This window comes from Carettochelys insculpta, chromosome 3, assembly GCF_033958435.1.
Source record: "Carettochelys insculpta isolate YL-2023 chromosome 3, ASM3395843v1, whole genome shotgun sequence".
Lineage (NCBI taxonomy): Eukaryota > Metazoa > Chordata > Testudines > Carettochelyidae > Carettochelys > Carettochelys insculpta.
In genome coordinates this window covers 187,368,697-187,512,875 of record NC_134139.1, presented here as the reverse complement: position 1 = coordinate 187,512,875, position 144,179 = coordinate 187,368,697, and the positions used below count along the sequence as shown (strand labels likewise).

General features: G+C 42.0%; 1 long non-coding RNA gene across 1 annotated transcript; it reads right to left on the bottom strand.

Annotated features, from left to right (window-relative positions):
* Positions 1 to 22,717: 22,717 nt before the first annotated feature.
* On the bottom strand, positions 22,718 to 140,112 carry LOC142010585 (uncharacterized). Its single transcript, XR_012644838.1, has 3 exons — positions 139,873 to 140,112; positions 130,207 to 130,290; positions 22,718 to 23,674 (listed from the first exon to the last, which is right to left on the bottom strand). It is a non-coding gene; the product is annotated as an uncharacterized LOC142010585 (long non-coding RNA).
* Between the last annotated feature and the right edge of the window lie 4,067 nt (positions 140,113 to 144,179).

Sequence of the window (144,179 nt, the reverse complement as noted above, 5' to 3'; positions counted from 1 at the left end):
CAATAAATTCATAAAAAGATGTTAGACAATGCAGATGAAGACCAATTATTCTCACTAGTCTCTGAGATAAAGCAAAATGAGAGAGTTGAGCTATACTTGGGAAAACTTGGGTTAAATGTTAGGAAAACTTGATAATCTTTTAAACTAGTTAGGCAGTGGCACATGCTGCCAAAGCAGGTTGTAGAGTCACCATCAGTTGAGATATTGAAGGTTAGGACACCCATCTACATAGCAGTACTTTTGGAATAATATAATCTATGCTACCACAATGCAAGGGGACAAATTATGTAACCCACCAGCAGTCCCATCTAGCCTAAAGGAGTCTATGATTCATAGAGGTAATAAAAAGTCAATGGAGAAACCTCTTGGAAAAAAAATCAGTACTTAAATGTGCTATTTTGAGTTTGGCTCTTGAAATCTTTTTTTTTTCCTTTGCCTGACTAGTCTTAAATTTCATATAAAATAAAAGGCACCAAAACCTATTTAAGTTTAGGAATGGGCCTACACCAAACTTCTACCTTAAAACCCCGTAACATTGAGGGAGAAAGCACATATCTAAATATGGATGTAAGATTTGCAACAAGTCTCTCACTCTAAAGCTTCTCCTACACTACAGCAATCTCTTGACAGAAGTTACTTTTCAAAGAAATCTTCCGGCAATACTTCTGTCAACCTATTGCAGACACACACAAAAACAGATTGAAAGAGCAATCTGCTCTGTCAGAGAGCAGCCAGACTGCCTGGCTGCTCTCTTGACACAAGGGCCAATTGGAAGTTCAGCAAACAGGGCTGCCCAGTGACTGGAAGACGTGTCTGTCAAGAGGGGGTCGCCTGGAGCATCTACACAACTTTTGTGTCAACAGAAATGGTCAACAAAGGCGTTATTCCTCACCTTGGAAAGGCAGAATGCTGTTCGTGGAAGTGCCACATTTTGTCATCACACAGTCGACAAACTGCATCGTGTGTAGATGCTCTGTGGGTTTTCTTGACAAAACCCCAGTTTTGTTGACAAAACTCTCCAGTGCAGATGTAGCCTAAAACAATAAGACCACTGTGGGGCAAAATTTTGGAAATCCAGTTTTGAGGTTCAAGTCCATTGTCATATTTGATGTGGAATTTGATTGATTAATCTTTCCTTTCTCCTTTCCTCACCCACAAGCAGGAATAGACACTCTTCTCCTTTCATGAACGCCTTTCTGTGGCTGTGTTCTCTGGCCAATGGTAAAACTTAAATGTATTCTGGAGCCCTACACTATCACTCACCAAATCAAGCAGGGTTGCAGACTGTAACCTTGCCTGCCGTTTGCAGACTACAAGAGATAAATTAGAAAGATGGCTCCTTAATTCTTCTTAGGCTTCAAAATCCATCTTGGTATTTGCCTGAGATTGTCACAGCTCGGAAGTGTTAATATACTAAGTGCAATTTTATTAGGAAAGCGGAACACTCCTTTGGCCTATAAATTCTATTGGAATTAGATAGGAAATAACCCAGACAGTCAGTAAAACCCAAGTCTCTGGCTTTCATGTGCATTAAAGTATGGATTTAGCAATCAATTGATTTTTTGCTCCCTCATAAAAGCAGTACAATCTGTCCTCTCCCTCAAAAGCAGAGGCTGAGGGAAAGTGATTTAAAAATAATATGTGCAATTTGTTTGAAGAACATTAATGTTAATTTGTTAACCATAAGTACATAATGGCTGTCTACACTAGAGGGTTTTGCTGACAAAACCCACAGAGCATCTAGATTCCCAGGGGTGTTTTCTCTACAGTAACTCGACAGAATACACCACTTTTATCGACAGCTGTACCCTGCTTGAAATAAGGAAGAACGCCTGTGTCAACCAAAAGCTGGTCTGGACGTTCCAGAGGGCCCTCTGTTGGCAGACAGGACTTCCAGGACACTGGGGCCCTGTCTGCTGTGCTGTTGGCTGTGTTGCTAATAGAGTGGCCAAGCAGTCCAGCCACTCTGTCAACAGAGTGGATCGCTCTTGTGATCTGCTTGGCAGTTTGGTAGTAATCTGTTGAGAGAAGTTTTGCCGGAAGATATCTTCTGACAAAAACTTCTGTCAACAAATCCCTATAATGTGGACCTAACCAATGATAGGGACACATTACCACCCATTTTACACTTATCTAGCTAATGGATTTACATGAACATAACAGCAATATGATGATCACATTATAGTATTCTCATTCCTTCTCAGAGTCCCTACATGGACAGTGTAGATCATACCAAAATTTAAAACAGGACTGTTTTATGTAGTTCTAAGAAAACAGTTCTCATTGTAGAAGTAACCGTTGCCTTTATGCAAATTCTAAAGCTTAAGGAAAGAATAGAATCAAAAACTGCAGCTGTTTCATTTAAACCATTTGGAAACTTATCCTCCTGAAAAAAGCTATGATTTGAAAGACCCTTTAAGCCTCTGCACCAATATTTCAAAGTAACAGTTTATTCAATTAAAAGGGAACATTTAAAAACAGACAATATTTTTGAAGTATCTTAGCAACAGGTGATTGAATCGTTGCCCAGAAGTATGAGACAAGTTTTGCCAAACGGGCTGCATTCTAGCAATATCTTTGTCATGGCAAATGGAATAAATCTAATATTGTTTTGGACAAGTTACACTAGATTACATCAGCATGTGAAATTCTTTGTATTTTTCAACAACAATAGATAAGGGAACCATGAAAGTGAGAAACAGAGTAAATTACTGGGTCCTGCCCAGCCATAGCAGTTAAAAACTGGTGGCAAGTTCACATTCTTGGCCAAGAGACCCCCACCATAAAGTCAAAGAGGAAATGAGAAGGTACTCCTGAAGGCCCTGGCAATGCCCTTTGCCACTATGCTGTGGTGTCAAACTATCTACACAAAATTACTTGAATGAAGAAATCTGGAAGAACATCAACATAAAACAGGCTGGGTCATGTGATGTCAGACTGTGAGGAATGCCTCAATGTGTTGGGTTTTTTTCCCCCTTATACATAGGGCAACCATATCTCCCTGTCCCAATTCCAGAACAGGGAGACAATGTGGGGCAGGGGTGGCTCCTTCAAGTCCTGGGGAGCCAGGAAGGAGGTGGCAGCTGTTGGCAATCCCTGGGAGCCCCAGGAAGGGGCAGCTACTGGTGGTCCCCAGGAGCCCAGGGGAAGCGGCAGCTGTCCACGTTCCCCCTACTTCCCCGAGGCTGGGTGAAGGGGGGCAGTGAGGAGGGCAAATACATGACAATTAGTCCCTTTAAAAAAAAGTCAGGATGTGTTTTTGGTGTCCCAAATATGGGACCATCCCACACAATATAGAACAGATGGTCACCCTACGTGTACATGAGAGGATCTGTAGCTGAAATCCTATGGTGCCCTAAATCCAAAGTATGGTCCAGTACTATGCGTGCTGTGGCAGAGTCAGGCCACAGGACTACAAAAGTGTTTTTTTAAAACCAAACTATTTTTGTTTGTTCAACTTCTCCTACCCCAAGTGTAACAGATCCAGACCTGCTGGCTTTTGCATACTAATCCTATTGGGACCCGAGTAGTGGGTGTGCACAAGCCAGCCCACAACGGAAAGATCCCCCGAATGGGGGGATCCACTGGGCTTGGGAACCTAGTAATTATGAGGGACAACTGAAAAGAAAACAGGGATGGGGTGGAGGTCATAGGGTCAAAATGAGGGAGCTGGATGGGGACACAGGGCAGAGTGCCCCAGACAGTGGCGACAAGTCCCTGAAGGCATTGAGGGAGCTGGCGGATGCCACCCAGAGGAACTCTGTCCAGATGTATGAACTGATTGAAGAGTGAAAGTAGGCCCAACAGTCAGGGTCTCTCCCCCTACACCTCATCTTGGTCACAGACAGGAGGAGATTGATAAGGAGGACGCGGAACTTTGTGAGGCCACAGACGGGACATGAAAGAATCAGTAGGTGAGGGAAGAAGTGCAGCCAGAACCTCAATAGAAGGTTCTGGAGGAGCCAGAAGAAGGGCTGTAGCCTGGTGCACTCAAGATAGATATGTGCCAGGTCTCCCTCATGCCAAAAAAAGAACAAGTGTCAGAGAAAGGGTGAACCATGGCAAGAATATGACTGTGCTCATAGCACCGTGGAGGATCCTCCAGGCAATGTCCCTGGCTGGAAAATAGAGAAGTTATAGAGAGGAGATATATTAGCTCTAGACTGAATAAGACCCTGTTTCCAAAATAAACTAGTGAGGGCTGATCCAGAACCATCAGAAACCTGCTAGAAGCAATCAAGGCAATTATGGCAATTAAAACAGCTGGGGCCAATTAAGAGGCCTGTAGACTCAAGGGGGCCAGATTAAGCAGGACAGCTGGAGCCAATAAAGAACCAGCTGCAAATGGCTATTAAAAAAGTTTTCTCTTCTGCTGGCTCAGTGCTAAGTGAGAAGTGGAGGAGATAAGGAGCTGTGGAAAGAGTCTGAGAGGAATGATTGCAAGCAGGTACTGGAGGGAAAGGTCTGTGGTAAGGAGGGTGCTGGGGATTACTGTGGGGAAATGGCCCAGGGAATCATCCTTCCAAGCTGCTAAAAGTTAAGACATTTTTGGCAGCTGTTGACCAGAGTCAACAGCTCTGGCTTATGGGCTACACAGCTGCTATAACAGGGTCTTTGAGCTGGAGCCCAGAGGAGAGTGTGGGCCTGGGATCCCTCCATTCTCCCCTCCTCCTCCATACAGCACTGGTGAAGGATTGAGGACTGATCTGGTTGAGGGGTTTGCCTTTCCTGAATCACTTGGTAGGGGCAGCAGAGACTAAGGAGTCTGATCTTCTCTTTTCCCTATGCTTGCTGATGATGAGAGCTGCTCACCAACACAGCAAGCTTGTGTCTAACCTGAGGGCTGCTGTGAGCCTCTGAGGCAGAATCCTCCAAAAAGTGTGGGATCCACCAAGCCAGAGAAGGAGCTTTGTCACAATGCTTAACCTACAAAACTTGCCTCTAAATTCTGTACACCAGCTCAAACTTTCTACTTCTTGGTCTGTCAAATTGATTTACAGCCCCAAAACAATCCTATGCAGGAGATCCACCAAATATCAAATGGAGACATTGCCTTGAGAAACAGAGTCCTGGGAAACACAAAGTAGTAATTCAAAGGCTGTTATTGACACATACTCAGAACATCATTAACATAATTAGCAAAAATCTGCACATTAGTGTAGAAAAAGAAAATTTTTCAGTAGCTGTCTGAGCATAAAGCATATTCAAGTGCAAGGAATAAGATTTATCAGAGACTACAGGAGGTCTGAAAATGTTTACTCTTTTCTATATGCAAAGGAAAAGAAATGGCCAAAGAATAACAGAAAATAGTTTTTTTTTTTCCTAAAGTTCAACTATACATAAGGGGCTGAAGACATGCTTTGGGAAATATACTAGAGGAACAGGAGGGACAAGGATGCATTAACACAGTAATCCTACCAAACCCACCAAAATCTGAGGGAGAAAAAAATAAAGTCTTATGCCCTATCTTCATTTCCAGAGGGATGGAATGCCATGCAAAGTGTCCCACAAGGAAAATTCTGACTTTATGCCTCTATTTGAGGGGAAGGGGTACCAGAAATGGTGTGAAGGCACAGGGCTACCATTTTGTGGATATGCCTCCTCATAGTTTCCTCCACTTCCTAAAAGAATAGACCCCCGTCCTGTGGACCTCTGTTACAAAGGGAACCCTATGTCGATAGTACTCACAGAAGAGAGAGAAAACATAACTTTTTACTAAGAGATTTCTGCTGGAAATGGATCAAGGACAATGTGCATCCACCACTTCTGTCCAATCACTCTCCTTCCCCACCAACCAGTCATTGTGCCCTTCCTTCCAATCAATCCATGCACATTCCCAGATGCCTTTAAGAGGTTCCTAGTAAAGAGGAAAAGGAGATCTGGGCATGGCAGGGTACTTCCATGTGGAAGGGATGAGATCCATATGCATATGGTCACTGTATGGAGATCTAAGGGACATGATTTCATCCCCTCATGCCCGTCATCACTCAGATAGCTGACTCTCACTCTGATATCGGATGAAAACCAAAGTTAATCATGTAGGACCATACCAAAAGTCTGGTGAAGCTAACAAAGACCTTCCCATGGACTTCATTTTTCATTTCCTTCCATTCAAGCTGTGTGGTATAATAGAACATTGCACCAAACTAGCACGCGGGAAACTTGAGTTGCTCTGAGGCTGCCCCGCTGAGGAGTCACCCGGTGAAAGTTACTGCACCTCAGCTTCCTCTTTAACATGATATTTATTTCGTCTGTATTATGGTGAGCCTTCTGTGAATTTAAAGAGACAGGTATTCTTATTCCAGGAGATTTGGATCAGGACTTCTGTGGCTAAATTCTTTTATAAATCCAGTCTGCAATAGAATTTCAGTCAGTGACAAATAGAGTGTACATCAAATTAGCTGACAACTTTCAACTGAAAAAAGAGTTGTTAACTTGGAAAGGAAAGTCAGGGGCATGTATGGAATTACATGCTGCACAGTTCCTCTTGGAGGTTTTTTTACATATAAGTGTGTGCAATGTTACTTATTTGTTATGCTGTTTAAGAAGGAGTACACGCTGGTTAAAACAAGTTAATATTTGGAACCAAAAGGTAATTCTATACACTTAAAATTAAAACAATGGTATAAGGCCATTGCCTGCCAGATTCCCGTCATCTTTTTTTATTTAGTTTTCAGTTATACAATATCTGTAATGGGATTTTTTTAAACTGTTTAATGTTAAAAAGTTATAAACAATATTTGTACCAGCTGTATCATTTGGGAGGCAAGTGCGCTAAACATGTAAGCAAAATCTTTAAAAAAATGTCAGAGTTGATATAATATGTGGAAACTAAGCTTAGCCTTCTCCCCTCCCTCACTCCTCTTGCTTGCCAGTAGCCACAATTCATAAGCACCAAGTTCTATCCTTTTCAGAGCTGAACAAAAAACATTTACTTGTTAGCAAACTGTTTGAGAATGTTAAGGGTTTCCCATCTAATACGTGTAAGCTTTATCTCTGTTGTGTCATAGCAACTGGTAAATTATTCTCTCCCATCACTACCTCTACAATGTGTACGGCAAGGAGAGCTCCTATGTTAAGTCCCAATTCCCTTGAATACCTCACTGGATTCCTAACCATAGCCTGTTGTACATGGCAATAGGAAATGTCTGGAGAGTCTGAGCCAGCAGAGTTCCAGGCTGGTGAAATAGAATAAGGAAAAAGGTGATGGTAAGGGAAAGCAGACTGATTAGACTCTTACAGTATGTCTACACAGCGGCATTATTCACGGGTAAGCAATTATGGAAGAGGTATTCTGTAATAGTTTATTCCAAAATGGCACAGCTACACATAATGCTTTTCAAATAGTGTTCAGCTATTTCTAAATAGAACGTCTAAACACAATAGGTCCTATTTTGAAACAGACCCATATAGCTTATTTCAAAATAGGCTCCATTCCCTGTCTACAGATCCCCTCTTTTGAAATACCCGTTTCCAAATAGGTGTTATTCCTTGTACAATGAGGTTTGCCAATTTTGAAATAAGCCTTCCATTATTTCAAATGTTTGAAAGAGCAGCTGCGTAGTGTAGATGCTGCTGTTATTTCAAAATAATTTTGCTGTGTAGACATACCCTTAGAGTGAACCACCAAATTAAACCTGTCCATTGTAAAAGCAGTTAACCCAGGAATGACTGTGCCCTAATATAGTTTCTTAAACACAGTTAGGAAACTTAGTTGCTAGAAAGTTTTACCTGGGGGCTTCCCAGTTGTTGCAGACCTTGGTTCTCTGCAGTCATTTGACTAATCATTAGAAATATTATGTGTATCAGCAAGTGCTAACAAGCCTAAATGAGGTTGGGCAACAACCTGATGGACCTAAACAAGTCAATCAATAATGCTGGTTAAAAAAATAAAGAGGGCAAAGATTTATTTTTTCAAAATTTGAAATTTTATAATTAAATACTTTGACCAGTTCTATAGTTGATCGAGTTAACATGAGAAGATTTCTTTAAATTTATCTTTCTAGTTTTGAAAGGTCACTGAAATTTTAAACAATGACTAGCTCTGAGATCCTCTCTAGCTTTCTTGTGGAGTTACAATAACATTTACATTTCCTGTTTTTAAATAGGATTTCTATTTTTTTTATTTTATCATTTACTCTGTAATTTTAACTTTAAAATGAGTGATTTTTTTCAACTTTAACAGGTTTTTGGCTAGGTTATTTTCTGTGTCAGCCCACTAATCCAATCATACCCCTGCATCGGTATTCTTCATTTCAGTTACTATGGTACTCCAAATTCTGTTGCCCCCACCCCTGCCTCAGGACCCCATTATATATAGCTCCCCCCATCCACCTTGTAAATAATGTACTGGTCTGTTTACACAGTTGGGAATCCATGGCCATATTTCAAGTAAATACTTTATTTTTCACCACTCCCATGTCCCGGGTGTAAGCTGGGGGCGGGGCAGGAAGTATCAGGGTGTGAGAGGGGTTTGTGGTGGGGAACAGTGAGGGGTGGGTGTTGGGGGATTATGGTGGCAGCCCAGACGGCCTCCCTGACCTGCAACCCATCCCACTGCGCAAGGGGGCAGCAGTCAGCAGCTCATAGCCCTGGACAGTTTTGGCAACCCACCCCTGCACAAATCTGGAGCATTTACCCACCACTTCTGGCATGTTGGTGAGGCCAATCTCCAGCCTTGTGAAGAGGCTGCGAAAGCACCCCTTCAGCCATATGAATGCCCACTCAATGATGTCGCAAGCACTTTTTAGGCACACATTAAAAATGCCCTGGCTGGGCTTGGTATATTCCTGTGGGGCTGCATCAGCCATGCGTGCAGGGGGTACTCAGTGTTGGCCATGATGCAGGGGGGCATGGTGGTGTCTCCAGTCAGGAGCTGCCATGCGGGGGGGGATGTATGTCCCTCCTGCATCCTGCAGCCGAGCCATGAATTGTGAAAGATATGGGCATCATGGGCTCACCTGGACCACCCCACACAAATATCCATAAACTGCCTCTTGGCATCCACAAGGGCCTGGAGCACCACTGAGTACTACCCTTTGCCATTTATGAAGGCACCAGTGCCGTGCTCCAAGGCCCAGATGGTGATGTGGGTCCCATCCAGAGCCCCAAAGCAGTTGGGGAAGCCTAGCTCCTTGAAACCTGTGAGGGTGACACTGAGGTCCTCAACACAGGTGGCTTGGTGAAGTAGGATGTCCTTGATCACCTGAGTGACCTGCATGGGGTCAGGGGAGAACAAATCCATGAGTGTGTGGCGGGTTGCTCCATGTGTCCCCTCCCCCTTCCCTCACCTCCCCCATCTCTCCCTCTTCCCTATCCCATGCTCCTTTGTCTCCTTTCTCCGGTCTGCAAGGGTCTCCCTTGCCCAGGAGCCTCCCCATGCCCTGTGGTGGGTGGGTGCCCCAAGCATATCTTACCTCCAGAAGGATGGCCCCGATGGGGGCCCTGCCCACTAAACTGGTGGATGACTGACCTATGGCTGTCCAGGGTGGCCAGCTTCCATATTGCAATGGCTACACTCTTCTGCAGGGGAAGCATGGGCTGCATCCAGGTGCCATAATATTGGAGAGCTGGGGCAAGCCAGTGACATAGTTCCAGAAATATCCACTTGGTCATGCAGAAGTTGTGGAGCCAGCAATCATCATCCGGCTCCCCAGCACCAGCCAATACCATCACTCTCTGCTGGTGGAATAGCCCCACAGGTGCCAGATGACCCTGGGGAAGCCTGTACCAGAGTGGCCATCAGGGTAACCCCCTGGAGCCTCTGGGGGTTGATAACTAGTAGCATGGTCAGCAGGCTGACCATGACCTCGAGGGGTAGGGCACTGGGGAGTGGCTAGGGGTCCTTGTTGTACCCCAAATGGTTCCCCCACATGGTCAGGGTCTGTGGTGCTCTGGGTGGCAAGCCAGCCTTTGTGTGTGCAGAACAATGGTGTCAGGAAGGGGCCCTTCAAGGACCAGTGGACTGCAGCCTCCAGAAGGGCTTGTCTGCCATGCGACCCTGTCCGTGATGTTTCCTGGCCCTTTCTTTTGAAAGAGCCCTCTGGCATGTGTGGACGCTCCCATTCAATAGAGGAGACTGGTCTTTCAGAAGAGCGTCTTGCAATCTGATCTGCTTTTGGTGTTTGGATGTGTGCTTTCAAAAGCCAGTCTCTTGAAAGGTGGTTCTCAGAAATTTGCTTTTTGAAATTGCACTGTAGCATAGGTGCAGCCCATGTGTGTTTCTCCAAGCTAGGACTGCACTGCTGCATCCCCTTCATTAATCTTCTTAGCTATGAATTTCCCTTCTATCTATGAATTTCTACTGCTGCCTGGAGCTAATGATTTCCAGTAGCATTCAGTGGAAAACTGATTCAACCAAACAGGCAATTTTAGGAAAGTCCTTTTGTGACATTGTTATTCTTAGTATTTAAACTTAATACTGTAACAGCACATGATGCACCAACCAGTGTGCTAGATGCTGTACAGCATATAAAAGCAGCCCACCAAAAGGGAGAGCAAAGGGGGTGGCTGTCCTAGAGCCTAGTGATCCAAAAGGGCTCAGAGCTCTTGTCTGCTGTCACCACTACAGCAGCAGCCAGAGCCTCAGGACCTTTAAATCACTAGGAGAATGCTGTGTAGCATGCTCCAGGCAGCACTGACGACTGGGAGTCCAGTGATGGGGCAGGGGAGGGGGGTGGCATGCCGCGTTCTGGATGGTGCTGAGGGCTGGTTGTCCCAATCCTGCCCCCTTCCTGAGGTGCAGAGGAGCCCCCCACCCACCTTGCCCATGGACCCAGCAAGGCTGTCTGCCCCACCATGCCAAAGCTACTGTTGCATTGTACCAAATTTATGCAGACTGCTTTATAATTCAATGAATATAATGACTTTAAAAGATTCAGTGAAAATCTGCCCTCCTTTAGCTCAACTGCAAAACTCCCGTTGATTTCAGCTGGGCCAGCTTTCAACCTTTGATTTTCCGGGAGAGTTGAAAACTTTCCATTGAACATACAGGAAGTGTCATATTTGTGACACAGGCTGGTGAACTTAAATCGGTTTAATCTTGTCATTTTTTTTTCTGGAGATCATATATTAGTGGCTGATTTGGTGTATTAAATTAAGTGCTTCGGTTGCCCCCCTTTGTAAAATGAAGTTTAGGTTCCTAATTTACTTTTGAGCATCACTTCTGAATTTACTTGTGAAAAGATAAAAAGCGATGAGTGTTTAATATGTTAAGTATAGTAACAATTTATGTTACAGTGACATATGAACCATCTAGATGAGACCAAAGATCCACAAATTAAAGCCAATTTCTGATCATTCCAAATTGGGAACAAGAAATCATTCCTATGCAAAAAGAAATTAGGAGTCGCTCTTGGTTTAAAACCAAAATTGTACTTTTTTAAAAAATAATTTACTCTATTTTTAAATCAAAGAAAAAAGTAGAGAAACTTTCCCCTCCAACAGTGGCTAAGGAACAGATTGTTGGAAGTTCCATTTCATGAAGTGACATTTCTTTTCCAGTGTGAAATATCAGAATGTTCAGCCAGATAGTTCAATTGGCCAAATAGTTTATTTGCTTTATAAAGAAGCATGGACTCATTTTCAACAGAGTCAACTTCAGAAAATACCACCAGCCAGTAATAAAGAATGAATTGAAACTTGCTGGAAATTGCAAAAGCCGAGTCTCTCTATTGCCTAAATATTCTATCCCAGATTAACCTTGGCCCTTGTATAGATATTCACAGGCTGAAGTGAGGACTCAGGTGTCTTCTCCCTACCCCTTTGCATAACTTTCACAAATACTAAAAATATATCACTCCCTGCGCTTGGGAAATCTTCTCTGTATGCCCTCAGTTCTATATCCCTAAAATGGAGCAGGGAGATGCAATGGAGAGGAAGGTTCATAACTTTCTTCCACACAGTTCCTCAGAGAAGAGCAGGTACTTCAGGGAGAGCAGGTGTATTACTCTGTAGAGAGTGCAGCCTATTTAGCTTTCCTGTACAGAGAACTAGATGAAAGATGGTGGTTTCCTGTAGCAAGTAGCTCTTCACAGCTCTGTAGGGAATGAAATGCCTAAATTATGCAGTCTAACTCCATATGGGAAATAAAGCCCTTTTTCAAAGATGAGCCATTAAAATGGAAGTTTAAGGCTGAAATTTTTAGCATGTACCTTTGTAAAGTTAAATTCCAACATAGAAAGGGCCTGACATTCAGAGGTGTCAAGCAACCATCTCTTCTACTGAATCTAATCAGATTGGTATAGTGTCTTCTACCATCTCTGAAAATCAGGCCACTTCTCTTGCATCTTAGATACCTAAGTTTGAAAATGTTGGCCCTATGCACCTCATGAACTAATATTTATTGTCTCTGTGCTTAGAGAGGAGAAAAGAGACAACGGGGTTCTTGACAGGCATCCATCTTGCTCAAGTACCATGAAAGGCAAAGGCTGGCATTAACTGGCTGAAATAGACTTTTCTAATGCATAAGGTCTTCATCTTGAAATACTGAAAACTGGAGCCTAGCAATGCTCTTCAGTGGTTAATTAACTCATGAATCCTAAGTTTTTTTCCTTTTTATTTTGGGGAGGGGTGTCTCTTTTTCACTGTGTGTCAGATAAAGTTTCCCTTTATAGACCACATGAAGATGATGATTCTGGAGGTGGGATTTCAATGCTGGAGTCGTTTTATGAGAAGGATGCTGAATGGAGACACCAAAGATGACCATAAGCAGAGAGGCGCTCACTGACGAGCAAGCTAAAAAGGAGCTGTCTGGCATCAGTGTGTACACTAGGATAGCTATATATTGTGGATCATGTTATGTTGGGTGAAGATACGAGTGTGCAGAAATGGTTACTGCTTATAAGCAACCTAGAAGTGACTTCATTTTCCCTTGGTTTTAAAGATTTGCGAGCATAAATAGCAGTGAAATCCTGATTTCAGCATTTTGCCACTGAGGACATGATGTCACCTGGTGTGTATAGCCCATGAAGAAGGAGAGAGAGCTAAGGAAGTTTTCTTCTTAGTATGCCTTCCAATGTCTTCCATTTTATTCTCCTAGCTGATTCTATTGTAAATCTGAGGACAGCCTTGAGTCCAGTGGATCACAAAGTTATTTTAAATTAATTTATCCTATGTTAAAATGAATTGGTAATAAATGCAGGGAAGGAGTTGCTAGTTAGAAGAACCTAAACCAAAAATAGGAAATCTCAAACAATTTTTAGTTTATCCAATCATAATATCTTCTTTTTATAGAACTGAACAGTACTTCTCATTTCAGCCCTGGTCTTGGCATGAGATCTACATGATGCATTCTGCCTCTCTATCCACTAATACTGTGAATACAAGTAGACATATTTGACTGCACAATCAAAAAATTATATATTGTTTTACATGTTCAATATTCTGTTCAAACATGAACTAATCAATAGTATTCATGTTTGAAGGTATTGTAACTAGATATTTCCCTAAAACAAAATTTTGAAAATATGTCCAGTGAATTTTGGAGGGTGGTAAGGAGTAGAAAGTTGAAGTCAAACCTTGAGAATTTTTTTGTTTTTTTGTCTTTCAGAAACGGAGACCCAGAAAGGTTAAAGTGATCTGTCTAAGATTATATAGCATGTCAATGGCAAAGCTAGGATTAGAATTTGAGTTTCTAGCTCCTAGATGTGTGGTCTAAACCACTAGACAAGCTGCCTTTCTGGTCCACAAAAGAAAAAAAAATGTTATATTCTTTCTGATTTTATTAAACTGATGCAGGAAAAACAAAAAGAGCTAAATAAGAGATCAATTTTAAAATCTCTTTAGTTCACAATCTATAGATACATTCAATTTAGTGATTTCATTAAATGAACAAAAAGAAATTAGAACTGAAAGCACTTATTTACCAATCCACTGATTTTTAAAATTAACACGAAATATAAAAAGCATCCTAATGCTTTGTAAAAGACATTTATAATGTACCTTCAAGTATAAAGCACATAGTAAGCCACAGTGATTATGGAGTGTATTAAATGTATTGTATGTCAGTGGTATCTACTTTGTTCTTCTCACTTTGGACCTCACAGACTGATAAGAAAGGAAAGCGTTACAACCCAGAAGTAAAACTGTTGCATGATTATAACCCTGACAACCTCATTCTAATGAGCTTCCTCACAGATAGAGAGAAAGAAAGAGCTTTGATCTCTCAGAGCGAGGGACCTGAATGAACCATTGGTTTAAGGAACAGGAATTTGATTAGGGCTGCTCTCAGTAATCAAAGTAACAAGCTACCATTAGAGGTATTTGTGAAATTCAGATAAGATTAGTTGCCTGTTTGATAAAACACTAGTACCACTAGGAGCTAATTTTATCTGGAGCATTACCAGCAAAAGTATCACAATTGCAAAGAAAGTGTTGCCCTCTTTGTTCTTATTGTGTATTTTCCATGCATGCAGAATTTCTAATGGGAAGTTTGAAAGAATTTTAAAACGCTTAGATGAATTAGCCCAATGTCTTCTCCAGTGACACCCTACTGAAATTAATGAAGTTATTCCTTGGCTGAATCCAGCTCATTCTGTTTTACTATTTGATAATGATAATGTGTTCAGTGCTCTACAACATATAGGGGAAAATGCTTTCTCTGCCTCCCATAGCTTATTAGAACCAAATAGGCAACATTAACCATTGTCCCAGTCCACTGCATCAGAACTGCCCTGCTTACAACAAGTTTGAATTTAACTGGACTGTGTCATTAACACTGTGTATTAGTACCAATGAAACAGATAGACATACTCACATGGTCCATACTTGAAACATAGGCTGAAGGCTAAACGTTCCTTTGGCCAATATTTTTTTAATTTTATTTTGCCTGTCTTCATGTATTCATCAAGCTAGAAAGGGGATGAAAGGGTTTATCGGACTTACCAAGATGGGTGGTTCATTACTTCAACCAGATGTAAGGGAAGTGGAGAAAAGAGTATCTAGGATGTGGGCTGAACACATAACAGATAGGAACCTCAAAGACACTCATGTATGGAGAGAGAGAATGATTCAGGTTTATAGAGGACCCAATCCTTGTAGAAGATTATTAAAACATATTATTAATAGTTAAAACTTGTCAAACCAATAGACATTTGCCATTTTTTCTGATTTAGAGGAACTTTTATTGTGGCACTCCTGAAAAACTGAGATGGAAATTTACAAGCCCAGATTAAAGACAGAAATGAACCCATAGGAAAGGTTTCATATAAAATAACAAAGAAAGAAGAGCCTTTAGTCATAGGTGGTTTGTAAGAGTTAAGTGTTTAAACATCCCTGCAGAACAAAGTTAGTGTATCCTGAAACACGACCTATTTGACAAAATTATCTACATTATAAGGGTGATCTGATGTACAGACTCCATTTGCAACTGGGAGATACAAAAGAACTCAGACATCTCTCTCTCTCTCTGCTGCTATAAAACACCCACGTTAATTTCAGGCAGATTTGAAAGAAAGGGAAGGGGAGGAAAGGATCAAATAGCTCATTTTGAAGCTTGTCACTGTTGTTTGTGGTGGTCCAGAAGCAACTGATAACAGACTATTATCTGCTAAGAGAAAAGGAGAGAGGAAATAGCTTGTGTTTTGTTGTTCATTTTAAATAAATTACCCCCACCAAAATGTAACCTTGAAAATTTAATTAAACAGCTGCCTAAATACTGATATTTAAGGATGTTACACATCCCTTGTCAGCTTACCAAACAAATGGCACACTAAAGGTGTAGATTGTTTTGCTTGATTGAAGAATGAATTTTTCCTACCACTGAGTTGTCAAACCATCTGCATATGTTTGGGGAATGTGGGATGGTAGCTACCCCAACTCTTATCTACTGATAACATTTTCAGTATGAAACATTCGCAAATATTTTACATCCTCAGACTATCCCATAGAAGGACATCGTACTCTCTCTCAGTTTGAAGCAAAATTATGAATTGATTCAATGATCCAAGATTTCCAATCTTTTCAAATAATATACAAAATGCATGAAAAAGCACCAGAGGAAAAATTCTGCATATTTTAGAGGCCAAGATATTTCACTGGCAATTTTTGGGTGCCTACAATTTTAAATGGCCAACTCAAAATATTTTAAAAGGGCTTGACGTCAGATAATAGGGGCTTTTGATTTTCTGAAAAAGCAGGACCCTTCAAGTTGTTTCAAACCTGGAACCCCAAAATCACAAGTCATTTGTGAAAGCCTTGGCTTTCAAAGACCTTTCTAGTTCTCCCTCACCCACCTAAATTTCTCATCACATTACACCTTCAGTCAGTGCCAGCCCTCAGATTCCAGTCATTCATGTCTCCCGCTACTTTTTTAATTTATATTCCATTATTGCCCCCACTAGAGTTCCAATGTAATATCCTCCCTCATTCAAGCACACCTTAAAATTATTTTTTTCTGACAGGCCTAAAGAAATAAACTAGGCTTTAAAAATCAAACACACACTAAAAGTCCCACCTCTAAGTTATGTGTGCTCTTTCTTAAATGCATGGAAACAAGAACAGAAGAAAATGAATGGTGTCCTGCCTTCTGTAGATGCAATTGGAAACAAGGTCAAAAAAGCCAGGCTTGTATGAGGAGCTAGGTCTCTGTAAACCATTAGTAAAATCTCTATGGATTATCAGTGGGTCATAGACCTATGTGACTTACACAAGGCCACACAGCAAATCAATGACAGAGCCAGGATTAAAATAATTTATGCATCCCTGGTTATTATCCCTGAACTCAGTGCAAAATATGTTTACAAATTATTCAAAAACTGAACTTTAAAAAACAATAATACAATAAACCCACCAAATTAGACATGCTGAAAAATGTGAGTTCAGGAAGAAGTAACAATGTCAGAGGGATTATCATAACTCAGCTGTTGCTCATCAACAATGACCTTTTATGGTGGCTTTGGTATTTTATTTTCCCTTTGATAGTTCATAGACTGCTATTATTCACTAGCAGTCTTGTACTGTGTATATTTCTGTAATTTTAGTCTCAAAGTTGTACAAAAGGAAACGGACATTTGATTTGTTCCTAGTAAGTTTTAGGCTATTTCAACTCAGATTCTTATTCACTCATTTACTGTTATTTCTTAGTCTTACTCTTTACTTCAAAAGTCTCTGCTTATCTTGCAGAATGCAATATGAACTCCAACTAACAAAAATGAGCTGGATTATCCCACTGAAAAGGCATATTTTCAAAAGTACTTTTGATATATGCATTTTAGGTGTGAAAGTCTAATATTTGGATGTAAGTCTAGATCTATGCTGTCATTTTGCAGCTCCATTGTCCTCATCACATTAATTCTAAAATCTAAGTTTTTACCGTTTTTACCTCACCAGCTGGTCAATAATGCCATGCAGAATGTTTTCCTGAAAAAAAAAATAGTATCAAAATGTCAATTCCAATAAAAACATTTTCTTCCTGTGGGAAATTCCTAATTATTTTTCTCCATTTGTAATTAACATCTCAAACAAAGTTAAAATAATTTGACTTCAAATAGGATTGAGCAAAATTAAGATGAATTGAAATTTTAATTGAAAGACTGATCTGAAAAAATAATTTAGGTTTGTTTTAAAATATGTGTCATTTTTGGATTTTAGTATTAAAACCAATACTTTCATTCATAATTTCTTCCAGAAAAAAACCCCACAATTTTTGACTTACTGCCTATTAGAAAGACAAATGTTAAAAGAGTAGAGGTCCCTGTAACGGGTGCTTATAGTAATGGTTCATCACCTGGAATAAAACATTGTGGCTATGTCTACACTAGCACACTACGTCGAAGTAGCCTATTTCAAAGTAAGAACATCGAAATAGGCTACTTCAACGCATATCATCTACACATCCTCCAGGGCTGGTGCCATCAATGTTCAACATCGAAGTAGCATTGGGGAATGTCGAAAGGAGCTGCCCTGGAAGGAAATGCAGAGCGTCCACACACACAAGCACTCTCCGTCGAAATAAGGGGCCAGCAAAGCCTGAGGACGGGGTCACAGCTGGACTAGCCCTTCTGGGGCAAGAGCAAGCTGCTCCCTTAAAAGGCCCCTCCAAGACACACTCAACTTACTCAGCACGAGGTCCATGGAGCTGACCACTGGTTGCAGACCCTGTGCACATAGCATGGATGCCCAGCTGCAGCAGCAGCAGCAGCCAGAAGCCCTGGGCTAAGGGCTGCTGCATGTGGCAACCATAGAGTCCTGCAGGGGCTGGACAGAGCATCTCTCAACCCCTCAGCTGATGGCTGCCATGGAGGACCCCACTATTTTGACGTAGCGGGACACGGGATCATCTTCACACACCCTACTTCAACGTTCTATGTCAAAGTAGGGCGCTATTCCCATCTTTGGATAGGAATAGCAATTTTGATGTCTCGCCGCCTAACATTGATTTCAACGTTGAAATAGTGCACGGCACGTGTAGACTCAACGCATGCTATTTCGAAGTTGTGCCAGCTACTTTGAAGTAGCTGGCTAGTGTAGACACACCGTGTATGTATCATTTTCTGTCCAGTTTACAAAAATTAAATATAAATTTAATAAATTCTAGTAACAAAAACAAATTTACTGATTTTACATTAAACTGGAATACAATATCAATCTTACTAAAAATGTCCAACTAGTGTAATAGAGTATGATTTTTTCCCTTTAGTATGATATATCTTTGGCCGCAGTATACCTTTTACTTCTCTATCCTCGTTCCAAATCATGATATTTTGAGAACAGATCATTGAAAAGATCCGATTAAGTTTAGGGTGAACTTGCCTCTCTGAAATATGGGAAGTGTAATTAGTTGTGACTGGTCAGATAGGTCAAATGGTATTTTGTCTGTTTCCTGTCTAGAGAAGCATAATTCTTACTTTATTCCAATTTAGAATGCTTATGAAACAATTGTAAATTGCTTCCTGGGAATAGCTGCATTGGTATAGGAGAGGGATAGAAAAAGATGCAGAAATGTGGAAAGCTAACATAAAATCAGCTTTGAATTTGGCCTAACCAATTTAATTTACAAATATGATCAAATATTTGTTGACATTTTTTCCAGGACTTGCTCTTCTGTAAAATTCAACTGGAAGATTATATGGTGCAGGAAAAAGCCCTCACAGCATCAAACACACACTAGAGTCCCTTGATTGGCTCACAAATAGAGATACCCTATTTAATTTTTTATTCCCTTTGTGAGATACTTGTTTCTTTATGAAAATCTTATATCTGTGTTGGTGTAGTCATTTAGCCTTCATCTACATTCAAATACTCAAATTTTCCATGCTTAGGTACCACGGACACCCCAATTGTTGGTAAGTGGGATAAAAACCTCTGAAACGTAATATCTGATGCTCTATCTCATGACCTAACACTTAGCTAAGGTTGTAGCAGACTCACCAATGTCTAGATGCCACATTAGTGGGACAGAACACCACACCACTCAGGTCTGGGTTATATTTACACCTCTTAATAGAGGCAGAATTAGGGCAATTTTATTTTATTTTTCCAGAGCTGAAGAAGTGGGTCTGTTCCACGAAAGCTCATCAATTAATAAATTATTCTGTTAGTCTTTAAAGTGCTACGTGACTGCTGATTTTTTGTTTTGTAAAGAATGGGTTCTTCAACCTGAGGTGTGACATGTATGTGTGTGTTATGGCTTGGGGCCTACCCACAAGTTCTCATTTGCCAAATCAGGGACTAAAACTGTAATAAATCACATCTTAATCTACCACAGTAGATCAGTCTCAGATATATTCTGTCACATGTTTAATGCCATGCAAATCATGGGGGACAACTCTGAAAAAAACTAGAACTGTTACTTGAAATAAGAAATGAGTGACTGTGCCCTAAATTCACCAACTTGTGCATGGCATAAAACACTTCAATAGTTATAGAACTTATACATCTGTAACTTTGTTTATCCATTGTTCTGAATATATAGACTGTGTCTACATTAGCCAAAAACTTCAAAATGGCCATGCAAATGGCCATTTCAAAGTTTACTAATGCAGCACTGAAATACATATTCAGTGCCTCATTAGCATGCGGGTGGCCGCACCACTTCGAAATTGATGTGGCTTGTCCAGAAGGGGCTCTTTTTCAAAAGGACCCCAGCTACTTCGAAGTCCCCTTATTCTCATCTGCTCATAGGAATAAGGGGATTTCAAAATTGCCGGGCTTTTCTCGAAAAGGAGCTCCGTCTGGACGAGCCGCGCAGCAGCGAGCTGCGTCAATTTCGAAGTGCCACAGCCGCCTACATGCTAATGAGATGCTGAATATGTATTTCAGCGCTTCATTAGTAAACTTCGAAATGCCCATTTCCATGGCCATTTCGAAGTTTTTGGCTAGTGTAGACATAGCCATAAGCAAATTCCAAGGGAAATGCAATTGTGTTATCATGAGTGCATAGTAATGAGGAAACCAGTTTTGTTCCTAGCTGTGAACTGAAAGCTTATTTGTGGTATTCACAGTCAAAAATTTAGCTTTGCTTCACAACTCCTACATCCAGTATTCTGAGACAAGGTGCTTATAACCTGGAGCAGATTTGGCTAAATCAGCCATGCAGGATCAGGTAGGTTTCATTAAGGAACTGTCTTTCTTTGAAGATTTGAAGCCTTTTTAGGAAATATGAATGTTGCTCAATTTGTATATTTGGGGCTCACAAGCCACACTTCCTGATGTCTTCAGTTTTTTAAAGGAACCACACAGTGTAACAACTACTCTGGTTCAAAGGACTGCAGGCTGAGAACTTGCTGCTTTACTTAACTGCATCTCAACAGATGGAGGGAACCTCTCAAGCTACACCATAAGGAAGGGATGGATGAACATGGCTCATAGACTCAAAAACTTTAAAGCCAGAAAGGACCATAATGATTATCTAGTCTAAATTTCCACATATGACAAACCACAGTCCTGTAATAGACTTCTAACCTTTGGCTGTATTAGTGAAATCCTCAAACCAAGGTTTAAAGACTTCACGTTATAGAGAATGCACTCTTCACGCTATATACATTTGCAAGTGAGCAGTGGCCCATGCTGCAGAGTAAGGTCAGAAATATCCCTGGATTTTTCTAATCTAACCCCTTGAAAAATTCCTTCCCTAACACAAATATTGCAGCTCCACCCCCTAATATTCTCTGTAACAGAGTTAGTCCTATCATGAACTCTGTACCATATTATGAAATATTTCTAGGAGAAACAGCTACGTAGGAGGCACTTCCATATTTCAGGCACATTTAAGGTATCTCAAAGGCTGTGTCTACATTACAAGATAAAATCGATTTTAAGTCAGTTAGCCCAATTTTTTCAATCTCTTGTCCTCACTGTAAATTCCATTGGCTCGATGTGTGGACCACTAACATCAACATGATACTGAAATCCTAATTTTGTAGTAATCTGATGGGTGTGGTGTTCAATTCAAATTTAAAATTCCACATGAAGAGTAGGGAGGATGCGGCATGTCTTTAAATCAAATTCATTGGCCTCCACAGATGTCCCTTGTGCCCCCCACAATGCACCACAGTTCTCTGCTCTGGCTTCTTACATCTCCACTGCTCTCAAGTGTGGAGGAATCAGGCAACAGGAAGACTGTTACAATTCAGCACCTGCAAGCCCATGGCTGTAGGGTCATGAGAAGCTGAAAAATCTTCTTTTTCTTTTCTAGAAGCACAGTTGTGGGGTCTGTGCTTCTGGGTATACTCCTGCTAGCTGCCTTTTTTTCTGCACTGCCTGATGCCAGCCGCTGCCCCGCCCCCATACCACGTATCAGCTAGACTGTGGGTGGGGGTCATGTTTGTCTGCTACTGTGAAAAACTTCTTTTCAGCCATTTACATGTTGTCCTGACCCCCACATCCACTCCCGGAGGCTCCACACAGTCTGAGCCATTCCAGCTCACAGCTGCATCACGTGGCTTGACCCCAAACATATAAAAGGACGTGCTGTGCAAGATGCCAGGCAGATTGTGCACAGTGAGAGTCACGATTTTCAGGGGCTGGCTGTAGCCAGGGGTCTTTTAGCCTGATGAATCATTCAGGTTTCAGTGTAGCAGCTGTGTCTGCTTAGACCCACGTAAGGGTCTTCTTTGGTAGGAGGCCTAAATCCAAATACAATTTCCTGAAAGGGCCTCCGTGGGCAGTCACAATTTTTGTGGCTGTCAACAGTGTAAAGTCTTTTAGCTGCCCTAGCCCATTACTGATGCTTCGTTCAAATTTCAGTGTAACAACCATGTCTACTTAAACATAAGGGTCTTCTTTTCCAGGTGGCCTAAATCTAGATTCAAGTTCCTGAAAGGGCCTCCGTGGGCAGTCATGATTTTCATGACTGTCAAAAGTGTACAGTCTTTTAGGCACCCTGGACCATTTCAGTATAGTACCCTTGTCTAATTAAATATGGCAGGGGAAAAGGGGGTATGAAATGTGGGAAGATGGCATCATATACCCACATCTACTCTTGGAGCCAGAATGCAACAGGGCTTAGAAAACTGTGGGATAGGTTCCCACAATACACTGCAGCAGCACTCAATGTAAGCTATTTGTGTGTGGCAGCAGTAACTTGATTTTGTGGGGAGCATGTAGGAAGGTGAAGATGCTCAAAATCAAATGGATAAAACCCAGCGTTGAGAAATCATTTTTAATGAAATTGGTTATAATCTGCTAGTGTAGACACAAGGAGAGGCAACCAGAAGCTGATGACCCAATATCATTAGTGAGTTTTAAAAAAAATCTTGTCTCAGAAGATTAAAATTGATGCACTGTCAAATGGTGAGAAAAGTACTTGTTTTCTAAGTCATGTTAAATATTTTATAAAGCCCTCAGATTTCTCCTTGTGCCCTATGGGCACCCTCCAAACTGGAAAAATATTGGCAGCATAACCTTTCAAAGAGCTCTCCTTCAAAAGGGATAGATTTGATCTTAAATCACCATGTTAAACTGCTTCACTTTGAGGAACTATGTCTGCGTGAGGTAGCAGAAAATTCAGGGGTGAAGGGGTTATCTGCTAAAGAAAATGGTCCTGACATTCAACTCCTGCAACCTGGCACAAATGTATAAGTGATTAAAAAGAAATTTCTACATAAGTTTTCCCTGGTTAGGGAAAATAAAAACACACTGTAGATCACACTACATCATTCAGAATATACACCAATCTATAGGTTTCATAAAAATCTATCCTTTCTACCAATCTCACATATGCAGTAAGGCTCCTTCTTATGAAAGACAAGCACTTTTCCTAATAACTTCTCAGCTTCCTCATGAAAGAAATGTCTGCAATTTGTAAGTGCTCCAGTAATTTATGTACTGACTGATTCTCTTTCCTTTTGGTGTAAGTGTGTATACACACACACACATAGAATCAGTTAAGTAGCTTAGTTTGAAGTCTGTTGGACTTCAGACACTCTAAGCAGACTCTGTCAGGGTCAGGTCAAATTCTTTGACCCAATCATTTCCAAACAGTAGTAGATCTCAGTTTTATTAGAAGGTGTCTCTTGGAGCCATCTTTTTTCCCCACTGTTACACAGTATATCAGGTACTGGTATCTTCTGTCAGCTTTAAATCAGGCTGCAGATGATTTTCACTCCATTATAGATAAACATAAAAAGTGCTATCTTCTCAGTGAAGCAATATGCCAACTGGGAATGTTACAGCACTTCACTGACTCCCAAGGTGATTTCGGGCAGGCACTTCATCCATGCCTCAGTTTCTTCATCTAAAAAGGAAGAATAAACAAAGAAATAACAGACATTGCACAATACTCCTGGATAGGGTGTCATTAGCAGATATTGAATCTCCTAAATACATGAGCTTCTACCATCTGAGGTAAAAGGAAACTCTTTCTTTGCTCCAACCATGGAGGACACACATAAGCTACTGTATAGACCAGCTGTTAGAGGACTAGAGAGCTCTATTACATAGGTGCTGGTTAGATGAAGTGTTAATAGACACCTGGACTGAAGATTCTTATGTAATAGTCACGTGCCTGTACCTAGGTGTGGATTAACTCGTGGCTGCCATTGATTTTACCGAGATTTGAAGTAATGCAACAAGTCAGGAAACCGGGTCACCTTTAGTTAGGTGATGAAGGACTTCAGGCACTTGAGTTTGAAAATGTTGCCCATGGAGTTTTGAACTTAGCTATATACAAGACTAAAAGCAATGTAGAAAATCTTGAGGAAAACAAGGAAAGCTCATCAGCATCTCTTAGTGGCTAGTTGTTTGGTTCTTCAGTTATTGTCTGAGAGGTCATTCAGAACAGGAAAAATTATGTCTTAGCAAAAGCTAAAGGCAAGAAAACCCCAGCAGCCATGGATTCAATATCTACCATGAATTCCACCTTTGAAATGTTCAGCTTTACCACCCATCACAGAAACAGATCCCTTGTCAAAATCTTATGCTAGTCTTTCGCTATGGGTGTACCCTAAGGCTGTGCAAAGTAGTTGCATCAAGCCTTGCACTTTCTTAAATCAGGTCTTGGGCTAGAGGTTCAGTGCATTAACAAATCTCAGCTCCTACAGTAAGATTATAAAAATCTGTGACAGGAGCACCGCTGTTGAAAGAAGAAAGAAAGAGTAGGCAAGAAGCACCTCCTTGATCAGGACAGGCACTACCAAACAGGCATTAAAAATTTACACCTATCACCTTCCTCGTTGATATTTTACTCACAATGTGCTGCTGAGTGGTACACAGTGCATTGAGAATTGTCCACATACAAAAGAGGTTGCAGCTATCTCACTTTTCTGCAACCCTTTCTGTTCACTGAGCTGTATCATTTCATCTGGTTCTGTATCCCCTTCCCTGGCCTTCACCCCCTTAAGCCTTTATAGCTAGTTTTTTTTCACCAGGACCACCTCAACCCTCTCCAAACATACTGCTTCTCTGCTACCTTTGTCAGCCTCACCCCTCAATGAATCTCTGGCTTTACAGCTCTCCTCACTTCTTTGACTTCCAAAACATTAGTATCCAAATCTGAAGGCCTTGGACTCATGGCTTGATTGGTTAATGTTCCCTTATATCTAAAATAAATTCACTGTGGCTTTTGGGATGTGTTATCCAGGATTTTTTGAACTACCAACAATGAAAACTTAACTATTTCACTCCTGGCAGTGTCTGGAATAAATCAATTGGACCACTGCAATTTTGTCTGCTAAGTTTCATGTAAGTATGGGTGCTACTGTCTGACACTGCAGTTTATGAAATGTTATGTCTCCATGTGTTTAACAATAGATTTAGAACATCCCAGACATTTACCTAACATCTGGGTTTCTACAGGCATGTTAATAGTAAGAGGGTTATCAAGGAGGGTGTGGGGCCGTTACTGGATGAGAGAGGTAACCTGGTGACAGTTGATGTAGGAAAGGTTCAAGTACTCAATCGTTTTTTGTTTTTTTTTGTTTTTGTTTTTTGTTTGTTCGTTTTTGCCTCAGTCTTCATGGACAAGGTCAGCTCCCAGACTACAGGTTAAGAGCTATTTAGAAAAGCTAGATGCACAGGAACCCATGGGTCCAGATTGAATGCATCCAAGGGTACTGAGGGAATTGGCAAATGTCATTGTAGACCCTTTGGCCATTATCTCTGAAAACTCATGGAGATCGGGAGAAGTCCTAGATGACTGGAAAAAGGCAAATCTGGTGCCCATCTTTAAAAAAAGGAAAGGCCAATCCAGGAAGCTATAGACTGGTCAGCCTTACCTCAGTCCCCAGAAAAATCATAGAGGGGATCCTCAAGGAATCCATTTTGAAGCACTTGGAAGAGGGGAAAGTGATCAAGAGTAGTCAACATGGGTTCACCAAAGGGCAAGTTATGCCTGACCAATCTGATTAGCTTCTATGATGAAATAACTGGCTCTGTGGACAGGGGAAATCAATGGATGTGGTGTACCATGACTTCAGCAAAAGCTTTTGATAGTTGCCCACAACATTTTTGCCCATAAGTTAAGGAAGTATGCATTGGATACATGGACTGTAAGATGGATAAAAAGCTGATTAGAAGGTCAGACCCAATGGGTAGTGATCAGTGGTTCCATGTCTGGTTGGTGGTCGGTTTCAAGTGAAGTGCCCCAAGGATAGCTTCTGGGGCTGGTATTGTTCAACATCTTCATTAATGACCTGTATGAGGGGGTGGATTGCACCCTTTGAAAACTTGCAGATGACACTAAACTATGGGGAGAAGTAGATATTTTGGAGGGTAGGGGTAGGGTCCAGAGTTACCTAGATAAGTTGGAGGATTGGGCCAAAAGAAATCTGATGAGGATCAGCAAGGACAAGTGCAGAGTCCTGCACTGGACTTGGGATGAAAGAATCTCAAGCATTGCTACAGGCTGGCGACTTACTGGCTAAGTAGCAGTGCAGCAGAAAGGGACCTGGAGATTACAGTGGATGAGAAGCTGGATATGAGTCAACAGTGTGCCCTTGTAACCAAGAAGGCTAATGGCCTATTGGGGTGCATTAGGAGAAGCACTTCCAGCAGAGGTAGAGAAGTTAATGTTCCCTTCTATTCGGCACAGTTCCAGGCTCCACAGTATAGAAAAGATGTGGATGCATTGGAGCAAGTTCAGTGGAGGGCAACAAAAATGTTTAAGGGATTGGAGCACATGACCTATGAGGAGAGGCTGAGGGATTTGGGATTATTTCATTTGCAGAAGAGAAGAGTTAGGGGTGATTTGAAATCAGACTTCAACTTCCTGAACGGGGAGCTCTATAGAGTATGGAAAGAGGCTGTTTTCAGTGGTGATGGATGGCAGAACAAGAAGCAATGGTCTAAAGTTACAGTGGGAGAGGTGTTAGTTGGACATTACAAAAAACTGTTTCACCAGAAGGGTAGTGAAGCACTGAAATGCTTTACCTAGAGATGTGGTAGAATCTCCATCCTTAGAGGTTTTTAACTCCTGGCTTGACAAAGTCCTGAATGAGATGATTTAGTTAGAGCTGATCTTCCATTAGGCAGGGGACTGGACTAGATGAGCTCCTAAGGTCCCTTCCAGCCCTAGAATTCTATGATCTGGAACAATGCTGAACAGCAGGTTTTCAGCACCCACTTGCTTGCTGGGGTCAGCAAAAATCATCTCTCATGATAGCATCACAGGACTGCTCCAAAATGTACTATATGAGCTAATCTTTTATAACTAACTTTTGCAAAACACATAGGTTATTATGATCCCTACAGTATTCTTCTTCTTTAATTTTAATGTCCACAGTGCCCAGCCTCAGGGTTTTCCATGCACTTGATTTGTTTTTGGTCTTCATTTTTGACTTATCTTTCCCCATATAATTAGCAAACACTGTAGTTTGTTTTGACTTTTCTTTTTAAATCATGTTTTTAAATGAGCTGTTAATGATGTAGTATTCTATTTTAATTAGTATGGTAGCAATTAGCTTACTTACATTCTGACATATATCCACTCCCCTCTAATTCAGGGTAATGAATAAAGAACTGGTGTGGGACTCAGAAGATCTCAGTTCTCTTCTTGGATCTGCCAATGTCCTGTTGGGTGACCTCAGGCATTACTTTGCCACTTTGTGCCTCAGTTTCCTCATTTGTAAAATAGCAAAAAGGATACTGACCCTGCTTTGTAAAACCTTTGGAGATTGACAGATGAAAAGCACTATAAGAGCTGAGTAGGATGATTTAAATCTTGAAGATGGTGTTATGAGAGGAAAGGAAAAGGGCAACTGAGGAGTAAACTGAATTTGAAAACATAGGTTTTATCAGACCACGGCATTTGGTAACTAACTAAACATGGTTAATCTTGCCTTCTCTCATTTCATAGAAAAATGGCCTTAACAGCTGAGACAGTTCTGAGACATGAGGTGCTTTATAAATTACATACGTACAAACACACACAAGTAGCCTAAGAGATTTGAAGAAGTTCTGAACTAGCTCGGTCTATATACCAGACACTAATATCATGGAGCAGCTGGTCATGACTCTGTAGGCAAGCTTGTCTATTTTGAGATGGATGACACATGTCCTGATCCAACCTTAATTGCCACTAACCAGATTTTTTTGCGTTTACCATATTAAACAGTGAAAATTGTGTTTGAGTCTCAAAAAAAGGAAAAAAATACTTAAGAATGAAATAAAGACAAGTAATCTCCTTAGCTCTCGCCTAGCTTTAACCTCATTCCCATTTGCACAGAAGCCAACAAATTCAGTACAGCAAACCCTCAATTTAATGGACTAATTGGGGGAAGGGGTTCCTTTTAATGCCAAAAGTCCATTAAATCCAAATCTGCAGAACTAGAGGCCCCTCGCTAGGTGCACTAGGGAACATTCTCTCCGAGACCTGGGAGGAATGCAGCTGTCTGAGGAGATTGAGCATGGCAGCAGGCTCTTTGTGCTGTTTACAGAGCCTGTGGGCTCACCTGCCATGAGCCACTCATCACCCACCCAAGCCTGGGCATATGCCTAGAAACTAAGTTTCCCTCCTCCAGCCCCCATGACTCCAGAAGGAGTGGTGGCTCTGGCACCTCTGGTAAGTCTTTGGCATTTATTGAAGTGCGGGGGGCAGAGGAGGGCTGTTGGACAGCATTCATTATTTTCAAAGTCCGTTAAATTAGGGTCTGTTAAATCGAGGGTTTACTGTAGTAGGGCTGCACTGAAGACCATGCAAATAGCCTTCCAAGCAACTAGCCTTACACAGAGATGTTGATACTAAAAGACCTGAACAGGAGGTCTGATAAGCAACTAGCCCCAGATTTAGATGTCATTGACGGGCAAGAGAAGGTGATGATGTCATTTTCTGACCTGCAGTTATACACATATACTCTTACCCACTGCTTCCTTGGGGAATTGATATGGCAGGAACACCGAGTACTACATTCACAAATTAGACTCAGATATGGTAATGCAGAGCATTACAGCAGTTAATTCTACCCAGTGAAATTCACAGCTGTGTTATGTACCCAGGATCCCAGTACAATGCCTGGGGAGAGACAGGAGTACAAAAGAATGGAATCCACAGAAACCAGCATGCTGGGAAGCAAGCTGCCTAAACTAGACAATAGCAGATGAACAGGAAAGGGGGTGTAATGAGCCCTCTCTTCTCTCAGAGAGTTAGGTGCCTAAGTCCAGGCATGTGGGAGGTGCCTAGCTCCACTTTGGATCTTCAGCCAGAATGTCTCTCCTGGACTCTGGCATTGTCTAGATTATTTTTTGCAGGAACAGTGGCAGCACACTTTATCTCACTCCACACAAAACAGCCTGCTCATGGGGGGAGGAAGCTAACTCCCTTATCAACTTCACCCCAGTGGTTTGGGAACACAGTTGGGACGTATGAGAGACCAGTCCAATTCCCCCACCTCTGGCTGATGAGGAGAAAGGATTTGAATGTGCCTCCAACCTCTCCAGAAGAGAGCCATTATCAGTGGACTGTGGGAAATACTTAGTCTCTCCTGGTGGAGTTGTTCCACTGCAGATAGCCAAATATTCCTTGGCCTAGACAAGATCAGAGCCTCTCTAGTCCACTGCTCAGGGGAAATGACCTGGAGGTATTTGGGAGCATACTTACAATTTCCAGAATGGCCATCACATCAGATGTCTGTTAATGAATGGCACTATCTGAATGAGTCTCAACTTCAAATCCATTTAGTGGCAGAGTTGCTAATACTATTTTTACTTGCATGTTAGTAGTGCCTTAAGGTTCCAGATAATTTCAGTGTCCCGCTGTGACAAGCACCATACCCAGTAACAGTAAAAGGCATTCCCTGCACTGAAGAGCATACACATATTAAGCAGACGAGACAGTATAGGGTGGGGATGGATAAGACAGACATGGGAAGTACCTTTCAGAGGGCGGCACAACAGGTATTAGAACCCAAATAGTCACTAACTATGGTAAAATAAGTCTGACTTGTTAAATAGTGTCCTATCTACTAGATATCACTGCCTCCACCAGTATTAAAGTTCTTTTTATAATCAGAAGAATAATTCATACCTGGGTGAGGCAGATGCTAATGTCAGTTACATCAACATGAATTGAGAGTAATCACACTGAAGTAAAATGGAGTTACTTTCAATTTACACTGACATAACAGAGACCTATACATGGCCCCACATTTGCCATAGTATAGAGTGTCAAAGGAGCTAAAATGGACTGTAAATGGCAAGTCCCAAGTTGCAGCCTTTGTAGTTTTGTATTGAAAAAGGAAAATAGAATATAACTTCCCCCTTTCAACAAGGTAACCATTTTTCGGAAAACTCCATAAATGAGACAGATGTATACCCCACCCCTTCCTTACGTAAATCTAATATAACCAGACATACATGCAAGTCTCATGACGGCAGAATACCAGCAGGTACTTAAAAACAGATGACTCTTTCATTGAATAGGCATGAAAATTGGTGTTATGCTATGAGCAAATGACAGCAGAACACCAGTCAAAAGAGTGATCCTGAATGAGGTGGAAATATTAAGTTCTGTTCATGTTTGCCCTTAACTTTGTCCTATTGCCAAACTGGTGTCCACGCAGAGTTCTAATGCAGTGAAATAGTTTTTACTTCCATTCAGCAGCTCTTTCTCTCCCTAAAATATTTTTTCTTGCTCTCCACTGAAAACAGTACGACCAATTGTGCACTGTTCCCCTAAATAGACGAGAAAGGAAAAAATAACAGCACTAAAATACTGAGAATCTTTTTTCCCCCTCTCCAAAAAGTTTCACAATGAATGTTCATTATAATGAAATATCATGTATACATTTCAATGCATTGGAGCAATCTGTGATGTTCACTCTGCTTTTCTAGAAGAGAAAAGTGCACTATTAAAAGTTCAGTATAAATGAGCTCAACTGCAGTGTGAAAAAAACTCCTCTTTTTAGAGTGGCACAGATTCCTCAAGCTCAGTTCTTCAACCTTTACTTTTCTAAGCAGATCTTATTTGTGTATATAGACTATTGACTCAAGAGAGATTATTCACTTGAATAAAGGTTACTGGGTAAGCCTAGACTAGGTGACTGTGATAATGGAGTTTATGACTATAAGAAAAATTAAGGGGAAGAGTGATGGAAACTGAATACATATTAGTTAGAAAATAATATACTAAAATGCTAGCAAATGAAAATGGCTCATTCAGGGCTGCACTTCCTGTCTAGAGAGTAAGTTCTAGATATGTATATTGGAGCTCATTCCTACAAAAGAGGGGGAACCCTATTTTAGGTAAGGTTAGTAAAATCTATGCAGATGTAAAAGATGGGTGCTTTGATACTTTGCATAATATTATATCTTGACTTTCAAAAAGAGGTCAGAAACCCAAACCACTCATATGTTCTATAATTAGATTTCACCAAGCCACTAACAAATGGAGACTCCTAAAATGGAGACTCCTAGATCACTCTAATAGTCTTACCATGGAATTTCAGAGCCCTCTTCGAGTCTCCAGTCTATCTTGCCACTGTAGGCAAACTGGCCTTACAGATAAATAGTCACAAACAAAAGCAAAATGACAATAAAAAGTATTGAGGTTGTTTCCCATCCCAAGAAACCATCCCCTGATCATCCTGTACCTGTGTAACTCACTGCTGCAGCATCTCCTGCTAGTCACTTGGGAATTAGCTGTTCAAGCACCCTCCCCTCAGAATACTGCCCTGCCGCTCTCTGGCTACGTCTACACGAGCCCCAAACTTCGAAATGGCCACACAAATGGCCATTTCGAAGTTTACTAATGAAGCGCTGAAATGCATATCAGCGCTTCATTAGCATGGGGGCGGCCGCGGCACTTCGAAATTGACGAGCCTCGCCACCGCGCTTCTTGTCCCCACGGGGCTCCTTTTCGAAAGGACCCCGCCTACTTCGAAGTCCCCTTATTCCCATCAGCTCATGGGAATAAGGGGACTTCGAAGTAGGTGGGGTCCTTTCGAAAAAGAGCCCCGTGGGTACGAGATGCGCGGCGGCGAGGCTCGTCAATTTCAAAGTGCCGCAGCCGCCCTCATGCTAATGAAGCGCTGAATATGCATTGCAGTGCTTCATTAGTAAACTTCGAAATGGCCATTTGCGCGGCCATTTCGAAGTTTGGGGCTTGTGTAGACACGGCCTCCCTGGGGCCCTCCCAAGGAACCTCAAACCCCTAAACCCACCTTGCATCAGTCAGTGACTCACTGCCAGCCATCATCTAGCCCCTTCTCTGAAGGACAAATTGCAGCCTGAAATGGCCACTCGCCATTGGCCAGGGGTGTGGGCCTGCTACCTCTGCTGCACTGGTTGCCTCTCGGCAGCCCTATTACCTTCAGGTGCTGAAGCCTGGGAGCTCACCAGATCAGAGCTCCCCTCAGCTTTCCTAGCCTTTTTCCCATTCTCTGTAGCTTTGCTGGCATTTAGGTTCCTCTGTTCTATAGATGGAGCTAGAGTCTTCCTCCATCCTACCAGAAGCCCTCTTTATTCAGCCCTCAGCTGGCCCTGATTGGCTGGCACAGGCCACAACTGCAGGTTCCACAATCTCAGCCCTCTCCTAAGGCTGAGTTTAACCCCTGCTAGGCCCATGAGTGGCAGACACCCCATCACAGTACTCTGTATCTTAAACCAAAGATAATACCTGTAGCTAATCCTACAATAAACTATCAAAAGCTTTACTAATTCCAAAAATGAAATAAGAGCATTATGTATAGGGCAAAACAAGTCACCAGCCAGATGCTGGGGAGAGGAGCCCCAAGCTTTGAGGGCTGGATCCAGGAAAGCCACAGTCCAGATTTGGACTGTAGGCTGTGGTTTCTCCATCCCTGTTCTTAGCTAACACAGCCTTAGCCACAGCTGGCCCTTGGTTTACCAGCATCACATGTATTGATTATGCCCTGGGGTACCTTTTTTTGAAAGCGCAGTCCTCATGGCTCTGGATTTTTCAATCCCCTGCCCGTTCTTTCAAAAGAGCTGGGGCTGTGTGGATGCTCTCTAGCAAGAGAGCAGATTGATTTTTTGATCTGCTTTTTTGTGTGTGGACACACTCTTTTGAAAGAAGCTTTTTCAGAGGAGATCTTCCAGAGGAACTTCTTTTGAAAGATCAATGTAGCATAGATGTAGCCATGGAGTTTTTTTCAAAGAAAAGACCAACAGATCAACTATGATCTTCATCCTCCACCTGCTTTCCATCCCAAAGGAAAAAAAGACAGGTAATGCATATTTTAAATAGCAACGAATGTATTAATCAGAGACACGGATTCAGATTCTGCTACCATTTACACCAGTGAGAAGATAAGAGAACACTACCAATGGCAATGCGGTTACTCTGGCTATAAACCAGAGTAAAATGAGTGAAATCTGTATCCAAACCTCTTTTTTTTTTCTTCACAAAAAGGGCATTTAGATTGATTTAGAGGGGAGACAACTTCCTTATTAAAGTTTTAAATATGATGACCTTGTCTTATTTTACTGTTCGGCTGTCTGGGCTCAAATCAGCTTGACTCCTACTTCTCAGTTAAAAATCAAAAACAAAAGAAACTAAAAATAATACATCTGGACGCTGTTCAGTGCTTTAATAATTGTTAAGAACATAAGAACGGCCATCCTGGGTCAGACCAAAGGTCCATCCAGCCCAATAGCCAGTCTGTCAACCATGGCCAGTGCCACGTGCCCTAGAGGGGGTGGACTGAAGACAATGACCAAGCAATTTGTCTCCTGCCATCCTTCGCCAGCCTCTGACAATCAGAGGCCAGGGACACCATTCCTACCCTTGGCTAATAGCCTTTTATGGACCTAACCTCCATGAATTTATCTATCTCTTTCTTAAATTCTGTTATAGTCCTAGCCTTCACAGTCTCCTCTGGCAAGGAGCTCCACAGGTTAACTATGTGCTGAGTAAAGAAGAACTTTCTTTTATTAGTTTTAAACCTGCTACCCATTAATTTCATTTGGTGTCCTCTAGTTCTTGTATTATGGACACAAGTAAATAACTTCTCTTTATTCACCATCTCCGCACCTGTCATAATTTTATATACCTCTATCATGTGCCCCCTCGGCCTCATCTTTTCTAAACTGAAAAGTCCCAATCTTTTTAGCCTCTCCTCATATGGGACCGTGTCAAGCCCCTAATCATTTTTGTTCCCCTTTTCTGAAACTTTTCTAGTGCCAGAATATCCTTTTTTAGGTGAGGAGACCACATCTTTACACAGTATTCAAGATATGGGCGTACCATAGATTTATATAGGGACAGTAAGATATTCCTTGTCTTATTTTCTATCCCTTTTTTAATAATACCTAACATCCTATTTTCCTTTTTGACTGCCTCTGCACACTGAGTGGATGTTTTCAAGGAACTATCCATGATAACTCCAAGATCTCTTTCCTGATTAGTTATAGCTAAATTAGCCCCCATCATCCTGTAAGTATCGTTGGGATCATTTTTTCCAATGTGCATTACTTTACACTTATCCACATTAAATTTCATTTGCCATTTTGTTGCCCAATCACTCAGTTTGATGAGATCTTTTTGAAGTTCCTCACAGTCTGCCTTTGTCTTGACTATCTTGAACAGTTTAGTGTCGTCTGCAAACTTTGCCACCTCACTGCTCACCCCCTTCTCCGGATCATTTATAAGTAAATTGAACAGGACTGGTCCTAGGACTGACCCCTGGGGGACACTAATAGTTACCCCTCTCCATTCGGAAAATTTACCATTTATGCCTACCCTGTGTTTCCTGTATTTTAACCAGTTCTCAATCCATGAAAGGACCTCCCCGCTCTTATCCCATGACAACTTAATTTACATAAGAGCCTTTGATGAGGTACCGTGTCCAAGGCTTTCTAGAAATCTAAGTATACTATATCCACTGGATCTCCCGTCTGCATGTTTGTTAACCCCTCCAAAGAACAGTAACAGATTAGTAAGACATGATTTCCCTCTGAAGAAACCATGTTGACTTTTGCCTATCAAATTATGTTCTTCCAAGTGTCTGACAATTTTATTCTTTACTATTGTTTTAACTAATTTGCCTGGAACTGACAGAAAACTTAGTGGTCTGCAATTGCCAGGGTCACCTCTAGAGCCATTTTTAAATATTGGTGTCACATTAGCTATCTTCCAGTCATTAGGTACGGAAGCTGACACAAACTAGTGTTTGTTTTGGACTAAAATATCCAAATACATTGTCTTTTACAGCATATTTATTAGTTTCAATTAGTCCAAACTTAGAATCTGGAAAAAAATAAAGGGAAATTGTTGACCGAAAGATATTTACAATGATATCCCTGAATTAATTAATGAAGAAGTCAGTTGTTGCTTTGCTGCAAGGTTGGCACCCTGGGAAGCTGAGACTGGAACTCTCTGCTAATGTAAATGTAAATTCCCTGTGCCTCATTAGCATCAGGTCACATGATTTGAAGTTCTTCCGGACTCCATAACAACGTATAGAAGCGCGGCCACTGGGGAAGAAGGGGCCTCCAGAAGAAGGACTTCTTTCCTGAAGACACCCCCAGGGGCTGCACTTCTATATGCTGTTTTGGAGTCCACAAGAGCTTCTTGCAGACTCCAAATCATATTTTGGGCCATTTATTAGTGTGCCACTTTTGGAGAAAGTGGCGTGTGTAGAAACGGTCATAAAGTCTGAGGCTTTCTTTAAACAGCTAACAAAATCATCCAGGGCCCAGAATTTGGTGGTGATGGGGGACTTCAACTATCCAGGTATATGTTGGGAAACTAATACAGCAGGGGACAGACTGTCCAATAAATTCTTGGATTGCATTGCAGACAACTTTTTATTCCAAAAGGTTGAAAAAGCTACCAGGGGGAAGCTGTTCTAGACTTAATTTTAACAAATAGGATGAAATCATTGAGAATTTGAAAGTGGAAGGTTGCTTGGGTGAAAGTGATCATGAAATCATAGAGTTCACAATTCTAAGGAAGAGTAGAAGGGAAAACAGTACAATAGAGACAATGGATTTCAGGAAGGCAGACTTTGGTAAATTCAGACAGCTGGTAGGTAAGGTCCCATGGGAAGCTAAACTGAGGGGAAAAACGGCTGAGAAGAGTTGGCAGTTTTTCAAAGGGACATTATTAAGGGCCCAAAAGCAAGCTATCCCGCTGCGTAGGAAAGATAGAAAACATGGCAAAAGACTGCCTTGGCTTAACCAGGAGATCTTGCATGATCTCAAAATATAAAAGGAATCGTATAAGAAATGGAAACTAGGACAAATTACAAAGGACGAATATAGGCAAACAACACGAGCATGCAGGAGCAAGATTAGAAAAGCTAAGGTACAAAATGAGCTCAAACTAGCTACAAGCATAATGGGAAACAAGAAGGCTTTTTACAAATACATTGGTAACAAGAGGAAGACCAAGGACGGGGTAGGGCCGTTGGTCAGTGAGGAGGGAGAAACAGTGACAGGAAATTTGGAAATGGCAGAGATGTTTAATGATTTCTTTGTTTCGGTCTTCACAGAGAAATCTGAAGGAATGCCTGACAAAGAATGCTAGTGAAAAAGGGGTAGGTTTAGAAGTTGAAATAAGAAAAGAACAAATTAAAATTTACTCAGAAAAATTAGATGTCTGCAAATCACCAGGGCCTGATGAAATGCATCCTGGAATCCTCAAGGAGCTGATAGAAGAGGTATCTGAGCCTTTAACAATCATTTTTGGAAAATCGTGGGAGTCAGGAGAGATTCCAGAAGACTGGAAAAGGGCAAATATAGTACCCATTTATAAAAAGGGGAACAAGAATAACCCAGGAAACTACAGGCCAGTCAGCTTAACTTCTGTGCCAGGAAAGATAATGGAGCAGGTAATTAAAGAAATCATCTGCAAGCATTTGGAAGGTGGTAAGGTGATAGGGAACAGCCAGCATGGTTTTGTTAAAAACAGATAATGTCAAACCAATCTAATAGCTTTCTTTGATAGAATAACGAGCCTTGTGGATAAGGGAGAAGCGGTGGATGTGGTATACCTAGAGTTCAGTAAATCATTTGACACGGTCTCACATAATATACTTATCAATAAACTATGCAAATACAACTTAGATGGGGCTACTATAAGGTGGGTGAACAACTGGCTGGATAACCGTACCCAGAGAGTAGTTATTAATGGTTTTCAATCCTGCTGGAAAATTATAACTAGTGGGGTTCCGCAAGGGTCCGTTTTAGGACCGGTTCTGTTTAATATCTTCATTAATGATTTAGATATTGACATAGAAAGTACACTTATTAAGTTTGCAGATGATACCAAGCTGGGAGGGGTTGCAACTTCTTTGGAGGATAGGGTCATAATTCAAAAGGATCTGGATAAACTGGAGAAATGGGCTGAGGTAAACAGGATGAAGTTTAATAAGGACAAATGCAAAGTGCTCCACTTAGGAAGGAACAATCAGTGTCACACATACAGAATGGGAAAGGACTGCCTAGGAATGAGTACAGCAGAAAGGGATCTCGGGGTTATAGTGGATCACAAGCTAAATATGAGTCAATAGTGTGATGCTGTGGCAAAAAAAGCAAACATGATTCTAGGATGCATTAACAAGTGTGTTGTGAACAAGACACGAGAAGTCATTCTCCCGCTCTACTCTGCACTGGTTAGGCCTCAGCTGGAGTATTGTGTCCAGTTCTGGGCACCACAGTTCAGGAAGGATGTGGAGAAATTGGAGAGGGTCCAGAGAAGAGCAACGAGAATGATCAAAGGTCTAGAGAACATGACCTATGAAGAAAGGCTGAAAGAATTTGGTTTATTTAGTTTGGAAAAGAGAAGATTGAGGGGGGGACATGATAGCAGTTTTCAGGTATCTAAAAGGGTGTCACAAGGCAGAGGGAGGGAACTTGTTCTTCCTTGCCTCTGAGGATAGAACAAGAGGCAATGGACTTAAATTGCAGCAGGGGAGGTTCAGGTTGGACATTAGGAAAAAGTTCCTAACCATCAGGGTGATCAAACACTGGAACGAATTACCAAGGGAGGTGGTAGAATCTCCATCACTGGAGATATTTAAGAAGAGGTTAGATAGATGGCTTTCAGGGGTGGTCTAGAAAGTGCTTGGTCCTGCCATGAGGGCAGGGGGCTGGACTCGATGGCCTCTTGAGGTCCCTTCTAGTCCTACTCTTCTATGATTCTATGATAGTCTGCCTCTCAATATCCCCTTCTGTGGAGAGTCAGGCACCTAACTTGAGTCTGGCTTACACATGGCACTACATATATCTCCAAATGCTTTCTGCACTTTGGCCAGAATCTTGACTCTTTCCATTCCCTGGTCCTTTGTTCCCATTCCCCACTGTGACAGGGTCAGGCCAGAGGTAACTCTAAAAAGCAGAAACAGCCCTGGCTAATCAGGTCTGATCACAGACAGAGTGGGAGCAGCAAGAGAAGAGGCTTCTATAAATCAAGTAAGGGCCAGCTGACCCCACTTGAGGCTGCCATGGGCCTTTTAACAGCCTTCCCTGAGTAGGGAGTAGGTAGAGAGTAGGGGAGGAGGTTAGTGAGAAGTAAGGAGAGTAGCATGGTTGCAGTGAGAGTGGCAAAGGAGAATACCATTAATACCAGAGACAGTAGCGGTGGTGAAGAGCTCCTATGGGGAGTGTTTGGGCTCCCTGTCCCAAGTAATCTCAGGGCTCAGCCAACGACTGGGAAGGGATGGTTACTACACCTAGTCAGATCAGGAGGCTCCCACATGTTACCCTTTGGGCTAAGGGACTCAAATCTGAATCCTGGAAAGGGCAAGTGGGTCCCATAATGCAGGACTGTGGTCCAAATGGTGGGCTGAGGCTGAGGGGTAGTACTGACCCTGCCACACCACCTGTGTATGCAACAGGCAAGTTTTAGTACTCAGAAGCTGCGTCTACACGTGCACGCTACTTCGAAGTAGCGGCACCAACTTCGACGTTAGGCGGCGAGACGTCGAAGTCGCTAACCTCATGAGGAGATAGGAATAGCACCCTACTTCGACGTTCAACGTCGAAGTAGGGACCGTGTAGACAATCCGCGTCCCGCAACGTCGAAATTGCTGGGTCCTCCATGGCGGCCATCAGCTGGGGGGTTGAGAGATGCTCTCTCTCCAGCCCCTGCGGGGCTCTATGGTCACCGTGGGCAGCAGCCCTTAGCCCAGGGCTTCTGGCTCCTTCTGCGGCAGCTGGGGATCTATGCTGCAGGCACAGGGTCTGCAACCAGTTCTCAGCTCTGTGGATCTTGTGTTGTTTAGTGCAACTGTGTCTGGGAGGGGCCCTTTAAGGGAGCGGCTTGCTGTTGAGTCTGCCCTGTGACCCTGTCTGCAGCTGTGCCTGGCATCCCTATTTCGATGTGTGCTACTTTGACGTGTAGACGTTCCCTCGCTGCACCTATTTCGATGTTGGGCTGAGCAACGTCGAAGTTGAACATCGACGTTGCTGGCCCTGGAGGACGTGTAGACGTTATTCATCGAAATAGACTATTTCGATGTCGCAACATCGAAATAAGCTATTTCAATGTTGGCTGCACGTGTAGACGTAGCCAGAGAGAATGGTCTCCTTTCTACAGTGCTGTCCATGGTCTGAGTTTCCAGTATAGGAAGAGCAGGATGCCTTAGATTTCCATAATTCCTTTTCATGATTGTGCAGAACTGGCTGCAAGTTGGTTCTAATTAATTACAATGAAGCTTAAGCCCTGGGCAGAGGAAAGAAATACATCTTTGCCTTTCTGCTGTAGGCAAATACCAGCATTAATAGTAGTAGTAGCACCATCCATTTGTTTGTGTAGTATCAGCAGCCAGATAAGCTTTTTATAGCCCAATAAGATGATAAAGTCCTCCAAAAAGCTTAGACTGTGAAGCCTTGATTACACAAGTGCTTATGCATGTGCATAATGCTATGTATTTTACTTACCCCATCGAACTCCCTGGGTCTGTTACTGTGTGTAGGGTTACTGAGGTATGCAGCTGTCTGCTGCACGTGGACTGAAATAGATAATCTCATCTGTTACTTGTTACTCCTACTTCCTTGTGCCCTCTGATTTTCTCATCATCTTGTTTATATTTCACTTTATTCAGTTTTCTGATATCTTTTGACACCATATTGGGACACTTCACTTTTCAAAGAGCTCCATGGAATATCTGGAAGACCAGAAGCTGAGTTTTGAGATGCCATTGTGCATTTAGTTGGCAGGCCTTCACTGCTCACATTCCATATCCTGGGCTTATGGCTCTATAATTGCTCTCCGTGGCAATATCCCTTCTCCTCCACAAAGGCTACATCTACACTAGAAGCATCTGTCTACAGAAGTTACTGTTGGAAGAGATGTTCTGACAAAACTTCTGTTGACAGATGAAAATTTTTGGGAAGAAGGGGCCTCCAGAAGGAGGACTTCCTTCCAGAAGCGTCCACCCCCACCCGGGCAGCATTTCTACACGGTGTTTCTACACGCCATGCTTCTACATGGCTTCACAGACTAGAAATCCCATGACATTATGCTAATGAGGTGCGGGGAATTTGCATCCACACCTCATTAGCATCTTTCGCTTTCTGTATTAGCATGTCACTTCTGAATGAAGTGGCCTGTGTAGAAATTGCCTGTGTGGATGCGGTCTTTCAAAACAAGTTCTTTCAGAAGACATCTTCCAGAAGAGCTTCTTTTGAAAGATCTCTGTAGTGTAGACGTAGCCATTTTGTGTGTAGATGCTCTGCGAGTTTTGTCTGCAAAACTCTAGTGTAGATGTAGGTAAATAGTGCATGGTATAAGGATTTAAAAATAAAACAACCCACACAAGAGTTGAATGGTGACAGTTATAAGTAATCCTGGAACCAACACACTGAAGCAAACACTTTTCACTTGTGAGAGTGGCAGGAACACAAAACAATGAACAACTATAGCCCTTTGACTTACTTCTGTTTTTTAGGTGATTTCAATGTATAGTGAAATAAGAGGTTTTTAGAACAAGAATCCTGTATAAATAAAATCCTTCACATTTTAACTTGGGTTAGCTCTTATGTGTGTTTCCACAATTTCAGAAGTCTTTGTTTAAGACAGAGAAAACCTGAGTTTTGAATATAAAGTGGGTTCGTACCTCAGGGCAAATAAAGGGGGATCTGACATTTGCAGAGCATATTGCTTTGCTTGTGTTAGTTTGTTTAGGCTGGTGAGTTCGAGGGAATATGGCATTTTGCTATAGCCTCCCACCTTGGTGGTTTTCTCTTATCTGAAGGGCTTCAGTTCACACAAAGTGTTCTGTAAATGGTCATCTATCATCAATTGAGAAGAACTGAAAAGGAATTGATTACAGCAGCAGACTGCTGCTTTTATTTGGTTCCTCTACATCAATGAGGCTTCCTAGCTGAATGAAATTGAAGCCTAGTGAATGAGTAATTGGTGTACCTGCAATGTGTTTACCTGATATTAAGGGCTGACTGAATACAACCGCAGGCTGGAACTTTTTGTCTCAATATTTGCACTTTTCTTGTTGTCACAAATCATCCATTGATTTCAAGAGCGCAAACCTTTCTTGATCGTGAGAGGTAATCCTTCTTTCATGCTTATTTATGCAGTCTGTTTGGTTAATAGCCCAGGTTGCACTTTTCACCTTGGTCTACAAGTAGGCATTCAAACAAATATCTTCAACCCTACTAGCCGCCCTTGAGTCCACTGCTTACTGTTTGTTTAACTCAGACTTCTGCCCGCAGTTCCTAAGTGACTCCTGTAAGTCACATTAGAAAGAGGAACTTTAGATCAAAGTGTAAGTTACTGAAAGCTCACTGTAAAAACATTTTTTGATATGCATGTGAGAAGGTGTAGAACTGACCTTTCTTGCAAATCCTTTGCTTTCAGATTATAGGTATCTTGTTTTTATTCACATTAAGCAGGGTTTTATATATAATATGAAAGTATATATGCGTGTGTATAATAGTATATATATAAACTGCAGCAAGTGAGGTTTAAGTTGGACATTAGGAAAAAGTTCCTAACTGTCAGGGTAGTTAAACAGTGGAATAAATTGCCAAGGGAGATTATGGAATCTCCATTGCTGGAGATATTTAAGAACAGGTTAGACAGATGTCTATCAGGGATGGTTTAGACAGTACTTGGTCCTGCCATTGGGGCAGGGGGCTGGACTCGATGGCCTCTTGAGGTCCCTTCCAGTCCTAGTGTTCTATGGTTTTATGATATAAAATCATGAAAACCACACATAGCACATATTAGCTGCGTCTACACATGCACGCTACTTCGAAGTAGCGGCACCAACTTCGACGTTAGGCGGCGAGACGTCGAAGTCGCTAACCTCATGAGGGGATCGGAATAGCGCCCTACTTCGACGTTCAACGTCGAAGTAGGGACCGTGTAGATGATCCGCGTCCCGCAACGTCGAAATTGCTGGGTCCTCCATGGCGGCCATCAGCTGGGGGGTTGAGAGATGCTCTCTCTCCAGCCCCTGCGGGGCTCTATGGTCGCCGTGGGCAGCAGCCCTTAGCCCAGGGCTTCTGGCTGCTTCTGCGGCAGCTGGGGATCTATGCTGCAGGCACAGGGTCTGCAACCAGTTCTCAGCTCTGTGTATCTTGTGTTGTTTAGTGCAACTGTGTCTGGGAGGGGCCCTTTAAGGGAGCGGCTTGCTGTTGAGTCCGCCCTGTGACCCTGTCTGCAGCTGTGCCTGGCATCCCTATTTCGATGTGTGCTACTTTGACGTGTAGACATTCCCTCGCTGCGCCTATTTCGATGTTGGGCTGAGCAGCGTCGAAGTTGAACATCGACGTTGCTGGCCCTGGAGGACGTGTACACGTTATTCATCGAAATAGACTATTTCGATGTCGCAACATCGAAATAAGCTATTTCGATGTTGGCTGCACGTGTAGAAGTAGCCATAGTTTGTTATTACATATTTAAATGTAAATATGCAAACTGTCATAACACACATTTTATCTATATCTAGAAAGAGAATTTCACTGATAAAGTGACAGAATTCTCTGCATAATGTAATAATTAATGCTCTTAGACAATAGACTCACCCCCCGACCCATCCACTCCTGTAATAGATTCCTAACCTCTATCTTAGTTGCTGAAGTCCTCAAATCACAGTTTAAAGACTTCAAATTGCAGAGAATTCATAATTCACACACAGCAAGTGGTTCCTTGCTGCAGAGGAAGGCAGAAATACAAACCAGATCTTCTGGTAAAGTATTCTAGTCCTACTCTGTATTGGTTATATGCTGCCCAATTTTGTGTCCTTCTCAAATACTACTAGCACCTGCCTGCTTTTTGTGCCAACGTTAATAATAAAGATATGACATAAGAGTGGGCCCTAGACCCATTCCCTGAAGAACTCCACTAGTAATCTCCCTCCAGTCAAATAGTTAACTCTTCAGTATGACCCATTGTATTCTCCTTTTCAGCCTGGTCCTAATCTACTCTTCAGTTCTCATCTTAATCCCCATCTTCTCCAATATAAGCAATGCTTTCCTATATGGAACTCTACCAAGTGTCTGACTGAAATCCAGTTAGACTGATCAACTGCAATTCCTTTCCTTAAAAAAAAATCAGTTAACTTCTCAAAGAAGGAGACCAGGTTGGTCTGGCACAATCTACCTTTTGTAAAACCATGAATTTTATCCAAATTATCATTCACCTCTATGTTCTTTACTACTTTCTTTTCAACCTCACACACACTCTTAAATTCTCCAGTCATAGTGAATGGCCCCCAAGTTTACAGATTCACTAAAAATACTTGCTTTGGGACTTGTAATTTCATGTGTCAATTCCTCTAATATTCTTGGATAGATATTACCTGTCCCCCTCTGATTTAGTTCCATTACAATGTTTGAGATTGATTTCCTCCTTGCATGTGGTAATGGGCCAATAGGGAAACTTACTACCTCATCCCATTCTTCTTAATTATTATCACAATAATTGTGTTAGTTTGTAGAGATTGTATTGTGCTAGGTAGGCACTGTATAAACGTAGAATAAAAAGATGATCCCTATCCGATATGTTTATAAACTAAACATAAATCCTTCATTAGAACACAATTTATTCCCTGAAGCATGAGATTTTGTATCCCTTTCATACATTTTTTACCAATTTTGTTAACATTTATGCTGGAGTATTGCATTTTTTTCTTCACAAGTCTTTCATAATGTATAATTTATAAGCTGTAGCTTATTCAGAATACTGCAGCTACTGTGATAACTTATTCCAGACTTTCAAAGCATTTTTTTCATTTCTAAGATCTAGAAGCCACCTTCTGATGGTATTTTCAATTGAGAAATAAGATAGAACAGTATGTTCATTGTGATGAATTGTACACTCAGTATACAGTTACAGACAAGGCTGAAGGCCAAAAGCCAGCAATTCTATTAATCATGAATTAATATAACACAATATTCATTGTTATGTTAGGGGCGAGCTGGAAATAGAAATACCAGTTAGATCACTTGATTTATCTTCGTAACTGGTTTTGAGACTTTCCTTTCCAGTCATGCAGCTGTGCATAACTTTATACATAACTACATATTGTGACAGGGTCAGGCCAAAGGGCTAGCTTGCAAAGGGAGAGAGACAGCTCTAAAAAGCAGAATCAGCCCTGGCTACTCAGGGGTTATCACAGGTAGAACAGGAGCAGTGGGAAAGAGACTGCTGTAAATCAGTTAGGGTCAGCTGGCCCCACCCGAGGCTACCACTGGCCTTTTAGAAGCCTTCCACCCAGTAGGGAGCGGGAAGAGTGGAAGAGGAGGTTGGAGTGGAATGGAGTGGAGTGGAGTGAGAAGAGAAGAGAAGATAAGGCAACAGTAGCAGAGGAAAATACCAACAACATCAGAGATAGCAAGGAAGCTGATGAATGCCAGCAGGCAATGTTTGGGGCTTCCTGCCCTGGTATCCTCAGGGCTGGGAGGGGCTGATTACTCAGCCTGCTCAGACCAGGGGCTCCTATATGCTGACCTTAAGCCCACAGACTGAAGCCTGGCAAGGGCAATTGGTCCCCATATTGTTGGACTGTGTACTGAACAGAAGTCTGGGTCCCAAGAGGGGTACTGACCCTGCCACAATATCTAGGAGGGAGCTAGTCCGTGTTCACAATTCCTGTTTTCTTGAAAAAGTAGTAACTCTAGATATATTATATCTACCAAATGACTGGATCACACCATTGTTATCCATAAAGTTTTCACCTGACATTGTTAGCTTTTAGAATTATTTATAGTTACATGTTGAATTGGATTTAAAAGTATATGTTTGTATGGATGGCATCTTTGCTTTTTTTGCCCATGCTCTATTGTAGGAAAGAGCAGATACCATTCTACAACGTGATTCCAGGAAAAGCAACTCACCATTTTCCCCTACCAGCTTCTGTCTGTCTTGTCTAGTTAAACAGTAAGATCTTTGAGGCACAAACTGTATTATACTATGTGCTTGTATAAAACATAGTACAGTAACATAACTATTTGTATTGCATTGGAGCATAATTTCAGTGAGATCTATAATTCACTTTTTTCTTCAAGTTTTATTGTTTTGATTTGAAAAAAATGTAAAAAAATTCTAGCAAAATCTGATTAAAACTCTGTAGTTGGAATAATCTGGGTGTTTTTAATGATAAAGAGAATTTGGGGAAATGACTCTCACAACATGCATGGTCCTTTTCCTTTGACAGAAATACTGAGGGAAAAAATCTATAAATATATACAAAGTCTTCAGCATGTCAAGTGATAAACTCCTCCAAAGTAAAGTGATTGCATGAGGAAATATCACCATAAAGAGATTATTTGGTAATGTGTTATATGGGGAAACAAGAAAGGAATAGAGACAGCTGGGTTTTTTTTCCTTCAGAGCCTGGGATATTTTCAAAGTATGAAAAGCTTTAAAATCAGAAGGGTACTGCTTTCACTAAGCTTTCTAAATTTGAAATTCAAAATGTCAGGAAAAGGGCACTGTATTCATTCTATTTCAGATCAAAAGAGCACATTTTGGCTATGTCTACGTTAGCATTCCTCTTTTGAAAGAGGTATGCAAATGAGGGAAAACAGAAATGCAGATGAGGCACAGATTTACCTACCTTGTATCTCATTTACATCTTCTTCTTTCAAAAGCAGAAAAGCAGTGTAGATGTGGCTCTTTTGAAAATAAACCCTGTTTTTGAAGGAACCCTTATTCCTGCACCTCATTTGCATTTTTGATTTCCCTCATTTTCATGCCTCTTTCAAAAGAGGAATGCTAGGGTAGACACAGCTTTTGTGTGTAGAGTCTCTGTAGGTTCTTTTGGGGAAAATACCCATTTTTTTCAAAATGACTTATGAGTGTACAGGCTGTCAACATGATCTTTCCTGCAGATGTCGGAAGCATGAGAAGTCAGTTAAAAACACCAGTAGCTTTATGAAAGGGACAAACCCATGGAATCAATAAAGGTGGAGAAATGGTGCTCTTTGATCTAAACTGAAGATGGATAAGACACACAGTTCAACAGCAGAACAGAATCATACTGTTTGAAAGGACTGCAAGTGACATGTGGTCTAACCCTTTGCCATGAAGCAGGATTCGTTGTATCTACTCAGAGACCTGGAATGAACACTGAAAGGTCATAATGTCCAGTCCCCTGGCAGGACCAAGTACTATCTAGACCATCCCTGATAGGTGTTTGTCTAACCTGCTCTTAAAAATCTCGAATCACTCCCTAGGCAATTTATTCCAGTACTTAGCCACTCTGACAGGAAGTTTTTCTAACTAAACCTCTCTTGCTGCAGTTTCAGACCATTACTTCTTGTCCTCTCATCAGAAGTTAAGAAGAACATTTTTTTCCTCTTCATCACCCATGTAACAATATTTTAGACACTTGAAAGCTGTTATGTTTCCCCTCAGTCATCTCTTTTCCAGATTAAACAACCCCAGATCTTTCAATCTTCCCATATAGGTCATGTTTTCTAGGCTTTTAATGAGTTTTACTATTCTTCTCTGAACCTTCTCCAGTTTGTCCATAACTTTCCTTTAGAGTGGGGCCCAGAACTGGACAGAACACTTGATTTGAAGCCTGATCGGAGCAAGTGGAGAGGAATAATTACTTTTCTTGTCTTACAACACTTTTGCTAATACAACTCAGAAATATATTCGTTTGTTCTGTTTTGTGCCAGTATTGCACTGCTGAGTTGTATTTAGCTTGTGCCCCCTTATCTCCCTAGATCCCTTTCCACAGGTGGGGGTAGCCTTTTGCCATTTTATGTGTGTGCAACTGATTGTTCTTCCAAGTGGAGTAGTTTGCATTTGTCCTTATTGAATCTCACCTCCTTACCTTGGCCCATTTCTCAAGTTTGTCTAGAAAATTTGGAATTATAATGCTATCCTGCAAAGTGCCTGAAATCCCTCCCATCTTGGTACCATCTGCAGACTCTAAGTGTACCCTTTATGACATTTTCTAAGTCACTATTGAAGGTGTTGAACAGAGCCATTGCCCGAACTGACCCCCTGCGGAATCCCACTCATTGTCTTTCCAGAATGACTATGAACTATTGACACTACTCTCTGGGACTAGATATCCAATCAATTATGCACCCACCTCATAGTAACTTCATCTAGGTTGTATTTCACTAGATATTTAATGAGAACTGCATGTGTGACTGCATCAAATGCCTTACTAAATTCTAGCTGTACCACATACATCCAAGAAAGATGTTATCCAGCCTCTTTTTGAACACCTCCAGTGAAGGAGCTTCTATGACCTCCCAATGCAGAAAGTTCCATTGTCCTACTGTTTATACAGCTAGGAAGTTTTCCTGAGATTTAATCTAAGTCTGTTAGGCTGTAGTTTGAACCTATTGCCCCTTGTCTTGCCCTCTGTGGCAAGAGAGAACTTTTCTCTGTCTTTTTATCGCAAACTTTCACAGATTTGAAAACTGCTGTTTAATCCCCTCTCTTCAAACTAAACATATCCAGTTCCTTCAGCCTTTGCTCCTCTTGCATTGTATCCCTTTGGTCATCTTTGCTGCTCACCTTTGGATCCTTTACAGCTTTTCTGCATCCTTTCTATACCTTGGTGACCAAAATTGGACACAGTGCTCCAGTTGAGGCCTAAACAGCGCTGAGCAGAGGGATCCCATTACCTCCTATGGAATTAATGCAATGCCTCTGCTGAGGCAACCTAAAGCTGCATTTGCTCCAGTGCCCCTATCCCTGCCCCTGCCACATAGCATTGCTGAGGCTTGCTGAAACAGTGACCCACCACTACTCCCAGCTCCTTCTCAGCTGTGTTGTTGCCAAGCCAGACCTCCCCAATTCTGTATTTGTGCATTTGCTTTTTCTGCCCAAAGTATAACATCTTACATTTGTCTCTTTTCAATTTCATTTTCTTGTCTATGGCCCAGTTCTCAAATTTATCAAGACCCCATCTGAATTTTAGCTTATCTTCCAAAGCATTGGCAACTCTCCCCCAGGTTTGTACCATGCAAGTATCATCAGTATGCTCTATATTCCTAAATCCAGGTCATTAATAAAGAGGTATGCATCAGATCCATCAGACCAAGAGTGAGGGAATCAAATATGGGGAGTAAATCAGGGACATTTCATGATGGGTGGGCACAGAATGGGCAGAGAAGTGGAAGGATTGGACAACTAAGCCTCATGGATTATCTACCAGGGGAAGTTTCCTGGCATAGCAGAAAAATTTCTCTGTTACTGTTATGCAGGGATATTTCCCCATGTAAAAAGTCCTAAGGAGGGAATGGAAAAGAATGCTGAGAAAAGGGTTACTATCAGTAAGATAATCATGCACATTGTTTGGAGGTCTCAAAAGGGTTATTGATGTGTCAACATTGTTGAAGAATATGAGATAGTACTGAGGCAAAGAGCTGTCATGGAGAGATGAGTGTTCAGTGGAGAGAAGGATAAAATCCAAATGAGCAAAAAGGATTCAAAAGGGATAGATTACACATCCCTGTGGAATCTGAACCCATCCAATCCATATTAATATTTATATACCAAGGTAAAAATGAGGAGTCCTATGGCACCTGTGGCAGGGTCAGTCTCATTCCCGGGCCTCAGGTCCTCTTTTCAGTCCACTGGCCCCACCATGTGAACACCGTTACTCTTGCTTAGGGCAGGGAGCAGTCTTGGGGGGAATACAGTCCCCACCCACTCATTCCAGGTTCCAGCCCAGGGACCTTGGATGGCTGCTACCAGTGAGGGCTGACTCCCTTTGCCCTTTCCCCTGCAGCTCCTCTCCCGGGCAACTTTCCCAGATGATTACCCCGGTACCTCCTTCCACTAGTGGCAGCCTTGACAGCCAGTCCCCTCCTTTCTTTGGCTCCTCCGTCTGACCAGTTCCTCACAGTCTCTGGTTGAGCCTCAGGCCCCTTCTGGACTGGAGCAGTCCAGCCTCCTGGGTCACTGAGGCTCCTCTCCTCTTTTGTGGTCTCTAGTGTTCCTCCAAGTCTCCTTCCCTCTCCTCACTCACCTTCAAAATTCTCCTTAATCAGCCTCCCCTTTCCCTGCATCGAGAAGGGCTTATAAAGGTAGCCCTGAGGGGGATCAGCTGGCCTTAACTGATTTAGGGAAGCCTACTCCTCAGCTGCTCCCCCTTTGATTGTCAGCTCCATCTCTGCTGTTTTTACTCCTGTCTTTTCCTCTTCTGGCCCGACCCTGCCACACATCTTAAAGACTAACAAATGTATTTGGGTATACATTTTCAAAGCATAGAACCCACTTTATCACATGTATCTGCTAAAGTGAGGTACAGCCCATGAAAGTTTATGCCCCAGTAAATTATCTTTCTTCAAAAGACACTAGTCGAACATCTTACATTACTGGTCTCCATAGTACTGATTTCCTAGAGATGCTGGCAAGGAAAGCTGGTCAAAATTTTCTGTAATTTGGTAGTTTGATTACATTTCTTTTTGAAACTTTGAATTTCTATGAAAATGTTCCAATGGGTTGTTCTGTTTTTCAGAAAGCTATGAAGTCACTTCAAAATGTAGGGTGTGGGGGGGTTCAGCATTTTGAATGTTGACCTGAGAAGAATTACATTTTTCATGAAAATATGTCCTCCATTTGAGTTCTAAACATTTATTTTTAAAATACTTTATTAAAAGTGAAAACATTTTTCCTTGCCATTTATGCACCTTGTTTTTGTTATTTCTCAATTCTGATAAAGAATCTAGTCTGGCCTTTCACATTTTTTTATAGTCCATTTGTATTCACTTTTATTTTCAGGCCCTTATGGGCCAGGCATGGTTAGTACAAAGGTGCAATGTTTGTGATGCAAATACTGCAGGGGAATGTTTGACTTTAAGAAAATAAATCCCCATTAGAATTGAAAAAAAAATGAAAACCTTTCAATTTTAACACTTGGAAAAAACTTCACTTTAACCAAACAAAATGTGGGGGTTTAATTTGACCTGACAGTGTCCCTTCCATGCATGGAAATGATGTGCAGTAACCAAGTTTGACATCTTATTTAGAAATAAAGTGTCACTTTTTGTAGGTCCTTCACCTTGGTGTTAATGCTAAGTACTGCAAATAAGGCAGAGATTTTTCCAGCCTCTTGTAGAGTATAATGTTGATACGTTAACTAATTCAGAAATCTTGCACATGTTCAATTGTTAAAACATCTGTATATTGCCCAGTTCATTTAAGAAAATGTATAAAATTTGTTTAGTACATGTACATTATGGTTCTATTAAAATTTCTGAAAACCCACAAAAAGGGAAATGGGTGTGAGGTTTTTGCTATGAGTTTCTTTCTCCTCTCAAGTCATGATTCTAGGGGGCACCCCAGTCCAAGGCAGAAGGGCTAAACAAATCTCTTGCACAGGGATGGATTTACACATGTTTAGGTGCTTTTCTTAATAAGGATATAGAGAAGAGTGATTTCTGATGGCCCACTCTAGTGGGAAAGGGCAATGGCTTGGAACCCAATCATGTTGATAACTTCCTAAATACATAAGTCTTCATTTCCTTGAATTCACAGATGTGGGCTCTCCTGTGTGTTCTCCCTCTGAGGGCAACACAGATCAGCTAGAAGACATATTGACATTAGCCCTCCCCTACAACTTGATAAAAGATAAGGGGAATGGATGACGGGAAGCCAGTCCCAGCACTGATTTGTATTTAGAAATCCACCATGTACAGAAAAAAGCAATCCAGCACACCCCACCTGATGCATGGATACATTACTATTGTGTTTTCTAATATGTAGGGAGAACACATCCTGCGTCATGCAACAGTCTGGCTGAGGGGCTGGGTAGAAAGAAGCAGGCAGACCTCACAAGTGTTCTCCTAAGTCTCAGACGTTACATAAATCTCTGTTATAACTGAAACGAAAATGCATGTGTAACTTTTTTGCAGCCATATCTATCTGAATTGACAAAGATGCTACAACAATATTTCTGCTCCATTCACTTCAATATGTGCTGAATCAGATGCCGGGGATGATATTTTAAAATATTGGTATTATTAACCATTTCAGTGCCCATCAAGGTACACAGGAAAGGAGAGAATGTATACCATGAATATCTACACAATAAACTCATCAAGCTTGTTGACACTACAAAAACATGGCCATCATAGAATCCTCTACGGCAGAAGCAGCATAAGGAAACAGAAGGAGTTCTTCTGTCTGCATAGCTGCACTACCTCTCTGAATGACATGAGCTTTCCAGACTGAAGCACAGTTCTGTCTGAACAGTTGCATTTACATAGTAAGTATTACAACCATAGTTCTGTAGCTAAGGGGGGATAGATATAGATATAGATATTGCCATCCCATCTAACTATGCCAGCAAAACTTTGTAGTGTAGACAGTACCTGAGGGGTAGTGGATAGACCTTCACTACCATATGGTAGAGGTTAAAGAAGGCACAAATCATTTTCATTTTCCTGAAGGTGGGGAATCATACTTCAAAATGTCATCAAACTTATTTGCAGGGCATATGATGATTGTGGTGGGGCCTACACAGATTAGTGGGGAGAGGGACCAAGACAGATAATCCCTCTTTATACACTGCTGCCCCATTTCTGGTGCATTCAGTGGATTTTCTGCACCATCCTTATGTAGGGCTAGATTGTGAAATTCATGGTGAGTAATGCTTTATTTCTTAAATTTCAATGGAACCGGATTATCAGAGGAGTAAATTTGAGCATAGGAGTATCTATAATATGCCCCCTGATTATAAATCACAACCTAAACCAATTGTCTATTCCAACCAATCCTCAGAATAAGTCAGTAGAAATTTAACAACTGTTGCGCATTGCTTCCAGGATGGAACATAAAACACTCGTGAATTTTCACTAATAAAAATAATGACTCAAGCTAATTAACATGAAAAATCCCTGTATCTGATGTGATTCCTTCAAATGATACAAAGGTGGTTGAAACTCTCTAATCCAGGACCCTTGGGACCTGATTGGTGCCAGATGAGGGAATTTGCTGAACTACAGAGGTAAGTATTTTCTGGCAGCATTAACAACACTTCTACTGCTTAGTGGGCTCTAAGAAGATATTTAGGGTGAATTACAGCTAAATAACAACACAGAGCACTGAGAGCCAGGACTGGTAGATGGCTACAAACTTTATAGGACTGGGGGAAACCTGGGCACACCCACGGTAAGTGGTTGCCAAGCTAGCCGAAATCATGCTGGATTATGGATGTGGCTAGATGAGCGAGTTCCAGATTAGAGATGTTCAATCTGTATATAACTAATCTTCATTTCAGTTAAATACTCATTTTTAGTTTCAGTTTAAGCAATGAAAACTCGTGGCAATGAATTTCCTTTAGATCTTGTATTTTGTGAAACTCAGTAAACACATTCTAGAATACAGGAGCAATAGAGAGTTACATATTGATCACTCAAGATTTATTAGGCAGAAATCATGGTGGCATAGGATGGTTTTAATCATCTTTGCAGGGTATTTTGTATTTGTAGAGTTTTACTTCTTATTGCTGTATTCATCTTTCCACCATTTTTCTTACTGTTCTAGTTAGCTGATGAAAATTATTTATTTTCCTCATCAACAATGATCCTAATTACCAGGATGGTTAATGAAAACCAAACGGCCTATTACAAAGTTTGAAGAAAAAAAAAACCCCGGCAAAATGCTATTAATCACAGCACAGGTTCCCTCACAGATAGAGCACAGCAGAGCCAAACACAATACATAAAAGTGAATTGACCTAACAAGAAAGAGGAACAGGAATTTCAAGAAAACAGATGGTTTATTTCCAAGGAACAAGATATACAAAGAGAATGTGGGCCCCAAATGTCTAAGGAAAGGAAAGATGTTTTACTATCTTGGCTTTTTCTTTCACTGGCTGTCCTGAGTCACGCTTCTTTGAAAATGCTCATGACTATAGTATTAAAAAAATAATTCAGTGCAGAAGGTTTTTTTCCCCCTACCAAGTGAACCAGTCGTTTCATAACTTCCAAAGAGAAGTAAATTCTTATTCATTTTTTCTCTTAAAACATAAAAATAACTCTGCTTCTGGTTATTATCATCTCAGCCAAAACTCAGCCACATGTTAGTCCTGATCCTACAGCTCTCAAGTCAATGAATCCAGGATCAAAGCCTTAAAACCCATTATTTTGGCTACCAGATGGCTTACAACTGCTTATATCTTCATTATATGCATGGTGCCTATTTTATAACAAGAGATTATTGACCATTCCTAGGGTAAATAATGGGAGACACATGGGTACAATGGCAGCTGAGACCCTAAGATGGAGCTATAGCTAGTGCCTGACACCGTTCCCATTGAAATCAAGTGAAAAACTTCCACTGACTTCATGGCACAATATGAGTTCTATTGGACCTGATTAGCACCCACAATTAGCACAGAAGCTAATGGAGTTGCAGACATCCAGCATCTCTCAGGATCAGGCCCAACATTTGTTATAAAATCCTTCTGTAACTTTTATTAACTCAAAATTTCACTTTATCTCCCTGGAGCTACGTCTACACATGAAGCCTACGTCGAAGTAGCTTATTTCGATGAATAACATCTACACGTCCTCCAGGGCTGGCAACGTCGACGTTCAACATCGACGTTGCGCAGCACCACATTGAAATAGGCCCTGCGAGGGAACGTCTACACGCCAAAGTAGCACACATCAAAATAAGGGTGCCAGGCACAGCTGCAGACAGGGTCACAGGGTGGACTCAACAGCAAGCCGCTCCCTTAAAGGGCCCCTCCCAGACACAGTTGCACTAAACAACACAAGATCCACAGAGCTGACAACTGGTTGCAGACCCTGTGCATGCAGCATGGATCCCCAGCTGCAGCAGCAGCAGCCAGAAGCCCTGGGCTAAGGGCTGCTGCACACGGTGACCACAGAGCCCCGCAGGGGCTGGAGAGAGAGTGTCTCTCAACCCCTCAGCTGATGGCCGCCATGGCGGACCCCGCTATTTCGATGTTGCGGGATGCGGATCGTCTACACGTGCCCTACTTCGACGTTCAACTTCGAAGTAGGGCGCTATTCCCATCCCCTCATGGGGTTAGCGGCTTCGACGTCTCGCCGCCTAATGTCGATGTTAACATTGAAATAGCGCCCAACACGTGTAGCCGTGACGGGTGCTATTTTGAAGTTAGTGCCACTACTTCGAAGTAGCGTGCACGTGTAGACATGGCTTGGAAGTTTTGCCTGACCATGGACTGAGGTCCAAACCATTCTACATGGAGAAAGAGGGGCACAAGAACTTGTGTGGGTATTGGGCACAAGGACTATTGACTTCTGCCACTTCTTTCCCAGGAAGCTTATGGAACTCCTCTTAAGGTGACCAGACACCATAATGCAAACCTCATGATGGGAGAGATGGGAGTTGGAGGGAACAAAGGTGGCAATTGCCCCAGGGCCCAGTGGTTCAAAGGGGCCCGGGGCTCACAGCAAGCACTGCTGCTACTGCGGCAGCAGCAGCAGCCTGAGCCCCAGGTCCTTTAAATCCCTGCTTCACCTGCTCTTCATGGCTCTGAGGGCTAGGGGGTGGGACAGACAACACCACAGTGCAGGTGCCACTGAGGATTGGCTGCCAGAGGTCCCACCCCTTCCACCTGAGCCCTTGTCCCTTCTGGTTTGCACAGCTCCATCATACCTTGCCTGGGGGCCTGCAGAAGCTTTCTCTATTCTGTAAGGGTAGTCCCAATGTTACGGGCTCTGACTTATATATGCAACTACATCCCCTGCACCCCAAAAAAGTGTCCCAATTTTTCACACGTTATCTGATCACTCTAACTCTTCAGCCTACTTTCTTTCCATATATGACTGGGGATTTCCCCATCAGGTGCAAGCAGAGGCTGAGTGGCTGTATAAGATCTTCATGGATTCTCATCCACTCACAGGATTGCAATTTTCCCTCTCTATGTTTGGAGAACTCTGGCATTCTGCAGGAGTCCTGAATGCTACATAGAGGAAATTGGTACTAAGCTCTAAGTCCTTCATCAGCAGCACAGAGGCAGCTTAGCTGAAGTTTCCTTAACAATCTTTCTTCCACTCTCAACTTCAGTCATAATAAATACCTGGGAAACTTAGCTGTTGATTACAATTGCAGTTGATGCCAAGTTATATCATTTTGACTGTAATTAATTTAAAGAAAATATTTGTGTCTGAAAATATGGCACATTGAAGCTATATTCATTTTGGAGCCACTGGTCCTTATTACCTTCATTAGCTATTTTTTTCAATGATAATTAGCTGAGAAAACACGACCTAATCAAAATTATCAACGGAGAGCAATTATGGGAACATGTGCCATATTATTCCAATTAGGTAACTGTTCATGGTATTTTCACTTGGTAACAGTACAAAACTACTGTTCAACCCACTATTCCCACTGTTATGCTGATAAATGATTCCAAAACTGCCTTTCTTTCGACAGATCTGTTTCTGGACAAAGGCCAGACAAAACAGAACCAGAAGATTTAAAAGTACCAAAGTAGGAGTATGAAGAGAAGCTAGAGGACTCAAGACTGGCTCTGTTGTCTCAGAAAAAAAATACATATTTCTGTTGGGCCAAATCCAGAGGCCTTTTCTTCATCCTTATCCAGTCATCACTTAGGCAAACTCCTACTGTTGTCAATGAGAACATGTCTAAGGAAACACCTAAGAAAAAGACAGAATAAGAACTTGAGGGACAGATAATGGAGTCTTGGAGTGATATTCAAGAGGCATCCCAACCGTGTAGGGCTCTCCCATAATAACACCCCTTGTGCTTCAAGGCACTCATGGAAAAAGAGGCAGAAAGGAATGAAAATGAGGCCATGATCCAGTAGCATTGTGTTGGCCTTCACTCACTCATGGAGTGGGAATCTCATAAATTAGGAATCAAAATTATACTTCCTGGCTACATCTACTCTAGCACACTACGTCGAAGTCGCCTATTTTGAAGTAAGAACATCGAAATAGGCTGCTTTGATGCGTATCGTCTACACGTCCTCCAGGGCTGGTGTCATCAATGTTCAATGTCAAAGTAGCAACAAGGAACATCGAAAGGAGCTGCCCCGGAAGGAAATGTGGAGAGTCCACACACACAAGCTCTCTCCATCAAAATAAGGGGCCAGCAAAGCCTACGGACGGGGTCACAGTCTGGACTAGACCTTCTAGGGCAAGAGCAAGCCGCTCCCTTAAAGGGCCCTTCCCAGACACACTCAGCCTGCACAGCACAAGGTCCACAGAGACAACAACCGGTTGCAGACCCCATGCACACATCATGGACCCCCAGCTGCAGCAGCAGCAGCAGCCAGAAGCCCTGGGCTAAGGGCTGCTGCAGGTGGCAACCATAGAGCCCTGCAGGGGCTGGACAGAGTGTCTCTCAACCCCTCAGCTGATGTCCGCCATGGAGGTCCCTGCTATTTCGATGTAGTGGGATGCGGATCGTCTACACATGCCCTACTTCGACTTTCAACATCGAAGTAGGGCGCTATTCCCATCTTTGGATGGGAATAGTGATTTTGACATCTCACTGCCTAACATCGATTTCAACGTCGAAATAGCACACAGCATGTGTAGATGTGCTGTGTGCTATTTTGACATTGTGCCAGCTACTTCGAAGTAGCTGGCTAGTGTAGATGCACCCAGTGTACAAAGGGAAGCACTAGCAGAGTTAGTTCTTGATCTGTGGTGCAACACACAACTCCCCCTAGAGTTCTGTGGCTCGATGCTGCCCATTCCACAAGACAGTAGCATAAATGACATAATATCTTGTCTTCATGAAGGATCTATTTACTTGGGACCCTATTTGTAGAATGTATTGAATTTTGAAGTGCGTAGGGGAACTCTCTTCAAAATCTCCCAGAGGTGCATGTTATAAAATGCTAATGTCTCAAGCAAAGGTCACTCCAGAAATTTTACCACTATTTGAAACAGTAGGGCTTTGACTTAAATGCTGGGTCTACACTATAGAGTTTTGTCAACAGAAGGGACCTTCTGTCAACATAACTCAGGGAGCATCTACAGACTTAAGCATTCTGTTGACAGGATTGTCTGGATACATGGACTCTCTACTTAGACCCTATGCTACCAGCACTCCCAGCTTTCTTCGAGATACCACCTACTTCCTCAGGAAACTACAATCCCTTGGTGACCTTCCTGAAACACCATCCTGGCCACCATGGATGTAGAGGCCCTTTATACCAATATCCCACATAAAGATGGACTCCAAGCTGTTAGGAACATTATCCCTGATGACATCATGGCACAAATGGTGGCGGAGCTTTGTGACTTTGTCCTCCCCCACAACTATTTCAGATTTGAGGACAAAGTATACCTTCAAATCAGTGGCACTGCTATGGACATCCTCATGGCCCCACAGTATGCCAACATTTTTATGGCTGACCTGGAACAATGCTTTCTCATTTCTGATCCCCTAGTACCCCTCCTCTACCTGCGCTGCATTGATGACATCTTCATCATCTGGACCCATGGGAAGGAGGCTCTTGAAGAGTTCCACCGTGATTTCAACAGTTTCCACCGCACCATCAACCTTAGCCTGGACCAGTCCACACAAGAGATTCACTTCCTGCACACTACTGTGCGGATAAGTGATGGTCACATAAATACCACCCTATACCGAAAACCCATGGACCGCTATGCTTATCTACATGCCTCCAGCTTCCATCCAGGGCATACTATGTGATCCATTGTACACAGCCAGGCACTAAGGTACAACCGTATTTGCTCTGATCACTCAGGCAGAGACAAACATCTACAAGACCTTTACCAAGCTTTCCTCAAACTAAAATACCCACCTAAGGAAGTGAGGAAACAGATTGACAGAGCCATATGAGTACCCAGAAGCCACCTGCTACAAGACAGGCCTCGCAAGAAAAACAAAAGAACACCACTGACCAACACATACAGCCCCCACCTAAGGCCTCTCCAAAGCTTCATCAGCGATCTGGCACCCATCCTGAACAATGATCTTTCACTCTCACACACCTTGAGAGGCAGGCCTGTCCTCGCCTACAGACAGCCTGCCAACCTTTAACAAATCCTCACCAGCCACTATAGGTCAAAAAACAGTAACTCTAAGCCTGGAACCAATCCCTGCAACAAACCCTGCTGCCAACTCTGCTCACATATCTATATCAGTGATAGCATCACAGGACCTAACAACAACCATACCGTCAGGGGATCTTTTACCTGCACATCTACTAATATAATATATACCATCGTGTGCCAGCAGTGCCCCACTGCAATTTACAATGGCCAGACTGGACAGTCTGTACATAAAAGAATAAATGGACGTAAATCAGACATCAGGAATGCTAATGTACAGAAGCCTGTGGGAGAGCATTTCAATCGCCCTGGACACTCAGTAGCAGATTTAAGGGTAGCAGTCCTGAAACAAAGAAATTTCAAAAATCAAATGGAGAGAGAAATCTCTGAGCTGCAATTTATTTGCAAATTTGACTCCATTAACCAAGGGCTAAACAGAGACTGGGAGTGGCTCCCTCCTTACAAAAGGAGCTTCTCTGCCCTAGGTGTTAACATCTCCACATTATACTGACAATAGGCCATATCCCTACTGTCTTATCTGACCTGTTTTTATTTCTCTTCATACACACTACTGATAATGGGCCTTTTCCACCCTGACTGAAAAGACCTTGTCAGCTTTGGCCCTCCCTTGTACTGGGACCCCACTCTTTAAATACCCCTCTGAAACCAACCCCCCACTCATGCATCTGATGAATTGGGTCTTTGCCCACGAAAGCTTACGCTCCAAAATATCTGTTAATCTATAAGGTGCCACAGGACTTCTTGTTGTTCTCAAAGATTCTCAACAGAACTTTGCATTTTCCTTGACAGTGTTATCAAGGCACAACAATCTGCTGACAACGTACTGTCGATAGAAGTCTAGCGTAGACAATTCTGTAGACAGAGCAGGTTCCAGTTACATGGCAGCCCTCTTTGTGGAGCCGCCATTCCGCTTTCTGGCACCAGAGGGCAATGCATTCTGGCAGTTCTCTATCAACACAGCAACTTGTGTGTAGATGCAATGTGTTGACAGAGGTTCTGTCAAGATTACCATATCGACAGTAAATTCTGTCGACAGATGCTTCTAGTGTAGACAAAGGCTATGTCTACACTAGAACGCTATGTCAAAGTACCCTATTTTGAAGTAACGACATCAAAATAGGCTACTTCGATGCGTATCATCCACACATCTTCTGGGGCTGGTGCCGCTGATGTTCAGCTTCAAAGTAGCGATGAGGAACGTCGAAAGGGGCTGCCCCGGACAGAAAATCAGAGCATCGACACACACAAGTGCCCGCTTTCAAAACAGAGGGCCAGGAAAGCCTGCAGATGGGGTCACAGGGTGGACTAGCCCTTCCAGAGCAACAGCAAGCCGCTCCTTTAAAGGGCCCCTCCCAGACACACACGTCCTGCACAGCATTAAGGTCTGCAGAGCGCTAGCCACACTCTTGCAGACCATGTCACAGCAGCCATGGACCCCCATCAGCAGCAGCGGCAGCAGTGTCAGCAGCAGTACCCAGAAGCCTTCCAGGCTGTCACCTGGGGAGCAAGCACACTGCTAGGTGCTGTACGGGAGGTTTCCCAGCAGCTCCTGGAAAGGGAGCCCTCCCCCAAGCAGATTGGGATGCCCCATACCAGACAGGTCCCTGCTCCCCCCACCCGCCGGGTGCCCCACCTCCTGTGAAGCTATTCCACCAGCTCCCAGTGGTGGGAGCACCTGGTAATGAGGGAGTGGGACAACGCCATATGTCTGCAGAACTTCTACATGCTTCAGAAGACGTTCCTGGAACTCTGCCAGTGCCTCACACCTGCACTGAAGCACCAGGACACCTGGATGTGGTGTGCCCTCCCTGTTCAGCTAAGAAATAAAGAGACTAATGGGGTGATATGATAGAGATCTATAAAATCATCACTGGTGTTGAGAAAGTAATTAGGGAAAAATTATTTTCTTTTTCCCTTAACATAAGAGCTAGGGGGTCACCAAATGAATTCATGGAGGATAAGTCCATCAATTAGTGAGGATATGTCGGAATGGTGTCCCTAGCCTCTGTCTGTCAGAAGCTAGGAATAGGTGACAGGGGAAGGATCACTTGAAGATTGCCTGTTCTGTTCATTCATCTGAGCCACTTGGCATCAACCACTATGGCAAGACTGGATTCTGAGCTAGATGGACCTTTGGTCTGACCCAGTATGGCCATTCTTGTGTTCTTATGTTGATAACTTCTTATTTGAGATCTTTGAAAGACGAAAGAAAAGGAAATTAGTGATGTAGTGGAGAGGTTAACAGACATGATCTTACAATTAAAGATATTTACCAGAGAAATTTGAACCCCATTATACTCTGGCTTATAGTACACAAGGAAGAACTGTTTTACATCATCAAAGACAAAAAACAGGTCTATAGGTAAGCTTTAAGAATAATAAACATCCTGAATTCAAGAATAAGCCTGTCAAATGAAGGGATATTGATTTTGGAACAAGGAATATAATGTCAAACAACATTAGTTTAATTGATCTGAATTTAGTTTTAGTACTAACAGCATTTATATACAAACAACAAATGAAAATTAACTGCAGCTGAATCCTTTGCTTCTCAGATTATACAATATGCATAAGCAACTGAAAGCTCTTATAGGAATTCTAACAGAGCAATCCGGTTTCTATTCCCATAGCATAACTCAATAGAAAAGCAATATGCTTTCTTTCAGAAAATAAGAATATTTAAAACAATGTTTTGACCTTTCAAAATACACAAAACTTTTACTTTTTCAAGAAAAAATATTGCAAAATGGAGGAAAGACGGTAGCACTAGAATCCTACCTATGGTACCTTAGTTCAAATATTTCTGTTTCTGGACAGGAATATGCACTTCTTCTGATTTTCATCCAAATAGATCTGACTTTTTTCTATCTGCTTTCACTCAGCTACTTACATTTCACCATCCTAGATGTCACAGGATAAATGGACAGAAGAACTAATGTACAGAACCCAGAGAGAACTAGCAGAACTTCAAAAATGAATGGTTGTATTTGATTGTTACTATTTGCAGAGGAAAAAAGTCATTTATCATCAGATGTAAACCAAAATCTTGACCTAAATGTTCACAAATGACAAGTTCTGTTGGGTGTAACTTGAGGCACTAATGGTCATAGTCAAAGTATAAAAATGGTCATCCTGGGTCAGACACATGGGCCATCTAGCTCAGTGTCCTGTTGTGAGGGAATGGTGAAAGAAGGGGCTGGCACCCACAGGTTTAAAAAGAGCCTCTGGGACCATCTAGCTCCACCCTACTGTGCTTGCAACTAATGCCAGACTTGGAGGGAGTTGAAAAGCAAGGAGTCTGTCTCAGTCTGGGAGATGACTTTCAGGGAGACTTGTAGAGGAGCCATAATCTGTCTTCTCAGCATCCTCTGAAGCACATAAGCCCCTACTCTAACTCTCTTGGAAAAGGGGAGATCCCTCGATAGACCCCAACTAAGAGGGAATCTGGACTATTAGGGACATGCCCCAAACTTAAGGAATAATAAGGTAGTGATTCAGGATTCTTGCATTCCCCCACCATTTTGTCCTGCCAACTGGGTGATCTAGCCACTAGGATATCCAGCCAACTGGGACCCTGTCTTTCAAAATGCCAGATGATTTAGACAGAATGAACAGAATGGGGAAATTACTGAGTGAGCCTTCCTCCTGTCTTTTAGATGCAGCATCTGGCAGTCAGAGTCTTAGGAGCAGCTGGAGCGTAGCATTGCATACTTGACTGCTTTGGCTAAGAGCCATTAATATATCCTCCAAGAACTTACACAATTCCTTTTTGAACACAGTTACACTTTTGACATTACTACTGTCCCACAGCGATGAGTTCTACAGGTTGACCATGAATTGTGTGAAAATGTTTTTTCTTTTATTTGATTTAAACTTGCTACCTATGTATTTCATCAGTTGATCCTTTGTTCTTGTTATCTGAAGGAGAAAATGACTCTTCCTCATTCACTTTCTCTAGGACAGTCATGATTTTATAGATATCTATCATATCTCCCTTAGTCCTCTCTTTTCCAAGATGAACAGTCCAGGCTCCTTATTCTCTCCTTGCAGAGGCAAATTCCATTTTGTAGGGCCCAGGGCCCAGGGCCCAGGGCCCAGGGCCAGGGCAAGTGGATGCCCCAACGCCCCCCTTCCACCTGTAGTCTCCTCAGCACTCCTGCCAGGGAGCAGAGTCTGAGCATGGGGGATTCTCCCACTCCCAGGCATGTGCCAGTGTGGGGTAAGTCCTCACACTCTAGCCCCATTCTTCCTGGTAGGAGTGCTGGTCATGTGAAGTAGGTTGTGGAATAGGAGCACCCATTTTTCCCATGGCCCCAGATATGGGCCCTATTGACCCAGTGGCTAATCCATCACTGCATGTATGGAAGTTGTTTAATACCCCTTATCATTTTTGTTACCAGACCCAGCTTTAGTGCAAGGTGAGCAAGGTGGTTGCTTTGGGCCCCACACCATCAGGGGCCCCATGTTCCAATTGATTTCAGCATCCACCACCCACTAGTAGGGTCCCCATGTCAGGGTGCTACCTTGGGCCCTGCCCACCAGCTGGGCTCTGCCAGACCAGCTCCATTTTCACCCTTCTTTGTACCTTTTCCTGTTCCAACATGCCTTGTTTGAGATGGGGCATGCTCTATTCAAGATGTGGGTATACCATGGATTTCTAAAGTAGTATTATGATATTCTCTGTCTTCTTATCTGTTCATTTCCTAATGGTTCCTAACTTTGTGTTAACTTTTTTGACTGTTGCTGTATGCTAAGAGGAAGCTTTCAGAAAATTATCCATAACTACTCCAAGATTTCCTTTGAGTAGTAACATGTCATGTAGGCCGTGTCTATATGGTGAGTTGTTTTTGAAATAGTTTACACAATTTGCGCTATGCAACTTGAGTAAAATATTTTGAAATTCTTTATTCCAAATAGGGATGGCACTGAAGTTCAGAATGAGTGGCTATTCCGAAAGTTCGGTTACCCCTTGTATGATGACGGGTACTGGAGCCAGTATATCATGCTCAAAATGGCAACAATTTTTCAAGCGTGGGGAAAAGACATGGCATTGCTATTTCAGGATACAAATAGCAATCTCTGGGTAGACATAGCCCTAGATATCATCTGTGTGTGGGGGGGGGTTGGGTTTATGTTTTCCAACTTTGCTTTTATCAGCTTTGAATTTCATCTGACATTTTGTTGCCCAGTCACCCAGATTTATAAGGTTCCCTTCTCAGTAAGTATTGTACTCAATTATCCTCAGTAAATTTTAGATTGTCTTCAAAATTTGCTCCTTACCCCCTTTCTAAATTATCTGTGAATATCTGGAACTGCCGTGGTCCCAGCACAGATCCGTGGAGTAGATCCTCGCACATCTGTGGATATCTATTTTATATCTGCAGGTATTCACAGCCACAGCTATGGATGAAGGTATCTGTGGCTCATTTCTGCAGATATAGATACAGACACAAATTTTGTCTCCATGCAGGCTTCTGCCTTGGAGGACTCCACTATTTACCTCTCTCTGTTTATTCCTACTCTGTTTTCCCTGCCTTATAACACATTTCTAGTACATGGAAGGAGCATCCTTCTTAACTCTTAACTGCTTACTTTGCTTACTAAAATTAAGCTTACTGATTCTGAAATTAACCTTACTGCACTGTAATTGTCAGGATCGCATCTGGAGTCTGTTTTAAAAATTAATGTTATATAATAGCTCTTCTCCATTCATCTGATACAGAGGCTGATTTAAGTGACAGGTGACGTATTACTGTTAGTATTTCTGCAATTTCATATATGAGTTCCTTCAGAACTCTTGAATGAATACTATTCTGGCCCCAGTGAATCGTGACTATTTAATTTATCAATTTCATCAAAAACCTCCAATGACACCTCAGTCTGAGACAGTTCTTCACATCTATCACCCCAAAAGGATGTCTCAGGTGTGGCAATATTGCTTCAGAAGTGAAGATCAATGCAAAGATCAATTTCTGCAATGATCTTATGAATAGTAACAGAGAGGTACCTCTCTTAGTCTGTATCTTAAAAAAACAAGCAAACAAAAAACAGTACTGTAGCACTTTGAAGACTAGCACTACTACTAGTACTATTTCCAGTTCAGCACTATCTCATGATCTGAAGAAGTGGGTCTGCCCCACAAAAGCTCATCACCTACTAAATTACTCTGTCAGTCTTTAAACTTCTACATGACTGCTCTTTTGTTTTGCAATGCTCTTGGTTACTCCTATAACATCTAGTTGTCCAGTGATCCCACTGACTATGTGCCAGACTTCCTATTTCTGAAATACTTAACCATTTTCCTGCTAGTTGGTATATCTTTTGCTAGTTGCTCCTAAAATTATTTCTTGGCCTGACTATGCATGTATACTGACTTGCAAAAATTTATGCTCCTTTCTATTTTCTTCAGTGGGATTTAATTTTCAATTTTTGCTTCTAACTGCCTGTTTTACTCTGTTGTTTAGCCATGGCAGCAATTTTTGTTCCTTTTATTTTTTTTTATTGGGGTAAACATTTAATTTGAGTGTCATATGTGGTTTCTTAAAAAGTTTCCATGCAGCTTGGAATCATTTCATTCTTGCAAGTGCTCCTTTGCATATCTAGTTACAGTAGAACCTCAATGTTATGAGCAAGAAAGTTACGACTTAACTGATTACCCACACACCTTGGCTACGTCTACACGTGCAGCCAACATCGAAATAGTCTATTTCGATGAATAACGTCTACACGTCCTCCAGGGCTGGCAACGTCGATGTTCAACTTCAACGTTGCTCAGCCCAACATCGAAATAGGCGCAGCAAGGGAACGTCTACACGTCAAAGTAGCATACATCGAAATAGGGATGCCAGGCACAGCTGCAGACAGGGTCACAGGGCGGACTCAACAGCAAGCCGCTCCCTTAAAGGGCCTCTCCCAGACACAGTTGCACTAAACAACACAAGATACACAGAGCTGACAACTGGTTGCAGACCCTGTGCCTGCAGCATAGATCCCCAGCTGCCGCAGAAGCAGCCAGAAGCCCTGGGCTAAGGGCTGCTGCCCACAGTGACCATAGAGCCCCGCAGGGGCTGGAGAGAGAGCATCTCTCAACCCCCCAGCTGATGGCCGCCATGGAGGACCCAGCAATTTCGACGTTGCGGGACGCGGATCGTCTACACGGTCCCTACTTCGACGTTGAACGTCGAAGTAGGGCGCTATTCCTATCTCCTCATGAGGTTAGCGACTTCGACGTCTCGCCGCCTAACGTCGAAGTTAACTTCGAAATAGCGCCCGACACGTGTAGACGTGACAGGCGCTATTTCGAAGTTGGTGCCGCTACTTCGAAGTAGCGTGCACGTGTAGACGCAGCTCTTATGTGGAATCAGAAGTCTACAGCCAAAAAAAAAAACAAAAAAAAAGTACAGTATGTACTTTGTTAAAAGTAAACAACTACAAAAATAAAGAATAATATTTTAAAAAAATTGACAAGGTAAGTAAACTATTCCTGAACATGCTTTATTTAAATTGAGATAGTTAAAAGCAGCATTTTTGTCTGCATAGTAAATTTTCAAAACTTTATTAAGTCATGATCAGTTGTAAATTTTGAAAGAGCAACCATGCCATTTTGTTCAAAATTGTGAACATTTCAGCATTGCGAACAACCTCTATATCCAAGTTGTTTTCAATGCTGAGGTTCTACTGAGGCTTCTTCATTTTTGTGTACTTCCCCTTTAAAGATGAATGCTCCTGTCACAGGCTTCTTACACATCTCACCTTCCCTCAAAACACACGGATGTTAAATTTGAATTATATTATTGTCACTCTTATGGAACAGTTCAGCAGTATTCACCTCTTGAACCTGCTCCACTTAAGAGTAAATGAAGAAGTGCCTCTCCCTTTGTGGTTTCCACTCCTAGCAGCTCCAAGAAGAAGTGATTAATAGTGTCTAGAAATTGCCTTTTTTTGTTTGTTTTGTTTTCATTTTTGAAAAGACAGGTCCTTGTATCTACTACATAGGATCTTAAAAGGAGTCATGATATAAATATGTTATGTTAATTATATATTAATACTGTATAAGAAGCTAAACCATTAACTTTAATGGTGTCTGGGGTAGATTGCCAGAGTAGTTATCTGGATCAGCCAACAAATGATAAAACACAAGCTTCAGAACAAAAATGATCCCTTAAGGTATTTTTATTTCAATAAATCAATGGTACATTATCAAAATCACCAAACGTTGCTTTGTTTGTCTCTGGTCCAAGAATAGTCTGAAAGCCAAAAAGTGTGCAGACAGCTAACTTGCTTTCCAAACATTATCATCATCATAATGAATTATAATATTTTGCACTCACAGCACTTGTTATCCATAGATTTCAATGGACATTAAGTGAAGCTAAAAGGTTTTCTTTTTCAGACATCAATGCCAAGTTTACTTGTGATATTTACTATTCAGATTGTATGAAAATATAGCCATAGACTCTATTTAAGAATTTACAGAAAAAGATGAATATGGGTTGTCTGCTACTCAGCTTCTTTCAGGACATCTTTATTATAAGTCATCAGTTTTTAACCTTTAACAAGCGCATACCATGTGTTTATTTGCTATACCAATGAGTCATCCTCTCTGTTGCTTGATCCTGCCTTCTTAGGAGCAGCGAACCGTTTTCTCTAATCACCCCCAGTTGATATAGTTTTTAATTGAAATGGTTCTCCTCATGAACTTAACTGCATTAGTTAAATCACTGTCTGAAGGATTACAGGTTAGTGATATGGAACTTTAGAATAGTTGTACTGAGCCAAACAGTCCTCAGATCAAGAGGTCAAAGAGACCAAGAAACGCAGACACTTATCCTCCAGAAAGATACAATAGGAAATGATAAGGGTCAGTACTCCCAGGTTACGAGAGAAAAGAAGTTTGGGAGTTCTCATTCTGTCCAAATAAATGCCTTGGACAATCAGTAAAACCACCACCACAACAAAAGAGTTATGTGGGAGTTCACAGATTTTACTTTCAGAAGTCATGCACAAGGGTGATGCGACAGTAGGGGTGGGCACCTGGACAGGTATAGATGGGACTGCAGAGTTTCTAAAATACTAGGAAGTCATCTAACAGAGAAGGCACTAGTGGTGTGTACATTCTGAATATTCTCGATCAGATTCTCAGCCTCACTTCAGTGGAGCTGCTGCAGTTTAAACCAGTCAAGAACCTAATCCATTATTTGCTGTCATTCTAATTAACCCCCCACTTGAAATCGGCCAAATCCTGTAACTCTGGATTTAGTGTTGGGAGCAGGGAGGTGAGGGGATCCTGCCTTATGGACAACACTAATGGATATTCTAGCCCTCTGACACCATTTTCATGCATGCTTGGAATTAGGGGTGGGGACAAAATGGACTATAAATTTCTGAGGAGGCCAAACAGAGCCAGACAACCTGACTCAGAGAAAGAAAGCCACGTTAGTTAGTTACAATTTGAGCTTGGTGTTTGGAATTGGAAGCTGAGAAAGATGCAGAACAGCTCAGTCAGTCTCTGGTTAACTCTCACTCCCTACAAAGAGAGTTTTTGAACTGCTGTGAGATCGAGTGCAGGGGTCTGACAGGTCCAATCCTTCAGAGACCAGCATCCAGAGTAACAGAGTTCCAACTCAGTACTGCTTACTGCATCCAGCCAAAGCCTCCATAAGACTCCAGAGCAGAAAGCAAGCAGATAACCCTGCCCCACCCAAGGATGAGGATACTATAATGGGACCCGGGCTTTTGTTTAAGTCAAGCAGCATTCATCAGATCCTAGTTGCCTGCTCCAAATAATGTCCCACATATATTGTTATTTTTGGGTGTCATTTCTTTGCTGGGGTTTGTGCTGATGTATTTTGTTTTGTCATGTATACTAGTTTTTGTGCTTCTTGCCAGCAGTGATAGCATGAGTGATTTTCCCAAGGAGCAGAAGCCTGGTATCTGGGGAAAAGTGAGATGGCACATTTGGTGGAAGCACCAAGCATCAAAAAAAATAAAAAAACCTTGGACCTAACCCAGGTGAAGAAAACAGAGGCACTATACTAAGTAGCAAACACCAGGGAGGAAGTGTAAGCCACCCTTGGGGAAGGGGCTACAGTAGGAAACTATCATTTAAACAGAGTTCCTAAACAACACTTCTGAGAATACATAATTAGCTATGGTTGCCAGCAAAAATGATCTGCTGTTCTGCAAAAGACACCATAACTATGCAGATGTAGCAGATTTTCTATCAGATGAGAACTGATTCAAAGCCTTCAACAATTTAGCCCCACTCAACCCAGTCATATTAGTAACTTGTCACAAAGTCACTTCCTGCCTTTGCTTTGCCAACAATTCCAGCGTCAATCACTTGCTTTTCTGTAAGCTTTCTCCCATGCCACCGCAGATGTGAGTGGTGGGCGGTGAGGGGATTCCCTGTAAAAAACCCATGTCTCTAAAGCTCACATCTGACATAGCACACACAGAAAACTTCATCTGATAGCAACTAAATGGAGAGCAAGTTGTTATTGTTTCTGATTGGCTGAGAACTATGTCTATGGTCAGTCTCTGCTCAGATATTGGTTAATTTTGTTACCTTATCTGTGCTCTCGTCCTCTTCCCACTTACTTTCCGCATCCTTGCTGCAGGGAGTGCCCTGTACTACGAATATGCTCAGGAACTGTTATTTACTGTGTTTGCACTGCACGTAGCACAAGAGTGAAATTCACACATGCCTCAAGGGCCCTTGGAACAACTTGTGTGTCCTCACGTAGCGAGAAGGGAAATATGCTGATGTGGAAGGCTTCTCCACTTTCACCATTGGATTAATACAAAAATAATTCCTTTCAATCAGCTTGTCAAATGCAGAGGTTCCCCACATAGTTCCATTAACTCCTTCAATGTAATTTTTGCTAGTGAAGTACATATAGTGTTATGCTAATGGTTGGGAGAAATTTCACTGAAGCTGGTTGCTGTAGCAGCTGCCCATCATGCAGGACAAATACAAGAACACATCAAACTCCTTTATGGAACCAGGGAGCTAAAATCATAGATGCTAACACCTGAAATAGGCACATGCAAAGCCAATCTTGTGTGTGTGTGTGCGTGAGAGAGAGAGAGAGAACAAATCAGAAGAACAACAAAACTTCAAAAACAGAATCCAGAGAGAAACTGCTGAGCTGCAATTCACTTGCAAATTTGACACCATCAGCCAAGGACTGAATAGAAACTGGGAGTGGTTGGCCAATTACAAAAGCAGTTTCTCTGTTCTGGATGTTCACACCTCCACATTAGCTACTAATAATGGGCCACATCTCACCTGAATGAACTGATCTGATTTCTCTTCTCTTGAGGTTCACAACTCCACATTAACTGTTAATAATGGGCCCCATTCTGTGTGACTGAACAGACTTTGCCAACTCCAGCCCTCCCCTGGACGGAGACCCCTTCCTTTTCATAGACCCACATATTTAAACCCTCCTCTGGAAAACCCCACTCATCCATGTGATGAAATGGGTCTTTGTCCATGAAAGCTTATGCTCCAGAATATGCCACAGGACTTCTTGTTGCTTTTACCAAATAAGAAGCAGACAGAAGGAGCAAAGAAGTCCCAGATACCAATGGAGAAACATTCAGGAACAAAACCCCAGAAGGAAAGAGAGGGAGTTTTCTCACGAAGTGCTGAAGTAAGAGGTTTGGAATTATGTGCGAAGAAACTGTTTCCTCTTTGATTCTTTTGTTCAGGGAAATGGGACCTTGTATGCAGGCTGTCAATAAACATGACTCTGTTATCATATATAAATAAACTGAATCCACTGTCAATATCATTGCTTATCAAAACTATCCAAAAGACCATAAATTAGCTAACTGCTCAGATCTCAGTGGAATGGCAATTACTGTAAACTAGAAGGAGTGTAGATCTGCTGCTTTCTCCTGCCCTGGCTGCTTCCCTGAAGCTCTAGTACCCCTTAGACTTTTAAAGTGGACCACAGCCTGGGGTTGCCTGGCCAAAGATCCCCAGCTCTGTCTGCTGTTCCCCAGAACTCCTCTGTTTCAGATAATCTCTATAGTTTATGAGGCAACCAGAGCGGAATGTAGTTCGTCAGTGATTGGCCTGCCAGCTGCTGACTGCCAAGGTCCTTGTCCTTGGAACCAGATCTTACTAGGGGTCGGTACTCATAGCCCTCCCTTTTGGAACATGTTCCTTATGTGAGCACCCATCCTAGGTTTCCTATGCCATGATGTACTTAACCAATGCTCTAAGAAGGTTCTCTTCACTGGAGCTTCCTGTGTTTTGTCCCGAACCCTGTTGTTAGACCCATGTGTTCCTTAATTAATTGTTACCTAGCCACCTAGACAATAACTACTCAGCAGTGGATTTGTGTTGGCTGATTCTCCTTAGCAGAATCTGTCACAAGTATGTTGGGTCCCTGGTCACCTAGAAGGCCAACTATTCTTGACAGAAACAATACAATGTTTCATTGCAAAATGACTTAATTTCAAAATTGTACATGCTTTGATATAAATTAAATTTTATAATAAAATTGGAATCAGAACTAAACACATCAAGTTAATCAAAGTGAAACATTAACATGTAATATTTTTTAAAAAATTCACTTCTTTGGAAGTTTTAAAAGTTTATGCTCCTGTTTGGAATGGGGAAAAAATCAAAATATTGCCATTTCTCATGCAATGGAAATTATAAATTCTGACCCGCTCTACTACCTGCTGACAATACCTGTCTAGTAAATGGGAATTAATAGAGGGACTGTTTAGCTGTAAAAGAGGTGTGTAAATTGCAAAACATTTACTTTTGCCATATCTTTTAGTTACACAGTATTGGTTAATCTATGCAAATATTAGATATTGATAAAAATGATAACAGTCTGATATGTGGAGGGGATCCTATTCAATTACCCAGTCCTTTTCCTTGTAAATGCAACACACAGTGCATCATATGGGAAATCTCCAGAATATGAAAAGAGAGAGAGAGAGAGAAAAAAAAATCAAGACACCAGATTAAATCCCGGCCGGCACTAGCATCCCATTGGCACAAATGCAGGAGAAAGTATAATTCTAAGGCACTTTTCTATCTTTGTGTATTCAAGGATCTTATTTATACTAAACTGGTTTCCATAGCTTATATGAACAGCTTCTGGACTGCTCTAAATTTCACCAGTTGGAATGGTTCCCCCCGGCCAGGGGACAGCAATCAAAATAGCAAGATGAGCCATTTTTTTAAGAATTTGGTAAAAAAAACCTCAATAATTCAAGGGCCACAACGCAAGTGAATATAAGACAATCCTTAATAAAAAATATCAAACCATACTTTGTGTAACCCCTATTTTAAGAACAGCACACACACAATGATTTGTAATATGGTACATGTTTACAGCAGGGCATTCACAAACTTTTTACATATTTTATTTCCTCAGACTTTATATGTGTGTGTTTGTACATTACCTTCCTGATGTTCACTCTTGAGCCTTCTCTCTTCCTGGAGGATGCCAGATTCTGAACAATTTTGTCTTTTCTTTTCTTTTTGAAATAACTGTACAGCGACTCTGATACACTGATAAAACACTCTTCTATATATTCACCATCCAACAGCTTCCTCATTTCACGATCTCTTGAGTTGTCACAAAACTAGGCACAGTTATGCTACTTGGTGATTTCACCCATTTTGCATAGCGGCTCCTCCATGGCTTTTTTTCTGGAATCTCCAGCCGAATACCATTTGGCAAAAGTAGTATAATTTTGAGAAAAGTTCTCTCAAGGTTACATTTTTTGTTGCTGGCAAACTTCTTATTTGAGATGAGACAGAAAGAGAGCCCAGCTGACCTTGGTATAAATGTTAAGGAAAGGGTCCATTGAATTTGAAATTCTGTTTTCATCTTTGAATTTCGTCTTCTTTGAAGCCATTCCCTCCCCACTTTAATAATGCCAATTTAATTTCACATTTAATTTCAGTTTCCCTTCTTATAATGTGTGTTGAACTTCACACCAGGAATGCCACGAGCTTCCTCTTCCTTTTCAAAAGGAAGGCTTTATTAGCGACACCATCAAAACACACATACAGTATCATATCCCACAATGCACTGCACTTATTAAAGGGAGAGTTATCCAATGTTTTAAGATCACATATCATTTGCTATTTAGACATGAGTTGTTCATTGTTGGGGTTTTAGACATTCACTGTTTATTGAAAATAACCAGTAAGGTTTTTTGTTGTTGTTGTTTTTGTTTTTCACTTTGCAGTTATAGCATCAGGAGCCACAAAGAAGTCCTTGAAGAGCCACACACAACTCCAGAGCTGTGGGTTGCAGACACCTGACCATGGAAAACCATTTTTCTCTACTTTGCAAAGCCCCCCATATTGGAGGGAGAGGGAGAAAGTATATGACAAAGTTGCTGGCATAGATTTTATGCCAGCAAAAGATTGCCCTATGTTGTTCTCTTTTGGCTTCTCAGGCCCTGCTTAGGAACCTCTTCAAGAATACAGGATGAGATTATCCTGTCTAGCCACATTCTAGAACCTGTTTCGGTAAAAGTGTGCTCACTTTCACATCACAGGCATGTCTTTGTGTCTTCTCTATGGTGCTTATTCATATGAAATAAGTGGTGCATAAACATGCATGATTATTATTGATATTCACCTATTTCGAGGGCACCTAGAATCCTCATTCAGGATCTGGGACTCATTTATCTGAAGCACTGAAAAAATACATACAGGGACTTTGAGAAGTCTCTTTTGTCCTATGTCCTGGAAATAATCAAAAGGCCTAGCTGAAGTCAATGCTGGTACAATGTTGCCTGGTACGACATCTAAAGTCACACATGAAAAAAAAAAGGTCTGATACTTCCAACAAAGAAAACCAGTGCAGCGCCTGGAGTTTCTCTTTTGCTTCAAGGTTCCTTCCAACAAGAGTTGGCTGAAACTCAGCTAGTTACAGGGCTCCCAAGCCTCCTTCCCAGATATATCTGTCTTGTCTCTCTGGGTAAAAGTAACTTATTTCTGGCTGGCTGTCAAGTTCCCCAGAACTTTATATTACCACATAACAATGTTGAAGAGAGGAATGCATACTTTTGCTTTAATTTCCACAGAGAATCATAATTCTTCTCAGATATTTTTCCCCTTTTAGGTGACAGATGACTCTCTAGTAGTCACCCGTCTCTTCATTTTGACCTTCTCTTCACCCTCCTCCTCCTCCCCTCCTCTTTTTCCCCTATGTCCTTCCCAATTCCAATTTGGATAATTATTCTGTCTGCAGTGCATAAAATTCTCTCTTGGTTAAATCAGAGATAATAATCCTTCTCCTCCTGTTCTAAACTATAGTATAGTGTTACTATGCTCTGTTAAATCATTGCTGTGCTTTGCCCCCAAAGATGAACAGTGAGTGACTGAGAATTCACATATTTATAGACTTTTCAGTGTTTTGGGATCCTTTGGGATGACTAGTATTATATTATTAGTCGTTAAACCCTAGCTGATTTACATTATAGTATAAATTTTCACACATCTTTCATACATCTTTCCACTGAGTGCCTCATTATTAAAATGCCTTAGCATTAAAAATATGCTGGCTTTTGCGTACATGCATGACCTTGTTATGAAAATAACCATTTTAAAGTATTTTGCCCGCTAATTGGAATTATTGCTGAGCAAAATATAGTGTGAAATTCCATTAAGACAAAAGAATGCACTTAATTGCTCTGTTGAATTGGGATCAGAGTCCTCAGCTTTAGCTGTAGTGAACGTGTCTAGCTTTTTACTATTTTGAGATCAGACAATATATCAACACTTCATTGAACATTCTTACAAAGGAGACAAGTGCACATAGTTGACAGAGAGCCATTCACATCCAAAAAAACAAATATTGGGGAGCAGATGAAAGCCTGATTAACAATGACAATACTTTTCTCAAAACAAAAATATATTGGTGTAGCCCACTGCTCCTGATACACAGAGAACATGAATCCACTACAACTCACATTTAACAGAGCTGACTGCAGTTTAAGTATAACTTCAAGCTGCAGGTTAGTTTAAGCTTTTACCTTTGGAGTCCCCTGGCTCAGCTCCCTGTGATTAACAAGATGACAGCTCTCTCACTTTCTCCTGCTGGGGTGTGTATGCAACCATGTTTCCACTGCTATTACAGGGCATAGGGCACAGTAGCAGATGTGGCTGTCTCCCTGCACAAGGGGATATGACATCGTGGATGCCTCTAATGCACTGGCCATGTCCCTGGCACCCACACAATCTCTCTCCTCTTGAAAGAGCTGCTGCAGTTTTCTCCATTCTGTATGTTTCTTATCTGTGAGCTTTTTGCTAGTACTGCCCCCTGGAACAGCCAATCTCCAGTCACAAAGATGCTTTTAATGCTTTCCAGAGCCACATAGGGCTGGTTTTCTTTTGTTTAAAATGATTGCATTGATAGCTTTAAATTAATTATCAGGGACATGTTAGAGTAAGACAGGTGCCTCTTGTCTTATATATCCCCAAATCATAAAAAAAATGACCCAGGATTTAGCATGGAATGATTGACAGTAAAGACTGCTCTATTTCCAATGGAAAACTTATCCATTATAAATAAAACAGATGTGACAAATTATAATGGAATCTGGGATGTCTTATAAAAGTTCATAAAGTCAAGACCTACAAACTTGTCTTACAGTTAAAAGAATGAAAGTTTTGTCAGCTAAATTTAAATTTTTTCTCAGTTGATTTGCTTTACTTTTATTAATTTTAAAGTATGTGTATGTAAAATCTGTTATCCATCAGATCTGCTCCCAGTGTTTCTCCAAATCCTATCCACATATTGGGTTGACAAAACTGTTTACTACTATCAGCACCAAAGAACCAATACATATGGAGCAGTGTTGGGACCATGGAACACCAAACAATATGTTTATGCTGAACACCTATGCAAATTTTCTTCAAAAAATTGTTGTTTAACCAAAAAAGAAAACAGACAGCCACGTATGAAGTGAAAACAAAATGAAATAAGTTTATCAGGTATCATAGCAATGAAGAAATAACATTGTATCTGATCTTAATAGCAGAAAATATATACCATCAGTGTATGATATCAAAAAATGCAGATGCTTGTGGCACATCTGCAAGTTATTCATAGAACACCACAGAAGAGAGTTTAAGAAACATTGATATAATGGAGAGGAAGATGAACTCCATTCTGCTTCAGGTACTGGCAAATCTGCAATGCAGATTACACAACCTTGAATAATGATGATAATGAAAATATCAGGTGAAAGAGCAAATCTCTTCTCAGCTTTCATTTTGCATTTACAGAGCAGAAGGTCTTAAAAATCATCTTTAGAACTTGATGTTGTCATCTATACACATTCACCCATGAAAGTGTAATTGGACTTTAAACTGATTTAAAATTTTCTCTGATATTTACCTGAGTTCCTCAAATAAGCTATATGGCCTTCTCCACTATTCCTTCTAACTTTTGATTTCCTTATTTATACCCATATTCTAGACCTAATAAATATGTTATTGTCTTTTCTCAATGCAAATTAGAGAAGCAAAACAAAGCAGAATAAAGTTCATTTAAATTTATACCTGGAACCTGAATGACACATTTGGAGTCATCATAAAACTACATTCAAGAAAAATTGAAAAGCAGTACACCTACTACAGTCTGAACCTCTCTAATCTGGAACTCTCACATCCAAAATACAAAATGATTTTAATTAGCTGGATAACCACTTTTGATGGCGTAGCCAAGTTTCCCGTAGTCCCATAAAGCTTGTTTCCAGCCACCAGCCCCAGCTCTCTGTGTTCTGTGCAGTTATTTAGCTATTTACCCCTAAATATCTTATAGAATCCCAGTAAGCAGTGGCAGTGTTGATAATGTGCTAGATAATAGTTACCTCCTATAGTGCAGCAAATTTCTTTTCCCAGCACTGGTCATGTCTTGAGGGTAATGGATTAGAGATGCTCAACCTGAACTTGCTTGTGAAGTCACCCTGAGAGACCCAGCAATTTAACAGCATCAAAGAACTATTGTGGTGTCCTCTTCTAACCCCTCCACTGAGATGGAGGCTGTTCAAATAGCAAGAGAGAACTGCTGCAGAGAGCAATGGAATTTGGAGTAGGTGTTATGTGCTACTGCTAATATCACTGGTGTGCTAGGTACAACATCAGTCATCCTGGTTAAAAGAGAAGAAAAGCTGACTCAGAATTCCTAGGTCATATTCCATACACTAAATCACAGACTGAGGAATTTGCAGAGGAGATGAATAAGGAGGAACAATTATGTTTTCAAAACTACCTGTAAATGGGGAGCCATCATCGAGCAGGTGTATTTTTAGTGGAGTCTCACAAGGATCAGTTCTTAGCCCTATGCTATTTCATATTTTATCCATTATTGGGAAGAAAATCACCACAGATAAAGTTAGCAGATGACACAACGTTTAGGAGAAAGGTAAATAATACAATCACTTGGCAAGCTGGGGCACAAGCTGATGACATACATTGTAATGCAGCTGAATGTAAATGCATTCATTTAGGAACAAGGAATGAAGGCCATACTTACACAATGGAGGATGCTATCCTTGGAAGCAAAGACTCTGAAAAAAATGTGGGAATCATGGTTGCTGACCATCTGAATATAAACTTCCAGTGCAATGCTGTGGCCAAAATGACTATTATGAACACCCCTGGGCTACACTAACCTGGATGCCAGTTACATGAGTTGACAGTACTGTGAAGACATAACCTATACAGCGACCTTTCGGCACAAGGAGAAAGTGTTTTCTTACTAATTAGCCAGAAAATGTCAGCCTCTGCTTGTTTACCTTAATTCTTAGGTTTATATATTCCAAAGCTGCTGCACCCATCTAGTCTGACCACTTATCCTACAGGCCATAAAACTTCTCCAAAATGCTTCCTAGAGCGTATCTTTCAAAAAAAAAACAAACTTGACTTTAAAATGACCAGTGATGCCTAATCCACTGTAGAATCACAGTAATGTAAACCTGGAAGGAACCACAAGAATTGATCAAATCCTGTTCAATCTACAGAAGCAGAACCAAGTTAAACTAGATTCTCTCTGACAGAGAAGTGATGAGATCACAGCACGATGTAGTACAGCTGCAGCCCAACTGAATTCCCCAATACCAAAAATGTCCTTGAAGGCCACATCTACACTCTGAGTGTAAGTAGCAGTGTAGCCATGGTAGCATGGGAAGTACCACTGAAAGCATAACTTAGCTGTACTGAGTATCCACCCACCAGAGTCAGATAGGTATGGTGTCAACACAAGTAAGCCATTACTTCGCTGCTATTACCTGTGCTACCATGGCTATGCTGCTATTTGTACTCCTGCTACATCAATGAGCGCAAGTGAGGATATGCAGACAGAAGTGGGGGAATCAGATCCCGAGCTAATATCATAGATGCAGCCTTAGGGGCAATTTTGGGGGAATGGAGAATTTAGTATCTGTGAAAATGAGATATGGGCTACATCTACACTTACCAAACAGTTCAAAATGGCCATGCTAATGGCCAGATGGAAGAATACCAACAAGGAGCTGCAATGCATATTCAGCACCTCATTAGCATGCCGCTGGCCACGGCACTTCAAAATTGCCATGTTTCGCTCCCATGCAGCTCATCTACACGGGGGTCTGTTTTGAAAGGAACCCACCAGCATCGAAATCCCCTTATTCCTATGAGCTCATTGATGTAGCCGGAGTACACATAGCAGCATAGCTATAGTAGCACAGGTAACAGCAGTGAAGTAATGGCTTACTTGGGTTGAGACCATACCTATCTGGTTGGTAGGCTCATCTTGGTAATCTGTGCAATTCTCTTTGTGATTGTAATCTTGGCACAAGGGAAGCACAACAATGAGAAAGTGAGAGATGTTGCAGGTGATAAGAGTGAGGTGCAAGTATATAAGGAAGCTTAGACAAAGCCTGCTTGTATTCTCCTTGGCTGGAGTCCATGGCTGTGTCTAACCTTACCAAAAACTTCAAAATGGTCATGAGCACATAGGAATAAGGGGATTTTGAGGTTGGTGGGGTCCTTTCGAAAAATACACCTGTGTAGACGAGCTGTGCAGGAGCAAAAGGCAGCAATTTCGAAGTGCCACGGCTGGCGGCATGCTAATGAGGCGCTGAATATGCATTTCAGCTCCTCATTGGTATTCTTCCATCTGGCCATTGGCATGGCCATTTCTAAGTTTTTGGTAAGTTTAGACACAGCCGTGGACTCTAACCAAGGAGAATTCAAGCAGACATCGTCTAAGCTTCCTCATGCACTTGCACCTCACTCTTACCACCTGCAACATCTCTCACTTTCTCATTGTTGTGCTTCCCTTGTGCCAAGATTACAAACACAAAAAGAATTGCACAGACTACCAAGGTGAGCCTACGAACCTATTTGCTCTGAATGCTGGAGCAAGGTTGGAAGTGATCTTGATCTCATTTGAACCAATGTAAACCACATGAGTCAATGGCAAGACCTAACCCTGAAGTTTGAATTAGGGTCTAGGTCTTCAGAAGTACTAGTTTAGTACTACCACTCTCTTGCATATGTGATTGAATCATGCCCAGTAATTATAATGGAATGGTGTGACCTTTTGTCCAGCATCATAGCTAAACTATTATATAACAGTTTTCACTTATCTTACATTGCATTTTTTACTGTCATCAAAAAGGACTTGGAAATAATAGCTTCCAACATGACTTTGTTGAAATTTTGAGATTATAAACTTCTACATCTTAATATTTATGATTCTAATAAACTACCACAATATTAAAAAGAAGGATAAAAACTGAAGTCAAAAAACTACAATTTGTTGTCAAGACAAAACTATTTTGAATAACAAACCACTATTGAAATCTAAGATCATTTTCTACAATTTAGTGAGTGATCCCCTTGGTGATATATCCCGGATATTAAACTCTATTTAACTCACTTGGACCAGCTGTTTTAAATCGGTACATGACATATACCAAATGATAGGACAAAAATACACATGAAAAGACATGGAAACCATTTAGGGTCTGATTTTTACCTTAACTGAATTTCACAATGTGGTCTCAAATTGGTTTATCTGCAATTAAAAAATTAATAAGGTTACTGCTAATAATGGTGAATGAAAAAGGAAAGGTACTTGTAGTTATTGGTTCATCTCTCAGACCATGTAGTATGACGTTAGCTGACAGAGTGCAAGTGTTAGCTGACTAGCACTCTTCCAGTCTGCACACCTGCTAATGTGCATCGAAAGCAAGCAGAATGGCTAGATTCTGTATACCTGAGTTTTGTATGTGTCCTTCCATAAACAACGGATTCTCATAGTTTTTAGTTTTACAGTTTGATTAAAGGATAGTCTCTCCCTGTGAGAATAAAACTATTTCTAAGGATTCTATTCTGTGCAACCTGAAGTACTCCTCACGCGAATTAGTGTTTTGTTATATTACACTGGGGTGTATGTGGTATCCAGGGAGAGGTAGCACCTCTGGTGTGGGGACTTCTCATGTCTCTTCAGGGCAGTTCATGCAGCTTTGGTCCCCACCTGGCACCCAGCTCTCACCTGTGACTCCAAGAAGCTGTAGCATGCAGTGGCCACACTCCAACAAACCGCTTTGACAGGCGGGCTAAACAAGGTGAGGGTAGCCAGCAGGTCTGAAACCTGTGGTGAGATAGAGAATTGCCTATCCCAGCATACAAAGTCGGCCCCGGAGGACTGGGCGGATGACATCAACAGCAAGATCCAACGACCAGGAAGGTGGTTCTGAAACACTTTGTGGAGAGTGAAGGGCATGACAAGGCACCAAAACAGCACGTCCATCCACTGCAGCCTAGGAAGTCCCAGCGGTGACAACTTTTCATACCACTGGAACCAGGCTTCTGAGGTTGAGAGAGTGGAACTGCCCCTGTGCAATGGCTTTTCCACTTTAAACATTCTCCCACACAAGTTCTTTGCACACTCTCATCACTTCTCTCTACCTCAAAGTCCTACAGCGATGGTGGAGGGGTGATGCAACAGGTGGAGGTGATGACTGGGAGTTGCAGCTCCAAACTGCACATAGGTGGCCTGTGGACTTTGGTCACTCGAATCTGACCGCGGGACGACAAAGGAGTTCGGCAGCATCCCAGGTGACTGAGCAGGAACAGCACTGCTCACCCTCAAAATGAGGGAGGGGACTAGAAAAGGTGTCCCAAAAATTGCTTGTCCCAACCAAAATGGCCAGCATGCTGCAGCTGGCAGTTTTACCCTCACAGCAGTCGAAAAAAAGTGGAAAGGAAGATGACATTTACAGCATGGAACGTTCTCACCTTATTTGATAGGGAGAATGCTATGAGGCCTGAGAGAAGAATGGCCCTTATAGCAAGAGAAATGGTATGTTATAACATTGGCATAGCCTCTCTGAGCGAGAACAGACTGGCAGAGGAAGGAGCCATCTGTGAACCAAAAGGAGGTTACACCTTCTTCTGGAAAGGCAGGCCAGAAAATGAAGACAGAATCCAAGGAGTGGGACTTGCCATCAAGACATCACTTCTGCACCAGCTTTCTGACCTGCCAACTTGCATCAGTGAGCATCTGATCAAGCTCTGCTTCCCCCTCAACACCTCTCACCATGTTACAGTCATCAGTGCTTACGCTCCCACACTGACTAGCAGCGACGAAGCAAAAGAAAGTTTCTAAGAGGACCTTGACCATCTTGTGAAAGCAACTCCTCCTAGTTACAAGCTTCTCCTGTTGGGTGACTTCAACATCAGGGTCAGCAAGGACTGTAGGACCTGGAAAGGGGTGCTGAGGCATCATGGTGTTGGCGACATGAATGCCAATGGCCACCTTCTGCTGAGCTTGTGCGCAGAAAATGACCAGACGATTACCAACACTCTCTTCAGGCAAGCAAATAAATACAAGAACACATGGATGCACCCAAGATCAAAACAGTGGCACCTGATTGACTATGTCATCAGTCACAGGTGGGACTCAAGGTTGTCAGACTCTCCTTCAACATCAGGAAGCTGCAACATACTGGTCATCGTGAGAAATTCACAGCCTGCCTTGAAGAAGTGCTGACGTCCGATGGACCTCTGACTGGAGAACCAACACAAAAGTGGGACCACTTCAAAACCCTGGTGATGGAGTCAGCCAAGTCAACACTAGGACCAAAAAAGAGAGTTCACCAAGACTGGTTTGATGAAAATGATGAAGCCATCATGAAGATCTTAGAGGAAAAACAGAACGCATGTCTGCTATGGCAAAACGATAAGTCCTCAATCTCCAAACATAATCATCTCAAACACCTTCAGAGCCGGGCGCAAACAGCACTTTGCAAAATTCAAGATGAGTGGTGGGAGAATAAAGCTGATGAAGTCCAATACTACGCTGACACCAAGAACTCCAAGATGTTCTTCAGTGCTATCAAAGCTATATATGGACATTCAAAGCCAAGTACTACATCTCTCCTGTCTGCAGATGGCGTGACCCTTCTGAGGGAGAAGAACAGCATCAACAATAGGTAGAGAGAGCACTTCAGCAACCTTCTCAACAGACCCTCCATTGTCGACTCTGTGGCTCTAGACCAGATCCCTCACAAACCCACAATAGACAGTCTTGACCTGCTCCCTACAATGGATGAGGTCAAAAAGGCAACCAGCCAGACCAGCTCTGACAAAGCCCCTGGGATGAACGATATCCTTGATGAAATTTTCAAAGCGGTAGGACCGGTGTCACTTGAAGCCTTTCACGACATTTTGATCAACATCTGGGAAGAAGAAGACATGCCCAAATACTTTAAGGATGCCACAATCATCTCATTCTTCAAGAACAAGGGCAACAAAGCTGACTGTGGAAATTACTGAGGCATCTCCCTTCTCTGTACTGCTGGGAATATCTTGGTTTGAGTCATCCTCAACCATCTGATCACCAGCATCTCTGAGGAGAACCTACCAGAGGCACAGTGTGGTTTTCGCCCAGGCTGCAGCACCATTGACATGATCTTTGATGTTTGTCATGCCCAGGACAGGTGCATATAACAGAACTTGGATCTGTATGCTGACTTTATAGACCTGACCAAGGTGTTTGACACCATCAACAGAGAAGCCCTGTAGATTATCTTGTCAAAACTTGGCTGCCCGAGAAGATTCATTAACCTCATACTCCTGTTCCATGATGACATGACAGGCTTTGTTCTTTCAAATGGCGAGTCCTCAGATCCATTTGAGATATCCAATGGTGTGAAGCAAGGGTGCATGCTGGCCCCAGTATTTGTCAATCTCTGTTTCACGTGCGTCCTCAGCCACACAGTTACGGACCTGGACCATGGAGTCTACATAAAATACAGACTTGATGGGTCACTTTTCGACCTTCGTCATCTGAATGCTAAAACCAAGATGCTTGAGAGGCTCATCCTTGAAGCCCTATATGCTGATGACTATGCACTTACGGCACACAAGGACTCTGATCTCCAGCTCATTGTCAACAAGTTTGCTGATGCCACTCGCCTCTTTAGTTTGACCATCAGCCTAGGAAAGACCAAGGTACTGTTTCAACCCGCTTCAGGATCTGCTGCTCTCCCCGCTTCAATCTTTATCAAAGGAACAGAGTTAAAAACAGTAGAGGAGTTCAAGTACCTTGGCAGTGTGATAGCCAATGATGGCTCCCTTGACAAAGAAATCAATGCCAGAATCTGCCAGGCCAGCTGGGCACTAGGACGTCTGAGAGCGTGAGTGTTGAATCAGCACAATATCCAACAGTCCACTAAACTGAAAGTGTACAAGGCTGTAGTCCTGACCAGTCTCCTGTATGGCTGTGAAACCTGGACCTTGTATAGAAAATATATAAAACTGCTGGAGCGCTTCCACACGTGCAGCCTGAGTCAATACTGCACATTCGATGGCAGGACAGAGTTATGAACTTGGAAGTCCTGGATAGAGCAGCAACCACAAGCATCGAAGCCATGATTCCGAAAGTCCAGCTTCGCTAGACAGGACACGTAATACGAATGGAGGAGTCAAGAATCCCTAAGCAACTCCTCTACTGTGAACTCTCCCAGGGCAAAAGGAATCAAGGTAGGCCTCACAAGAGGTATAAAGACTATGTGATGGCCACCAGTGTTCATGCTGGTTTAAAACCAGATCAGCTAGAGCAGCATGCAAAAGACCGAACAGGCTGGTGTGCTCTCGTATGACATGCATATGAAAACTTTGAAGAACAGTGATGCATACGCCTCATTGATGCTCGTGAGAGGAAGTAAGTAACAGCAGCAGACTCACCAACAGAGTCAGGACAATTCCCTTGCCTCCACTGTGAACGCCCATGCCATTCAAAGCTTGGACTCCTCAGCCACATGCGAGTCCACAACCAACGAGCCTGTGCAAACTCAAGACATCATCGTCAGATACGATGGATGACCTACAATATTACACTAAACTGAGCTATATATATTGATCCAGTCCTCCAGGCAGGTAGGCATCCTTCAGTCTGCATAGACTATGGATCGCGCCCTCTTTAGTTTTAATTGAGGACTTCACTTACAGCGTCTACTGTGACTATGAAGACCCACACGAGAGTGACAGTCCTTGCTGCATCTCTTGCAGATGTGGTGGGTGTCTGGCAAGTCCTTAGTGTGCTTTCTGTGCTCTCGCTTCTCCTCTGCTAGCTGTCTGCTCCTCATCTCGCCCTTCTGAAGGCCCTTGTGTAACCCCTGCCTCCATCTGCTGCAGTCGTCTGCTAGTTCTCTTAAAAACTAAAGAGGGACGAGTGTCTACTGGGGATGAGTATCAGAGGGGTAGCCGTGTTAGTCTGGATCTGTAACAGCAACGAAGGGTCCTGTGGCACTTTGTAGACTAACAGCAAAATTTTGAGCATGAGCTCAAAAGCTCACGAAAAGCTCCAAAGCTCACGAAAGCTCATGCTCAAAACTTTTCTGTTGGTCTATAAAGTGCCACAGGACCCTTCGTTGCTGTTACTGGGGATGAGAAAAGGTCCCCAAGATTATCTTAATTTGTGATTACATTTTATTTTAACCCAAGACCTACAGAGGGGAATTAAAAATGAGAACACTAGTCCATTGTATCACTTCACTCCATAGCATGCTGGTGTAAGTCTGGCCATAGACACTTGATGCATCCTATTAAAAGATGGGAAAAGAAAATCACAGATTTTGCTGGAATTTCCATGCTACTGTCATAATAGGTCAGGCCCCCCAACAGGTATTTGCACTGGAGACTGGAGTCTCAAAGGAGCCCAGAACTCCCAAACACTGGGCCCCTTTGAACAACTACCGAAGTACTGGAATGCTGATCTGCACAGCTCTGAGGGACAGAGAGTGCAGCACTAAATGCTGACTGCCCAAGGGCTGCAAGAACACCTTGTCTTGGGGCCTAGGCTGGCCTTTGACCCCACTATAATGGGTTAAAGACACAGGAGTAAGACTAGAATCCTCCATTTGATGAAACTCATCAAAACTGGTGAAACTCATAAAACTGGTGATCCATGTCAATATTCCCTTTGATATCTCATTTTTTGTGCATGGATTTTCAAAGCCATCTAGTTAACAAACGCAGTAGAGGATCCATTTAGCATACAAAAGGGATCTGCTTGATTATAGATAATCATGCATGATTATAGAGAAGAAATGACCCTTGATCAGAATTGATAGCACAGAGGATGCGTCTACAGTAGGAACTAACTTTGAAGTTAACTTCAGAGTTAGGTGCTACTTTGAAGTAGCCTGCAGAGAGTCTACACATGTTTTCCCTTTCTTCAAAGTTAACTTATTTTTATTTCATTTTTTGTTTTTGTTTTCTATCTTTTTGTTGTATATTTGACATGCCAGTTCATTTTCAGCACTATTCCAGATCTGAAGAAGCGGGTCTGGCCTATGAAAGCTCAGCACCTAGGAAATTATGTTGTTAGTCTTTGAAGTGCTATATGACTGCTTTTTTGTTTTGTTACTCCACTAAAGTTTACATAGCATGCCCATTTTCCCCAGCAGAGAAAGAGGCACTGTGCACCTCAACTACTCTGTTTCCATAATTTAGATAAAAAGTGGAGTGTGGCAAGGGTCATGGTTTTCTCTCTTTTGCCAAATTGAAGTAGACCTACAGTGCTCAGTAACAAGGCATGAATCAATTAGTCTTTTTTTTTCAGCATTTGAAGTATTTTCTTGCACTGACTACATTCAGCTGCATAAGAATACAAAATAGATCTCCAAGAAAGCCAGAGTATCTGAAAGAGTCAGTCTGTTTTACTCTGGGTGATCCCACTTAGATTATTTATACCACAAATTTGAAAAAAAAATGCGATGGATTTTGCATTTTACCATCTCTTCTTCATGGGCTCCTTTCAGATCACATAAAAAAACAAAGAGATTGAACTGACTCAAAGTGACCTGAAATTTGACAAGAAAAGATATTAAATGTTTTCTTTTAGAAGCTGGTTTGTCTTTTCTCTTCTTTGACTTTCAGATATTTTTCTGCAAAAGGATATATGGGTGTGTGCATGTCCCAGAGCCCTTACTGTAATTGGAGACCTACAGTTGATTCTAAGCTCCACCACAGATTTCTTACATTATTCTGAGCAGGTCAGTTAACCCATCTGTACCCCAGCTTCCCTTCTATAAACTATAATTGTGGTTCCCTACCTCCCAGGACAAGATGCATTAAAATTTGGGAGGCAATCTGTTATTACGGTAGAGGACTACATTTCATCCTGGACTACAAATAAGCACTGTATAAAAGGCCCCTCATTTATATACCTCTGTGTGTCACTGTTCTTTGTCACTGGGTGTACCGATATAATGGATGCTACTTCACCTCACCACACACACACACACACACACACACACACACACACACACACACACACACACACACACACACACACACACGAGATGTGGTGGTAGGGAGAGAGGGTGGAGCCAAAACTCACTCCCTCAAAAGACTGGCTCCCAACTGAACAAGCTGTCAGTATAGCCTAGCAGAAAATTACAAACCATCTCCTCCTCTCCTACAGGAACAGAAAACAAGGAGAGAATTTCTTCCCTGTTTTTCCAGGATGGCACCAACACTTCTGTAATGCCTTTTGGTTAAAAAAAAAAAGGATCTGGTACTCAGCTGGCTCCCCTGCTGTCCACCCCCAGCCAACCCCATGCCTGTGGCTGCCGAGGTGCTGGTACTCAGCGCCAGTGAGTGCGAGCACAAAAATGCACTGGGTTTTCATTAACACAGAACCACAGCCTTCCCTTCAGCCAGTGCAAGTGTCTAACTTTAGAGCCATAAAGCCACTTCCTTCCCAGGTGTTTTAAAAACATTCCTCTTCGGTGCTCACTTCTCTCTTCCTCTTTTTCTCAGGCATCAATCCTGACAAGCATTTCTTTCCCTCACTCCTAACTGGCACTTTTTTCACATCGCACAGCTAATAAAATTAACTCATCATATTTCAGATATTTTTCCCTACCTCTGGCTTCAAACAAAACCAAGACACAGCAGTTAGTTTATTCTGAATGGTACCCTGCAGCACAGCAGCTGTATTGGCTTTTGTACTTAAACTTTTCTGAATTACCCTCCAGTGGGCTGGGGCAATTTCCGTCATTTTAAGGCCTCGCTCTTCCTTATGAGCCTACCTGGAAAATTGCAATAAAACTTACAAGCTTTAAGAGGCTTGTTTGTTAAAGTTCAATGCCGCTCTAGTTATTTAAAAACCTGTTTATCCCTTTATCACACGTAAAAGGTCTTTGCTGTGCTATATATTCTATGCCTGGTGTCATGTACACAAAGGCTACGTCTACACGTGCAGCCAACATCGAAATAGCTTATTTCGATGTTGCGACATCGAAATAGTCTATTTCGATGAATAACGTCTACACGTCCTCCAGGGCCGGCAACGTCGATGTTCAACTTCGACGTTGCTCAGCCCAACATCGAAATAGGCACAGCGAGGGAATGTCTACACGTCAAAGTAGCACACATCGAAATAGGGATGCCAGGCACAGCTGCAGACAGGGTCACAGGGCGGACTCAACAGCCAGCCGCTCCCTTAAAGGGCCCCTCCCAGACACAGTTGCACTAAACAACACAAGATACACAGAGCTGACAACTGGTTGCAGACCCTGTGCCTGCAGCATGGATCCCCAGCTGCTGCAGAAGCAGCCAGAAGCCCTGGGCTAAGGGCTGCTGCCCACGGTGACCATAGAGCCCCGCAGGGGCTGGAGAGAGAGCATCTCTCAACCCCCCAGCTGATGGCCGCCATGGAGGACCCAGCAATTTCGACGTTGCGGGACGCGGATCGTCTACACGGACCCTACTTCGACGTTGAACGTCGAAGTAGGGCGCTATTCCTATCTCCTCATGAGGTTAGCGACTTCGACGTCTCGCCGCCTAACGTCGAAGTTAACTTCGAAATAGCGCCCGATGCGTGTAGACGCGACGGGCGCTATTTCGAAGTTGGTGCCGCTACTTCGAAGTAGCGTGCACGTGTAGACGCAGCTAAAAGGTTTGTTTCTAATGTCTATTGTTCTATGCTGATTTGTTGCAAGTGATATTTACCCATAATAGGGCTATTTAAAAGTATTAAATCTGTTAAAGTGATGATTATCTCATTTGTTCTTTAAAACATCCTAGTTGCCTTGTTATGTAATAAGATGTGATATCTGACAAGACATAGTTCATGTGTCTGTCTTCAAATTGTTTGTGAACAGATATGAATGTTAATGAATTTATCCCTACTTTAAAATTGTTCCATGAATACCTAATGCAAAATCTGGCCATTTCTCTATTCATCATTACTAGTGATGTCTGAAAACTGGAAATATTTTCACAAATATTTTTGTGAAAATTCTTCCCTTTCTTTGGCAAAATTATCAGCAAACAATATTTAGAGAACTTCAAGAAGCTCTATAGCTGGTGAAAGGAAGGAGGAAATTTTTGTTAATAGTATTCTGAAAAAAGATCATCCTTTTAAATGAAATTTTACCTTTCAATTACAATTTCTATCAAAATTTCAGAACTCTGAAGTGTTCAACCAGCTCTCGTTGTTACTCTGTTATGATGGGCTACATGATGTTATTCCCATTCCTGATTGGATGATGGTACCTAACTATTAGTAAGTTGCTGACCTTTTCATTCCCCCAGGCTGCGCATGGCACAAATTTAAGGAGTTTGGAATTGCTAGCTTGGCAGGATTTGGGAATTTTTAGAACATTTTAAATTTTTTTCCACTCTGGATGACTTGTGTGGCTTTGCCTCCCCCTCTACTACTACAGCACTGAGAAAGTGGTAATATTATAGGATGGATGAGATTCACACACTGTAAACATGCACATGCTCATTCCTGCTGCAATGTTTGGAACCAAATCTTTGTCTGGCTTGTCCACTTGCATCTGAGACTGTACTGCTTGTTGTGTTAACCCAGTTGCAAAGGATGAAATCGAATAACTTCATCCATCTCACTTAACTACATAGGAGTCTGGCCTGGAATTTTGGGAACCCAATTTATTCCCATCGTGCTGCGGTTAGGCAGCCTGCCCTATCTGAAATATCTCTGTTCAACAGCCAAGTATGTTATTGAATCATTTGCTCACCACTTTCACTTGTCACAGTTCTCCAAGTCAGAGCCACAAACAAATTGGTAATTGTGGTGTGGGTGAACATGCATGGTCCTCATGAAACAGGCTTGACTGGAGCTCCATATTAGGCCTGGAAATATTACAGAATGGCTGCTGCCTTATTGTGTTCGTTAAGTTGTGTTCTATTTGTGCATCTGTGTTTACTGGTCTACAGCACAAGGAGAAAGCAAGAGGCAGCTGTGGATGGAGAAAGTGGTCTGCCAAAAAGATAAAGTTAGGCCCCACAGAGCAGCTGCAAAACACCAAAACAGCTTCCCCTTTCTGCAACTTGGCCCTTCTGATCATCTCAGAATATAGCAAGAAACTGCATGGAAATAGTAGCTTTTAGGGACAAGTTGACAAGCAGATGCAAGAATTCAGAGGCTGTGGAATTGTGCTTAAAACAAGAGATGGTATCAACTGTCGTCCACTCAGAGGATGATGCATAGCCTGTGCAAACATGTACTGATGGGGGGACACCCATTTGTGGACGATCCATGCTCTTCTCTGGGAGATGGCAAGAATGACAGCATGATGCCAATCAGTCCTGGGGAGACATTGAGGGAGGAGCCTGGGTTTTGCAGCCACCTTGTGAAAATTAACAGAATGATACCTGCAGTAATGTTCATTCAAAAAAATTCAAAGTGGGTGTAAATATGGGAATTTAATTTCTTTGCTAACCCAAGGCTATTCCTGTCACTCTCACTTCTATTGAATATTACCTTATTCCACTAAAAGTCCAAGTGCACAGAACTACATGTGGAGGAAACTAACACTCATGATGAAGTGAAGGTGTCAGAATGTCTTCTGAATATTTGTAAATAATGTTCCCTTTATTTTCCCAAATTAAGATCACTTCTGAAGACACACATGCTAGTGATATTAAAGGAATTGCGGAGTTAAAGGTTCCTTGAAGTTAGAAACAACTATCAAGGTTTCCTCAAGGTCTCCCAGGCCCTTATATGCTGACTCCTGCCAGCTCCCACCAGCCACTGATCAATCCGGTTTTGGTGGCCAGCAGGAGGAGTGGGAGGAAAGGTAGGGAGTAAGGTGGTAGAGAGGTAGAAGGAACCTGCTCAAGAGGTGGATAGAATGGAGGCAGGATGAGGTGGAATGGGACAGGGCCTTGGGAGGATGGTACAGAACCTGGGGGCAGAACAGGGATGGAGCACCACACAAATAGAAAAATGTTGTCACCTGGACCACCACACCACATTAACATTTATTCAAACAATAGGGCATGATTTCAACTGGAGGTTTGCCTGATAACAGGCTACAAGGTTGATGCAATCTTTCTTTTCATTATGGTAATTTTTCTTTCCCTCATGCGCCACCCGGGAATCCATCTCTGTATTTCAACTGACATGAGCTATTTTGTTCACCATCAGTTTTACTGTTTCAGCCTGTATGCTTTATTAATGTTGATTATAACTTGATTGCTCACCAGCTTAAATTTAAATGGAAAATCCAAAAACTTTTCTGCAGTGATTTAAGAACCACTAGCATTTGCAGGGCTTGGACCATGCTTTCTCATTAAATACATATTAGTGTAATTTTTCTTTTTAATTTAGTTAAGGATTTTTTTTAAAAAAAGTAACAAAATACAGTTCCCATACAAATATTAAAAATACTGGCTGCTTCAGCTAGGTAGGATAATTACATTAATAAAAATTGTATAGGTAATAAACATGTTTGAAGACATGAGGAGGTTCTCAGGGCCAGAGAGGCTAACAGACTGCTTAGTCTAGTTGCAATACATTAGCTATGTAGAGTTACAGAGATGGACTAAAGGTGTGCCCCTACTTACTGTTTCTCAAACAGTGTGCTTGAAAGACAATAACTTTAAAAATGATAAAAGGAAATATACTTTATAAGACACAACAATTAACTGTAGGACTCATTGTCCCACCTTCCACCCCAAGCCCAAGGCATGCTTCTTCAGCCAGCCTTCATTAACATAGTGTGTACATAAATAAGCTATTTCGATGAATAACGTCTACATGTCCTCCAGGGCTGGTGCCGTCGACGTTGAACGTCGACGTTGGGCAGCACTACATCGAAGTAGGCGCTGCAGGAGAGCGTCTACACACCAAAGCGGCCCACATCGAAATAAGAGTGCCAGGAACAGCTGCAGACAGGGTCACAGGGCGGACTCAACAGCAAGCCACTCCCTTAAAGGGCCCCTCCCAGACACACTTGCACTAAACAGCACAAGATCCACAGAGCCGACAACTGGTTGCAGACCCTGTGCATGCAGCATGGATCCCCAGCTTCAGCAGCAGCAGCCAGAAGCCCTGGGCTAAGGGCTGCTGCACGTGGTGACCATAGAGCCCTGCAGGGGCTGGAGAGAGCGTCTCTCAACCCCTCAGCTGATGGCCGCCATGGCGGACCCCGCTATTTCGATGTTGCGGGACGCAGATCGTCTACACGTGCCCTACTTTGACGTTCAACGTCAAAGTACGGCGCTATTCCCATCTCCTCATGAGGATAGCGACTTCGACGTCTCGCCACCTTATGTCGATTTCAACTTTGAAATAGCGCTCGCCACGTGTAGACGTGGCAGGCGCTATTTCGAAGTTGGAGCGGGTACTTTGAAGTAGCCGGCACATGTAGACGCGGCTTTAAAGTCCTGGTCAGTACATCAGCTGGTAAGGGGTTCCATGGGTTGACTATGAAATGTATGCAAAAATACTTGCTAGTTTTAGCTGTAAACTTGCTACCTATTAATTTTATTTTGTGGCCCCCTCATTCTTATGTTTTGGAAAAAGTAAATAACTTTTCCTTATTTACTTTCTCCACATCAGCCATGAATCCACAAACCTCCATTATATCCCCGTTAGTCTCCACTTTTCCAAGATGAAAAGTCCCAGTCGTTCCAAATCACTCCAATCTCTTAAACTACAGTGATTAGCACAGTATGTGAACCTATATAAAATAGAAGAGCAGCAAAACATTGATAACCTGGGACAGGAAAGAACTCTTCCTGTGGGCAGGGCATTACCTAATTGTCAGCTACCGGGTTTTTTGCAGATTTCTCTGAAGCATCTGGTATTAGTCACTGTCAAAGACTGGTTACTGGAGTCGGAGCCTGATTCAAAATCCATGGAAGTCAAAGGAAAGAATCACATTGGCTTCCATGGACATTATCTCATTACCTTTAGGAACAACTGGTCTGGTCCTTTATGGGAATTCCTATATGCAAGATAACTTTGGTTGTGTGAGAATGCTTCATAACTTACCACAATTAAGGCGAGCTTTTATTTTTTTTCAAGTTTGATTTTTAACACCATGTCCAAGTAATTAAACAAAATGTCCAGTGCACCATTATGAAAACTATGAAACATACAAGTGTTCGTATAAGTGAAATGAAGTGCCAGTGAAATCAATGGAGCTATGCCCGTTTGACAGTACAGAATTTTGCCACGTGTTGAAACAAATAAAAAGAACCCTCAGTTTACAATGCCATATAACCTTGTTCTACTTCTGCTTATTAACTTCTACTGCCCCTCTGGCATCTCTGTTAATGGAGTCATTGTTTACCTTGTTTCTTAGGTTGTTATGCACTCCTTACTTTTGATTAAGAGGTCCTTGTATGAAGGGAAAAGAAAAGCGTTCATCCTACCAACAAGATCCCCACTGAGAAGTTACAATCAGGTTTACTGCTAGCAGCCACCTCAGGATGTATTTACTCCAAGTTAATCCCAGTTTGGCTCTGATTACTTCAATTAAATGTATCTCCTTCATGTTTTGCAGCCAGAGAAAAGCCCCAGGAGGGATCAAGTTCACTAAGGCCTTCTCAGCCATCCTTGCAAACCAGGAGGTAAATAATCATATGCTTGTCAATGCTGGTAGCCTATCCCATTACTACACAATCAAATGTTCCATGTTAGCATGCTAGCTGTCATACCCTATGTCTGTGCTTGCAAAGTTTACGCTATGAGAAGCAATGCAACTATCTGGATTTATATTCTGAGATTCAGAGTGCTACAACTCACTGTGGAGCCCCATGCTTGCATTCACTGGTGTTGTGTGGCAACAAGTCTGTTCATGCCATGGTCTGTGGGAGGAAGTGGCCTAGGCTCATGACATTCATTTCCTGTGCCAGCTAGGACTGTGGCGTGCTGTTATATGTTGGAAGAATCTGAATCCTTCTCTTCTTCATTACTAGGACCAAGAGCTGTTGATTTTTAGAGAGGCACAGACATTACTATAGGTTGAACTTTTGTAGTCCAGCACCTTCAAGACCCAACTGGTGCCCAATGAGATAATTTGCTAGATCACAGGAGGTCAATGTTGTCTAAAAGTAATACCAACGCTTTCACTGCTTACTGGGCTCTTAGAAGACATTTAGGGGTAAATTACAGCTAAATAACAGCACAGAACACTGACAGCCAGGACTGGGGGCTGGAAACAAACCTAATGGGTCCACAGGAAACTTGGTCGCACTCATAATAAACAGTTGTCCAGTTAACTAAAATGATGGTGGATTATGGATGTTTCTGGACAGGAGAGTGCTTGGGTACAGAGATTCAACATGTGGTATATCTGTTGATATCTTGATCTGGGAAAGTATGTCTTGCAGCTCTTTGGGGGGTTGATCTGGGGTGGGGGTGGTGAGCCAGAGCCATGCTCAGGTAGTGAGCCAGGCTGCGAGGCGGGGGTTGGACAGAGGTTGGAGGGATTCAGCCAGAGCCATGGGTGGGCGTGGTAAGCTAGACCTGCAGGGGATTTGAACTGGGCCAAGGGGTTGAACCAGGCTGGGGGTGGTAAGCTAGATCCACGTACAGGGGTGGTGAGCCAGATCCATGCAAGGGAGTGGTAAGTCAGAGCCACATGTGGGTGGTGAGACAGACCACAGGGGGTTTGAACCAGGGCCATGTGGGGAAAGGCGGGATTGAACCAGGGCTGTGTGGGGCTGGGATGGGATTGAACCAGGGCTGGCTGAAGTGAATTTTGAGTTGCACTTAACTCACATTAATTCAAGTTAAGCACAACTTGAAATTGCGCGTTTGGAGGGTTTACTTTATTTACTTATGGTAATAGACTAAGACTCTGGTATATGTTATGGAGGTTTTTCCAGGGATTACTTATTGGCTTAAGTGTAATTCACAAAATGTATGTACTGGGGCAAGGTTGGCTAGGATGTATACTCATTAACCTTGTCAAGTTCTTGTTACTGATGTAACCCACCTCTGCACCACACATGCCTTATATGTGCTTTCTTTCTAATCCTGTTCAATTTGGCTTTGTTTGGTTGTAAACATTCACTCAATAAGACCCCTTCATATCTAGATGTGGGAAAGTAGCTCTTGCAACACTGCTCTGGGCACACTGTGATATTCTCTTTAATTTTTCATGCCGCTTCACAAACTGCTCCAGGAGAGGTTGGAAGAGGCTTCAGAAGCTGTTTTGGGAATCAGGCGGATAGAGGCAGAGGTTTGCTGTTGGGTTGGAGTAGCACAGCAAATGAATGGGACTATGGACATGAAGATGTGGACTGAATAGATCTTGTTTTTAGATTATCCCTTCTGGTCCAGGAACACAAAATGTCAGTGTGATAACATTGTACAGGGAACATGAAATGAGCAGTACTGTGTCTGGAACATCACATGGAGACACACACATTCCAAAAGCAGTGTGTGGACCTCACCTTGACCTTTGAATGGCAAAGCTTGCAGATAAGAGACCAGAAGCATGTTGCTATCATCCTATGGAAGCTTGTAAGCCCAGACATCTATAAAGCTGTTGTCAATCAGTCTGTGGTTGGAAAAAAACAGGCACTGACATTTTCAAGACAATTCATGCCATGCTATCCCCAGGCTTGTCAGAACGGGAAATATTAATTAAATAACTTTGGGAATTTCATGTATCAGGCTTCAAAACACACATGTGTGATGGGGTTCCCACTCGTTGCTAGTATATGTCCTCATATCTTGATCTGGGAAAGTAGCTCTTGCAGTATCAGGTGCCCCTTTCTGCTCTGATCATGCTGTGAAAGTCTCTCTCCTGGTAATTTGGCCCTCCACAGGTTGTTATTTAGTCCACCCCTTTTGGAGATATAAAATACAGCAAGACCACTGTCCAAATACCTTCTCCAGATGGGGTTCAGCCCCAGCCTGGGCTCTGTGCCACCATACTAGTGGGTGGAAGGGGATCCCAGGCCTGCTAATTACACTGTGTTGTGGTTCAGGGACACAACAACAGATATCCTCCATCTTCCTGAAGCTCTCTGTCATCCCAGAGAGTGACTGTGCCCTCTTTCCCCTGCAATGTCTCTCTTCTTCCTCTTGAACTTGTGTTTTATGGTGAAACAGGGTCACATCTCGAGTCTATAAGAATATAAGAATGGTTATACTTGGAGTGAAGGTCCATATAGCCCCCATTCTGTCTTCTGTCAGTGGTCAATGCCGGGTCCTTCGCTGGGAATGAACAAAGCAGGGAATTATCAAGGGATCCAACCCCTGTCATCCATTCTCAGTTCTGGCCAACAGAGGCTACAGGGCAAATGCCAGATAATAGCCATTGATGGGCTAGCCTAACTGAATTTATCCAGCTGTTTTTTCAACCCTGTTAAAACATAAGAGGGGCCACTCTGGGTCAGACCAAAGGTCCAGCTAGCCCAGTATTCTGTCTTCTGGCAGTGGCCATTGCTAGATGCCCCAGAGAGAGTGAACAGAACAGGTAATCTCCAAGTGATCCCCCCCCGGTCATCCATTCCCAGCTTCTGACAAAAAGAGTCTAGGGACACCATTCCTACACATCCTGGCTAATAGCCATTGGTGCACCTATCCTCCATGGATTTATCTAGTTGTTTTTTGAACCCTGTTAAAGTCCTGGCCTTTACAACATCCTCTGACAAGGAGTTCCACAGGCCTACCATGAACTGTGTGAAGCGAAACTTCTTTTTGTTAGTCTTAAACCTGTTGCCTATTCCACTTGGTGATGCCTAGTTCTTTTGTTATAGGAACAAATAAATAACTTTTCCTTATTCGCCTTTTTTCCATACCAGTCATGATTTTATAGACCTCTATTATAGCCCCTTTCGTCTTCTCTTTTCTAAGCTGATCAGTCCCAGTCTTCTGAATCTCTGTTCATATGGCAGCTGTTCCAAACCACTGATCATTTTTGCTGTCCTTTTCTGAACCTTTTCCAATGCCAATATATCTTTTGTGAGAGCAGGCAACCACATCCGTGTGTAGTTTTCAAGATGTGGATATACCATGGATTTATACAGAAGGAATAATATATTCCCTGTTTTATTCGCTATCCCTTCTTAAATGATTCCTAACATTCTGTTTGCTTTTTTGACTGCTGTTGTACATGGAGTGAATGTTTTCAGACAACTATCCACAGTGATGGCAAGCTCTCCCTCCTGAGTGGTTACAGCTAAATTAGACCCCAGTCATTTTGTATGTATAGTTGGGATAATTTTTTTCCAATGTGCATTACTTTAAATTTATCAACCTTATATTTAATTTCTCATTTTGTTGCCCAATCGCTTAATCTTTTTGAAGCTTCTTCACTTTCTGCTTCATTCTTAACTACCATGAGCAATTTAGCACCATCAACAAATTTTGTCACCTCACTGTTTGCTCCTTCTTCCAGACTATTTATAAATAGTAACAAAGAGGAATCTGTGCTAGTCTATACACTATCAAAACAAAAAGCAGTCAAGTAGCACTTTAAAGACTAGCAAAATGGTTTATTAGGTGAGCTTTCGTGGGACAGACCGACTTCTTCAGACCATAGCCAGACCAGAACAGACTATATTTATAAATAGGTTGAATAGGATTAGTCCCAATGTAGATCTTTGGGGGACATCAATAGTTATCACTCTCCATTCTGAAAATTTACCATTTTTTCCTATCCTTTGTTTTCTCTTTTAACTATTTATCAGTTCATGAAAGGATCTTCCCTCTTATCCTGTGGTAACTTACTTTATTTAAGAGGCTTTAGTGAGGGATTTTTTCCAAGGTTTTCTGGAAATCTAACTACATTATATCCACTGAATCCCCTTTGCCCACATTCTTGATAACCCCCCTCAAAGAACTCTGATAGATTATTAAGGCATGATTTCCCTTTGCAGGAAACATGCTGACTTTTCCCGAATAAATCATGTTCATCTGTGCATCTGACAATGTTATTCTGTACTATAGTTTCAACTAATTTGCCCAGTGCTGACATTAGATTTATTGGTCTGTAATTGCCAGGATCACCAGTAGAGCCCTTTTTGAATATAAGCCTCACATTAGCTACCTTTCATATATTAGGTGTAGAAACTGATTTAAAGGATAAGTTACAAACCAGAGTTCATGCTTCCACTATCTCACATTTGAGTTCTTTCAGAATGATTGGGTGAATGCCATGTGATCCCAGTGACTTGTTACTACTGAGTTTATCAATGTGTTTCAAAACCTCTTCTAATGACACATCAAGGGAGGAAAATTTTTTCAGATTTGTCACCTAAAAAGAATGGCTTAAGTTTGGGAATCTCCCTAACATCCTCAGCCATGAAGACCAAAGCATAGAATTCTGTTAGTTTCTCTGCAATTACCTTATCCACTTTGAGTGATTCCTTAGCATCTCAATCATCCAGTGGCCCTACTGGTTGTTTAGAAAACTTGTTGCTTCTGATACACTTACAATATTTTACTATTACTTTTAAGCTGTGTCTACACATGCACAAAAATTTGAAAGAAGTAGCCCTTTTTCGAAAGAGTGGGAGAAGCGTCCATACATGTAAACCCATCTTTCGAAAGAAAATTGAAAGAATGGGGTGAAGACTTCAAAATCCGAACCCTGATTCTGTATGAGGAAGATTGCTCCCTTTTGAAATACTAAATTGAAAGCGTACACATGTCGACGCTCCACAGTTTGCTCTTTCAAAATGTGGTCCACCATGGCGCTGGTCAGCTGGAGCGAGGGGGCCACTCCACCCAGCAGCAGTGGAGCTCTATAGTCCCTGCGTTTGGCTTCCTTAAAGCCACATGCATGCGGGAAACCTGTGGCAGGAAGCTGAAAACATGCTAGGAGCAGCCTCCCCACATGCTCCAGCTGCACACTCTGGCACCAACATGGCCAACAGCCAGCCCCGCCTCCCTCCCCACCCCCCCTGTGAGCCCCACGGACCCCCCTCTGAGCCCCCTCAGGGCTCCCAGGGACAGAAAAAAAAGGGTCTCCTCCTGGACAGAGCAGGAGCTGAGGGCCCTCCTCAGCCTCTGGAAGGACGAGGAGGTCTTGCACCACATGGGGGTCAAGCAGCGCAATGCCGCTGCCTTCAGCCACCTGGCACAGGGCCTCCACACCAGGGACCGCCTGGAGTGTACCACAGAGCAGGTATGCTCCAAGGTAAAAGAGCTGCACCAGGGCTATGCCTGGTCCAGAGAGTGGGCCAGATGCTCCGGGGCAACTCCAGCAACATGTCCCTTTTTTCAGGAACTCTGGGGCATCCTGGGGTCCCAGGAAACCTCCCCACCCTTCGTGTTTCTGGACATCTTTGGTGAGGAGCTGCATCCGGAGGAGAAGGAGGAGGAGCAGCCCAGACTGGGGACCCAGGAGGGCAAGGGGACCACCAAGTGGTCGAGTGAGGAGGGGGACATCACCATTGTCATCCCCTCCCACTCCTTCAGTGAGGTGACCAGAAGCCGAACATTTCCAGACGTTGCCAAGGCACCCTCCAGTACGCAAACCTGCTCCACAGGGTGGGTGCGATGCAACGGCTAGTCGCCTGCACACAGGACTGGTGGTCCCAGGCCGCACACAGACCACCCCCCACATGGGATGCAGCACCCTGAGGTGGTGCATCAGCAATACCCAGCACCCGCCCTCAGTGGACAGCGCCACAAGCCACAGAGGGGTGGCAGCTGGTCACTGCTGGACAGCACCTGGGGCTTGCTCACCACAGGCTGGGAAGGGCCACCTCCAGGAGAGACCCCTGGATGCACCCCAAGGCTGGGAGGCCCAGCCCATGGAGGTGGGTTGGTGCCCCCTGGGGGGTCAGTGCCCTTTGGGAGGGTGGGGGGCCCATGGGCCAGGGTCAGGTGGGTGGGCCACAGCCCGGTCCCCTCCATCCAGGGCACATTACTGACATGCTTTCCTCCTCTTCACACAGCCACACCATCTGTGGGCTGGGAGAGCCTTGCACCTTCCCTCATCCCTGAGAGCCCTCCTGCAGCCCTTGGAGGTGTCCAGATGCCACCCCAGGCAGCGCACCATTGGCGTCGTGGCTGGAGGGTCCCCTGCTGGGCTGAGGAGGACCCAGCCAGGCAGTGCCAAGCAGAGGTGGCCGAGCAACACCTGTGGCTTGCCCAGGCCAACATGGAATGGAGGAGGGCAGCCTGGGATAGGCTGCTGTCCACCTTGGAGGGCATTGGCCATGCTGTCTGGGACCATACATCCACTGTTGCCTACCTCCTGGCCCCGCCCTCAGCTCCCTGAGCTGGTCCTGCCCCCACCCCCACCAAGCCTGCCCCCTCTGACCCCACCAAGCCCATGCCCTCTGCCCCCACTAAGCCCACACCCTCCACCCCCACTGAGCCCGCACCCTCCAGCCCGACCAGGCCCACTCACTGGCAATACCTGCCGGTGCTACCCGCACCATCTCCTCCCCACTGGGAACCCTGCACGCGGGAAGGCAGGGGCTCCAGGGGCCGACAGGGCTCACAGCCCACCACCCCTGCCCTGGGATGAGCACCTCGGCCCCATCCAAGTTAGGCTTCCACTGCCCCCCACCAATTTAGGTTCCCCCTGACTTTCTACAAGTTAGCTTCCCCCTTGTACATAGTAACCAACAAAAATAGTTAGATAAACGTTTCTTTATTGTTCACCGCTCCATGCCTTGCTCCTTAGTAGGACAGTGGGTGGTGGATGTGCGGGTGCAGTGCTGGTGGGGGCGGGGGTGGGGATGGGGGGGACGGTGGGTGGTGGATGTGCCTGGGATGTGGGTGTGCATGCAGGTCCGAGGTGGCCATTGGCAAAGGCCTGCCTGAGGGCCTCCCGGATGTGGTGGCCATCCCAGTGGGCCTGGAAGATGGGGGAGGCACCCAGCTGCTCATAGACAGCGCCAGTCAGAGGCCCCCTCCCAGGGACACAGGCGTCCCCCTTTCCCTCCACGATGTTGTGGAGGACGTGACAGGCGCCCACCATCTGGGGCACATTGAGGACTCCAACTTCCAGCTGCATGAGGAGGCACCTCCACCGCCCCTTTAGGCACCCAAAGTCCCGCTCCACTACGTTGCAGGTGTGGTTGAGCCGCTCGTTGAATGTCTTCTGGGTGGGGTTGAGGTGTCCCATGTAAGGCCTCATGAGCCACGGCTGCAGGGGGTATGCTGCATCTTCCACCATGCAGAGTGGCATGGTGATATCCTCTGCCATGGGGATCTCCCTCTGGGGGATGAAGGTGCCAGGCCCCATGCGCCAGCAGAGGCCAGAGTTCTGAAAGACCTGGGCATCATGGGTGAGGCCGGCCCAGCCCACATAGAGGTCGGCGAACCATCTCCTCACATCCACCAGGGCCTGGAGCACCACCAAATGATAGCCCTTTCGGCTGATGTGCTGGCCAGCATGACACGGATGGGGATGTGTGTGCCATCCAAAGTGCCGATGCAGTTTGGGAAGCCCAGGTCCTGGAAGCCTGCGACAGTGTCGTCCTGATCCTCCATGCGGATGGCCCCAAGAAGCAGCATTGCGTTGATGGCCCTGACAACCTGCAGGGGGGAAAGGGGGATATGTGCTATAGTGTAGGTGAGGCAGCCGTCTCCCGCTGCCTTGGGCCCATTCTGCTCCCCTGCCATCCAGCCCCTTACCCCCACCGATACAGCTCCTGCCTCATCTGGCCCCTTGCAGTGGAGGGTTTCCCTTGCCCCAGCCCCCCCAACCCAGCCGTACCTTATCTCCATAAGTACAGCCCCTACGGTGGCCTTGCCCACCTTGAGCTGCTGTCCCATGGAATGGTAGGAGCCCAGGGTGGCCAGCTTCCATATGGCAATTGTGACCCATTTCTCCAGGGTGAGGGCTGGCCTCATGCAGGTGCTGTGGTGCCAGAGTGCAGGGGCAAGCCAGTGGCAGATCTCCTTGAAGGTCTGCCTTGACATGCGGAAGTCCTGCAGCCTCCTTTCTTGCCCCACTCCCCTAGCACCATGCACTCCCACCTGTTGGTACTGCTGGGGTGGGTCCAGAGGCATCGGGGCACCTGGGGGGATGCCCAGTAGTGCCCCAGAGGGGGGATCCCTGCTGCCTCAGGGGGACCGCCCAGCCACCCGATGAGCTCAGGTGCAGCTGCGGCAATGGTGCACAGCACTGCCAGCAGGGCATCCATGAATGAGGGCGTCCTCCTGCAGGAGCTGTTGCTGGGCCTCCATGGTGGACATGAATGGGCTCTGCTGGGCTGGGAAAGGCTGGGCAGCACTTGGCTTGTGCGGAGGGGAAGGCGGAGGGAGGCGCCTTTTAAAGGAGGCTGCTGGCTGCAGCCCCAGAAGGTCTTGTTGGCCGTGGGACCCCTTTTGCTGCATTTCCTGCCTCCCTTCTTTCGAAAGAGTGCTTGGAGCCATGTGGACGCTCTCCTTTGAAAGACCTCGACGGCACTTTGAAAGCACATATTGAAGTGCCGATCTGAAAAATGAAGGCAGGTGCTCCCTTTTGATGGCCACTATTTCAACCGCTGAACTTCGATTTTTGCCCTTTTGAAAGGGTGCTCATGTGTAGACACAGTTATTACTTTTTTATCTTTAGGGTACAAGTACAAGACCTGGGGGGGTCACCAAATGAAATTCAAAGGCAAGAGGTTTAAAACAAAAAAAGGAAGTATTTTTTCACACATCACACAGTCAGCCTGTGGAACACCTTGCCAGATGATGTTGTGAGGATCAGGACTTTAATAACGTTCAGAAAAGAAAACTAGATAAATTTGTGACTGATGGGTATATCAATGGCTATTAGCCAGGATGGGTAGGAATGGTGTCCATAGCCTCTGTCAGAGGCTGGAAATGGGTGACAAGAGAGGGATCACTTGGTGGTAACTTGCTTTGTTGGTTTCCTGTGGGACACCTGGCATTGGCCACTATCAGAAGACAGGATACTGGGCTAAATGGACCTTTGGTCTGACCCAATGTGGCTATTCTTCTGTTAGGGTGACTTGATATCTCATGTACAGTTAATATTGCTAAGATAAGTAGTAGCAGGCATCCTTCAGTCTGCATAGACTATGGATCGCACCCTTTATAGTTTCAACTGAGGACTTCATTTACAGCATATACTGTGACTATGAAGACCCACACGAGACAGTCCTTGCTGCATCTCTTGCAGATGTGGTGGGTGTCTGGCAAGTCCTTAGTGTGCTTTCTGTGCTCTCGCTTCTCCTCTGCTAGCTGTCTGATCCTCATCTCGCCCTTCTGAAGACCCTTGTGTAACCCCTGCCTCCATCTACTGCGGTCATCTGCTAGTTCTTCCCAGTTGTCCAGCTCGATGTCTGCCTCTCTGAGGTCTCTCTTGCAGACATCTTTGTAGCGCAACTGGGGGCGTCCGGGAGGTCTTTTGCCAGAGGCTAGCTCACCATACAGGATGTCTTTTGGAATCCTTCCATCATTCATCCTGTGGATGCGGCCAAGCCAGCGGAGCTGACACTGCCTGAGAAGGGTGTGCATGGTTGGGATTCCAGCTTGCTCGAGGACGGCGGTGTTGGTCACTTTGTCCTTCCATGATATTCCAAGGATGCGCCTGAGGCAGTGCAGGTGGGAGACGTTCAGCCTCTTTTCCTGCGGTCATACAGGGTCCAAGTCTCGCTGCCATAAAGGAGGGTGCTGAGGATGCAGGCTCTGTAGACTTGCATTTTGGTGTGAGTGTACAGCTTGTTGTTATTCCACACTGTCTTGCTGAGTCTGGACAGAGTTGTGGCCACTTTTCCGATCCTCCTATTTAGCTCAGTGTCCAACGACTGGGTGTCAGTGATGGTGGACCCGAGGTAAACGAACTCGTGGACGACCTCTAACGTATGGTTGTCAGTGCTGATTGATGGCGATTCAGCAACATAGTTATATTGCTACTAAACTCTCTAATGTCACCACTTTTTCTTTGTTCACTGATATTTTCATGGCATTTGCTTCTAAATAGTTTTCATTTTGCATTTTTTTATATTTCAGTTACTGGGCTACCTTTAATATTGCCTTTTCCGTGATATACTGTTATCGCCATGAAGTGATCAAATCCCTTTCCTTCCTCTTTATTAACTTCCCAGCATTTATTCATTATGCTGTTTGACAAAATTTCCAGGACTGCTATCCATTGGCTGTATTAAACTGAGGGCAGTTGAATCATTACTAAATTATTACTATTATTACTAAATTACTTTCCTCAGTGAATTGTTCTAGACATTTGCTGTAATCATTTTTCTACTTTCCCACAATCTGTTGTGCCTCATTTGGTGTCCACATCTAATATACGGCCCTGTTGCGTATTTAACTCGCTATGCCAAATCCTGAATTTCATTCTCCAGAGTGGGTGTAAATGTTATATACTGTCAAAATGGAAGGTTTGCTTTACATTGGAATCTCTGGGAATAGCTCAGTGGTTTGAGTATTGACCTGTTAAACCCAGGTTTATAAACTCAGCCCTTGAAGGGGCTATTTAGAAACCTGGGGCAAATTGATTTAAAGAAAAATAAAGGGTGGTGCTCGGTCCTGCCGAGAGGGCAGGGGACAGCACTTGATGACCTCCTGAGGCACCTTCCAGCTCTGTGAGATGTGTATCTCCATATATTTAGCTTTGTACTTTATATTTAGTTTCTTCACCTCTAATTCAAGATAATTTGGTAAAAGCAATGAGGAGTCTTGTGGCAACTTTCAGATGAACTAATTTATTAGGGCAAAAGTTTTGTAGGTTTCTGTTCATTATTTTTTCCAAAACAGACTAATGTGGTTAACTTTCTGAAACTTGTCAAGATAATTTGTTTTCCTTAATGAATATATAAAGTCACCTCCCCTTCCTACTCCCTGGCCTTGCCTTACAGATAACATATCCTGAGATGTGAAATCTAGTGTAACCCTTCTGTTAACGCCAGATGCCTGCCAGAAGGGCCGGGTTCAACTCTTGTGGGGTTTTCCTATCAAGGATACAACCAACCGGCTCGAGCCCCCACCCAGTGGCCTGGGACAATTTCACCCCCGTGCTGGGTGCCTGTAAGGTGGTTCTCCCCCCGCCCCCCCCCGCAAGCACAGAGTCTGAGATAGAAATGGCTTGTTTAATGACCGTAACCTACCCCAAGGTTACAGCGACAGATGCAGTATATCTCAGCACAGAAGAGACAAAACCCCTTTTACCCAGATACCACCCCCATATGCAGTAGAACCCAGTCTCTTGCTGGGGCTCTTGGCCCTTTTCCACACACACACAGTTACAGGGTGTACCCTCTGCGGTGCAGTCCCAAACTCAAAGCCCACAGATACATCACCAGGGCAATACTAGCTGTCCACTTGTCTGTAGCCTCCCCTTGCTGTCACCAGCCATCTGCCAGTCGCCATCGTCCGCCGCCGCTCCTACCTGCCAGCCGCCATCATCCACCGCTGCTCCTACCAGCCACCCGCTGGTCCTGCTGTTGTCCACCGGTCCTAACCCCACTGCTTGGGACTGCCCTAAGGCAGAACCCAGTGATTTCAGCTCTGTGTGGCCTCAGCTGCCACTCTGTGATTTCAGCTCTTGGTATCTCTAGTGTGGGGTTTCACAAACACCCTAGCATCCAGCTCTATCTTTCAACAGGTGGGGAGGATTAGTCAAGCCAGGCTTATAGCTATATGGCCAAGGCCAAGGCCAAGGCCAAGGCCAAGGCCAAGGCCAAGGCCAAGGCCAAGGCCAAGGCCAAGGCCAAGGCCAAGGCCAAGGCCAAGGCCCTCAGCAAGCTGGCTAAACCAGTACCCCTCCCCTTCTCTCTCACAATGCTTTAAACCAGGGAGCCCTGTGTAATCAATGTCTTACACAGTTAAGGCGACTGCCCTGTCCCCCACAACAACCCAGAGCATTGGTGAGATCTCACAACTCCCGCATCAAGTGTCAGCTTAAATTGTGATTTTACAGCTACATGTTTATAATAGACCGAATCTCATGGCTTACTTGCTACCCATTAGGCTTTGCCTGAAAAGGTATCACACATGCACACCTTTGCATTCTCATGCAGATGACCTCTGGGAGACTCATTCCTCCCAGCCTTCAGCAGCACTGCATTCCTTCTGCCACATTCCCTACAGTAGTATTCCTATTACTCATGTTTCTCATATACAAATAATACTTTTCTGATGTTTTACTTACAGTTTTCTTTTTTTTTATTTTTTCCTGTCTGTGATGTGTAGTTTATTACCTGTCATAAAAGCAATGAACCTCTCTCTTAGTCTATACATAGGCCTTCTCCTGTTTTTCTTGTATCACTCATTTTATCATTTTATTCATTATCGTGTGCTCCTCTTTCTTCTGATTGCATTTCCTTTGTTCTTTGTTCTCACCCTTTTTGGTTTTGGGCACCTCCTAGTAGCTTCTACAGATGATATGCTATGTGTAGCTTTTGTTTTGTTTTTGTTTTTCTCTTTTGCTTGCCCTTCCACATTTACTGAATCTAATTTTCCCTTTTATATATTTGACACATGTCCAAATGTTTGGCATCTGTCACCTCTTTTGGGGCTGGATATACACTTTTGTCCCAGAAATGTGGTATATTACCATGACATTCTCTGGAAGAGTTTCTTTTCATTAGGACAGCAGCTAAAGTCTTTCTTTCTTCCCCTCTTATTAGACACTTGGAATATTGTACTTTATTATTTTCTCTGCCTTGCTTTACTTTGTTTTCAGTCATTTCAGTAGGTGTCCCATGTACAGCTCTTCTTGTCTCCATTAGATATGTAGGCAGCTGTCAACTTCTCTGGGGTTTCCTAGCATTTTAATCTTTAATAGGGCTCTTGAACAAGGTTGGGGAATCCATGCCCCTGGAAAGAGCAGGGCCTTATGTGGAAGGGGCAGTCCTGGAGATGGCTAGTCCTCAGCACTGCCCAAAACATGCCCCACAGCACCCAAGTGGTTATTTAAACAGCCCAGGGATCTGGTCCCTGCTGTTGTTGCAGTAGTAGTGACAGCCAGAAGCCCTGGCCCTTTGATCACTGGGCTCGAGGGCAGTTGCCCTCATTGCCCATCCCATCCCTTTGGTGAACCTGCTTTCTTGCAACTTTATAACTCTTTTATGTCTTCATCACTTTCTAATCCACTGTGCCACTATGGCTACGTCTATGCGTGAAGCCTACATCGAAATAGCTTATTTCGATGTAGTAACATCGAAATAGGCTATTTCGATGAATAACGTCTACACGTCCTCCAGGGCTGGCAACGTCGATGTTCAACTTCGACGTTGCGCGGCACCACATCGAAATAGGCGTTGCGAGGGAACGTCTACATGCCAAAGTAGCACACATCGAAATAAGGGTGCCAGGCACAGCTGCAGACAGGGTCACAGGGCGGACTCAACAGCAAGCCGCTCCCCTAAAGGGCCTCTCCCAGACACAGTTGCACTAAACAACACAAAATACACAGAGCTGACAGCTGGTTGCAGACCCTGTGCCTGCAACATGCATCCCCAGCTGTCGCAGCAGCAGCCAGAAGACCTGGGCTAAGGGCTGCTGCCCACGGTGACCATAGAGCCCCGCAGGGGCTGGAGAGAGAGTGTCTCTCAACCCCTCAGCTGATGGTCGCCATGGCGGACCCCGCTATTTCGAAGTTGCGGGACGTGCAACGACTACACGGTCCCTACTTCGACCTTGAACGTCGAAGTAGGGCGCTATTCCTATCCCCTCATGGGGTTAGCGACTTCGACGTCTCGCCGCCTAACTTCGAAGTTAACTTCAAAATAGCGCCCGGCGCGTGTAGCCGTGACGGGCGCTATTTCGAAGTTAGTGCTGCTACTTCGAAGTAGCGTGCACGTGTAGACACAGCTCACAAGTGTTTATATACCTTAACTACATACCCTTGTCTAGTGATTGCATTGCTGTAACAGCAGTTTATCTTCACTCTTTCTTGTCTGTCTGTTGTTCCTTCTTCTAGCTGTGGCATGCCCACGCTTTCCTTCCCTAATCTGTGTCCAGTCTTCCTCTCTGTTTTCTTCCTTCCTCATTTGCAGAATGATCATTAAATATCTTCCATTTCACCCTTAAGTGTAGCTCAGGTGTCCTGCCAGTTTTCCTCCAGCCCAGCCTAATGGAAGCTGAGCAACACAGCCCTCCTCCAGTCTCTCCCTCAAACGGCTCCCAGCCCAGCCCTGCCCCACTTCTGATTTCAGCATTCTGGACTTATTGTTCCAACTCAGTTCATCCCCATTGGCCCTTCACTCTGAAGGTTCCCTGAATCTGCCACTTACAGGTGATGTCAAGTAACCTATATGACCTCTTATGCATTTAGTAATCCTATCAAGGATGGTGTGGGTACACACCACATCACTGACACATATATATCCCACCATTCAAAGCAAGCAAATATAATAAAAAGAAATGATACAGTTCCTTCTTTATGTGTACTGTGTAGTGCTATGGCAGATCTATGGACACCTACTTTGGATGAAGTGGATAGATGGATGAGACCATTGTGTTCCATAATTCTGACATGCTTCAGCATGGAAAAAGTGGTAATTTATTCTTCTCTCACAACGTTGTCATTAAGGCATTTTTGTTTTTTTTTAAATGTTTCAAAATCCTCATCTTATAAGTTGTATTAGGAAAATTATACATTACTATGCATTGTAATATGACCTAATACAAGGGTGTTTTCCTTTTTCAGTCTTAGGCTCCAGTATTTTCTTTGGAAAGGCAATAACACATGCTGGCCTGTAGCAACAGCTCATACGTAAAACCAACTATACAAAATACTTTTATCTTCAGGCTTTAGAACCTATAAAACCTATAGAATGTTTTCTTGTCACTGTGAAAAATCACTGTTAAGCAAACTTTTATTTTTTTCTTCATGCAGAACATTGAAATAGAACAAACATCTTGTTTTGTAATTAGAAAGGAAGTGATATGATATTGCCACTGTCTTGACTTTGTTTTTCTTTCCTTCCTTTCTACATTCTTTAGAGCTAGATTCACATTAGATAACAGCCATACTGTATATATATAACTCAGAAATGTGAAAACAGTGATGCAAGGTGAGTGAAACTTCCTGCTGTTGGCCATGTAACACAAAACTAAAGAGCATAATAAAAAGATAAAATTTAATGTAGATGACATAGAAAATATAGAGTCAGAACTGATTCATCCATGCACCTTTCATTTGTATGACTTTTCTAAAGTTTAATGTGACTAAAAGGGCAAAGGATATCCTGAAAATTCTGGGGAATTTCCACTTATTGTAGACCATATGAAAACCAACAACATGAGTGAAGGGGAGATCAGAGAGTTACAAGGGCAAATGCAAAAAACTTGGAAAAGGGATGGATTTACTGGAAAGATATGTCTTTGTGGGGAAAAATAGAATGTCAGAAAGGAAAAATTGGGATTTTTTTGTTTACCTTCCAGGTGCAATCCACAAGTCAAGAAAAAAGAAATTTGGTGCTCAGCTGGCACATATCACGGGGAATAGAGTGATGAGGTTTGGTCTCATGGAGCATTATACTGATGAGAGACGACAAGTTGGACATTTTCATTATATGGACACATGATACAAACCTGGCTTCAAAATTGTCAGCCCTTTGAGAAGAACTTTGACAAAGAAGGAAGAGGTTAAATATTGAGCTTCATTTAAATTAATAATTATGACATATCATTCCCATGCCAAGCAATCAAGATGCTGAGCAAGAAAAGACAAAAATTAGACCAAAACAAAATGTTTTGCTGTCTGTAGGGACCTGTACATAATAATATATAGATATGATGAGTTGGCTGGAAATAATACCAGCCATCATTTATGACTGAGAAAACAATTTCTATAGGAAAGGCAGGAAAGGAATAAGGAAGAGAAGAAGGGGGTGGAACTATGTTAAACCAGTATGACAGTTATAATCTCACAGTGAAATACTTTGTTGGCACAAAAATACAGTGGTCTGAGTAATCAGAGCAAAAAGCAAAATCAACCCATCAAAAAACTGTAGTAGATACCTCCTACAGATTATTAAAAGTAGAAGAGACAGGACATGAACAATCCTGCTCCAGCTATTGAAGATTCCAGAATTCTACAAAATTGAATGCATTGGTGAAACAAACTACTTAGACTTGCATTCTGTCTACATAATGCATTGTTCTATATTCATCACTGTAGCATCTCAGTATAGCTGATCTGTCATTCTGTGATGTAGCAAATGAAACTAAAACTCAAACACAATCCTAGGTGATATAAAGGACAATATTCTGTTCCAGAATGTATATAAATGCAACCAGAGAAGACTTAGAGCTATTAGGTTAGAGCTATTCAAAGTCTGGGCAATAAAAAATATTCTATAAACTTTAATTCCTAACATCTATTAAGATCAGTCATGCTCATCATTCCATTTTATTATTTGTGGATATTCATGTTCACATAAATATTAGAGGAATGTCTGCAGTCCATGTTATAATCCATATTTGCTGCAAATTGGTATATTCATATGCAAAGTAAAACACATAGCATTTGTTATTGTCCTTATAAAAAGGTCCAGTTATCCAATCAGATAACAGTGGAAACAATGCCAAGTGACTTGCGTGATTATTCACATGCCATAAATAATAAATGCTGATAGGCTGAAAACCGACCTTCTATAGTATTTAGTGAATACTTATTTGCAAAGAAGCAGCACAGTGCCAGGAATAAAGTTCAGAACATGAATGCTTTGCAGATGGTGGGGGAAAAAAAACCAAGGCAGCTCCATTAATCAATGAATTAACAATCAATATTTTGTTTTAATTAACTGTTTGCATTACTATCACTTTCTTGATTTTCAGCTGTTTCATCACATACTTTTCTCTGGAGCAGAGGTGTAAATAAAAGCTGGTTGTACATATATAGTATTGTCTTGGATAAAATCACATTCATGAGCAGACACCTGAAACTTTCATTAGCAGGGGTATAAATTACAAATGCCATTTGATTAGGATATGATGAAAGGAATTTATCAACAGGTGTGCATTAAGTTATGCTGTTTAAATTGCAGCTTTATGAGATTATTTCCTGGTATGACAGGTGTGGCCTTCCAGTTCCTTTTCTATTGGTTATGTCTACACTAGACAGGTTTGTTGACAAAACCCAGGGAGCATCCAATTCCCAAGGCGTTCTGTTGACAGTAGATCAATAGAACACAGAACTTTTGTTGGCAGTCTAATTCTGCTTCCTATGAGGCTTAACACCTGTGTCGACATAGATCTATCAACAGAAAGCCCATCTGGATATTCCAGGGGACCTTCTGTTCATAGACAGATTTCCAGGACACCAGGCAGCACTGTCTGCAGTTCTTCCAGTTGACCATTTTGTTGAGAGAAAGGCTGGCCAGTCCAGCTGCTCTCTGTAAACAGAGTGGATCATTTTTGTGATCCACTTGGCAATTTGGCCACTATCTGTTGACAGAAGTTTTTGTCATAAGCTTGTTTTCTGTTGACAAATCATGGTAATCTAGACATAGCCATAGACAATGCTGCATAGAGTGAATGCAGCGCATGATGATTTAATTCAGGTCTGCTATCAACTGCTAGAAAAGAAAGAAGCTTTTGCATAGTAATTGGAGTCAAATATTAGAAATTAGACTGAGTCAAAGAATCATTGGTCAGAAGAGAATTAAATAGGATACAGTCACACCATCCACATTTTTGTCAAGATACGCCAGAACTTTGTTAAACTTGGCAAATGGAAATCTTTTGAAGTTTTTTGTTTGTCATTTTCAGTTCACACGACAGTCAGACCTAGTCATTTAGTCCTCAACTGGCAAATTTAAGAAGACCCCAGCTAACTGATCTTATTACAAATTGAAAACAATGAGTGAATAAAGGAGGGAAAATGGGGAACCTGTGTGGGTAGGTATTTTTAACTGGTATGTTTGCCTATACTGTGTTTAACAGAGACTGCAAAATTCAAGACATCTGTATGCTGGGCCTCATTATCTTTGTTTAAAATTTACCATACAAACTAGTTTACAGAGCAATTAAAATGTTCTTTTCTGCCTCCAAACTCATTTTCCATACATTCTGTGTCCTACATATATATTCTACAGCAATAATATTTTCTTTAACGAGTTCCTGATAGTTGTACTGAAACTTTTTCAATTTAAAATATGTGCCAGACAAGATGAAGAACTGACATCTGAGAACTTTTGTTCTGCAGCAAAGTGAGCTTCTTCATAGTCTTCTGAATAGAAGTGAAAGTGGAGTTACATTAATATGAGAATATTTTACATAGGTCTAAGTCTACGTGACAAAGACTTTCACTATTGCACTGCTGAGAAAGATACTTGGACCTGGAAACAACATTTGTGTTTTATAAATAAATATATCGAAGATTTCTTAAAGATACTGAAATACAAAGCCCTAACATCTTCTGAAACAAACTTAATAGGGATTTAGTTTTGAAATAGTATTAATTTGCCCTAAGGACACCTAGAATTATATATCTATGATAGGTGTCACCAAGTCACACCGGTATACAAAATCTTCCATGTTCTAACTTCTTTTTCTTTCTGTGTGAGCAAATGGGGAAGACATACTGTACTGTTATTAGTTTTCTTTATGCAAGGTTCCAATTAAAATCAATGTATCTTACCAAGGGAGATGTTTAAGAAGCAGGAGAATTGATACGTGCCTCTGTCTCTGATTATAATAATTTCTTGAAGCAGAGTTGGTTGCAAAGAACTGGGCATTGGAAACGAGATGAGTTTCTGGAGAAGAGGGATTTCTCTTCAAGCTGTTTGACCAGTTCTGAGCCAGGATCAGTGTAGGAATATTGGTAGCTTAGAATACATCAAGACTCCACACCAGATTTTGCCTACAGTGGGAGACTAACCTGGATGTCCTCAAACATCTACTACTACTCAGCAATGGGCCAAGAGTGGCAACACAAGAAGATGCTGGTGCTGGAAGAGGAGGCAAGACTATCCATTTATTGTACAGTGTATTTCAATGAGATAAAGGGAGATAAGTATACAGAAACTAATTTATGTAGAGTTTTAAAGATAAGAGCCAGAAGTCTGTTCGATATAGTGGAAAAGGAACAGATAATGAAGGGATTCAAAGTGTGCATGGGAGCAGAGGGTGGGAGACTTGACATGTGTAAAGTGATGAAGATGGTTTTGGCAGCACCATTCTGAATGGACTTGAAGAGGGCACGTTCACAATAGTCTAGGCTAGAGGGGACAAGGTTGTAGTAATCAGAATAGTCCATATTAAAGGACTACGTGTCTGGGGCACCAGAAAGCTGTCTGTAGCACACCTTCTGGATTTTGTAAATGTATTAATGCTGCACTCCACATTTCTTTGTGGAGTTCAATTCATTAAAACTTGTACAGCCAGCCAGTTCAGCCCCACCCCCACAGCCCTTCCCTGTATAGGCCCATCCATTTTGAGACTCCTTAGAAAACAGGTATGAAACAGTCCTGGCCCTTATCCAAACTGCACAGAAAGTAGCTCCTTATCCCCTTCCCCACCCTGCACTCACCTAAGAACCAGGCAGGATTTAGCCCCCATCGCAGAAGCCTATGGTTATCAGAGAGTTAAAAATGCAATGCTTAACATACAAGACTTCACCCTGGAGATGTTCTGGCAGCAGTTCTGAGGGAATGGGACCTGCCAAGCATCCAATTCTAGATTACTGTTCAGGAGCTGAAGAACAGCTGCTGGCAGTAGCTACATTATGACCAGCATTCTGTCACCAAGTGGCCAAGCAGATTGCCCTGGAAGAGTTCACCTACATCCTGCTGTCCTGAGAGAGGGCTTAGGAGCTCCAATAATGTTCCACTACTTTAAGTGCAGCAATCATTCTCTTAGAAGACTTCCAGGCCTATGGGGACTCTCTGGGGTCAGGAGCCTGAGCTGCAACATCAGACTCAACCCTGAAAAGCTTGGAGAAGAGCCCTGGTCCGTGGGCAGATTCTTACCCCAGCCAAAGAAGAGAGAGTGCTGAAACATGACACACAACATAAAGGAAAGCCTGGAATGGCCCTCATGGAAGGGATGCATTAGAACCCCAGCTCCCTCCTCCACCCTCCATACCCACCACACCAAGACGTGTAACCTGGACATCTGGAGCTAGAACTCTGTTTTTCCAGTGGCTTTTTGGGGCACCCGCAGAAGGAGTTCCACTGATGGACTCTACCTTTAGCCAGGTCTGCACAGGGGAGTTTCAAGACTGCAAGCAGCACTCCTGGGCTCTTGGCACAGCTGGGGTCTTGGGAAGCTCTCCATTGCAAAATTACAGTCCTGTTGGTGGTTGGTGAACAGTAGGCCCTTGCTCTTGTTGACTAAGGCTTCAGGCAGGCACTTGTAAGACAACAGCTGGCTTGTCTGGTAGACCTGAGCCTCAGTGTGTTCATGGTTATGTGAAGCCATACCCCAGTGTCAATATTGCACTGACTGTAAGGTGTGTCTTGATCAATGATTATAGGATTGGCACCTAGCCTGGCCTACCTCGTGATCCTGAGAAGGCATTGGCCTCCTTTCACCCAAGTCCTGCATTCTGCAACCCTCTTGCAACCCTCCATGCAGATGGTTGTGCAAAGGAACACCCTGGAGGTAGCATATGAGCTGAAAAATTACCAGAGCTTTAAAGACTCAGGCAGAGAGGCCATGGCAGCCCCCCAGAGCGCTGAGGAAGGCCTCAGGCTGGGTGTTGATTTTAGCTGGGACTCTACATTCAACTGGGCATATGAACCTGTGAACAACAGAGAGGCAGCTGCCCCCCGAGAAGTGAACGGTGGCTGCAGTTTGAGGCAACCAATGACCAGCTCTGTCACATCGACTAGGATCCTCACACCCAAAAAACCTGGACACAGCTCAGGGTCTCTGAAGTCACCACTGTGCTGCTTTGAAATTAGCCCACAAAATCCCTGCCACAGGCCATCTGGGATAAGATTGGACCTTGGCCTAAATTCTGACACACTTGTTTTTTAGCTCAGGGTACATTAGGATGTCAAAAATAATTGTAACTCATGCCTGCAATGCCTGTTAGCAGCCTTGTAGTTGTAATGAAGGCTCCTCTAGACTTGCCACAACAATACATATGAATAAGTTTACAGCAACTGGAATATAAAGTTTTTTGTCCCTGAAAACATGTTTACAATTGAACTGCTGGTACAGATTCAACTGCAAGTTAACAACTAAAATACAATTAAGTTTAATGAGACTATTCATATGCGTAAAGTTACTCAAGCACATAAGTGTTTCCAGGACTGAGGCATTAAGTCAAGTAGCACCACTTTTATGTACAGCATGCCTGCTCAAAGTGATAGCAATGTGTATGCCACTTACAAAGCCTCCTCCCAAAGAGTGTAACTTTGAAACTTCATTGAAGAACAACATGGGAAGTCCTGATCAAGCTAAGAGGTGTTTTTGTTCCCACTCCCCCAACCTACCTTGCTTCATAAAGATGCTAGAGTTAATTTGTTGCAGTTTTGTCTGCACAAGGCCTATTATATGGGCTGTAATTTCAAGGGATGGAGCCTGTGAACTCCCAGGTCACTTGTAAACTGATCACTCCCCAGCCTCTCCTCCTTGTGCTTTTAAGTGTTTTGAGCCTGGTAAATTGAAACCTGAAGAAACACAGAGCTATGATCTCTGGGACCTCTAGAGCAAACCTGGACTTTTGCTGATTTGCTCTAGGAAGTAACTGCTTACTTACCCCATAATTAACACCACAGAGCTGATCCTGGGAAGATAAAATATGGGAGGTCAGACACAGGATCAAGAAGAGAAGGATTCCATTAAAAATGCAACATTTGGGGCCTTAGTCTCCTCTCATTTACACCAGGTAAGTCAAGAGGGATTCTACTAGCCCTAGTATAAAACCTGTCAAAGTGGAAAATCAGATCTTTCGCATCTCTTCTTGTAGACATTACCTAATGCTCTTCAGTAACTTAAACAATTATCATTGCTTCCTTGTGGTGGTATTTATAGCAGTACTTTCACTCTTTTGTTTTGTAGTGGAGATTGCACCATTTCCACTATAAAATCCTGTTTCAAGCGACATAAATATTTAGTCCAGTTGATTGCTTTATTTTAGCCATATAGCTAATTTCAATAATCTTGATGACAATGAGTAAATATTGTTAAATCAGCTCAGTATCAGTAATATATTTAGTACGTTAATTATATCTCGATGTTTTAATAATTAAAAACATACTTTCTTGTAAAAAGCCCAAAAATCAAAAGGTCCAAATCCTCAGCAGCATTGAAGTCTATGTGACACTCATTTCGACTTTGGCGGTTGATTTCAATAACTCTGCACTGACTGACATCATCTGAGAATCCAGCACACAATCAGTAAGAGAATCAGAAGTATGTTTCTATACTTCTAGTAATAGTTGAGCTAAAGAAATTACTAGGGGTATAGCTTGAATTCTGATGGTCTTCTCATAGCTCCAGTTTTATTCCTGAATTTGTCACAGCTCCATACAAATTTGCTTTCTCCACATTTATATTGATGAAATCTATTGACATCAGAAATAAAGAATCCTGAATCTGAGACCACAGAATTATTTACGTTAAAGGAATAAATCCAATATCCTTTTAATGGATAAGTTTTGCATGTCTATCAGTTTGGGTCTTTTGTCACTTACTACATCACATATTCGGGCTTTGGGATATGGCTAAGAGATGTGGCTCCTGATTCTATTTCCATAATAAAGCTTGTTCACTTTTGGTGAAGCAGTAGCACAAGAATAAAGCTCTTTCTTTTGAAAAGGGATCAGGGTCTTTGGACCTAGCTAAAAACCAAAAACAAACAAAGAAAATGAAATAGTTCATCTAAACTCTGAATATAAAACAAACCTCAATAGCAGAATGATCCAGTTGCATGATTTCTTAGCCAGATCATGTGAATACCAGGAATGGACATAAAGGCTACCTCTACACTAGCACACCATGTTGAAGTAGCCTATTTCAAAGTAAGGACATCGAAATAGGCTACTTCAACATGTATTATCTATACGTCCTCCAGGGCTGGTGCTGTCGATGTTTCACATCGAAGTAGCGATGGGGAACATCGAAAGGAGCCGCCCTGGAAGGAAATGTGGAGCATCCACACACACAAGCTCTCCCCATCGAAATAAGGGGCCAGCAAAGCCCCAAGCCACTCCCTTAAAGGACCTTTCCCAGACACACTTGCCCTGCAGAGCACGAGATCCACAGAGCCGACAACCAGTTACAGACCCTGTGCATGCAGCAAGGACCCCCAGCTGCAGCAGCATCACCCAGAAACTCTGGGCTAAGGGCTGCTGCATGTGGTGACCATAGAGCCCCGCAGAGACCGGACAGAGCGTTTCTCATTCCCTCAGCTGATGGCCGCCATGGAGGACCCCACTATTTCAAAGTAGCGGGACACGGATCATCTACATACGCCCTACTTCAACATTGAACGTCAAAGTAGGGCGCTATTCCCATCTTCGGATGGGAATAGTGATTTCGATGTCTCACTGCCTAACGTCAGTTTCAACGTTGAAATAGCACAGGGCACGTGTAGACGCAACGCGTGCTATTTCTATGTGCCGGCTACTTCGAAGTAGCTGGCTAGCATAGATGCACCCACAATGTACTACAGCATGGTTTCCCAAACTGGGGGCATGCCCCCCCTGGAGGTGTGTGAAGAAATTCCAGTAGGTGGTGTGAGGCAACCCAGGCCCCCCACCCCAGTCATTCCACACACATGAAGAAAGATCTGGCCCTTGCTTCTGGGTCTCAGCCCTGCCATTTCATGTGGGCAACCCAGTGCAGCCTCTATAAAAAGCAGGCAGCCAATGAGGGCCCATGTGGAGCTAGCTGCCTTCGTCAAAGACTGTGAGTGTGGGTTGCAGTGGAGGAGAAGGATGGAGTTAGATGAGGGGCTGATGGTGCCTGGCTTTGGAGAATGGGAGGAGCTCAGGCTGGAGGCTCACAGGCAGCTGGAATGTCTGGACCATGCTAAAAAAGAGGTGGGGGGACGTGAGAGTTTCTCAAAAATCAAAAGGAGGGTATAATGCCAAAAAGTGTGGGAACCCCTGCATTAGAGTGTGGTTGTGGTTTTAATAGCTTGAAATGGGATTCATATATCACAGTAGGAAATTGGGCATAAGCTTCCAATATAAACTAGCTGCCAACATTCAGATTCAAATGAAGACATCAATATTGCAAATTAGGGAAATAAAAGTTATTTTCTATACGGCTCTCATGCCACCACAGAAGGAATATTGCATTCATTTTGGGGTACCACATTCCCCCAAAATATTGACAGATGCCAGGAAAGATGAAAAGATCTACAAACATTGTCATGGTGACTTAGGAGGAAAGAGTAAAAAAATACATATTTATAAACTGGATAGTGTCACTAAAAGAGGTAATGCTGGAATAAGATAATAGTGTAACACACTGATCATATGTGTCTATGTGTGGCTGATCACAGAAGGCAGTTGTCACATAACTGATGTAGCACTTTGTAGCAGTGCTTCCACGAGTTCCTCGGTGGGACACTAGCCCACAGTTCAGTGAAGGTTCATGATTTTTGGTGCTTTACATGAATTAGAATGGGCTGAGAGAAGAATCAGACTGGCTGAGGAACCCAAGTTGGGTATGTATGTTTCACTATCATTAAATCAATATGAATGACTTAGAGGTATCTTCTGTCAAGAAAACAATTTTGATCATTAAAAAAATATTTCCTCTCATTAACCTATCCCTTGCTCCAGAAACTAGCCCATTATAGAAGGCTGGTAGACTGAAACTGACGTACAAATCTTGCTCACTAACCTACCACACTGCTGTCAATTTCTTGAATGATAGCTTGCTTGTTTCAACACAATGATTGTTGCAAATAAAAGGAGGTTCTGTAAGGTCCACATTTTGATATAAGCTTTAACCTCCACTGCAGTTAACTTTTTATACTTGCTATTAGGCATTGCACGATTTGATTTTCTATATAATTTCAATGTTTGATGTTTATTTTCAGCTATTTTTAAGTCTTTAGCTGTTCACTTTTTACAGTTGTCTGTTATTATGATGGATCCGGTGATTATTTAATGACAGTTGATGCTGACATTAAAAATGTTAAAACTTTTATAAACCATTAAAATACAAATGATCAGCATCCTAGGTCAAACTATACAAAGAGACTAACCTTAAATCATCATATCTGGCTATTACTATTTATTCATTTCTCATTTTGCAACAAGCCTAATTCAAAAGTGTAAATAAATGAATTTTGTCTCTAATAATTTTTCAAGCAGCATTTTTCTCATTTTGTCTAAATGTAAATTACTGTGATTATTGGTGGAAAGATTTTTTTATCATTGTGTGTATGGTGAAGTTGATATTTACCAACATTTACTGATAAAATTACAAACCTTTCAAGTTTGTCTCTTGGATGCTAAGAACACACCTTTAAGCAAAGGAACTACAGGCATATGCAGTAAAGTGGCGGAATTAATCAACCTAAAATGTAAGCTCTCTGGAAAATAATTCTTAGTGGTGCATGATAGAAGAGAGTAGAATTTATCCTGTAAAGGAAAGGGTGGAAACACAGTTTGACACACTTGAAAATGAGACTGGACAAAACACTAAAAGTCGTAATGAAAGGAATGATTCTATTTTAGAAATAAATTACAGTAAATTATAGTCAGATCATTTCAGTCTTTAACATCTATGCTTTTATGAGTAAAATGGGTGTAACAGACTTTTAAGGGCAGCTGAAATAGGGGAGCAGTTTGTCCATGTTACCTGATTCAAATCTTTCTGTTAACAAAACCCTGCACTGTCAAAAACCTGTCAAGGGAGTTCCTGCATTCAAACGGACAGCAATTTAAACATATCACTAACCTCGGGGAATCTAGAAATACCAAAACAAGGGATATTTTTAGCCCATTTTAGCTACTTGGGGGTGGTAAGTGTCTGCTCTCATTAAAATCTTACAACTGTTTCTCCCAACTGTCAAAACTGTAAAGCTGTTGACTGATGAAGCTGAGATAACCAGGGCAAGAAAATGCCACTGCTTTAGGTGACTGTGGTTGTACGATGACACCACCAGTAGGTTAGTTTCACTTGGAGAAAATTGGGATGCTTTCAAAGTTATCCATTCTGCAGCCCTGGCCCTGTGTCCTTATTTATCTGTGTGGATATAAATGCGAAGAGAGTGCAAACAACTGCCTTTCTGGGCATGGTAGCATTTTCACCCATTTTGCATTCATTTGTCTCTAGTGCAAATGACTAAATAAATTACAGGGTCCATATTTTTGAATGAAATGGCAGCTTGTGCTATACACATCAGGGAAGAAATAATAATCATAATAAATAGCCTAAAACCCAACTCAAAACTAACTATCGTAACACAATTCAGGCAAAAACAATGTTACCAGAGCCTGTATACAAACAGCTCTGTTGTGAAAACTAATATCAGGATGCAGAGAGAATCAATATCAAGATTTCAAAAAATAGTATACAGCTTGGATATATGTGTGCATGCACATGTGTGCATTAGAGGCATTTCTTTCCTTTCCCTAACAAGGGGACTCTCGCTTTCATTCCTCATGAAGATGTGTTTCTCACACTCCTCTCCTATTTGTTCAGGGAAGGAAGACCTGTAGACTGAGTTCCCCTGTCTTTCCTTATGTGTCATACCTTCTGTCTCCCCCTGGTGATTCCTGAGAAGGGAGAAGAAGAAATATTTTTTCTGGTTTTCCTACTGTTTACTTGAGAGCATCCTGGGACATCAGACAACTGAAGCAGGAGCATGTTTTATTTCATCCCATCCAACTGATACAATGACTCATCAAGATCTCCAGGGGAATTGGCAGGTGCTTTGTAGCCATGTGAAAACTGATAATTGTGGGAGCATGGCCACTCACCAGCCGCTGAAGAAGAGGGGTTAAGGCAGGGATTCCCAGTGGTGAGCCCAGGCCCATTTTAGTAAGCTATTCCTTCCTAGAATCCAGACAGCATGGAAGATGCCATTTCATAGACTCAGTGGCATTCTCCATGCATCATAACATTGCCAGCACAGTGTGTGCGAGATCATTCTGTATGGCGGAAAAGGGCATCCTCCGCACACTAGAGATTGCTGCAAGATCACCTGATGATGATTAGACCCTGCAGGGGATTGTGACATATGATTTGGAAATTGTTAGGCTATGGATCCAGGTGTTAACAAAAAGACAAGTTTGAGAGTCTTCTTAGGGGGGTTATCTGGGGAGATGTTTGAGGCAGGAATTTCTTAGGAATGGAATTTAAACAAAATTCTGTCATGCAGGAGCAAGAACCATTGAGTGTACAGGGCTATCAGGAAGGGACATGTGTTCTTACCTATCCTGTGTACCTTAATAATCACAGGAAAGTCTGGAAGAGCTAAGAGTCAGAGCCAGAGCCAGCATTTTGGCAGCTATCACTACAATGTGAACCTGGGTTTACTCTGGGGCTTAGTTCAGATGCTCAGAACTATTATGTGTGTAAGGGCTTAGAATGTCACATAACTCTCTCCTACCTCTGCTCTGCCCTGCCCTTATATAACACTTTCAGATCCATTGGACCTAAAGCACTTTGCAGAACTCAACTATGGCCCAGCTGCGTTAGTATATTCACACCACCTTATAATTTGGTTAAATTATGCAAGGAGAAGTGAAGTGACAGGCAAGAACTCCAATCTTATGGCTTTCAGTTCTGAGAAAAGCAGGTCAGAAAATGTTAAGTGTATTCCATGAGATTTTTGAAAAAATATCTGCCCACCAATTCTCCCCACAGAATTTGTTATTGTTTTGTTTTGAATTTATACTTATTTTTGGTTTCTTAACATGGAAAACGTTTCAGTGGTTGGTATTTGAAACAGAACTATTGGGATTTATTTTCTTGATGATCTGGACATTGTAAATGATTTTGGTTATGGATGACATCTCAAATGGAAAATTTTTGAATTTTCTTTTTTCTTTGAAAAACTGGAAATTTTTTTACAAGGTGGACTGATCAGCTAACAAATACAGGGAGGGTTGCCCATATGAGGTGTTCTTGAAAAAATTGTATCAAAACTTTATTTTTCATTTTTGGCAAGTGCCTGCTGTCCATAGAAAGAGTCATTTTTTCATCAAAAAACTGAACACCTGGGTTATGATGCCATGAGGTGAGAACATGATGCTTCATGGGAGATGTCATCTCAACAGGTATCCCAGCCTTAAAGAATGGTGGCATGAGACATCTGAAATACAATGCTGAGGTGGAGAGGAGTAGCATTTCAGAACAAATTTTTTTCAGTTATTGGACAAAAACTTAGGATGTAATTTTTTTGCCAAAACCTCAATATTTATTGGGAGGAGTGGGGAGAAGCTGAACTCCTGTTTAGTCTGTATCACATCAGAGATTTAGGTGTTATGTTCCAAAACTACAGATTTTGGGTGCCCCAAACACTTGTCAAATATTCCTTTTTTCAAAATAAAATACTGTTTTAGCCCCAAAGTATTCTATGTTTTTCATAAATTTTGTGTCCCCTTACTTTTATTGTTGAACATTATGTAATGAGTAAGGATCATGAGATTGAAGTTATAGTTGGCAAGTATTTTGGTATTCACATTGTATCGTTGACTGTTTGGAATTGGCCACATGCACCCTGATTGAATTGACCTTGTTAGATCTGGTCCTCCACATGCTAATTTAACTCACATATCTTTGGAAGTGTGTATATGCCTTCTAAATTGAAGTTTCCACTTCATGCATCTGACAAAGTGCCACTGGGCTCCTCATTGTTTTGTGTTACTTGCTAGAATAGAATGAATTCCACTGGATACTAAATTTCCTTCATTAATATTTTTGTGCCCCTCATTGTGGGTTTTAGTCACACATTCTGTCTTTAGCAGTTTGAGAAGTACAAGATACCTTTAAGGAGCCTGATTTCAGGGACTGACTATGCAGCACTTTTTGAAACTCTCATTTTAATATATCGCAAGTGAGAAACCCAGAATCATGAGTCGTTTTTGTTTAAATTTGGGTTCTCTTTCATTGATCCATTTTCATTTCCTGAATGGCATGACAGATCTTCATATTTTACACTTGCTATAACAAATGGATGTGCAATGGAAGCCAGGACAATCCCTGCTCTACCCCATATTATATGGTCTCTGATCCTAAATATTCAATAATTTCCAAGCCAGAAGTTGTGTCTTTCCATCAGTTTCTTGGTATATTTCCTCTCTATATTTGCATTATTGTTTGCTAAATAGCTGAACCACCATTTACTTCATTCTACAACTTATGACCCCTTGTATGTTTCCTCCCTACCCACCACTGCCTTAGGAATTTCACCAATAAATCACTGCTTTGAAATGTTTCTGTTTTATAGGAGCAAAGAGAACAAACAAATGCACTGATTAATCCCCCATGCCTTCTTTTATAATACGAATGAAGGCTGCTGATCTGCTAACAGGACTATGGTCAAAATGTTCAAATGTAACTTCAAATCTTATGTTACAGTGACATTTGTAACACATTGTACTCTCAACATCCATATTATGTAATCGTCTCTGCTAAAATGTATACCATAGTTGCTTCTTATGTTACAAGACCAGCTTGGTGATTAGTAACACATTTAAACATTGTGTGTATGTTGGTAATTTATCATACCTATATTAATGTGACCACAAGAAAAGGAAAGGCAACATATTTAAACAATTTTTGTAAGCACTCAGTTTGATATAATGAGTATTTTAAAACAGCTTAGAGACTTAGAAATTCATCTCTGTGTCTAAATTAGAGGTCCCATTCTGCTTCCATTGAAGTTGGAACTTAAATCTAGCTATCTATTGATCTATTGTTTTATACACCATACTCGCTAAACCTCTGCAATCTAAAATCAATAGCAACAGTGAAGTCCCTACAGAGTTTTATGGAGACTATGGCATGTGTCCCTTTAAGGAATTAAAACTGATATGTGTGTGTGTGTGTGTTCCAAAATTTTTTCTTTCCTTTTTATTTGTGTATCTGATTGATGAGGGTTATAGAAAGTTTTCAGTGTTGTGAGTATCATTTTGCTCCATATTATGCCATCTAATGCCTTATTCATGGACCAGAATCCCATTGTGCTAGGGCCTGTCCAAACTCAGAGCAAAAAGAATGGTCCCCATCCCTAAGAATTTGCAATCTCAGTTATGGTAGAACCTCACAGCTATACTGAAATAAATCTATTAAAAAACTTAATTTCTGCTAATCTCAATTTGCAGTGATATAAAAAGGCAGAAATTGACCCAAAAGCCAAACTATTGATTTTCTGGTAGTTGGACTGAGCCATCACACAAGGATGAGACCTCAGTCGGCAAGTATACAGCCACTGTCCCAATTCTTCTACATTCAGATAACCAGTAGAGAGACCTATGCTCATACAGAGGCTTCCTTGCTTCCAATAAAATCACTAACAACAGTAAGAGCTACTACTCATTAATAATAATAATGCTCATGAATGCTAAGAAGATTGAGTCTCTTTAGCCTTAATGCAGAATTAAAGAAAGTAAGCTGCTATGCATGTCTTTGCTACCTCAAAAAGGTTCCCTAGTGCTAATTCTTTAGGAAACACTAAACCTCAATTAGCAAGTTTCTCTGAAATACATGCAAGTCCCTGGGGTTGCTTTGACACAGACGTGTCCAATGCAACCTCCTTGTTTTTCTAAGTACAGGATTTTTTTTTAACATAAGTGACCAAGACTACTATATGTTCAAAGGTAAATAACCCATGACACTAACTGTCTGTTTTTACTCCTCAGTCATTGATGTACATTTATTATGTCACAGAGAACTCCCTCTCACTGTTCTGGTCCTGCTTTGTTTGTTTGTGTTTACGGTACACAGGGCAGTAGATAAACAAAAAAGGTTTTAGTCACTTTCTGTTCTCAATTAAACTTTTAGCTACATATTAGGGAACAGAGGTGTGTTAGGACCCTCTATTTATTTGTGGTTCTTTTAACTGTTGTCCAGAGACCTACATTTCATGGTTGTTTGAAAGCTTATGTAACAGTGGGAAGCTGTTAAACAGCAGTTTACCTTCCTCCCCTCCCAACTCTTTTTCCCCATGTAAAAAGATTTGAAATTAACACTGAGTGTGCTTTCTTGGATAACATCCCCCAGCTTTTGTTTTTCTTCCACAATTTGTGTTTCATATAAAAAGAGAGAGTAGAATTCAGGTCAACAAACTTAAAACCTGCTTGGAAACTGTGTTCAAAATGCCAGCTTTTGCAATTCAGGTTCTCTTTGGCTCTTGCACAAAATGAGTAATTATTAATGTGGTAGCCCTATCAGCAGAACAAGAATTATTTTTTACATGATGTTCTTTATACTTTCATACCATTCTATTTAGCTACATATATGTATATGTATATGTATGTATTATATATAATATGAAAAATGAGAGATATTAGTCATATAAGAAAAACTAAAATATCAAATAAATATAATGCCTGAGAGACCTTAGGGATGTTAAGTACTTAACAAAGTTTTAGGATTTTTTAAAATTGTGGATTCTGGAAAATATATATATATTAAAAAAAACAAAGTTTAAAATTAGACAAGGGAATATTTGGCATATCCTGACTTCTTGTTCTTCTTTTTTTCAGAATCCACAATTTTGAAAATTTTTAAAACTTAGTTAAATACTTAACATCCCTGAAGTCTCTTAGGCATTATATTTTAGTTTTTCGTATATGACCAAAATCTCTGATTTTAACTCTAGATTTTCACCCAGCTCCATCTCCCATTAAACTCAAAGATTATTTTGATATTTGAATTTTTCTATAAATCAATGGATCTCTTCCCAATGGAATTTATATTTTCTTGTTTTTCTGAATCTGTATTAAGTAATCAAAAATGTAATTTTCAGGATGATCATCCAAAATCACCAGCTCTCAATGTAATCCAGTCTTTGTAATATTATGTAGCATGTTTAGGTTCATTTATTTTTAAGATCTTTAAGCTAAAAGTGGTGAACCAGCAATAGAAAACAGTTTAAATATATGCAAGTCATACAATACATACATGTGATGCCACTTAAAACAGAACAGTATAAAAACACCCAACTTTTAATGCAAATAATGTATTAGCTTAGTCTCTTAGATTAGCATGAAAGAAAATTCACCTTTTACTTATAAGTAGCTGTTAAACTTTTAAACTTTGGATTCGAAGACAAAGTCACAATAAAGGTGGGGTTAAAAATAGTTACCTCCAGGAATTTTACTAGAAAAAATGGAATGAATAATAAAATACATGGAAAAATAATTCCTGTGTTATGATAGAAAATGTTCGTGGGACAATCAAATTCAATTAATTTATACAGATCATTTGAAGGCCAACTGCAAACTACAGAACTATGCAAATTTGGGCCAGAACCTACAACAAAACCTGTGCTCCAGATCTCACTGACTTCAAGTGAATAAATAACAGAAATATCAGAGTCAGAACATAGACAGAACCCTGTTAAATTTAATTATATTTTAAAATACTGTAGTTTTGATGAAAAGTAATCAAATTTTAGGCTTTTGTTGTCTCAACATAAGAATTTTGCAATTAAATTTTCTGAACTATATCTGTGTTTGAACCATAAGTCTACAGAATAAGGATGTGTGGGTAGGGATGTGATAAAATATGATACACTTAAAAACGCTTATGCAAATTATGTGACTGGGCTTAATTGTTGAAAACTCTAGCACTCTTCACTGTCCTTAATTATTAATAAAACTACTCCTTTTGTTTCCCAATTCTCAAAATACTGCTGACTGAAAGAGCTGCCAATCCAGTGAAACACTATGTAAACTGTTTTTAATAAACTCTGTTATAGTTGAATTCAATTTATCGTGAAGCAGACTGAAAATCAAATAATGTTTCAAGGGTTTCTGCTTGTGCAAGCATTTCCAGAGCTTTTCATTTTATAGCTAAGTTATACTGAATAAAACAAATGCACAAAATGTCCCACTGTTTCATAGTAATATAATTATTCATAGATAATAATTTAATAATTATTTAGCAGCGGAAGTGAATGCAATAACTGAGCAGCTAGTCCATTTTCATATTTAGCTAAGACACATTTTGTGAGAAAACAGTAATTTACCATTAACACTTTTATTTTCTTATAACAAGGAAGAAAAGGTAAAAATTGTATAACAATACATTCACATCAGAGACCTGATTTGGCCAGTTATTGTGCTGGGATAATTCTCTTCAGTATAATAATTTTCTCCAACAAGGTAGCATCCTGTCAATACCACAGCAGTCATATTGTTTGCTCTTCACTGCCAGATGGTGGGTGACCATTCAGAAACAATTTAAGATTTCTAGAATGATTAAGTTCATCTTGATTGTTGAATAGCTTCACAGTGTGACTCTGGAAGTTGGGAGTTTACATGTTCTATAAGAAGAATCCATGTGCCAAGGAAGCTGCACTCAGGCAAACAAACTGTATCCTTTGAAACATATTTTAGGTGGTTCTCACCAAATAAATTCCCAGGTGTAAGTGGGAAAGGAGTTCCAACTCCTTGTCTTTTGGATTACAGTTTTCTCACTGCATTTTCAAATTGGCAGCTTGACCACTTTTAAAAGTGACTTTTCTCCTTACAATCTCCATGCCTTTTAATTTTGTCTAGCATTCATCAAAGCATTGGAAGAGTTGTGGCAGCTTAGAGCTCCCCCTTTAGCTCACTTGAAAGTTGATTAACTTTTAAAAATCCTACATGAGTTTGAGCCTTATTTTAAATTATGCCCTGGTACAATAAGGGAGCTCAATCCTGTGAAAATGCTCAACACCACAACAAACTGAGCCTTTAATAATAAACAGATTTGCTAACAATGGATCAGATCCTGCACTCTTTAAATCTCTTGAATTCCTATCAACAACGTCAGGAGGAATAGATGAGAGCCCAAAGTGCATTCAATAATGGCTGCAAATTCCCATATTCTCCATACCTCTATTTTTCTGGCTTTATAGAAAGAGTGGCAATAATTTTTGATGGGAATCACTCCAAGATTTTGATAAGAGCCATACTTTCCTATGGAGGGGCTCCATGGTCTGGGATAGAGTCTGGGTGCAGAAGATAGCTCAGGGTAGGGGACTGGTGTGCAGGACAGAGTAGGTGGGTCTGAGAGGAAGTTTGGGTGAAGAAGCGGGTTGTGATGTGGGGTGGGGTATAGGGGTGCAGGGTCCAGGAGGGGGTATGGGTGCAGGAGAGGATTCTGGCCTAGGGGAGGGATGAAGGAGCGGGTGCAGAGTATGGGAAGGAGTTGGAGTGTGGTGCTAGATCAGGCTGTGTCTGGGAGGTGCTTACCTAAGCAGCTTCTGGCCAGCAGCTCTCACAGCCAATTGGCTGTTCCATATAGCTTTCTGTGACAATGGGAGCTGAAAGATTCTGCTGCACTATGCCTACACCCAGCAAAATCTCTCATCTCTCATTGGTCAGTTTTGGGTGCTATTCTCACCTCCAGGAAAGTCTCTCACATACTATCGGTTGTTTTTTAGCCAAATGGAGCTGAGAGATTTTGCTAGAGCTGGGAGCAGAACCCGAAGATCTCCCTGCTGTGCACCCATAGGGGCTGGCTCTGGGTCAGGTTAAAAGGCATGGTGGGCATACTCTGGCTAACAGGCTGTATCTTGCCCATCCCTGTTCTATAACAATCTCAAAACATCAGCTCTAAAACCAGTGTTATCTTACAAAATCTCATGAGAATGTCAGCAGCTATTAGAATCAATGGTTTCTGTAGAAAACCCAGAATAGCAAATATACAGCAAAGGCGATTTGTATGGAAGACAAAGATAAAGTAGTAAAGGGTCTAGTACATGTTCTTCAAGTTTGTTCTATGATGATCTGGGTAATTGGGACAGGAGGGCAGAATTTGACACTGTCTGGAACAGTGGCCTGGAAATAGGACTAGTAAATTAGGCATTTTTATGAGTCTGTTTCAGTTTAGTAATGCTCACATGAAAGAATGTTTAGAAATTAGCATTGCAGAACTTGACTCTGCTCTCACTGATGTAACCAGGAATAATTTCCCTGAAGCCAATGGCATGAAGTAATCCTGCTCTCACACCGCTAGAACCCCATTGCTTTAAATTATGTTTATTCTTATTGCCAGCATACTCTGTGTACATTTTAGCCTGCAAATAAATTTACTCACCCAATCAAATTAAAGTATTACACATGTGAGTAAAGTAATTTGTATGGTGTAAATGTTAGAAAACTTCTGAATGTTTTTGAAGAAAGTTTCAGAGAAAACAGAAAGTTTTATTAAAATTTGCATGAGAAATAAAAAGAAATTCCCATGTAGCGATATCAAGGTGACAGGGGTAAGAAAAGCAAATCCTGCAGTGTAGTTAACGTAATCTCATTCTAAGCCACCAATGTGGCATATTTGGCTTTCTTTTTAAGGTAGTACTTTTTAAGGTACTTAATATTTATCCTACAAAATTATCTCCTATAATACTGGGATCATGCATAATTAAAAACATGCATTTCATTAAAATATATTATACTTTTCAGATGAATACCCATTACCTTCTAACATACTGGGGCTTTCCATTGCTTATATCCGAAAACTGAAAAAATGCACCAAAACCATGTTTAACAATCCTTCGTATATATTTCTAACTGAAGTGTTAAACAAGTATTTACTAGTTCAGCCACAGTTTGGGGTACACTGTAGGAATTATTCAGTAAATAAAGAAGCTCAAATCACATGATCAAGTGGTCTCCTCTGGCTTTAAAATCTATTGCTTATTATTTAAAACCACATCTTCATTTTTCTGATATAGATGATGCTTTTGAACTAAACACTGTATTTTAAAATAACTCTTTTTAAAATTGTTATGTAGCAGTCAATATGGTGTATCAATTTTATTCAGTATTTTCCTAGCTGTTCTAATCTTGATTGACTGCATGATTACTCACTCAGCTATTTACTTCACAAGCTGTTGAATGGCGCCTTCTACCTGCCAGCTGAGGGAAATAGGATATAAAGCTTACAGTGGAGTTTCTGCAGTCAAAAGAGACAATGAAGTTTGCATACATTAAAATGCCTTATTTCAAGTCAGTCATTAAGAAGGTGCTTGAAAAGGGCTTTATTCAGCATCTAGATCCAACTTATGTGAATGACAACAGAGCCTTGTTTGAACTTTCTGTCAGGGAGACTAGGCTCTCAAAGGCACAACTGCTCAGTTGGTACCTCTTCCATGAAAACAAAAGGTACCTCGATTGTCCTTCTTTCCTTTTATTAAAGATGGGCACTATATTTTCCTTTTTCCAGTCATTCCACCTCTCCCACTTTCCATGAGTTTTCAAAGAATAAGGCCAAAGGCTCTGCAATGACTTTTGCCAACTCCCTCAGTACCCTTGGATGCATTAAATCCAGACCCATGGATTTGTGCATGTTTAGCTTTTCTAAATAGCTCTTAACCTGTTCTTTTCCCATTGAGAACTGCCCACTTCCTTCCCATAGTACATTGCCTAGTGCAGTAGTCTGGGGGCTGACCTTGTCCATGAAGGTAGAGGAAGAAAAAGCATTGTATACTTCAGCTTTTACCATGTCATCCTTCACAAGGTTTCCTCTCTCATCCAGTAAGAGCCCAACACCCTCTCTGATCATCCTCTTATTGTTAAAATGACTGTAGAAACCCTCTTGTTACCCTTCACATTCCTTGCTAGCTGCAATTCCAATTCATCAAAAAGATGAAGAGTATGTATTAGTTCATTTTTGAGCTTTGTGTTTGGGACTGGACTAGAGAGAAAGAGAACAGCTCTGGGAGTCTCAATTTAACTGTCCCTCTCCCTAAAGAGAGGGGTCAGGCTCTCTAGTGCAGGGATCAGGCAGTTCCAGACCAGGGAGCAAAAAGAGGACATGTCCACAGTGGTAGAAGACATAGTATGAAAATTGCTTCTGTTGGCCCAGCACCCAATCCCCAGCATACCATCTGCAAAGGAAGGTACAAGAGAAGGAGCAGAGTCAATAAATTGCCAGTGTTGGGAGGCAGGGAATACACAGATGTACTGATGTTTAATATTTATTAGTTAATCCTAACTTTTTCCTCCCTCAGATCCTATTTTTCTAAAACCTTCTTTGCTATGTTTTTAGGTTGGAGGTGGGAGGTGCCATTTCTGTGATGTGATTTATGTTCATGTACTTTATTTTGTTTCTTGTATGCTAGGTTATATACCTCTTGCTGGCAAAGGTAGCACCGTTTCCCTGAGGGACATCATACCTTGTGTCTCAGGCACGTTGAGCAGTCGCTGTGGATGAAGGCACCAGATCTCCAGATCTCACAAAAAACAGCCCAGGGTGCAACCTGTATGTGGAGCAGACAGAAGAAAGCCCAAGTAGTAAGCACCAGGAAGATGGTTTCAGCCACGTCAGGGACTTGAGCCATAACACCTGCTCTGCCTGAGTTAACTGAAATCTAGTAAACACCTCAAGTGCTTTAGAACAAGTGTTTGTCAGAAGTAAGGCTACCTTCTGATTGTCTTCCCTTCTTCTCACACTCCTGATATGGAGTGAAGTTCTATTTCTGTCTTTTCCAGTTGCCTTCCACATTTTCAGGGAGTTTACCTCTAGTAGGGCTTTTAATTGCTCCTTTTTTCCCCACTCACATTCACTCCTAGTACCATGCAGAGTTCAGTGATTACATGCTGTCTAATGCACTGGCAAGAACATTAGTTTATTTGCTATCTGGTTCCAATTACCTGTAAGTAACAACAAACACTTCACAACACTCCGCTCAGACTCCCCATCTGAAAGTTCAGCCCTTAAATACAGTCCCTGAAACCACAGGCCTGATATTCTTTCTACAACCAAGCTATAGAAGATCTTCTGTATGGGGATCTTGTCTTTCCTAGAAGGATGAGAGCTGTCAGCTACTTCTACAAAGCCATTTTTCCTTCTCTCTCCAGGATATTGCTCAGGAGATGTTACGTAAGACCAACCATATTGGCTCGGACCAATGCTTTAGCTAGTCCAGTACCCTGTCTTCGGAAGGTAGCCAAAGTCAGGTACTTCAGAGGGAATAAACAGAAGATGTCTTTATCAACCATATCTTGTCAACCATTCCCAGCTTCTGACAGAGGCTGAGTAACAGCTGACAACAGTTTAGGACACTAAATGAAATGAGTCTAGAGAGGTAGCCATGCTAGTGTAGTTTCACAAATAGCAAGAAGTCTGTAGCGTCTTAAAGACTAACAATTTAGTGTATTAGGTAATGAACTTTCAAAGTGGGTCTTACCCAAGTTCATTACCTAATAAATTTGTTAGTTTTCAAGGTGCTGCAGGACTGCTTGTTACTTGTGAAATGATTTTTAGTCACATCATCCCCAACACATATTTTTCCTTTGTAGAGAACTACAATTTCTGCATATTTACCCTGGTAGGTACTTCTTGTTATTCACTTGAGAAGTATGATGGAGAGAAAGAGAATTGTCATTGCATATAGAGCTGGAGTTGTAACCATTCTCCTTCCAAACACTAAATGTTTAGCAGAGTTGGTAGCCATCCACATAGAGGCACTACTTCTGTGCTACATTTCCCAGTTTCTGTGACAGCATTGTTCATGAGGAGTCAAGTTGAAGAGTTCTCTCCACCTATCTGTGCTCTCTGGGCCCCTTAGGATTGCTTGTTAAGTAGAGTAAAAACCTGTGAAAGTTTGTACTAAGAACCAGATCTCAGTGCTAGTGAAGTCAGTTTTAATAAGAGCTGCATTGGCATCAAGTGGTCAAAGCTAGACCATAAGTCAGCAGGAACAAAAGAAGTCCTGTGGCACCTGATAGACTAACAGATATTTCGGAGCATAAGCTTTCGTGGACAAAGACCCACTTTAGTCAGTATTAACTTGTGCCGATTGCCCTGTACAAACTGGTGAGGGATGATGCCCTGGTAAATGTTTGCCTATCCATCATGTCCTCTACTCATCTGCTCAATGGAGAACTTCCAAAGGATTAAGGGAGTAGGACAGCATATCATAAAGCCGGCACTCAATAACATTCTGCACAAAGAAGGAAGTGTTGGGATCTCAGGTGAGCACAAAGTAATATTTCAAACTGGAATCTGGCCAGGACACCAGAGTTAGTATCTCTCTTCTTATTGTGGGGAACAGAAGACAACTGACCATGGGGTCTTCAATAACCACAAATGCTCAAGAGGTGTTTGGGTCTAAGTTTTCATCTGGTGCACTTTCCAAGTGAACAATGGCTGGTTCAAAGGGAAGACTGTTACCCATTGAATCACTACCACCACTCTGATGTTCCCTGTTTGTTTCACTTTTGGGTTTGGGTTAGTTTGAGATATCAGATGAGATTAAGCTACGAAGTGACCTGGCTCCAGACAGATGACTATGAAAGAACTTTTAAAGAAGAAGATTAATGAAATTCACACAGGTATAGACCATCCGCTAAAAGTAAGCCCCACAGTGTACGTGTGTGTGTGTGTGTGTGTGTGTGTAAACCTATAAGCAGGTCAGTAATATACTTAAGTACCTATACACAAAACACATTGCAGAAGAACGTTTGTATAGAAAAGTGTGTGCCACAATTTTCAGTCACAACTCTCTAAACAAATTAAAAATGAAAATACCATTTGTTTCCAAAAAAACCAAATGCTCCCAAACAAAAATACCCAGGTGGTACCTCATGGGTGTTATAATTCAGCTTACTCACGTTCCCAGTGAGACAGTCTCCTGTAATTCACTAAAGCCAGGGACTCCCAGGATGCAACTTCCTCACTTCACTATAAAGGGAGACTGTTCTACATCATGAGAGATGCTATGTGACCAAGGAACCCAGCCTACAGTAGAGAATGGGAGAATGCATCACCTGAACTACAGCTCCCATGAATCATGACAGTGATATTTCAGAATGGATGTATTTCAGTTTTTAGCCAAAATATTTCAATTATTTGTTGTTGACAAAAGTACAACTTTTATACCAAAAAAAACCCCCTTTTTTCTGCCCAGCTTGAATTTTAAAAGCTATAAATTTGTGTTTGAATAGGATGAACATATTAGTAATGAATAGACAGATCATGTTTTTGTTGGCTATTTTGTTTTTCTGGCTAGCCATTTGCAAGTGAGTGCAGCTGCTTCCTTGATGCTGGAAAAATCACAGACATCTTGAAGTCCAGTCAATTTGAAATGCAATGAAATAAAATAAAATACATAATAGCTTCAGTTACTATGTTTACACCTGACTCTTTCTGCCAATTTTTATGATTTTACAATGATAATTTCCTAATTTTTAAATTGTTTTCTCACTTGCTCTACGAAAGAGGCATCCAAAGTACACAGGAAACTGACTACATTAAATCAGTGAATCTGGCTATAAAAAAGCAATGTCAAATGCTGAAAGTATTTCTAATTACTTTCAGTTGTAACAGTCTTAGGTGCTGTAACAAGAGAAGGTAAATAATTATCAAATATGAGTGTGGTCCAATGATTTCCCTTTAACTTGGCTGCCTTGCCCAAACAGACCATCTTTGCTTGTTAATTGAGTAGTATATATAGTAGATATTTTAGCTTGGTTGCTCCATCCTCCACAACTTTGAGTGACATTTGTAAACCGGTGTGCCTAACTCTAGCCATTGTTTGTATCATTTAGTAGCTTTAGCAGCTAACACTATTTCACTTCTACTGGATGTGTTGGCTGATATATGGTTGTCCTCCTGGAACTAGTTCAGTACACTGTTTTGGGTGTGGTTCGTTGTTTGGGGGGAAGACGCATTGGCACTATAAATCGAATTCCCTACCTAATGCCAAATTCAAGCTGCCTTGCTGAGGCCACCCCTTAAGCTTGTTTTCTAAGGTTAACCTAAAGTTAAACAGGGGTTTAAGTAGTTTTCTGAATCAAGGATTATGTTTGTGTAATCGATTGGGCTTCTTCCTCCCTTGTGGTTTGCAGTATGTTAGAATATCTTGGAGTAACTTGCTCAGAGTGCTGCTAATGCTATCCTTTGTGTATCTTCCAAGCAAACAGCTTATGATCCTGCAAGGCAGTGCTCTCAACTCCTACTGGAGCCAATGAGAGTCATGGACAGTCACTACCCTGCAGGATCACCCTTTTGTGCCCTGCTGAGGCAGGCTGGGATTGTTAAACTGTCCAGCTGTTCCCAGAGTGCACTCATTTAAAATAGGGTTAAGCAGCTTGGCAAGTGCATGAGCATTACAGCCAGGTGGCAAATATATTTCGCTTTACACACACGCACACCTGCACCTGCCAAAAAGAAGGCAAAATAAAAAGAAGAAACTTATTTTTGTCACTAACTTTCAGGTTTCCCTTGAGAAACCAAAAACTGAAAAAAATCAGATTTTTACAGTTCCCCTCCTCCATACTTCATTAATCAAACAGCCAGTTTTTGTTAGAAAGAAGTTTTAACCTAAAGTATTTCATCAACTTTAGTTTGCTCAAATGTTCCTGTCATGGTAGAAGTGCTGCTGTGTGGACACAGACACAGAATTGTGCCATTTATACATGGTCATTTTGATTTTTCCACTAATCTTTTACAAAATCCCTACTTAAAAAGTTGCAAAATGGATATGGGTAATGTAACACATAGGCTATGTCTACACTACAGAGATCTTTTGAAAGCAGGTCTTCTGGAAGATCTCTTCCAAAAGAACTTTCAAAACAGAGCATACACACATAACCAAGTGGACCAACAGAGCGATCTGCTCTTTCAAAAGAGAGCATCCACACAGCCCCTGCTCTTTCAAATGAATGGGCTAGGCATTGAAAATGAAGATGGTTCTTTTGAAAGAAGGGCGCTGCAGAGCATCTACACCTTTACTTTCAAAAGAAGCTTTCAGAAGGGGGCGCTCTTCCTGAAATGGGAAAGAAAGAGCGCTTTCGAAAGGAGCACCACATTCTTTCCATTTACTTTTGAAAGAGCTCTTTTTGTGTGTAGAAGCTCCATGAGCTCTTTCAAAAGAGCCCCCTTCTTTTGAAAAATCATTCGAAAGAACTAGCTAGCGTACATGCAGCCAGAGGCTGTTTCTACACATGCCACTTTCTCCAAAAGTGGCATGCTAATAAACAGCCCAAAATATTCTAATGAGGCACGTATGTAAATTCCCAGCACCTCATTAGAATAAGGTCATGTGATTTGGAGTCCAGAAGATGGTCTTCCAGACTCCAAAATGGTGTGTAGAAGCTCGGCCCCTGGCGGGGGAGGTCTTCCGGAAAGAAGTCCTCCTTCCGGAGGCCCCTTCTTTTTGGAAGAAAGAAAGTGGCATATGTAGAAACAGCCATAGAGAATAGGCAGTATGGTGAACAGCATTGGTGTAGGCATCTTTCTTTTTGAATTTCCTGATATTTTAATGGTAAAACCATAATAGTGTATTGAACTTCTTTTAAAAAGTGGGTGTGGGTTGGGAAGGATGATGGGGAAAGAATTGCTACATTTAATAATTTCAGCATTTAAATGAGACTTTGAAGTTCACAAACCACTGAAGTGAGTGGAGAAAATGAGTACTGTCTCCAGGGCTACTATTTCACTGTAATCAATTTTCTGCAAAGTGGTTTCATGGGGCTACATCACCTCACATTTCATTTGATGATTGTATAGTTACAATATAAAAAGACCATCCTATTTTCTTTGGATATCCATTCATAGTTTGCAAAATATTGTTGAATGTTGCACACACAGCAATAAAACTATATAAAGCATAAAACCAGGGGTGGAAAAAAGTACCCAAAATGTTACTTGAGTAAAAGTTCAGCTGCTTTCACTTCTGAATACTTACACACAATCTAGATGTGAGGGGTGTGTGTATTTTTTTCTCAAGTAATTTTCCAGAGGGACACTGGTGAATTGTACTTAAGTGTGCTCTCCCCAAGCAGTTGTACTTTTAGTCAAGTGACTTTTTGGGTACTTTTTTCCATCTCTGCAGAAAATCTCCTGGGCACAAATGCCTTCATGGCAGTAGCTGGGTGATATACAGAATTAGAAAGGTGGAACATCTAGCCTAGGATCCTGTAACTGACATAAGCCTTATCAGCTGTTTTAATCATAGAATCATAGAACAATAGAGCTGGAAGAGACCTAAAAAGCCATCGAGTCCAGCCCCCTGCTCTAAGCAGGACCAAACCCATCAGATCAGCCCAGCCAGGGCTTTGTCAAGGTGAGACTTAAACACCTCCAGGGATGGAGACTCCACTACTTCCCTGGGTAGAACATTCCAATGCTTCACCACCCTCCTAGTGAAAAAGTGTTTCCTAATGTTCAACCTGGACCTTCCCAACCGCAGCTTGAGACCACCCAATTTTCTGCCCATGGCAAAAGTTTCCCTCTAATAACCAACAGTTAGTGACTGGCCAATATCATGGAACGTGTTTATGTTCCTAAGATCTTATCCTCACTAACATCATTATCAATAAAAATGATTAAACCTTTTAGAAACCCTATTATGCTCTTGGCCTTTACTGTATTTTGTGGCAACGAGTTCCATGGGTGAATTACAGGTTGTGTCAAAATATTTTTATTAGTTTCAAATTTGCTATTGATTAGTTCCATTCAATGTCTCTTCATTGTCCTTGAATCCTGATTGCAAAATGATGTTGCAGTGAGAAACGTCATTGCTTTAGCTACAACTGCCAGTTGCTGGTGGAATTTTAGCTAACTTTATGTTTCCATAGTAACAGAGAGAAAGCCGTGCTAGTCTATATACTATCAAAACAAAAAAGCAGTAAAGTAGCACTTTAAAAACTAACACTTTAGTCTTTAAAGTGCTACTTTACTGCCTTTTTTTTTAATGTTTCCATGTCTATCCATTTCATGTGTGGGTGAATGCAAAGTGTTAGGGTCCACTCAGCAACACTATCCAGTTGCCAAAAGTGTCCAGCAGAACAGACCACCCAACGACATGACTCCTGCATGTTCACAATTAAAATAAGTTTTTAAAAAAATGAACAATGGAAAACCCTTAGACATGCTGTATTCATTGCATTGCACATGAATTATGAGGTGATCCCTCACGTACATGTATATTTCTGATATCACACTTTCCAAGCTGCAATGTGGCCTGTTTTCTATATTCATTTAACACAGAGTGGATGGCAGCAAATAACGCATGAATTAGTCATAAGCACATAAATCCTAGGTACCGGAAGGAAGTGAATCCATGGGCAGGGAACAGGAATAGCTAAGGAATGGAAATAAGAAATGATTACCCTCATGTGTCATAGCTGTACCACCCCAGTATTTTGGAGAAGAAGTTTGCTGCATTACCTGTACATTTTGTCAGCTGCTTTTGTTCATAAGGTTTGAAAAGTGCGTGTGAAGTGCTTTTGCAAACTGGGCAGCAACTTACTCCACTAGCATCCCCCTAGATTTCAATGGGGCTCTTTGCAAAGTAAAACACTGCTTCTTATGAGGCTGGGTGGTGAAATCTGTGCTTTGCGCCTACCCTCTGCACCAGTGTTTCTCAACACGTGATATATGTACCTTTAGGGGGTATGGACCCTGGAGCCGTAAGCAGCTCTTTGAGCAATAAAATGCTCGGAGCCATGAAAGCGCTGTGCGTTGCTCTGCGCATGTGTCCCTCCCTAATGCTGGCGGAAGAGAGAAGAGCATGGCAGTAGAAATGGTGGCAGTAGCAGCAGTAGCTCCAGTGAGTCGCCAGCACTGGATTACAGTGGAGTGGGGGTGGGGCATGCCTGTCCCTGGCAGGGAGGAGATGGGTTAAAGTGGGGAGCTGGCGGTGCCTGGCTCTGGAATATTATGCTGGTTATCAGAAGTAAATGATAAAATTGCTATTTGTACAATTTTAGTTATTACAGTTGCAAGGGTTTAAAATGAACTGATTCCTTGTGAAAACAAAGAACAAACCTGAGGGTTTGGAAGAACGTTGTACACAGGAAACCATATCACAAACATTGATTTAACTGTGGTCCTCTGCAGCTTGAAACCTAGGATTGAACATTTGATTCATCCAAACAAGCTCAAATTTTGTATTAAATTAATTATAGTTTTTCTTGTAATTTCATTGATCACTGTTCATTGATGTTTGCATAAAATATATGCATACGTATGAATTTAAATTGGATGTGGCTTATGGTCATCTATTTTTTTTATTTATCCTCTTTGCACAATCATAAGCATGATGGCAAGTGGCTGGTGTGGTACATTTGATGGGTGAATAATCACCAGCATTTTGGGTTGTATTTGCCCTATTTCTCAGCCATGTAACCTGATTTTGGTGTTCTTATTTCTAACACATGAGGACACAGCTTTCCAAGTATTTTTAGCTAAACAGTATGCAGGCAATTCACCCAGTAGAGTACAGAAAGTAGGACATACAAGACTTGTGTGTAGTAGTGACTGTTTGCTTGGAAATTAGAGGTGAAAGAGAGGCAATGGGTTTACAAATTCTAAAATGGGTCCTTTTCTCCTAACTTTTTCAAAGTCACACACTCTTTTTAACTGTAAGTAGGCTAATTTTGCATCCTGACTTTGCCTCAAAACCTTGGAACTCAGAGCCATTGCATGCTTGTGATGTGAAATAGTCAGCTTTGTTGGAATTTTTTGAAAAGCAACCCTTGGATAGTTCTGAATTTGCATGAAAAGAAAAAGATTAAATAACTGGGTGTGGGGGCAAAATGGCAAAATTCCAGACTAAAAATACAAAACTTCTTAGAACTTGAGCTAGGAGACTGTCAGATTTTTCTTGGTTCCAGTGAGTATCCGACATAGTGGGTTGGACGTTCAGCATGGAATTTCATAGCTCTTATGACTTCCTCCAGCTGAGAATTGATATTACCTAGTATAATGTTCTTTTTACCAGGCATTTTTACCAGGACATTGTTTCTGTTATGTCAGAAATCACCAGGTGGGATTGTTTGGTTATACAGTTTTACCTTTTTTTTTTTGGTTTTTTTTTTCCCTAAGGAAAAGCAGTATATAGTCTTGGGGGAAAAGGATGCATTGTTAGTAGCTTTGTTACATAAATCATTTAAGGGAAGTTATTACAAACAGCAAGAGAGTTCTCTGTTTTCATTAGCTTAAAATCAGCTCTATGGGCAGAATTCTTCCTGAGAACTGTATGAGATTCCTGAAAGCAGGGCTTGTCTGAGTACCATTTGTGGCCACCTCTGTTCAAAGACAAGTTAATGTGGTATCACTAAAGAAGTTATACTAAGTAAATATACCAATTCTGAATCATTAATTTCTCCTCCTGCAAGAAACAAAACAGTAAGCTGTTGCCTTTCACCAGATGGGCCAAAATTCAAGATGTTTACTTGAAAACATATGATTCATTTATATGGGATTGGAAATAGCTATTTCCAAAAACATGTATGTTAATAAATAAAAACAGTTTCTACTTTAAGTGCATAAAGATAGGAGATCCCTTAAAGGGTTATCAATCTTAGTACTGTTTGGATAAGTATCCTAGATTTTGGATGCTTAATCACACGGATTCAGAACCCTGAATCTGCAACACTGGGCTGCAAATCTTATTACAACAACTTCTCAATAGAGATTTTTTTTTCTTTTGGTATTTTCTTCCTCTGGTTATGCCTAAAAATATGGCAAGAGCACAGCTTCTTACACACACTCCCCAATAGATCACCACTGCTGTGTCCAGACTTGGTTAGAATTGGACAGAATAGAAGAAATGGTGTTTGACTAAACCAAAAAAAAAAAAAAAAAAAATTAACCCAGTGCTTCTGAACTAAAAGATTTTTTTAAGTTTGGGGCAGATGTTCAAAGCTTCTTCTGATACTATCTGATGCATTTCTCATTTTGTATGTGAGTCAAGACAGAACTGAGTAGTTTTTCCTGGAGATAAAGTTTTTCTTAGTATCTTTCCACCCTTTGCAGTTACATTTGTTTGCTGCTGTCTCTGTATTTTCTCACAGTCTCACGTACACTCTCTATCTAACCCTTTACATACTGTATTTCTGTACCGCTGCTCCAGTTTTCAGGTCACCTGCTAGAAGAAAAGGATCAGACTGCCTTAGAATTGACATGTCACTTCTTTGTTGCAGTTGAATTGCAGCTTCTGATTCTAATACTTTGCCAGCACACATTCAACCAGCCTGCAGTCATCAGTAGCTGGACTTCTGCTGTTCTGAAGCTTCAAATTAAATTGCTGTTGAGACTCTGTGACATAAATTAAGAACAGAAAAACCAGTTTTAAGCTCATGGCTCTGAAGAAATCAGCAAATGAGTTCTATTTTGGCAGCCTGCTGCTCACAAGTCAGAAAATACGACAGCAAAGCAAATCACGTGTCTTCTGTGTGTTTTATAACCTCATTCAGACTAAGCCATCTTGTAGGCACATGCTTGACTATTTTTAGTGGCTCTGCTCCCAAAAATATGGCAAAGTCCTTTAGCATTGGCTAATCCCTCGGGGCTCCTTGAAAAGTAGCAAGACATGTCAGTTGCTGGAATTTTGAGTGAAGCTAATTATACCAGGACTTGAGATTTGCTGAACAGATTTGCCAAGGTGCAACAAATTCAGCTCTCTGACAACACACTGTGTCACTGATCACAGCTTTCAGCTTCGAGAATGCAGCATTTTATTTTGTTTGTTTTGTTTTCATCACCATTGGTCTGACCTTGCCTAAAAGTTTTCCAGTGTGTCCATCTGGGAATCAAACATTTCTCCTCTCATTCCAAACAGGCATTCTGATATATCCCAACCTTTAATTGACACAGCCCATCATTCATAGAAACATCCCACTGAAATTAGCAGCAGCTTTTCATCCTCATGCCTTGGTCCATGTGTAGAACATATAACACAGATCTTTCTTTTCTTGGCACGTAACCTTGTCTTTCCGGTACTTTGGTTCCAGACCTTCATGAGCCATGCAGGTGGCTCTTGTTGCTCCACAGCTCATATTCTTGACAGTTACTGCATCTACACAATACTTCTGTATTCATCCAAGCTGAAACATTCTCACAAACAGTTACTTAAAATTACCGGCATTAACACATAAATATAATAGTAATTAATAACACTTTGACTTCTTGAAAAGTCCCTAGGGCAACTTGGTTGGCACTGTTTCAACAGCACCTAAAAAGCTAACAACAAAGCTTCTCTCTCTCTCTCTTTTTTTTTAAATACTTGCTGCTTTCACTTTTAAGGCTCAATATATTCAGGAATGGCCTCTCATTTTGGGGTGCTTCCATTTTTCGTGCCCTGCTTGAAACCTTTTGTGTCTGATTTGCAGAGGTGCTGAGCACCTTACTACTGCTATGTGAATATTCAGTATCTTTAAAAATCAGATTCATTCTGGGCCCCTAAAAACAGAGACGGTTTGGAAAAAGCACACCAGGTCATCATCTTGAATGCAAATTGATTGCAAGTAGTGCTCAAGAACATTATGATTTGATTTATACCCCATGTGAAACGGGTGGCCTGAATGCACATTTTAGAAGAGGGGGTCCCACAGGACAAAACCACTGTCCACTCTGGAATCCATATTTGCTGCCTTAGCACGAAACGTGAGCACTGAAAGGATTTGCAATCTCACCTTCATATGAAGTGATCGTCATCCCTGGTTAGGAGCTTGGTGCACTGGCTTGCATGTACAACCCTCGAATGTGTACTAGAATAGTCTGAGCAATTCACTAATTTATTGGAACCTGTAGCATTTAATTGGTTTTTATTATATCTCTTAATCATTTAAAATCTGTTCACAAATGGAGACATATTTGTCATTGTTTTTAAGGCCATAAGAGACCATTTTGGTGCTAAGTTCACTTTACCAATTGCACATTACGTTTCTTAGTGAGAGCACACAGTGAGCTAACTTAGAAATGCATCGGTTCTTGTCAGGTTCTTTCCAGAAAAGGACTTGGATCTTCTCTTGTTTTTCTTGAACAAATGCATTTTTTTCCCTGCACAATCTCCCTGTATTTGTCAAGGTGTTTACAAATGGTAAAGCTGGAAACAGAAGACTCTGAGCAGAATGGGTTGCCGCAGCAGACGTACTCCTGTGGTACTTCCCCAACAGCTGTTTCTGCTTCCCTGTAATTTGTTCAGGATTTGCGTCAGGACCCTCAAGTTCACCTTCTGCAAAACAGAGTTTTTTGTTTTTGTTTTTGCTTTTATTTTTTTCCTGAGGTAAAATGCTTTTGCTCTGCCCTTTTAAAATGAAAAAAAGTCACCTCTGGATTGATACCAAATTAGTGCAATGTTTGCAATTAAGGCTGGCATGTTTGTTTCCCAGATGCATTCCTGAGACTCACAATATTTTTTTTACAAGACAGTGGAAGACATTTGGAGTGGAAATCACATGAAGCCAGGAGTTCCCTCTATACAGACAGATTTGACTTTTCTACATGAATTAGCATTCCCTCTTGCAAGATTCTAAGCACCTGATTTCAGCGCACTAAGCTATTCATAGAAGTGCTCAGGACTTTGCAGGATTGAACCCTTACATACCAATGACTGGTGGGGTGTATTTTTTTGTTGGTGGTGCATTTTTTTTGTTCCAAACAAAGCTGCCAGTAATACCCATTATTCAACACTATTTATTTATTATATGTTGCTCAGGAGTACATCTGTGCACTTTACAGCTGTTACTGTCATTTTAACAACACCACCATGAGATAGGGAGGTGTTATTTACAGTTTGCCAGTGGATGTGGCACACTGAGGCACATGGTAGATTAGTAACTTGGGCTACGTCTACATGATGAAATAAATTCGAATTTACCAACACCGATTTTGTAACACTGGATTTTATGTATTTGAATTTGACCATACCCACGTGCTCTTCACAAAGTCGATTTATTGCTGCCATACTCAATCAGCAAACATTGACTGTTGCAACAGTGCATTGTAGGAACCTAGCCTGCAGTTCCCTCATCATCCCCATATCATTCTGGTTATGTTCGCTGGTATTTGACATCATCTTCCCCCATTGCATTGCCCTCATTCCCCTCTCATGATAATCAAGTGCCCATTTTCCCATTCAGAAGGAAGGAAAAGTATGGCACCCACAGAGATGGCAAAGTTAACAGAAATCTCTTTCTTCTGCAACTTAATTATCCAGGACTTTATAAAAGTCAGCATGGGTGTGTCTTCTCAACTGGCCATCCACCTACTGTCCACCCCTCCCTTGACTGCATCTGATCCCTGAAAATAACACAGGGACAAGGAAAAGCTTGAAGAAAAAGTTGATAGTAAAGGTTTTGAAAAAAGAGTTTCTGCGGGAAGGGTATTTGACTTCCTTGTTCATTGTACAACTTCTGTGCACAGTTTGTATTCTCAGTTAGCCCTCCACCCACTCTTCCCTGCATGAAGGGGTTCAAAGTTAAAAGAAAGAGGATAGAAAAGTCTAGGACAAAAGAGTTTTGTCTCCCCTCTGCACTACACAGAAATTGCCAACATGAGGGATGGCAGCAACGCTCCAAAAACCTTAGAAACCGGGGAGGGGAGACTTCCCCCCCGTTGCAGCTAGCCCCCCAGGTCCTTGATGGGGTGGAGGGCATACAGGGGTTTCAGTGGGGGACCAATTAAAGTAGTCACCCATGCAGCAGCAAGCCCCTGAAAGTCTTGGCTGCTAGGGGAGACTTTGCCACAGTGGCAGAAACGCCATAACAATATTTTTGGCGAGGGGTCAGTTGATGTAGTCTTTCTGGCTCTTGCAGCCCTAACTGCACGCAAGCCAGGACATGGTGCTGCCTGGCAGCATGGTCAGCACCAAATGGCAGGCACATCCTTTCATTGAGTCGGGGGCCTAGCCATGTGATATGGCTGAGCACAAGAAAGACTCCAGCTGTGTGGCACCTGTGGGGGAGGTAGGAGGGGCATGCGCTAATGTAAACCACTGAGAAGAAGTTTCTCAGCCTTTTATGCAAGCATGACCACCGCAACAGCCTTGCTTCAAGAAAGAGCCACAAACTCTGTGCTGGAGCTATTTGTAATGGGTAAATGCACTCGCAGCACTAATAACAAAGAAAGAAAGACATTTCTCAGGCTCTCATACAAACATGAGCCCACAGCCACTTTCTTCTTGGTCCTGTTTTGAAATTCATGGTCTTCCTGTTACCTAATTCCTGTGCACCTGGACGGCAGCGGCCAGAGCGGAGCATTGACGGTCATTGGGGGTTACATGCGGGACACCTGTGGAGGCTAATAAATTCAATTTTAAGACATGGTGCTCCCTTACTGGCCTTTCTTTGAACTTTGAATTTGAGCTTGACGTTACACCCATCCAGTACCGATGATATTGTCATATCAATATTA